The 143,320-nt window shown below is 44.2% G+C and overlaps 3 protein-coding genes and 1 long non-coding RNA gene across 10 annotated transcripts; 3 read left to right on the top strand and 1 right to left on the bottom strand.

Annotated features, from left to right (window-relative positions):
- The first annotated feature begins 39,103 nt into the window (after nucleotides 1-39,103).
- Nucleotides 39,104-58,951, top strand: Cmbl (carboxymethylenebutenolidase homolog). Of its 5 annotated transcripts, none has more exons than XM_047556233.1 (8): nucleotides 39,104-39,272; nucleotides 40,409-40,563; nucleotides 42,036-42,291; nucleotides 51,107-51,303; nucleotides 52,211-52,318; nucleotides 54,165-54,307; nucleotides 57,203-57,294; nucleotides 58,275-58,951. In XM_047556233.1, exons 3-8 carry the CDS (start codon nucleotides 42,172-42,174, stop codon nucleotides 58,452-58,454), a joined length of 840 nt encoding a protein of 279 aa, XP_047412189.1. In that variant the 5' UTR covers nucleotides 39,104-39,272; nucleotides 40,409-40,563; nucleotides 42,036-42,171; the 3' UTR covers nucleotides 58,455-58,951. The 5 variants fall into 5 exon arrangements, with proteins under 5 accessions (XP_047412189.1, XP_047412192.1, XP_047412188.1 ...); XM_047556232.1 differs by having other exon boundaries at nucleotides 39,126-39,272; nucleotides 51,107-51,339; XM_047556236.1 differs by lacking the exon at nucleotides 42,036-42,291 and having other exon boundaries at nucleotides 39,125-39,272; nucleotides 51,107-51,339.
- A 2,615-nt stretch (nucleotides 58,952-61,566) lies between these two features.
- Cct5 (chaperonin containing TCP1 subunit 5) lies at nucleotides 61,567-74,388 on the bottom strand. The gene is made up of 11 exons (XM_047556231.1): nucleotides 74,215-74,388; nucleotides 70,271-70,331; nucleotides 69,633-69,797; nucleotides 68,082-68,280; nucleotides 66,341-66,533; nucleotides 66,110-66,259; nucleotides 65,067-65,186; nucleotides 64,220-64,405; nucleotides 63,637-63,774; nucleotides 63,039-63,219; nucleotides 61,567-61,931 (listed from the first exon to the last, which is right to left on the bottom strand). Exons 1-11 carry the CDS (start codon nucleotides 74,317-74,319, stop codon nucleotides 61,804-61,806), a joined length of 1,626 nt encoding a protein of 541 aa, XP_047412187.1. The 5' UTR covers nucleotides 74,320-74,388; the 3' UTR covers nucleotides 61,567-61,803.
- Nucleotides 74,389-74,734: 346 nt separating this feature from the next.
- Atpsckmt (ATP synthase c subunit lysine N-methyltransferase) lies at nucleotides 74,735-92,802 on the top strand. 2 transcript variants are annotated; one of them, XM_047556894.1, is made up of 5 exons: nucleotides 74,735-74,756; nucleotides 79,578-79,867; nucleotides 81,895-82,032; nucleotides 83,212-83,262; nucleotides 89,664-92,802. In XM_047556894.1, the coding sequence occupies exons 1-5, from the start codon at nucleotides 74,744-74,746 to the stop codon at nucleotides 89,832-89,834; spliced, it is 663 nt and encodes a 220-aa protein (XP_047412850.1). In that variant the 5' UTR covers nucleotides 74,735-74,743; the 3' UTR covers nucleotides 89,835-92,802. The 2 variants fall into 2 exon arrangements, with proteins under 2 accessions (XP_047412850.1, XP_047412851.1); XM_047556895.1 differs by having other exon boundaries at nucleotides 81,895-81,988; nucleotides 89,664-89,689.
- Nucleotides 92,803-109,597: 16,795 nt separating this feature from the next.
- LOC124987441 (uncharacterized) lies at nucleotides 109,598-114,415 on the top strand. 2 transcript variants are annotated; one of them, XR_007109187.1, is made up of 4 exons: nucleotides 109,598-112,239; nucleotides 112,459-112,826; nucleotides 113,167-113,498; nucleotides 113,902-114,415. It is a non-coding gene; the product is annotated as an uncharacterized LOC124987441 (long non-coding RNA). The 2 variants fall into 2 exon arrangements; XR_007109188.1 differs by having other exon boundaries at nucleotides 112,459-113,052.
- The last annotated feature ends 28,905 nt before the right edge of the window (nucleotides 114,416-143,320 follow it).

The following is a 143,320-nucleotide window of genomic DNA, read 5'->3' as shown; positions in this document are numbered from 1 at the left end:
CTTAAATTTGGTCTTTTCATGATGTCCCACAGTTCTTGGAGATTCTGTTCATGATTTCTTACCATCTTCTCTGTTTGGGCAACTTTATTTTCAAGATTAAATATTTTGTCTTCATTGTCTGAGGTTCTGTCTTCCAAGTGGTCTAGTCTTTTGGTGATACTTTCCATTGAGTTTTTTATTTGGTTTATTGTTTCCTTCATTTAAAGGATTTCTCTTTGGTTTTTTTTTTTTTTTTTTTTTTTTTTAGAATCTCTATCTCTTTGTTGAAATGATCTTTTGCTTCCTGCAGTTGCTCTTTCAACTGCTTATTGGTATTATCATTCATTGCCTGCATTTGCTCTCTTATCTCATCCTTTACTTCACGAATCATCTTAATAATGTATAATCTGAAGTCCTTTTCTGACATTTCTTCTACCATACTGTCATTGGATTCTATTAATATAAAATCTAGATTTATTTGGATCATTTTCTTCCCTTGTTTTTTCATGTTGCTCATGTATCTTCCCCTCTAGCAGTGCAGATCTGGGGTATTGCAGATTTCCCCCTATAGGCTTATAGTGGCCCTATAGGTTTCCCCTTTTCTTTAAGGGTAGATCAATATTAGCAGTGCCCAATTCAGACACTGTGCAATCCTAGACCAAATAGCCCCTATGAGGACAATAACAATATTGTCATAATGAACAGAATGAGTTCAAATAATGTCTTCAATATACCAAACAGATTTGCAATAAAGTCTGCAGTTTCTAATGGAGGACAAAGAGGATGCAGAGGGATGTAGGATGTAACTGTTAATGGGATAAGAAAAGAATATACAGAAGTTCTAGGTAATAGAAAGGGTGAGAGTATAATCAAAAGAAATTGGATGTTAGCATGCAAAAAGAGAGAAAGAGACTCTGAGGGAACAGGTAAACAAAAGGAAAAGAGAGCAAGAAAAGTAAAGAAATAAAAACTTAAAATTGTTCAATAAGGAGAAAAAGGAAAATCTACACTATAACAGTCATATAGTATTCAAACCTCCCAGTCATCAGTAGCCTGATGCATGAGAGGTACCTGACAATGAGCTTCAGGTCTCTAGCAGGTGTCTCAGGATGGGATTTGCCTCGCCTAAAGATCGGAACTAAGGCTTCCAGGATTATCCAAGATGGCCTCTCTGGCTTCCAAATATGTTGGCAAATGGGGAGCTGCAGCTCGGGGTGTGGACATGGACGACTGGAGGTCCTGGAGGCGGGGTGTGTTTGGTCAGGCAGGGGTCCTGGAGGTCGGGTGTGTTTGGTGTGGTTGCGGGATCCTGGAGGCCGGGCACAGTCAATTGGTCTGGGGATCCTGGTGGCAGGGAGCAGTCAGTCGATGTGAGGGCCCCAGAGGCAGGGAGTGATCGGTTGGTCTGAGGTATCCTGGAGACGGAGCTCAGTCAGTCCAGCCAGGGGTCGTTCGAGGCCTGGCTGTTGTCTCAAAATGGCAGCAGCCACGTGTAATCAAACCTGCAGGTACTGTGACAGTGAACTTCTAGGCAACAGCAGGCAGCTGATGCTCCACTGGCAGTTGGCGATCAGTGTGCTGACTGTCGTGGGGCGATCAGAAGGTGAACCTCGTGCGGTGGGTGATGGATAGGTGTAAGGCAGGGGATGGACAGACAAGAGGCAGGTAAATGGCAGATGATAAGTGCCTGACAGTGAGCAATCCGCCGGCCATTAACTTTATTATCCAATTTTTTTTTTTTTTACTTGAGCTTAAGTTTATATAGAACCCATGACCTTACAATAATTGTCAAGAATTGCTGTTGAAGAAGTATAGATGTGGTAATTAGGCAATGTGCCTATCATAAACTTGACTTCATTGACATTAACAAGTCATTGAAAGCAATGTATGATATTACTTCATATTAACCTCTTTTCTTCCTATTTTCTCTTACCTTTTCATCTTCCTTTCCTTCGTATCTTCCTGTCTTTTCTCCCTTTCTGTCTTTCATTTCCATTTCTCTTCCCTGAAGTGAGGCTCAAGAATGATGTAGGCAAGTACGTGAGAGCAGAAAGGAAGGGCATGCAGGTGGCAAAGACTGGTGTGGGTAGATAATTGACAACTTTGAGCAAATAAGTAAATTTATTAAGAATAATGATGACCAGCCACGTGCAGTGGTTCATGCCTGTAATTCCAGTGGCTTGGGAGGCTGAGGCAGGAGGATCACAAGTTCAAGACCAGCATCAGCAACTAAACAAGACCCTAAACAACTTAGTGAGACTCTGTCTCAAAATAAAAAAATAAAAAGTACTGTGGGTGTAGCTCAGTGGTTAAGTGCCCCTGGGTTCAATCCCTGGTACCAAGAAAATTTCTATGTGGATGTATGTGCATCTATGTATATGTGTTTATGCACACGTGAATATATATAGATATACATTTATATAACCAATTTCCTAGTACTCTCTGAAAGGATCAATAAACAATGATACCCCAGTGGCTATGAGTATGCTCAGTAACTAGGGTTTGGGTTTCTAACATCATGTGCTCCACTGAAAGGAACAACAACTACTTGAAGCAATGGTAGTGTTTAGGACTGAGCAGAAAAACTGGATGAGCCTGGAATATCTTACACCAGAAATTGAGGAAGTGCTTACAGACTGATGCACTTGTTAAACAGACACAGAACCCAGCTCAAAGGGACTCCCAGTGACCCAATTAAGGATGCTTTGAGAACACAATAAGTTCTTATAGAAACAAATTATAACCTATTAAAGTAGGGATCCATAAGCTCACACCGACATAAAGAAATGGGGGAAAGATAAGCTCTTCATTTGCATTACAGTGCCCACCAGTCAATGCAGAAGGAATGAGGTGAATGGAAATTCATGTGCCAGCCATCACAGTGGCTTGGGTGGGAGTTGTCCATGGATAGTAAGCCTGGTGAGTGAAGTTCTGATGAGGAGCAGGCTTTTGGCATGCCCTTGGTGTTCTCCAAAAGTCACAAAAGGAAAAAAGTAACTCTGCAGTGAAAACATCTTCTTGACTAAATGATTATTATGGTTTGGATCTGGAATGTTCTGCAAAAACTCATGTGTTGACAGCATAGTCCCCAACACAGCAAGGTTCAGAGGAGGGGTTTTTAGGCAACGATTGGATCATGAGGGCACTTCATCAAGTGAATTAATGCTTTGATAACTGTATGGACTACTGGTGGGTGGGACCTAGTTAGAGGAGGTAGGTCACGGGGCAGTATTTATCTTGTCCATTTTGGTCCCTTTCTCAGTCTCTCTCTCTCTCCCTCCTCCCTCCCTCACTCCCTCCCTCCAATTCCCCACTGCCATGAACTGAGAAGCTTTCCTCTGCCATGCCCTTCCACCATGATGTTCTGCCTCATCTCAGACCCAGAGCAATGGAGTCAGCCAGCCATGGACTGAGACCTCTGAAACATGAGTTGAAATAAATCGTTCCCTATCTAAATTGTTTTCGTCAGGTATTTTAGTCACAGAGACAAAAAGCTAACACAGTGAACAAGGTTACCACTGATGAAATGGATGAAGAAAATGAGAAAAGCAGTTTGCCAAGAGTGCGTGCATGAGCAATTCTGAAGAAATCTCCAGAGGAACTGGGGTAGAGGGCGTCCAGTTCAACACAAGCTCTGTGTTCTTTCAAACTGCCAGGGATTTGATGAGACAGAGAAGGACCGGGGAACTTCTTCCGATTGGAGAAGACCAGAGACACACACCTAAATGTAGAGTGTGTTCCTGGATGGGATCCTGGCCAGAAATTTTTTTTTTTTCAAAGAAAAAAGGTGATGGTGGGGTGGGGGGATGTGTGGCACCCTGGGTTCAAAACCCAGCATCACAAAAATTAAATACATAAATAAATAAAAAGAAAAAAACATTCTTGGCAAAATTGAAATGTGAATAGGGTCTGTGAAGAGTGGCGTTGTAGCAACGTTGATTTCCCTATTTGAGAGGTTCTTATTTGGGGAAACACATACTGGAGTATATACAGTTGATGTGGAATCAGGTCCCAAGCTTGTTTTCGAAAGGTTCAAGAAAAGACTGATTGTGTTTTGAGTGGGGTGCTGGGGGAGGGTAACAATCAGTGCCTCTGAATGGGGGCGAGTTAGGGGTTGTTCTGTACTGTACTTACATCTTTTCTTGAGTTTGAAATTATTTTAAAATCACCTTTTAAACTTTCTAAGTATGAATATATCACTAACACCACAGTCCTCAAATTCAAAGGGATTTTTAGTTATCAGTACCTTTGAGTTTAATAAAACTTATGGACTTTGTTTCCCGAAAAAATTCCACAAAGAAAAACTTGGCACATAGTTTCAGCAGGATTCACAGATGCCTCAAAGTCCATCACAAACCTCAGGTTTAAAGAACCTCTCATTTAAAGTATGGAGAAAAATTATAATATTCACCTCCCTTTCCAAGCATGTGGCAGGCTAGGTCACTTAGACAACAGTTGAAAACTCTGTGTGTGTGTGTGTGTAAAACTTCTGGTTCACTGTTCCCCTTTGAGAGCAGCTATGAGGGTCCTAGGGAAATCTCCTGTTAGAAGGTAGGTCTCCTAACAGATGCCTCACCTTGGGAAGAATGTGTGTGCACATACTTAATATGTGTGTGTGTGTGTGTGTGTGTGTGTGTGTGTATAAATTCTTCTTTATTTTGTTTTGTGTTTTTGTATTTGGGAATGAATTCAGGGGCACTTTACCACTGAGCTATACCCCAAGTCCTCCAATCTTTTGTTTTTATTTTTTATTTTGAGACAGGGTCTCACTAAGTCATTGAGGACCTTACTAAGTTGCTGAGCTGTCTTCAAACTTGTGATCCCCAGCTTCGGCCTCCTGAGTCGCTAGGACAAGAGGCGTGTGCCACTGTGCTCAGCTATGTACATATTTTCTTAAAGGCTCTGAAGAACCTGTACCAGACCAAAATATAGGAACAAGAGGACACCAAAAGGTAAATGGGACAGGGAAATCACCTTTGCTCTGCTGAATGGGGCGAACTTGAACTTCTGTTCTGACAGTTTTCAGGGACAAGAAGGACCAATGTTAAAATCCAGAGCTGCCCGAGGCGAGGGGTCTAGAGACCTTCCCTGTGGAGCCTCCCTAAGACCTTCATAGCTGCCTTCTCAGGGGAATGGTGAACAAAGGGGTCTGACTCTCCTCAGAAACTTCTAGGAATCTCTAGGAATCCTGTCTTAGCCGAGTCTTAAAATTTCCTGAAAAATCGTATCCATACCTCAGCCCTGGCATGGGTTTCACTCCAAACTCATACATCAGTGATCCAATAATTTCAAACAGTTAATTTGTTAAAAATAATCATGGGCTGCTGGAGTCCCTGAGCCCCTGGCAAAAGTAAACATGAGGGGCCATCTTGTGGCTCAGTGGTAGAGCCCTTGCCTAGCACGTGCGAGGCACTGGGTTCAAGCCTCAGCACCACATAAGAATAAATAAATAAAATAAAGTACTGTGTCCATCTATAACTAAAAACAATTTTAAAAAAGGAAACATGAATTCCCTTTAGAAGATATAGTTCTATGGTACTTACCGTCCTTGTAAATTTATTTGTGGAGATTCTTTTTCTTTTGTTTTGGTACCAGGAATTGAACCCAGGGTGCTTAACTACTGAACCACATCTCCATCCCTTTTTTAAATTCTGAGACAGGCTCTCACTAAGTTCCTGAGGGCCTCACTAAATTGCCAAGACTATCTTTGAACTTGGAATCCTCCTGCCTCAGCCTCCCAAGCTGCTGGGATTACAGTCATGTGCCACCACACCAAGCTTGTGGAGAGTCTTTAAGGGCTAGGGGTGTTTGCATGTGCATATACACACACATATATAAGGACACTGTGAGCAAGAGATAACAACAGACAGCAGAAATCATCCCACACAAACCTCAGGTATGGCAGTTACCAGACACAAATTATATAGCAACAACACTTACTATGACATTTTTTGAAAAGACTTATGATACCATTTTATTTTAATATAATAATTTCATATGGGAGTTCTACCTTTTGCCACCGTTTAAACATAAAAAGAAAACTTGTCTTTGTGAAATGAAGCTGTACATGATTTTTTAGGATGTACACAAAATCTTTAGAGCTCAGCATTTTGCCACCAGCGAGAACATACTTGTCCTTCCACACCTGAGAGCCTGTGGCTGGTGCCTCCTACATGGCAGGAGTCCTATGAGCCAACAGAGGGTAGATGTGCAGAAGGCTGTCAATAAGCATTGGTTGAATGAATAAAGACTGATTTTCCAGAAGATATTTTGTTGTTAAAATAGCAACATCTATCTGAATGAAGAGACAAATTTACAAGTTGCTGAAAAAAATCAAAGGAGTACCAGTCTTATTTTAGGTGACTGTGTCTGTATTTTATATCAGGATTTCTTGGTTATAACTAATTCAATTTAAATTACAGGTATTGAGTCAAATAAAATACTATCACATGCACAAGGCCCTGGGTTCAATCTCCAGCACCAAAAAATAAATAAAATAAAATATAATAAAATAGTCTGATAGGGTACCTTTTGTTTCTTATTCTTAATATATTCAGATATAATATTCACATAAGAATTTCTTAAAACTTAACTGCTTAGATGAAGGCCTCCTAAACACAGTTCTATTTTTCTCCAAACTTTTGTTATGTTTTGAAATAAACAGAAAAGCTGAAGGAATAATACAAAGAACACCTACACCCTCAACCCATTTTTAATAATTGTTAATAGTTAACAATATATACTTTAGCTATAGATTTTCATTAGGAAATATGTATTTGAATATTTTTTTTGCCCCTAAACTCTTTGTCATGTATCTCTCAGGTTCAGAATAATCTCCTTGAAAGCCATTATCACATCATAAGAATATGTAGAATCCAAAATCACCTAATTGTCCCAAGAATGTCTTTTATGATTTTGCCTGTTTTAACAAAGATCCAATCTGGTTTCATATATTACCACTGGCTTGGTCTCATGTTGCCCTGTACTCTCAACTGGTCCCGAACCTTTGTTTTACAGTGACAATGCCTATTGATCACAGGACAGTTATTTTATACAATGTCCTTCATTCTACATTGATCTGATTGACTCTTGGTATCACTTAACTTGTTCCTTTAGCCCCTGTATTTCCAATAAAGTAGACAGGCCTATAGGCTTCATTGGATTGCATTTTGATTCATCATACACAAATGGGGTACAACTTTTCATTTCTATGGGTTGTACACAATGTAGATTCACACCATTCATGTAATCATACATATACATAGGGTAATGCTGTCTGTGTCATTCTACTATCTTTCCTTCCCTCACCCCCTCCCACCCCATTTTCCTCTACATCATCCAAAGTTCCTTCATTATTCTTTCCCCCCGACCCTGCCACCCCTCCTCGTTATGTATCTTCATCCACTTATCAGAGAAAACATTTGGCCTTTGGTTTTTTGGGCTTGGCCTATCTCATTTAGCATGATATTTTCCAACCTCATCCATTTACCTGCAAATGCCATAATTTTATTCTTCTTTATGGCTTAGTAATATTCCATTTGTATATATACCACAGTTTCTTTATCCATTCATCTGTTGAAGGGCATCTAGGTTGGTTCCATAATCAAGGTATTGTGAATTGAGCTGCTCTGAACATTGATGTGGCTGCATCACTGTAGTATGCTGATTTTAAGTCCTTTGGGTATAAACCGAGGAGTGGGATAGCTGGGTCAAATGGTGATTCCATTCCATGTTTTCTGAGGAATCCCCATACTGCTTTCCAGAGTGGCTGCACCAATTTGCTAGAATATTAGCTAGAATATTTCACGATGATGATGATGATGATGATTTCTTCATATTGCAATACATCAAGAGACAAGAAAATCAAGTTGTACCATTATTAGTGTGTCTGTGTGTGATCACTTGGTTATGGTGGTGGCTGCAAAGCCTCACCACTTATTAAGAGGGATAATACATTAAAGCCACATCCTCACATTTTTTCATTTGTATCTTTTTTCATTAAGTAGGACAGCCAAAATAAATTTGTTAGTACAAGAAATCAAAGTCTGGACCTCATGTATGCTAGGCAAGCATTCTACCACTATACCCCTTGCTCCACAAGAGTCAAATTTTAACATTTTTTAAATCTGAAATTGCATGTTTTCATTAAAAACACTCTTGTTGATATTCATAAAGATAAACTTATTTTAGAAAACCTTCTAAGCTCTTTATCATAAAATTCCCCCATAGTTTTTCCAATGAGATAAAACCTCAGACTGTTTGTGTTGATCTTTTTTTCCCTTCTTGATTTTCTAATCCTTACAAAAAGAGGGAGGAGGAGTTGGAGGGAGGAAAGAGACAAATCAGGGTTAACTCTTACAAGTCTTCCTGTGACAGCACCCAGGATATTTACCCAGGTGACACCTGTACCTGGAAGTTCCTTCTGAAGAGACAGAGGTGGAAAAACAGGAGCGGGGAATCCCTTTCTCAAGCCTCACATACGTTCAGATGCACCTGCCTTGTTGATCCCATGACTCGTGGAACTGGACAAAGGGAAAAGCTCACCCACAAGGGACAGGACGTAGAGAGTGCATAGAGGTGCTTAGAGTAACCGAGGACTCGGTCTCCCTGCTGCCACATCAAGCAGTTCAGTGACTCCTAGACAAACACTCAGTCCTGAGGTTCAGCCAATGCCAGCAGCTGAGCGGGTGCCTCCCAGGGCCAGGGCTGTCAGAGTTAGCAGTTGACACCAGCCCTGGAATTGCAAACCCAATCTGATATTCACAGAGGATTCTTCTCAGAGCTTCTGTGGGTTATGTGGCCCTACTGACGCCTTGATTTTGAACTTCTCAACTCCAAAAGTCTGCAAGAATAGCTTTTTGTTGTTTTAAGCCTCCTAGTTTGTGGTAACCTGTTACAGCAGCCACAGGAAACAAATCCAGTGGGTCAAGAAGAGTTGTCTTGCAGCAACCTGACTCATGGCCAGTTCAGACTGTAACATGGCTTGGTCACCCCATTTGCTGAGCCACAGTTTCCGTCCCAAGGCTGCACACAGCTGCACATGGTGCTCAGGACCAGCTCCCTAGGCCCCGTCTTGCTAACCGATGAGTCTCTTTAAATATACATTTGCAACTGATATTTTGGCTCCTGTTTCCAACTGTATACAAATGGTCCTCAACTTAAAATTTTCAGCTTTGAAATGGTGGGAGATCACACGCACAGACATCCCATTTTGCACCCTCGGGCGGTGTTCACACAAGATGTTCAACAGTTCATTATAATATAAGCTTTGCATTAGACGATTTTGCCCAACTATGAGCTAATATATGTAAGTGTCCTGAGCCCCGTTAAGGGAGGACAGGCTAAGCTGATGTTTAGTATGCTAGGTGGATTAAATGCACCTTGACTTATATTATTTTCAATTTAGGTTGGGTTTATCAGGATGTGGCCCTCTCATAAGACAAGGAGCATCTGTCTTTGCTCTCAGGTGAATTCTTCCTTAGAGCTTTATTTTAGATGCATGGAACCCTAAGGAAACCTTAGGGGTTATGTGGCATCTCTCACCTCTTCATTCATGGCGACCACTAAACTCTGCCACTGAGTTTCTCTGGTTGTCTTCATTATTACTAAGGACTAAATGGGTCCCTAGAAACTTTGTGTGGTCAAGTCCTGATCCACAATGGGATGGCACTTGGAAATGAGGTCTTTGGGAGGTAATTAGGTTTAGATGAGGTCATGAGGGGAGGGCCCCCAGGACAGAGATTGCTCTTCTCTCTCCCTCTTCCCTACGTGAGGACACAGTGAGAAGGCGACAATCTGTAAAGCAGTAAGAGGGCCAGAACCAGACATTGGACATGCTGGTTCCTTGACCTAGAACTTTCCAAGTTCCTCTAGAACTGTAAGAAGTAAATACTTGTTGTTTGGGCCACTCAGTCTGCAATGTTCTGTCGTAGCAGTCTGAAAACTAATGATGACAGTCATCATCAAAGATGTTTGGGTCCTTATTCTGCACAATATGCTGGATTAGACCCTGAAAATAAGCAGGTTTGGCAGGTCTACAACCTGCTTCACCCTCAGAGAAGGTTACAATTGGATTAGAAGCTACTGTCTAGCTTTACTAAGAAATAAACTTTTTTACAACATCATTTGGGGCATCCATGTAAAGACTGCCATTCTGACTTTTTGATGTAAATTTGGGGTCTACGTAGAAATTCTATATCTCTTAGGTGTAAATCTTCTCTTTGATCAAAAATGTTAAAATGTACATATGCATATATACATTGTTTTGTGAATTCCCCTTTCCCTCTAGCAATAAAATCCTTCTTTCTTTTAGAGAACTACTCTTTCCTCACTCGAAACAGAGTTCCACAGGGAGCTCTCAGGCCCCCACAGGCCCACCCTGCCCTCCCCTTGGGAGGGCACATGGTCTCCGACAGAAGGCCCACCCTACTGATGCCCGTGGACTGGCATATCTAACCCTGGTCCCTTCTCCCTGTCTACTACCCGTTCCATTCCACCGTAAGCCCAGGTTTTAGACTCATAAATTGAATTAACAGAGTTTGACACTGATTCTAACAATATTTTTGTTTTAAATTCTAACCAGCTGTTCAGAGAATCCAATTCTAATCAAGTTCTTGCTGAGTACCAGCACTGTCCAATGTCACAGGAAAAAAGATAGCTTCAGGATAAGGTCCCCAGGAATTCCCAGAGAACTGGGGAGGTCAGCTCAAGGACAGAGGGCTCTTGACATGCTCGACAGAGAAAAATTTCAGCATGCGTCAGAAGAGGCACGGAGATTTATTTAGGAAAACAAGAAATACACATTCAAGAGAGAAGGTGGGACATCTCAAGACTGAGAGAAGTGCTCCTGGTGAGGAGTGGGTATGGGAAGGTATGTAGGGATGACATCAATTTGGTGATCTCAAGATCATTTTTGGTGGTCTGGTCATTCTCAAGTCATTCTAACTTGGTTTCTGTTATCTAATCAACAGATAATGCTGGAAAGTCCCCTAGCTTGTGAGTTTCTTAAAATGTCATTAACTTTTTTACTTTATTTATTGGTGAGTTGATTAACATAAGGTAGATTGATAGATTTTCCAGGAATTTGAGAGTGACCGGACTGGGAGAGAGACTGGCCTGGGGGGCGACAGGCCTGGGGTGGGGAGTGACAGACCTGAAAAAGTATGCATAACTTAATATTTAAATCGTATTTCTTTGGCCTTCCTCTATGTCTCCTTGCTACCCAGTTATTATTTCTTCAATACTACTTAACAGCAGTGGCAGGGACAGAAGAGGAGAACACTTAGGGAAGGGAGAACCCAGGCTGCACTGCCCAGAAGCTCCCACTGGATGAGCACAGGGCCCGGGCCAAGCGCTCGTGATCTCATGAGAGACTTGGCAACCTAGTAGTCACTGACAGAGGTGTCCCTCTCCTCCCGCGTTTCTGAGCTCACCCAGACGTTTAATCTCACTTTCTCCTTTACTTTCTTCCCTGTTGGGCTCCTTGTCACACTTCTCCTAAGATAACCCTCAAACTGTGCCCTACACTGCTATATGTTCCCCTTCCTTCTTAATAAGACCACAGGACCCCTTCTCTTGACCTGCCCAACTTCTGGGCTTTTTCTGAGAAACTGAATATACGAACAGACAATGACCAGACTGCGTCTATAAAGGAACTCTATCCCACAATCTGCTGCAACCCTTGCAGGATGCCAAGCTGCATCCTCTGCAGAATCAACCAACACACTCAGGACTTCATCCATAACCACCAGCTTCCCAAATTTTTTGCTGCTGCTTACAATTTTTAGGACCAGAGAAAGGCAAATATGCTCCCCTAACCAGTCACATGGGCTGCCCCTTCTGCACATCTGCAGCATTTCTACACAAAAAGCACCGCTGGAGTCTGACCCTTTTTTTTTTTTTTTTTTTTTTTTTTTTTTTTTTTTTTTTTTTTTAAACCAAGAAACTTTCCCCCTCCTCTGCTAGCCTTGAGTCTTTGCCAAACACAAAAGGTGGAGGCTGACTTCTTCCATAGAGCAGGCTCTGAGTGCCCTTTGCTTGTTCTCACTTGGGTGGTCTTTGTTTCTTTCCACTTCATTTTAGTAAGTGGTCCTTAGGTCTCATGATTGTGGTCCTGCCCACCCCTGCCTTCAGATGACCCTCTCTAATTTCTCTCATCTGTCTCATGTCCCATGTCCCATGTCACAGGAATGACAGTACCCAAGAATCAGCCTTTCCCTGCAATGACTCATCAAGTTCCTCATCATGGCAGGGAGACGCCAATCACTGCCCAACACCCACCAGCCTCATTTTAGCCCCAGTGCTAGGGAAGCAGTTGCCATAGTGATAGATGCAGCAGGCAGGCTCACTGCAGAGCAGCTCCCAGCAGCCAGCCCCCTCGAGGAGGGGTCAGGCCTCCGGCTTGGCCTGTGATGTTCAATGCCCCCATCCCCCACCTCCACCTCTGAGAGCTGAAGCAGGCTGGGAGTGGGAATCATTCATGTCCATCACTCTTAAAGCCTTGGCTTAGCACCCCCCTCCCCCGTTGTTAATGGTTGGCTTCACTGGGTTGTGCAGCTTAGTCTGTGTTGCTAAGCAACGAAATAACAAACAACGTAAATCGAATCTCCTTTGAATCTGCATGAATGCCTCATTTATGTGGACGCCATCTCAGTGCCCTGTGCCAAGGTGGGGGTGGGGCCACCTCAACCTTTTCAAATGGAAAATTAACACACACACACACACAGGCACACACAAAGCCTATGTGTACCTCTTGATACATTGTAACTAATACCCAGATCGAGATATAGAACATTTCCAGGACCCCAACAGTTCCCTGCTGTCCTGCCCAGCCCATGCCCTCTCCGCCTGGCCAAGGGTATCTTTCATCACCATTCTTTTCTCCTGCCTGTTTGGAACTTCATGTAGATAGGAGTCAGTGAGATGCTCCTGAGCTGCGTCTGCAGCAGGAGGAGGGAGGCTGCTGAACCCGGTTCCCCCAGACCCAGTGACACCACTGGCAGGGCCAAACTTCCACATCCACTTGGCCCTGCATCACTTTCCAGGGAAACGCCTCAGTGCAGGCCCACCCGAGCTAACCCAGGTCCCTCACGCCTCCTCCAACGCTGGCCCATTTCTGCTGAATGGACCACCCTGACCTCCATCCTAAGGGCTCCCAGCCTCTTTCTGCCCCACTAGCCAGTGCAGCTGAGACCCTGGGCCCTGAGTCCTGCTTGCATTAGGAGGTATCAGAGCAGAGTAATGACGGCCTGGCAGCTCGCCGCCTGGAACCTCCAGACATTAGAATAGAGTGTCCTCCAGAAATGGTCTCATTCCAGTTCCTTGACCCTCCTCTAGTTTTTTTGTTTTTAATGGTTTACTTTGAAATAATTTATAGGAAAGTTGCAACCCATAGTAAAAATTCCCATATACATTTCACCCACAGTTCCTAAATGTTACTAATTTGCCACATTCTTGTCACCATCCTCTCTGTACATATATAATTTGTATTAATTAATTTTTCTAAACCATCTGAGAATAGATTATAGATATGATGCATCCTTGCCCCTAAATACTTCAGTGTATATTTCTTTTTTTTTTTTTTTTTTAAGGAATTCTCTTACCTAACACACAGCATATTCATCAAAATGGAAGAATTAGCCTTGGCACATTGTTGTTATACAATTCACAAAACTTATGCCAATTTTATCAACCATCAACTAATGTCTACTCTTTAAAAATATTTTGTTTTAGCTGTAGGTGGACACAATATCTTTATTTTATTTTTATGTGGTGCTGAGGATCGAACCCAGGGCCCACGCATGCTAGGCGAGAGCTCTACCACTGAGCCACAACCCCAGCCCTAAGGTCTACTTTTTGAAGTTGCAATTAAAAAAAAAAAATACTTTTATTGTGGTAAAATATATGCAATATAATAAGATTTATTTGTAAATATATATACATATATATATTAGTTGTAGATGAACACAATACCTTTATTTTATTTATTTATTCTCATGTGGTGCTGAGGATCAAACCCAGTGCCTCACATGTGCTAGGTAAGCACGCTACCACTGAGCTACAACCCCAGCCCAAGATTTATAATTTTAGCCATTTTTAAATGTACAATTTATGGCATTAATTACATCTGCAATGCTATGCAACCTTTTCATCTCCTGCACTTTCAACTCATCCCAAACCAAAACTCTGTACCCATTAAGCAATCAACTGATGCTCATAACACCCACCTTTCTAGATTCTGTCCCTCTGAAAGTGACTATTCTTGATACCTCACATAAGTAGAATCACCCAATACTTGTCCTTTTGTGACTGAATTATTTCACTTTGCATAATATCCTTGTTTTAGTCAGCTTCTTTTGCCACTGTGATCAAAAGAAGGAAAAATTTAAAAGGAGGAAAAATTTATATGTGACTCACTGTTTCAGAGGGCTCAGGCCATAGATGGTCAAAACATTGTTCTGGGCCCAAGATGAGGCAGAGCCTCATGGTTAAAGGGCATGGCAGAGAAAGCAGCTCGGGACATGGCACCAAGAAGCAGAGAGAGCTCTGCTTACAGAGATAAAACACATACCTGCATAGACACCCTCTGTGATCTGCCTCCTCCAGCCACACCCTACATGCCTACAGTTACCACTCAGTTAATCCAGTCAAGTGGATTAATGCACTATGTACATTAAGGCTCTCAGAATCAATAATTTCACCTCCAAATGTTCCTGCATTGTCTAACACATGAGCTTTTGGCAGACACCTCAATGGTTTATGTCTAAACCATAATAGTCCTCAATATTCATTCATGTCTTAGTGCAAGTAACATCATTTATAATGGAAGAAAAACACATTGTTGTTATTTTTGTCCTGCTCCAGCATCCAGAATCCAGGTTGCATTTAGTGGTCAAGTCTCTTTATTCCCCATTAAGAAGGAAGAGTGTCTTAGTTCTTATTGTTGATTACATTAACAATTGACATTTTTTATATAATTACATAACAAATGACATTTAAAAAATTATTTTATTTTATTTGTTCTAATTGTACATGAAAATAGAATGCATTATACATTTTGTTAGATCATATGTAAGTGGAGTATAATCTCTCATTTTTTCTGATTATACATGTTGCAGCATCACATGGGTCATGCAGTCACACATGTACATGAGGTAAGAATGTCTGTTTCACTCTACTATCCTTCCTACCCCATACCCCTTCCCTCCCTTCATTCCCCTCTACCTAATCTAAAGTAACTATTCTTCCCCAGCCAACCCCCAAGATTGACATTTTTATAAGGTGACAATATAAATTGACATTTTATAACAGTCCTCAATTTTATTGTTTGGTATTTGTTTCTTTTTGATAATCAAGGTCACATTTGTGTGTGTGTGTGTGTGTGTGTGTGTGTGTTAAATATGTTTTCTATTTTATTTTATTACTTTTGGTATGGGGATTGAACCCAAGGACCCTCAATCACTGAGCCACACACCCACTTTTTATTTTTTTATTTTTTATTTTTATTTATTTTTTATTTTTTTGGGTGCTGGGGATTGAACCCAGGGCCTTGGTGCTTGCTAGGCAGGCACTCTACCAACTGAGCTATCTCCCCAGCCCCCCACTTTTTATTTTTCAGGATGGGATCTCTTTAAGTTGCTTAGGGCCTCCCTCACTAAGTTGCTGAGGCTGGCTTTGAACTTGCAATTCTCCTGACTCAGCCTCCTGAACCACCAGGATTATAGGCAGGTGCCTCTGAACCCAGGGTGAGGTTATGTGTTTTGGGTCAGGGCAGTATGGAAGTGACGTTGTGGCTTCTGCTACATCTCCTCAGGGGCACAGGCTGCCCATTGTTCTGTTCCTGGTTAATCTCTTGGTTAAGGTTTGCCAGCCTTTTCTGCTGTGGTGTTAGTTTTCCCTTCCTAGTTAGCACCTCCCCCGTGGGAGATAGCTTGAGACCATGCGCATCCTCTCATCAAACCTCCCCGCTGCTTGGCATCCACTGATTATTCTCCCTGACACGACTGTTACCATGGTGGTTCCAAGTGACATTTTCACATTCCACAATCTCTTCTACATTAGTTGATTTTACACCTTTTCACATTTATTTCTTTCCTCTATATAATATCTGCATATAGTTCTGGATACTTTCTTTAGACTGTGATTATAGCAAAGTAGAAAGAGTTAGATTCCATACTACCACTTTTGTTGCTCAAATGACTCCAGATCTGGCCCGTGGGAGCTCCTTCTAGTCAGCTTTCTTCCGTCCTTTTGACGAGTTCCTATCATTCCTTGAGCCTTCCTCACTGTCTGGCAGAATATGTTCTAGCTCATCTTGTTCCTTTCTTACCTGAACCCTGCAATTCGCCATTTCTCCACGGAGCTCTGGTTCTCTTAGGTGGAGAATGGTATTTGGAAACCCAAGGAGCTTGACCTGCATTAGCTCTAAAGCTCTTTGTCCTTTTTAGGTAACTTCACACATCAGTTCTGGGCAACAGCTTGCTAAAATGGATATATTAAAAACCCTGAAGAGGGGCTGGAGTTGTGGCTTAGTGGTAGAGCGCTTGCCTGGCACGTGTGAGGCCCTGGGTTCAGTACTCAGTACCACATATAAGTAGATAAAATAAAAGATCCATTGACAACTATTTTAAACATGATAAGCTCATTCTGGGAGGTGAACTACAAGTGACTTGCGTTATTTTTAATGCATGTGTGCATGTATTCATGCTACAGCAAATTGCTACCAAATTTAGTGGTTTAAAATAACCCAAACTATCCTCTTCTAGTTAGGGAAGGTGGGAGTCTGAGGTGGGTTTCACTGGGCTGAAATCCAGGCGTTCACAGGACGCGTTTCTTCTGACTGCTCGGCGGGAGACTGTCTCCCTTTCCATCATTGGGAAGCTGCCTGCCCTCTGACTCATGTTCACCTTCTTCCCCCTTCAAAGCTAGCGCTTCCCCTCTATTTCTGGCCTCACGCCTCCTCTACTTCTCCTGCCTCCCTCTTATAAGAACCCCCTGAGGCGGAGATGACGCGTGTCCGCGGAGTAACACAGGAGGATCTCCTGCCAAAACGGTTTACTCTGTGCGTAAATTTTCCCACTTCTTGGTGTGCGTGCGAGCGCGTGCCACGTGACACACGACAGGGTTCCTGGATTCCTTCTGTGGACACCAGAGTAAGGTCATTATTTTGCCTATCGCGACATATTTTATGTTTTTAGAATTAAATAACGGATTACTTTGGTAGTCTACCGACAACAAAAACAGTGACAAGAAAGAAGGATCCAAAGAACAACGCGCTCTGGTTGGCCCTCTGCCCCCAGCTCCGGAGGCATCGGGCCCCTCTGGCGGCTGGGCAGCAGAGGGAGCAACCTGCGACCTCCACACCCGGGCAGAGAGTTCCTCGCCCCGCCATCCCCGCAGCTCACACGCTGGGAGGAGGCAAAATCCAGCTCCCTGGCCTGCTCGCGACGCACGCGCAGCGCACTCCGGGGGCGGTGCGAGCTCACCACCGCGGCCCTCCGCCTGCACCCACCGCGGCCCTCCGCCTGCACCCACCGCGGCTCTCCACCTGCACGGTGTCCGGTGTCCCGCTCGGTGCGCGGCACAGCGCGTCCGCCTCCCACCCAGCTCTCGGCTGCTGCATTGCAGCCTTCTCCCGGTATCCCGCGCTTCCTGATCCTTCCTGTCCTTCTGTCTTCCTGACAGTCTTGTCTTTTCTCCCCAATAAAAATATTACCGTTTTCCCAAACCTCCAGCCTCATGCCATCCCTTTGATTCCCAGACGACTCTCTGTCAGTCACCTCCCTAAGTTCCCGCGCCTCTTTTCCCTGTCCCTCCTCCCCTTCCATCTCCCTTGGTAGGCTTCTCACCCACCAAGGACGCATTGCATCCTTTGGGCCCTGAGCGGTGCCCGCCGTTGTCATTTCTCCTCCCGCAGCGGGACATCAGCAATGGCCCTTGGAAGGACAGAATCCAGGCGAAGGAAGTACGATGGCTGAGGGTCTTCCAGGGCTTCCGGGCGCCAAAACTTGCAAAACTTGACAGAAGCCGAAAACAGCCCCTTTAGCTTAGGAGGGCAACCTTTTCTAGGACTGCGTGCAGCCCCTGGCTAAGTGGGAGGGGTGCAGGCCTCCGTGCCTTTGGTCTTCCAAAGCTTTGTTCCTAAAGAACCTGAACGGGCCCTGGGGGCCTGCAAGGCAACCTCAGCGTCCGCCTTCCTCCTGGATGTGCCTAGAGGCGCTTCAGGAAGCTGCGGCCTCTCTTAACACCCATGCCACTCCTCTTCACAGAGCAGCAGAGAAGAAAAGAGGAAATGTGGGTGTAGAGAAGGCAGTGGAGAAAAGAGCCTGGAGCTGTTCCTAGGTGATATTCTTGTGATCAGAATGGAAGGAATGTGTAGACTTTAAATCCAGAACACCGACAGTGCTCAGAGGCCTGATTATACCTAACCTACACTACTCCGTTCACCCCAGTGTGCAGCTTAGCATGTGCACCATGACCACAATCCACGTTAGAACAATTTCCTCTCTCCAAAGAAAGACAGACGTTCTAGTAGTGGTTCTTCATTCTTCCTCTACTCTCAGCCAGTGACACCTGCTAATCTTCTATATAGATTTGACTATTTCTGCATATTGCATATAGATAAAATCAGCTAATTTGTCATTTTTTTAATTTGGCCTCTTTCTCTTTGCATGTTTTCAAGATCCGTCTGTTTTGGAGCATGAATCAATAATTCATTCCTTTTTATTGCCAAATTTTATTATATGGATATACCACATTTTATTTATCTTTTCCTCAGTCAGTGAACATCTGGGTTGTGGTTTCTACTTCTTGGCTTGTGAATAACGCTGCTGTGAATATTTATGTGTAAATTGTTGTGTGACTACGTGTTTTCAGTTCTCTTGGCTATATATGTTAGAGTGGCATTGCGGGGGTTATGGTAACTAACATTTTGAGGAACTGTTAAAGACCTAATTTTAGATATTTTGGGAAGAGGAAGATCAGGTTGATTCAAAGGACACTGCATAGATTTGCAATAGTTCTAACAAATTATCTCCCAGATGTTTAAAGAGAGTCTTCTATACAGACTGCTTAGTACACAGAGACCTACCTGCTTACCACATGGAAGCAATGGCAGAGCTTGGGAAGGCTGGATCTGGGGAGCCCTTTTCCTCCTGGTGGGGAGGGAGGCAGACTTTCCACCTTCCATCTGTGACTGGTTAGAGATGTTTTAACAGTGCACAAATCCACAGGAGCACCCAGCAGAGGCTGGTTGGAGTGAGGGCTCTGCTGAGGGTGTGGGGAGAAGCTTTACAGCTGAAATAATATTTGCTTCCACCTCCAAGAGACTGTGTTTTGGCAGTGAGTCAGGGAAGAGTCTTCTGGAGGAGAGAATAGCTTGGGTTAAAGCCCAGCCCTGTGGGAGCGCTTGATGAACTTGGCAGTGGTGAGGGGAGGAGGAGAGGAGAGGAGAGAGTCTCACGAAGGTAAACGGAGGCACGATGTCAATTCCGCACTAGGGCATTTGGACTTGTATCTATGGGTCACGGTCACCACTGAGGACTTGGAGAAGGACAGGATGGTCAGATCATATCCTGGAGTCAAGGCCTTGAAGGTGGGGAGGGAAGGAGGCCTGAGGATAAGGGTCTAGCCAGAGGCTGCTGCAAGAGAGAAAGACCAGGAATTCTGGGAGTCGGCCTGGGAACTTGGATGAGGAAGGGGAGAAGGAAGACTGCATTAACAGTGGCGGGTAGCAAAGGAGAGGAGAGCCCCGCCTTGGTCCAGAAAGGTTTTGGTTGCGTTTTCTGGGGAGAAGGAATAGCCTCGTCTGTGTTGGCAGAAGCCAGAGAACATTGGCCCTAGCTGCGGCGACTGCATGGTTGTTCACCTACTTGCCTTCCAAGAAGTTACCTTCAGAAGAAAATGCAGCCTGGAGGGAGGTTTGCAGATTCTTTTGCTTTGGGCAAAAGGCTTGGGTGCTGGCTTTGAGGGATACCCAGGAGGGCTGCCTTCCCTGGGATACACCCTGTTCTGATCCCATGCCCAGCAACACATTTGCAAACCTCTCCAGGCTCCTCAGTGGCAATGAAAGGCCCCCCTCAGCATAGGCAGGCTGCAGAAAAGGAAACATTTGTCTCTTGAAGCCATCCTTTCTTCCTCCTTTCCTCATTTCAAATTTTCTGTTTCTTCTCCCTGTTTGTCCATAAGTGCCTGGAACGCTCTCACTGCCCTGTGTCCATGCAGGACGTACTGTCCCCAGCATGGCATCCTGTCTCCTCCAGCATTAAGGCCCTGGGCTCAGGCACAGGCTGGGGATTGTAGGAAAGGCTTCTGATTTGAAGATGCAGAGGAAGAAATATTCCCAAGGATGTGGATGGAAGCTGAAATTCTGAACTTGGAGCTACTAGTGGCAAGACAGAGTACTTTCAGGACCCCAAAGCCCTTGCTTATGTTCCTGCAAGGGTTATGTTTAGGTTACTTACCCAAATGTCCTTGGGAGTCAAGTTCATGGTCAAGGAGAATGGCCAGTGCAAAGGCTGTGAAGTGGGAAAGAGCATGAGGAGTTTGGCAAAGTGAATAATTGGGGCAGGAATGCCATCAGCTTCCCAGCCTTGACAGTTCTGCATGCCACTTTCTTCCCAGGGATTTCTTAGAATCAGCCCAGACTGCAGAGCTGATCAGATGTCAGTGTGGCCTGGTCCACGGCCAAACATTGCTCCTTGTTGCCAGAGTGCAGTGGGTTTGGCAGTCTATGGCGACAGGGGTCAAGTCTGTGCTACATGTGCAAAGATTATTCTGGTCTTTCTCTATGTCTTCTGTCCCAGGGACCTAGCGCTAATGAAGCTCTCGAGTACAATTATGTTAGAGTTTGCCTACATCCTCTTGGGAATTGGATCCTTTCATAATTCTACAATGTTGTGAAATGTTTAAACATTAGGAAACCAAAGAGAGTTGACATACAATTAGATGATAATAGTACATTTAAAAACAGTGAATGGATTCTGCAGTATCTTTCTCTTAGTTGATGGTTAAAACCCCATAAAAGACCAGGGAATCAGGTTTCTCTTGTTCATCTATAGCTGATTTCCAATAGTTTAAAAATAAGGACTAACTCTATTGAAGCTGGACTGAACATGAACTTCTAAACCAAAATATATCTTTAGCCTAATTTCATCCAGTTTACAGTTCAGAGCCAACTTAATTAATGCTTATGTAAACTTAAAATGTTATTACAAGTGTGTGGTAGGTGATTAGAGCCATGGTCACCTTGAGTAGTGTCCCTGTGTCTTCACTCCCTTGCTACATCAAGAAATGAAACCTATTGCTCCACTTCTGGATCATGGGCTGGCCTGTAACTTTCTTTAAATAAAATGCAGCAGAAGTAACATTATACAGACTCTCAGACCAGGTCTAAAGAGACACTGTAAATTTCATTTTCAATCTCCAGTAACAGCCTGGGACTTCACAGAGAGAAAAGCTTGGCTGGCAGCCAAACTAAGCCCCCAGACATGGGAGTGAGGCCATGCAGACCTCCAGCCTCAGCATTCCCAGCAGCCCGAGCCCAGGGGAGTGCAGCAGAAATCTGAGAAACCGTGCACTACTCCTTTAGGTCACTAAGTTGTAGGGACATTTGTGCTACAGCAATATGTGATGGGCTGACAGATCTGGCTCCGTGGGAACGATACAGGCCAAATGACTGGACATGACTGGAAATGACTGGACAGACTCCATTTTGCTCTGAAACTCCACATTATGTAGGAAATGAGCTTCTCCCATGCGAACACCCACCTCTGCCCATCAACAATTGCTTAGCTTCTCCCATGGGAGCACCCCGCCTCTGTGCCCATCATTGGTTGCTTTTAGCATGACATGGTTAGCAATACAAAATGACAATTCTTATGTAATGGAAAATTGCTCTCTTTTGATTCCTGTTGCTCCTAAACAATGTACCATGTGAACAGTGATTGTGTAGACATTAGTAACCATTCCTTAGTTTGTACCTAGGTAAGAGTGGTTTTGACCCACTTCCCCCTCTGTTGATGATCTCATGATGTTAGTTTGTAATTTCGAATCATAGCAACAGACACTTATGATTGATGTGATTTTTGGTATAAGAACCCCTGCAACCCTATGGTTGGGGCTGTTCTCCCAGTAGTCATTTTTGGGGGCATTGTGTGAGACAGTCAGCAGCCGGCTTAATAAAGACTCTCAAATTGGACTTCTCAGTGGTGATCGGTCTGTTCTTAAGTTGCACCCCGTAACAAATAGAGACCTAATACAGTTAGTGTCTCAAGCAGTGACAGGACAGAGTCATTTTCCCATAAAAATAGACCTTATTTCTGAGAAGAAATAGGACATTTCCCACCTATCCAGAGCAGTAGGGCAAAGTTTCCACCTTTGAACTGAGAAGAGAAAGGTGTTCAAGAAAGCCTCTGACTTTAGACTGGAACACCAAAATATAATAATGTGTAAACTTTTAAATTTTATCACCAGAACAAAAAGAAATTGAGAAACGGGATCCATGATAGCTCCTCATTTTGCCCTTATCACTGCTTCACCTCCTCTGCACTTTGGAAAAAGAAAGACATGATTGCATGATACTCATTTATTTATTTTTGGTACCAGGGATTGAACTCAAGTGTGCTTAGCCACTGAAACACATCTCTAACCATTTTTCAAATTTTATTTAAAGATGGTTTCTGAATTGTTTGGGGCCTCGCTAAGTTGCTGAGGCTGGCTTTGAACTTGCCATTCTCCTGCCTCAGCCTCCAAAGCCACTGGGATTATGGGAATGCAACCACTGGGATTATGGGAATGCATTACTGCATTCAGCAACAACAATAATCCTTTCATGTTTTTTTCCCTCTCTTTTTTTTTTTTTTTTTTTTTTTGCGGTTTGGACAAATTTATGGAAACATCCAGGGTGTTAGCAGAGAAATCATTCAGTGGTGTTAAATACATCTCTTCATTACCTTGCATGTATAATTTAAAAATCATAAAAATGTATTTTATAACTAAGCCTTTGACCAAAAAAATAAAAGGAGAGTCATTTAGCACAATTGTTAAAGATCAATAAGAAATGGATTTTGATCATTAAAAAGATCAAGTCACAGAATTGAACAGCAGTAACCCTTACTAATCTAGAACCCCATAGTGTTGAAGGCAGAGGCATCTACAGGGCTGGTCACTTATCACAGCAATCAGAAGAGATGGGGCGGGGACACTCCTCGGAGGTGGCGGCAACGCTGTTGGGCAGGAGGACTGGGCTAACGGGGTGAGCGTGTCCCAGAGGCAACGCAATAGACAGCAGCCCAGCAGGCTTGGGCCATCTCCTCTCTGCTCTTCCACCATATACACTGTGGTCTTCGGAGGCTCCTGCAGCCCACCCTGCCTGCATACTGTGGACATCCTACATAGGGGTACCCCTGAAGAAGTGGACCCTGCCATAGGCCCCATCGGTTGTGGTGGATAAGATGAGGGTAGAACTGTCAGGCCTGGGTCCCAAAATGGTGGAGGGTTCTCTGAACCTATCAGGGACCTCCAAAGTGCACCTTTGAACTGGCTGGGTACTGACCAGATCCCTGCTGGCGGAGACAGGACGAGACTGCACGCTCATGGTGCTCTCTTGAAATTAAGAAACTTGGCAGCAGAACTTATTCCTGTTTTCCAGAACTCTAAGTAGCAGATAACGAAAGAAAAAAACCAAAAAACAAAAAACAAAAACCCAAGAGTTAAGGAATTATTGGTTATGCTTTTTGATATTACCTCTTTCTATATTTGAAACTATTTTACTTTGTATACTGTAAGTTTGGCTTTTGATTTTGGTGTATTCTTTTGTGAGTTTTAACATCTAGATATGTGTATCCACCACCACAATCACCGAACAATTCCATCACCCCAAAAAACTCCCCGTGTGCCCCTTTGTTATTCCATCCTCCCCTGTCCCCAGTCCCTCACAAGCACAGGTCTGATCCCTTCCCACAGCTGTGCTGTTTTGGTTTTTGCAGGGATGGGGGTCAAACTCAGGGCCTTGCACATGCCTGACAGGTGCTCTGCTGCTGAGGGACCCCCAGCCCCTCTTCCTACAGTCTCACTTTTCTGATGTCACATCAGTGGAATCAGGTCAGATGGAACCTTTTGAGACTGACTTCTTTCCCTCGCTCATTCATGCTTTGGGGTGTGTGAATAATCAGTTCATTTTAATATTCAGGTAGTAGTTGACTGTGCAGCTGTATCACAATTCGGTGATCCGTTCATGAGAGCTTTAGGCTGGTTCCAGTTGGGAACAATTGTAAATAGAGCAACCATAAACCTCTCTTCGTTTAATCTGTAAAACTGTAGTGTTTGTTTTGAAACTACTTTGTCATCAGAAATATTAAACAGTGGCTTATCATGCTTTCCTTTTTTATTTCAAGGATTTACTTTAGGAAATTTGGGTGATTAAGTAAGTACTTCCTTTTCATTGTATCTAGGTGTAAGCAGGGCATTTAGGAGGTAGTGAAGGTTAATGAGGTCATAAGGGTGGGATCCTAATACAATAGGACTGTTGTCTTTATGAGAAAAGGATAAGATCCCAGGGTCTCTCTCTTTCTCCACAGGTTCACAGAAAAAAGGTCATGTGAGGACAGAGAGGGAGCTGTCTACAAGCCAAGAAGAGAGGCCTCACCAGACACCAGTCCTGACTGTACCTTGGTCTTGAACTTCCATCGCTGAAGTTGTTCTGTCTGCGGTACTTAGTTACGACACCCCTAGCAGACCAATTTATCTATATAGATAAATTGGGATTCATTTTAAGAAATTGGCTCATGCTGTTGTAGGGCTTAGGAAGTTGAAAATCTGTAATGTGGACTAGCAGTCTGAAGATGTAGACAGGATTTCTATGTTACTGTCTTGAGGCAGAATTACTTATTCTCTGGGAAACCTTAGTTTTTGCTCTGAAGGCCTTCAACTGATAGGACAAGGTCCACCCACATTATCAAGGGTAAGGTCCTTTATTTATTTATTTTATGCTATATTTTAAAATCGTTTGTCCTATTCAGTTATACATGACAGCAGAATGCATTGTGATTGTTGTACACAAATGGAGGACAACTTTTCATTTCTCTGGTTGTACGCTATATAGAGTCACGCCATTTTTGTACTTATACATGCACATAGGGTAATGATTGTCTCATTCCACCATCTTTCATACCCCCTGCCCCTGCCCCAATCCAAAGTTTCTCCATTCTTCCCTTACTCACCCCCAGCCCCTGTCAAGGTCTTTATTTAAAGTCAACTTATTAAAGCTGGTGCGGTGGTGTGTATCAGCAGTCCCAGCTACTCATGAGGCTGAGGTAGGAGGATTGCTTGAACCCAGGAGTTCTAGGCCAGCATGGGCAACATAGCAGAACGCTGGCTCAACAATCAATCAATCAATAAAATCAACTGATTTACATGTTACCACATCTACAAACTATCTTCAAAGCAACATCTAGACTAATGCTTGACCAAACTACTAGGCCCTGTAGCCTAAGCTGACATATAAAATTAACCATTATACTGTTCATCGAGCTTTAGGAACAACCTCGTTGGGAATGGACTAAGAGCTTCCCCCACATCGCTGCCCTTTGTCATGTGCTGCACAGACAGAGGAAATCAGTTGTTGAGGAAGGGCACTCTTACTCCAGTTAGTCCACCGGGTACTGTGTGAACCAGCTTGGGGGCCAGGATCCATTTCTTTGAACTCATCCAGCTTGCTGCAGAGAATGATGCACCTACCTCTCTGTTCAGCTCAGGAGGATTGAGTTCTTTGCACAGAGAGCTTGCGGTTTATGAGGCGTGCAGAAGCCTGGAGTTCACAAACATAACACACTGCTGGTCATATTCACTTATCAAGTATGAGGCACGGTTCTAAGCACTTCCTATCACATGACTCATCTCTGAACAGCCAGCTGTGGTAGGGACTATTTCCACCCACGTGCAGGGCAGTCAGTGAGCTCTGAGCTGCACAGTGGTGGAACCCTGGCTCCCCCGAGGCAGGCCAGCTCCAAAAGCCCCAGTTCTGCCACTTACCTCCTGAGGCTCAGCACAATGTCACACACTGGCAGCTCAGGACAGAGGGGCTGTCCATGCAACAGGTACCAACAAAGTAAATTGGTGTTTTGGAACAAGGCAGCTTTATAGATGATCTGAAGATGGAAAGATAGAAATTTTAAAAACTTTTACTTGATGTAGTTTAATCAAACCTTAGAAAAGTTTTTGTATGTTGGCAGACAGGACAGAGTCAGTCTGTTATCTGTTGATATAGGACTTTTGGCATTCTTCAGAAAGAATGACATAGATATTTATTTTGGCTTTACATGTTAAATTTTCAATGTGTGAAATTTATAAATTCTAAATGCTTGTTTCTTCACTGCTTATTAAAGTTTGGTTTACAAATTTCATTTCTTTTATACATCTAGAAACAGGAATCAGATTTAAGTGGGTTTTGGATAATACTTGGTTTTATTCACTAACTTAGTTAATTAATCAGCTTCAAATCTTTTAAGCTATGTTATAAATTTAATATAATTTATTTCCTTTTATTTTATTATAATTTATTCCTTTAATTTCTGAATTAATAAAAACAAAAACCATTTCTGGATGCCAAACAATTACAGGCAATCCAATAAGTTGAATTGTCAAAGGAGGCAAAACCCAAGTTCTCTTTTAAATGTTTCTATCTGGTAAATAAATTTGGTGAGACTGCATCCTTAAATCCCAAGTGTAAAAACTATTTAGTTACACCTTTGCAATTGGTGTTACATGCCTGATCTTCAAACAGGTCAAATTCTTTTAATTATTTCAATAATATAAAATACTAAACATGCATATATCCTACCAAATTTCATATTAATACTGTGGTTTAAATTTTCTTATAAAGTTTTTAGTATTTTATTATAATTCCTCCCTGATTGAAAGATATCTGCCCAGAGAAGAGGATATTTACCATCCCAGGTAACTGAGTCTACTAGGGTCAGGGACTTTGCGCAAATGTGAGTCCTGGTGCTGCAGAAATCTAGAACAGATCTTCTCACTGCCTGACAGTCACAGGGAGACCTCTCACACTCTGATGCCACCATGATCTCAAGAAGGCCTGTGGCTGGGGCTGGGGTTGTGGCTCCGTGGTAGAGCACTTACCTGGCACGTGTGAGGCACTGGGTTTGATCCTCTACCGCATAAAAATAAATAAATAAAATAAAGTTATTGTGTCCGTCTCCAACTAAAAGATATTAAAAAAAAAAAAAAAAAAAGGCTTGTCACTTGGCTCACAATCTCATGCTCCAGCTATACACCTTGCTTAATCCAAGAACCTCTCACTTTAGCAGGAATCCTAAAACATGTAAGTACATATTCCCTTCAACATAGAAGAATTTTAACCTTGTCTGAATCTTGCTTTATTTTTTCAAACCATACGCAACTTTTATGGATGTCTAAACTGCTATCCAGTTTAATTTTGGGTATCACACATGCACCAATATCTGAGTCCTTCTACAGGCGGAGGCCTGGTGAGATGAGGTCCGTGTCCCAACACTGAGAATCTGAGAATGTGATCTTATCTGGAAAAAGGGCTTCGTGGATGTAATCAAATTAAGGACCTTGAGATGAAATCTTCCTGGAAATCTGGTTGGGCCTTAAATCTGGTAAGTGTCCTTGTAAGAGACAGCAGAGGAGAAGGCGGCCCAGAGAAGAGGGCGGAAATGAGAGGGAGGCAGACACTGCAGCACGGCTGCCATGGTCCAGGAGAGCTCAGCCTGGAGAAGCGAGAAGAAGCAAGGAGGGACCTCCCCTAGGACTGTCCGAGGGAGCACACTCGCCAGGCCGCTGGCCTCCAGAACTGTGGGAAAACACGTTTCTGGTGTCTCCCACTGCCCGGTTGTGGTAATTTGCTAAGGAAGCTACAAGAAGCTCATACAGGTGTGTTTAGGGCCAGAACCTGATGAGGTAGGGCCAGGTAGGTGCATGAAGACCCTTCAGTTGCCAGCATGGACACCCAGTGACACCTTCTTAAGCACAAAGGGGCACTTGTGTTAAAGATACTAGTTTTCAGGTCAGGAAAGGTTCTGGGCCTCAGAAAGGGACGAAGGCAGGACCTGGTACACCGGTGGACACTCTTCCTGCCTTTGTGTCCGCTTGTTTCTCACCTTAGACCTGCTTCTGTCGCACAATATGGCCACCCCATGGTGCCTCCCTCTATGCATTACTATCCCAGGCATGTTCTGGCAGAGTAGCTAGTTTTCTCTCTCCCCGAACCAAAGGCCCAGCTTGGGGCAGACACCCATCCTGGTTCGGTCCATCAGGAATCTGGGGGCAGAATCTTGCCACCTACATCTGCCAGGTGGCCATGCCTGTGGGTTGGGAGGTTAACTCTGAGAAAAGAGGATTGTTCATTAGTCTGTAGTAGCAATCTTATTTGGCTCTATCGTTCAGTTAGTGTCCCCACAAAAAACGCTGCTTACGAAACAACCCAGAATGGAGTGACTGAAAATAGCAATGATTCATTTTAATGGACCTACAGGCCAGCTGACCTAGGTCTTGGCGGATGGCCCTGCTTTGAGGGATGGCTCCAGCTGAGACTCAGAGTCAGGAGAAGAGGGCAGCTCTTGGGAAGAAGCTCTTCTCTTGGTGACACAAGAGAGAACACACAAGACACTTTAAGCTACCTCTTGCATCAGGTGTACTGACATTGGTTGACCAATGCAGGTCCCACGGTTGGACCTAGTACCATGGTGTGAGAAATGTACTCCTCTTGTGGGAATGGGGTCCATGGGAGAGGGTGTCTGAGCAATGCTCTACTGTGTGGAGTCAGAGTTTTACTAACGGAATCGAGATCAAACTTAACACCACTAATGGTAGGGCATCTAACATAATGTACCACAGAGTCCATAAAACAAGCTATAAAAACTCTTGCTAAAAATGCTTAACCTGAAGTTCCATTATGTACCATCCTCTTATAAATAGGACACTTATAAAATTACTTTCCTAGGTGTCCTATATATAGGACAATGAAACAGAATGGATTTAAGCAAGCCTCAAGACTTACCTTTTAGTCCACAGGAAACATGGGGAGTGGTAGAGGAATAAGCTAAACGGTGCTGTATTAGTTATCTAGTGCTGAGTCACAAACTGCAGGCAGTCCTGACTGATGAAGGCTCAACATCTGTCTTTTTGACTCTGCAGTGGTGCCGAAGCAATTTGTGGGGAGTGGACTTGGAATTCAGATCTGTCCCCGAGCTAGAGACATGCAGTGCAATACTGCAATACTCTGGCAGTGCTGGACAGCGGCAGTGAGCTGCAGCTTCCGGTCAGCCCTGTGAGCAGGAGGGACCAGCAGGCACTGCAGTGCACTGGGTGGCTCCCTGGGTGTTCTGCAGGCTAGGTATTTCGACTCATATTTCCAATTTCCCAGACTTACCAGGGTGTAACCCCATGAGAGGCGTGGGCGCACCCGCACTCCAGAATGTACAAGAGCGGATCATGTCCTTTCTCCAACCAGCAAGGAGAAAGCCACAGTGCTTTCCATGAGCCAGTCCCTGGAGGCATAAACTGTCACTTCTGCCACATTCTACAGGGATAGAGTGGTCCATCCACTGGGCAGGTCCATCTTTTGAATTTGGAGCATTTGTGGGCATATTTTAAAATCACCCCTGGGAGCATCCTCGGTTAAGACAAACTATATGGATAAAACAACTAAAAGTGATAAGTGGAACCTGATTGAATCTTGGATTAAAAAAAAAAAGCCATTAAAGTGCTTGTGGGGAAATCTGACTAAGAAGTAAATATTAGATGACATGGGGGAATCAGCGATGATTTTCAGGGCCGCACTAAGGGGGCCTTGTGAGGGATGAGGTGGAAGAACAGTACCATTGTTCTTAGAGGACACAGACAGAATGTCAGAGGTAAAACTCACACCTGCGAAACACAGGTCAAGAAAAAGAGAGAAAGGGGCCTGGGGCTGTGGCTCAGTGGTAGCGCGCTTGCCTCGCACGCGTGAGGCACTAGGTTCAGTTCTCAGCACCACATAAAAATGAATAAACAAAATAAAGGTATTGTGTCCATCTACAACTTAAAATTAAAAAAAAAAGAAAAAGGGAGAGAGAAAGCAAATAAGACAAAAATACTGACCCTTCTTGAAAGTCAGTGGAGAGTAAACGGATGTTCATTGTACTGTCTCTACTTTTTCATACTTATAGAATTTTCCAAAACAAGAGAGTAGGTAAGTATAATTTGGGCTGAAATTTGGGATGGGGTTCTCAAATTCAAGACTGAGGAATCAAGCTGCTGTCCTTGATTTGCCCATAAGGAAAATGAGAAGTACTTTTGAGCTGCTGTCAACGATGCCACTCGGACCTCAGGACAGGCTCTTCCTGTAGGAGGCACAGGGAGAAGGACCTGGAGCCTCAACCAGGCGAAGAGTCCCCTGCAGACACGGGTACACGGGAGGAGCAGAACAAGTCAGAGATCAATGTCAAGAGAAGAGCTAGCGTCCTAGAAAAGGCACATGTTCCAACACTTTCAGAGGAAGTATGAGAAGGAAGAGGGGTGAGGTGTGGAGGTGGGAGGACAGCCGCCTCTCGCCTCCCACCTAGGATTCTCAAGAGAACCAGAGACTCCCAAGGAGGAAGGGAAGACTGCATGCCAGGAACCAAGCCCAAAGCCTCTCCTTTAGGGACCCCAATGGGAATCTTAACTGCTATAATTTGAGGTGAATGATTAAAATGAATAAGTTAACAAAACATCATTTCAACATCCTATAATGATTTAATGAATTGGACAGAAAAACCTCATTCACTAATAACCTGTGGCTTTTTTTTTTTTTTTAAGCCACTATTGACTTAAAAAAACATATTTGACTAAAATACATTAGGGGGAAATGAGCAAATAAACCCAGAATGTGGGACATACTGTTCTAAAGAGTAACAACTCGTGGCAGACTATTCTAGACTAGAAGAGTGGTAAGGAAAACAACAAAACGAGCTTGGAAATGGAGAAAGGGCGCGGCGCTCCCCTGTCCTGTCCGTCATGTCATTGCCAACACGCCCACGGTGGGCACGCTCACCTCAGGATACTTACGATGAATCCCGAGCCGGGCGTGGCGGTGCGCATCCCAGCAGCGTGGGAGGCTGAGGAAGGAGGATGGCAAGTTTGAGACCCATCCGGGTAACTTTGCAAGACCCTACCTCAAAACAAAAAAATAAAAAGGACTGGGACCACCGAGCAGTGGTAAAGTGTTCCTGGGTTTAACCCCAGTATTGATACATTAAAAAATAATAATAATAAAATTAAATTAAAAAATAAAGAAATAAATAAGTAAATAATAAACGAAAGATGTACTCTGGTATTTTACGACTCTGTGAGGGCAGATGGCAACACGGATGAACAGAGAGTGACACTGATGACTTTGCCTGATAGCAACCCAGGTCAATCTTGTCCAGATTCATTACTTGAATCTCTGACTTGCTTTGATTCAATTACTAAAAATGCAATACCAGGTGGAGATGCACTTCATTTCTGTCGGGTAACAGTTTATTACCTCGGAGGTTATGAAGCAGTTTAAAAAAATCTAACTGAACAATCATTTCCCAAAGCCATGTATCTCAGATTCTTTTAACCAGCTTACCATCCTGCTGTTTCCCTCATGAATGGTTAAAGATTTGATACCTAGTTGCTTTATGTCTACGGTAGACTCAGATTTTGCCTTTTCTGAAAAATTCTGCTTTGAAAAGAAACTTGAAATAATAGCATCAAATGCAATGCACAGACCTTATTTGGATTCTATTCTCCAACAAACTCAAATAAAGACATTTTTAGGGAGATACAGGATATTTATGAAATGATCTAAGCATTTGATGATTTGAGGGAATGACTGTCGATATTATCAGTTGTGACCATGACACTGTGGTATGAAGGAAAAAGTATACGCGTTTAAGTGTGTTAGTTTTCTAGTAATGTGTGTGACGAGTTACCCCAAATCACAGTGTGCTCAGTAGGTTTTGTTATTCAGGTGTGCCAAGGTCAACGGGTCAGGGTGACTGCCGGTAAAGAGAGTTGGCTGTATTCATAGACCCCACGAGGAAGGGGCACACAGCAGCATGGGCAGCCGCACAGGGAAGCAGTAGGGTTTGTCAGGAGGTAGAGAAGGAGGGAGAAATGTGGGTAAGAAAGACCTGTATTGGCTTCTGAGAGAAGGCGTGGGCAAGGCAGGGTGTGCAGGCTTAGGAGGGCTTGTTTGAATAATTCAGAAGACTCTGGGCATGGTTGTCTGGCACCTGGCCCTGGAGTGATTAGGGCAGGTGGAGGGCCCCACCGTGTGGGCGCCCTGTGAGAGCTGATAAAGGAGGGGACGGGCTTGGGCTCAGGACGTGGCAGATGAAGGAATGCACTATCTCTGTTGGCCAGCCCTGGGAGGTGCCGCCTCTTCAGGGCCAGTAAGGCCCCAGCTGTCAAAGCATCAGGAACACATGGTTAATACACTTAGAGACTCAAAACGAAAACATTTCGTATTTCACGTGGTCTCTGGGGTCAAGAATCTGAGGGTGGCTTAGCCGAGCATTTCTGGCTCAGGCTCTCTCAGGAACTTCCCATTGAGATATCCAGAGCTGCAGTCATCTGGAACTTCACTGGTGCCAGATGTTCGGACATCCTTCTGCCACGATATTCTGCCTCACCTCAGGCCAAGAGAAATGGAGCTGGCTGACCATCGACTGAATCCTCTGAAACCATGAGCTAAATACACTTTTCCTCCTCTAAGTCGCTCTGGTCAGGTGTTCGGATCATAGTGATGAAAGCCTGCTTACCGCAGGTCCGCTCCATTCAACAATACGACATCCACGAATCTCTCCGAGGTTCCTTCTCTCCTTGGGCTTCTGCAGATGGCTGAGGGACAATGCACCTGTACTTCCTAGAAGCACCATGCTTTATGGGGAGGGTTAGTGAGGTGGACCCTTACCTGTATGGAGGGCCTTTTGTCTGGCTGACAGTACTCTGCCTCATAGCTTCCTGAATCTTTTTTTGTTTTTTTTTTTAAGAATGTCAGCATTTTTAAAAACCTTATTTTATTTAGTTTTGTATGTGGTGCAGAGGATTGACCCCAGAGCCTCGTCCATGCTAGGCAAGCGCTCCAACCCTGAGCCACAACCCAGCCCTCTTCCTGAACCTTAATATGTGTTATCATCACTCTAGAGGACCTCTACGCCCAGCTTTCCTGGCAGAACTCGGCATCAGATCTTTGCTTGGAAACCATTTCTTCATTGTACATAATTTGTCAGCTGGGAAGGTTGAGAATTTCCAAAGCATCCATTCCTAGCTCCTTTCTCTTTAACAGTCCTTACTTTCATTGCTCTCTCTCCTTTAGTATCCCACTAAAAGCAACTAGAGGAAACCAGCAGCACTAACTTAAAACCTCGCTGAGGCACCCAGTACACTTGTTCTGCCCCTGTGCCTGCAGGTAACAGCGTCACTCAACTTTCTGCCACGTATAACAGGGACTCCCTTCTTCCCCCGCCTTTTTTTTTTTTTTTTTTTGGTACCAGGGATTGATGCCAGAGCACTTAACCACGGAGCCACATCCCCAGCCCTTTTTCATGTTTTATTTAGACACGGGGTCTCTCTGAGTTGCTTAGGGCTTTGCTAAGTTGCTGAGGCTGGGTTTGAACTCACGATTCTCCTGCTTCAACCTCCTGAGCCTCTGGGATTATAGGCGTCACCACTGCGGCCAACCCTTCTTGCCATTTCTGAGAGCACCCACCTCACTTCCCTGCAAGCACGGACCTATAGCTGGTAAGGCCTGTGCCTCTTACTTACAGTTTATCCAGGCCACTCCAGCTTTTATGGACATTCTCAGCAAATCCACTGCCCGGTTCCAAAGCCCCACCACACTGGAGGGTTTTGCCACAGCAGCACACACTTCCAGGTATCAACATCTGCATTCACTAACAGTCACTGTGTAACAACTCAGCCCCGGACTTAGCAGCTCAAAAGAACAAACTTGTCTTGCAGAGTTTGTGAGGGTCAAGAATCAGAGGGACTTGGCCAGGTGGTGCTGCCTCTGCATCTCTCAGGGTATCACCATCACCATGTCAGCTGGGCTGGGTGTGGTGGCACACACCGAGAATGCCAGGGATTTAGGAGCCTGAGGCAGTAAGTTCACAAGTTTGAGGCCAGGCTCAGCAACTTGGTGAGACTCTGTCTGAAAGTGGAAAAAAATTTATATATATAGAACTGGGGATGTAGTTCAGTGGTAAAGCACCCCTGGGTTCAATCCCCAGTACAAAAAAAATAAAATACAGCTGGGGTTGCATGCATCCAACACTCAACTGGGACTAGAGGACTCGAGTCTGAGTCAGCCCAGCCACAGGGATGTGGCTCAGAGGCTTTCTCTTCCACATGAGCCTCTCTAAGGGGTATACAAGGCATGGCCGCTGACTTAGAGAGAGAGAGAGAGAGGCAAGTACTCCCTCAAGAGTTGACTGAAGCAAGGCCAGCCACGTGCTCAACCCCCTTCTGTACCCCGCGGGTTCCCTATTTCTCTGCCCTGTCATTGTGCAGCCATAGGATCCTTGCTGGGCCCTGGCTCCATGTTTTGGGGCCCTCCAGACACAAGAATTGTGAGACAGAGACAACTCTTTTCTTTACGAGGTACCCAGCCTCAGATATTTTGCTATAGCAACAGAACAGATGAATTCAGAGAGAAGAGGCAGTGTTTTATCACCCAATGGCAGAAAAGCCACACCATCGCTCCTTCTGCATGCTACTGCTCACGTCCACCAATCCACCAATCGTGGTACCGTGTGGGAAGGAACTACCCTGGGCTATGACGCCCCAGAGGCAGGAGTGCTGATTATCACAGCACTACTAAGGGGTGAAATGTCACTTCTATAATAACCGTACTTCAGGAAAAAGTGGATGAAGCAGATTTAGTAAAATGTTAACAATAATTATATCTAGGTCTGGGATAGTTTGAGGTTGACCACATTCTTTTTAGTTTTCCATATATTTGCACATTTTCATAATAAAAAGTAAAAAAGTAAAAAGATGTGAATTTAGGATTTCTGTCTGAGGTAATAAAATGGCTCGAGAATCTTCTAGAAACAAACTTCCTTCTTCCGCACTGAGCCTCTGCCTATTGTCACCAGCAAGGCCTGCCCTGCACACAGGTTCAGGGCTTTCCCAGCTGGCTCTCTGCAGCTGCACCCAGGGGTAGGGCTGAGTCACCCTGTGGCCCTGAAGTGGCCACAGATGAGGTGGAGTGTGTTCTCCCTCAGGTATTATTTTGAGATGTTCTGAAACACCAGGCTGCTTCTGATTTGGTTCCAAAGTTTCTTTGGAGAAGCAGTTCCACAGAATTCTTCTCCTGACCTTGCTGTCAAGGTCAGTGCTAATCGCAAGACCTTGAGCAGAGTCAGCACTTCTGTTTAACTTTGCCCTTACCCTGTTTGTTAACTCAGCTGGGACTCATTCTGTCCCTGGAATTTAGTTTCTTATTTCATAATAAAAAGTAAAAACAACTTTGGAAGAGTAAACAGTAGTGACTGCTCTGCAATTGCTCCTATTTTTTAAGGAAAGCCATGAAATCTTAGTGCTCACTGATGCAGAAAGTTCCTGTAAGAATGACACTTTTTTAATTTTTTAAGAGCTCATGTTTAATATCACTAGTGTGATAAATTTTCCAGTGGCGTCTGGACCTAAAATCGGTTAATCTGACATTTGGGGCATTGTTAACCACTGGCATACTTTGTTTTAGGAGGGGCAAGAATTTGTGTTCAGGGCTGGTCCTCAGTTTGTTCTGGATGACGACACTTTGGTGACTTTTTTTTAGTAATAAACAAACAAAACAAAACCCTACCCATTACCTTGGAGAAATCCCAAGGCAATAAAGATGTGCGCCACAGGCTGTTCAGGCTGGGAGGCGGTGCCATCTGTTTGGAGGTAAACTGGGACACCTCTAGCAGCGTGACAGGGCAGCGGTGTAACAGGGCCAGCCTCGGGCCCCTTGCTGCTCTGCTCTTGAGGCTTATTTTAAAACTGACTTTTTCTCCCTTCCTCTTCTCTCTCTACCCTGGGGAAGCAAGATGAACCTTCGCATCCCAGACTGTGTTATCTGTCCGTCAGCTCACAGACCACAGGAAGGAAGGACTCCAGGCTTAGAGGCCGACCTCTGTGGCTCTAAGAAGTAGTTATCTCTGAAGGCTGCAAATGAAGTAAGACTCCTCTGTGGCACAGTTGCGGTGCAGCCTTGTTTAAAAGCCCTGTTTCCCCTGGCAGAATCAGCCTCTGGGACAGGAGTCCACTGTGTATTCTTTGCTAGCAAGGAAGTAAGACTTCCTTCTTCTTTTTCTCAAAACCTTGTCTTGTCATTGGGTTGGCATTGGGGAGCAGGGCCTGGCTTGTGCATCAGTGGGGTGCTATCTTAGTTATTTGGGTTGCTCTAAGAAGACACTGTAGACTGGTTGTCCTAACAAACACTTCTCTCATCTGAGTCTGGAGTCAGGGTGCCTGCAGGCCCGGTTCTTGATGCATGCCTTCTGGTTTAAAGATGAAGCAGCAGGATCCTGTGCTCCTTCTCTCCTTTTTCTTTGTTTTTGTACCAAGCCTCCACTCTCCTGATCCTAGCATCTCCCAAAGAACCCATCTCCTAATCTGATCACGTTGGGGGTTAGGATTTCAACGTGTGAATTTTAGGAGGACACAGACATTCAGACCATAACAACACATTTGCAGTGAGAAGGACAGGAAATGAGTTTATCATGGTATGGTGGCTTGATAATGTCTGTTCCCTGCCCCAATCCAGGTGGGGCTGTATTTCCCAGAATGCACTTCTGGTGTGTTTCCAGTTTAGGTGAACTACCAGAGTGCTTTTTGTTGTTGTTGTTGTTGGTGGTGGTGCTTTTTTTGTGGTACCAGGAACTGAACCCAGAGCCTGGTTCACACTAGCCACGTGCCATATGACTAAGCCACATCCCAGCCCTGGAGATGTGTTCCTCTGAGAGGCGGAAGGAGCTGCTGACTCAGCGAGCAGTTAGCTGGGCCAGCAATTCTTTACTTCTCCTGGTGCTTCTCTCTGCTTCTCTGACTCCTGGGCCAGGTGTGGGAGTCCAGCTTCATGAAGGCGAGCTCTGGAGTTTTGTAGGCCACCTTCATTGTCAAGGTCAGAGGCTGCAAGGACAGGGGTAGATGCACGTGTTTCTGGGGGCTTCCAGGGCTTGCTCATGAGGTCCCAGCTGGCTCATGATCTTTCCTTACTGACTGTCTACCTACCTGGGAACTCTGACCTTGACCCTGGATGTGGAGGTTTAGGGAGACTGTCTAGCCAGCCTCTAAGTCATGGAAACGAATTCCCTGTAGTAAACAGTCGATGCGTGTATGTATATACCTGTGCATGCACATGTAGACAGATCTCCTAGGGGTTCAGTTTCCCAGGTCCCTAGGCCCCCTGAATGAGAGGCTCTGTGGTTAGGGCTCAGCACCCTGGGGTTTAACAAGCCTTTCAGGGATTTTGATGCATGCTCAAAATTGAGAGCCAAAACCAGTAATTGCCTCATTTTATAGTTAAGGAAACAGTCCAAAGAGAAGCTATGTGTTTTTGGGATAACGAAAAAAATGGAAATAGGAGGCATCCACTCTCTCAAAGAGAATACAGCCTTTGTTTCGAGAAACCTCAGGCTGTATAACTTGTGAAAACCAGGTATTCTTCAACCAGATTCAGTGGCCCAGTTATATGTGACAGTTTCTCTCTGGCCACTTTCTCTCTGGTTCCCTGAGCTCCTTCTCAAGCAGACCTGACCTTTTAAAAAAGTGCATGCATAAATTTAATACTAGGCTAGCAAACTGCAGCAAGGCAGAGTCTGATGAATATAAAATCCCTTCTATTAATAACAGTGTTATTAAATAAGAAGTTAGTAATGATGCCTAGGGAGCTAAATTTAGCAAATACAGAAAATGATATGTAACTAGTCATATCTATTCTTTCCTCATAAATGGAGCTTCAAAGATGCTGAAAGATCATTGGCCACGGTGGCACTCGCCTGTGATCTCAGCGTTTGTGAGGCTGAGGCTGAAGGATCCCACGTTCAAGGTCAGCCTCTGCAACTTAACAAGGCCTTCAGCAACTTAGACCCTGTCTCAAAACAAAAATAAAAAGGGCTGGGGATGTGGCTGAGTGGTAAAGTGTACCAGGATTCAATCCCCAGTACCAAAACAAAAACAAACGATGCTTAAAAACAGTCACATAGAAAAAGTTTTGTTTCAGTGGAAAACTGTGCTTGCCTAGAGGACACCTGCTGTGCTGTTCTTGTCTTCCAGCACCTCCCAATGATTGCACAACTCTGCAACTTGTAATCAACAGAGAAGCAATTCTGCCCTTCTAGGAGGTATATTGGAGATGATGAAGGTCATGATTCCAGCTTTTTGTGAAAATTACCTTTTGGAAACCTGATTAGGTATCACACACCTTACCCCTGGTCTCCCCTGTTATTAACCTGCTTGCCATCCCTCTGAAGATTCCCCAGGAAAAGGTCCTCAGCCTGGATCCACACCTCTTCCAGTTGGGCATAGCTAAATTAATACGGTTTCACCACCAGGACCACAAGGTTTTGGGTGAGATTCTTGTGGCATTGGGAAGCTGTTCCTGATCACTTCCCTCCCTCCCTTCCTTCCTTCCTTCCTCCCTTCCTTCCTTCCTTCCTCCCTTCCTTCCATCCATCCGCGAGCCAGGGATTGAACAGGGGAGACATCCGCAGTCCTTTTAAATTTTACTGAGACAGAGTCCCACTGTTTCTTAGGGCCTTGCTACATTGCTGAAGCTGGCTTTGAATCTGCAATCCTCCTGCCTCAGCCTCCCGAACAGCTGGGATTACAGGCGTGCGCCACCGCGTCAGGCTTGTAGTGGGTTTTTAAAAACAATTTTGAGTTACACCGAGAAGTGACAGGTCTCAGAAGCCAGGCACGTACCTAATGTCCCTGGCTGTCAGTCTCCCTCCTCCAGGCCTCCCCCTCCTCGCGCCCTCCGGGCACCTGGCTGCTCCCCCCCTCTTCCCGCGGTCTCTTTCCCGGCCTCGCTCCACCCGCTCGCTGTGCCCCGGCCTCTCCCCTCCCCTGGCTCGGGTTGTCTCTGGAACCCACGAATCCCGGTCCAGCCACGGCCCCGCCGGGGTGCAAGCGCGCTCCGTCACCGCGTCGGCTTCCCGTGCAGGCGCGAGGCTCCTCCCTCTCCGCCGCCAGCTGGGGCTCCCCGGGCTCCTGCTCCTGCTGCGCTCTCGCGGTCTCTTGGGTGCAGAGCAGTTCTCAGGCCGCGCGACAAGGTAGGTGCGCGTCGCTGGGGACCGAAGAGCCCCGGGGGCCGTGCTCCGCCGAGCTCGCTCCTGGGTTTGCATCGCAGCAAAGGGCTTGGCTGGTGCGCAGGGGGGGACTTGCCAAAGCCCATCGAAGTGGTGCACTGTCCCTGCAGAAAGCAGCCCCTCGCCCCACCGTCCCAGGCAACGGCTCTGCACACAGGGGTGTTGTCTGTGAGTGGTCGGCCATGCACTTGCAACGCGGTGGAAGTCGCGCTGTATCCAAACTTATATTGGTTGTTGCCGTTTAAGACAGCGTCAGCAGTCCTTCCTCTGGCCATTAAATACTGTTTTTGTAGCTATTTCCCCGAGGTTGGACATTTTGATCGTGTAGTTTATGAATATAAAACTGGAGAAACGAGCACTTTTGCTTCCAATCGCTGTCTGAGTTGGGCGGTGTTCCTTGACGTGGGCGCTAAGGAGTAGGCACTGTCATATTAAGAGTATGGCATCCTGGATACTGGATAGGTCTTGCCAAGAGACAGTACAGTTTACACCCCTGGGTCAGACCCAGGCAGTGCTCACATTGGGTACTGCCATCTATGTCCACTTGCTGATGGAAATGGCCACCTGTTGTTTTCAGAGCCCATGTAAAATAAGGTGGTCGGAAATGAGCCCTGTACATAACTGGGGAAGCCTGTCCAGGCCTGGGAACAGACCCAGAAAAGGCTAAGGCAGGGGTGCAGTTGGCGGGTTTAAGGCCAGTGTGTTCTCATTCCTGGTAGCTTTCTGATTCCTGCTATCTAAATCACGTACCCTAAGCAAACTACAAGGTGTGATCGCTGAAAAAATAAATATCTGGAGGCGCTGACGTTCCTACAGTTACCTAGGGATAAGTATCGGCCCTGCCCTGCTCGCTGCAAGATTGGAAATCAGCTGCCCTGCAGGTTCCTACAATGTTCAACTAGTAAAACACCCAACCCTTCCCTGGTAGACGCCGCCTTCCTATTTTACCTTCCAGTGTCCCTGAACCCTGCTTCCCTGTTGCACTGTGCATGACTTGTTTCTCAATTTCTGAACTCTCTAGCACTTTATTCCTTGAGTTCTTTACTTGTTACAGTCTCACTTCTGTTGGTAAAAATCTGTGTTCTTTATTTCTGTTGGAGAACTTCATCATGTATGGAAGTCTGACTTCTGAGTTCTTCAAATCCCTGGGGTGCATGGCAGGAAAACCACACGCTGACCATTCATTCTTTACTACCCATTTCTGATTCCCAGCAAGTCTTTGGTTACACGGTTGAAAGATAACTTTCGGCAAAAGGTAAAATCATGACTTTTAATATAGCTATAAAAGGGAACACAGGTGAATATTTTATTTTGTTCATTATTCACCAAAAAGGGAAACAGTGGATGTCATAACTGGTTCAAAAAAGAAGCTGTGAAGTGCAAATGTCCACAGATCAAGGATGCCTCAAGGAGGTACTGGTAGGAGGCGGAGGTACCATGGCGTTTGCAGATCACACCCTCAGTGGAGATCCCTGTGGACTCTGACTTGTCCTTTTGTAGAGGGAACTGTGTCAGGCAGAGATGAAGGGGCCATAGGAATCCCTCTGTGGGGGAGTGGGCCTGTGATGTGGCCTCTTGCATGAATGCGTATGGGGAAATCATGCACCTTCTATGGCCAGCCACTGGGGACCTTGCCAAAGAACATGCCATGGAGTGTCCTCTGTAGGGGCATGTCTTGGTCATTACTGGTGCTACCAAGAGTGCCCTGACTCCTGCAGGCTTCACCAGTGGAGACCACAGAACTGATCTCAGGGTGTTTAGGGTGTAGCCCCAAACACACCGCGTGAAGTAGAGAAGCCTTTCTTGTCACACACAAGGCCTGTCATACTGAGGACCCATGGTGCATGTCAGGCCAACAGTCCTGCCTCTATACAGGAGAAAAGTGAATCCTTACCACTTATGAAGGACCCTGTAATGTATATAACAAACCGCTACAGTGGAAAAGTGTCATCGTCTGCACTTCCCCTCTGGGCTGTCTGGTTCCGGGCCTGGTCATTGTATGGGGGTCATTTTGCAGCTCTTCCTAGGTCATGAGTAACTGGTAGACTGATAGATTTCATAAATGCTGTCTTTTTTTTTTTTTTTTTTTTTGGTGGTGCTGGGGATTGAACCCAGGGCCTTCGTGCATGCGAGGCAGGCACTCTATCAACGAGCTATATCCCCAGCCCAAATTCTGTCTGGACTACAAAGAATTGATGGACTTCCTCCTCTGGAGGAATGTTTCGCCTCCCATTTGTGTTTCATTGCGCATTTCTTTACATCATACATTTGCGATCTTGACGTTTTATTTTAAATTTTTGGTACCAGGGACTGAAGCCAGTAGTGCTCCACCACTGAGCCACGTCCCCAGCCCCATTTTTTTAAATTTTTATTTTATTTAGAGACAGAGTCACTCTGAATTGCTTAGGGCCTCACTAAGTGGCGAGGCTGGCTTTGAATTCATGATCCTTCTGCCTCAGCCTCCCAAGCTACTGGGATTACAGGTGTATGCCTCTGTGCCCAGCTTGACATTTTCTTTTAGCCATCTGTATGAAATTGATGGTTTGACTTTTTTCTGGAACTTATCTTTTCAGAAATTAATCATGGTGGGGGAGGTGAAAATCCTGGAAGGTGTATATAGAAAAATGTCCTTATCGTATAATTAACTGAGAGTCAAGGACGTGTTCCCTGGGAGTTGCCGGGCTCCAGGCAGGCCGTCAACAGCAACTCTGTGCGTCCTGTCTGCAGGACTTGGCCCTGACACACAGGCTTGGACTCGCAGCTGGGAGCAGGTCTGGGCCAGTGTCCAGCCTGCCACATTGGACACACCCTTTCTGTGGAAGAGTCAACTTGAAATACCCGTCGAGAAGGTCACTCTTTGGCTATGAAAATTCCTTCTGGAACGTGGACAACAACTGAAGACAAAGCAAACTATTCTTATCAGAGGCTGCTTTGCAACAGCCAGTGTTTCCTGTGGTCTCTGGGTCCTTACAGGACAGCTCAGGTGAGAAATCAGCCCATGGATTTGGATCTTAACAAAGAGTGCACTGGCTGGTAAAATGTTCTGCTATCGCCGCTCAACTGTTGTGACATCTTTTACTAATAATAGTTCCATAAGGAGCTTATGAAAAACAAAACCAAGAAAACGAGAGTCCATTTGTCCTGGATGGAATAACTGCTTATTAATTTTTTTGTTTTAAAATCTAATTACCACAGTGGTGGTGCATACCTGTAATCCCAGCAGCTCCGGAGGCTGAGGCAGGAGGATTGCAAGTTCAAAGTCAGCCTCATGGGCTGGAGTTGTGGCTCAGTGGTAGAGGACTTGTCTAACATGTGTGAGGCCCTGGCTTCAATTCTCAGCACCACATATAAGTAAATAAAATAAAGGTCCATTGACAACTAAAAAAATATTAAACAAACAAAACAAAAAAACAAGTTTCAGCAACTCAGCCAGGTCCTAAGCAACTTGGTGAGACCCTATCTCAAAGTAAAAACTAAAATGGGCGGGGGACGTGGCTCAGTGGTTAAGTGCCCTTGGCTTCAATCCCTAGTACCAAAACAAACACAAAAACATTGGCACAAACAAAAAAACGGAATGACCCCATGTGTAATTATGAAACACTGAGAATATTCAGGAAAATGAATGCAGGGAATGACAAAACAGCCATCCATTTTCATTTCACCCAGATTTAAAAGATACCATCTTGTCCTGCAGACTTCAAGTCAAAGCTTTGTAAGGATATACAATGTAGCAAGTATAACTGGACCCAATTCCCATTCCTGCCGGAACCAGTTTATTTCCTGTACGTGACGTGTTTACTATAGTATATTTATGAATCATATATACATAACTTTTGTTGTTAACATTTACTTAATATCAAAATACCTCTTATCTTCTTACACAGCTTTGTTTTTGAGACACCATATTGATAAATAAAGATGTAGTTTATTCATTCTGACAATGTCATTTGTTTCCTGGGCAGCTGTAACAAATTTCCACAAACCAGAGATTTGAATTTAGGACAGAAATTTATTCTTTCAGTTCTGGAAGCTGGAAGTCCAAAATGAGGGTGTGAGCAGGGCCGTGCTCTCTCTGACACCCACGGGGCAGGACCTTTCCTTGCCTCTTTCAGTTCTGGTGCCTCTTGGCAGTCCCTGGTATTTCTTGAGAGGTAGATACCTCTCTCTACTCTATCACCCTCTTAAAGTGGCCTTCTCTCCAGTGTGGTTCTGTGTCCAGATTACCCCTTTCCTTGTTCTTTTTTTGGTACAGGGGACTGAGCCCAGGGTTGCTTAACCACTGAACTACATCCCCAGCCACACCCCCAGCCCTTTTTTATTTTTTACTTTAAGTTGCTTAGGACCTTGCTAAATTGCTGAAGGTGACCTCCAACTTGTGATCCTCCTGTCTCAGCCTCCCATGTAGCTGGGATTACAGGCATGTGCCACTGTACCTGGCTAAGAATGCCTCATGTATTTTATTTATACACTAAATCTCCTGTTTTAAAAAAATAATATTTTCTCCTAGCCTGTTTTTCCAGTTCACTTAGGAAGTATTTTATTTGTTGTTAATGTAATTGTCTTATTAACCTCATTGTCTTAGTTATCAAGATGAAAATGTACAAGCTTTTTTGTTTTTGCTATGGAAGATCCTCAGCATGTACACAGTAGAGCGGGATGCTCCCGGACTCACTGCCCAGTCCCTGCTTGGTGGGCACATGGACATCACCCCCCAGCCCACCCCACCGAGGTAAATCCAGACACCTGGCAGTTCCATCTGCACATTCATCATGCTGTATCTGAAAGAGACGAGAACTCCACAACAGACTCATACATGACCCTCCCTTGCCACCATGAGCAACAGCTCTCAACCTCCTCAAATAGCCACTTACTATTCCATTTTCTACAATTGCCTTACTCTAAAAAAATTAGTTCTTTCCTTTAGACATATGTTTTGGGGGCTCATTTAAGAAATTCTGCCTTACTCCAAGGTTGAAGCAAGAGGAACTCTCCTGCATTTCCTCTGAACAGTTCAGTTCTGCTTTTCCTACCTAGATTTCTAACCTCCAACACGGTGGCTGGATGTGGTGGGTGGGCAGCCTCTGTGACCTGTTTTCTCAGCCGTGTGCCTTGGCGCTGGCCCATCCAGTCCCCACTGTGGGTCCCCAGTGCCCTCCTGCTTCCTGGAGTGACTCTGCAGAACCCGCGGAGGCTGGCCACCACTGCAGCCCTGACCAGGGGACATGGCCTCTCTGCCTCTCCTTCCCCAGGTCTAGTCCCACCCCTGGAGGTGGGGTGGGTGACAGCTTAGTTCTAAGAGCGCCCAGCTGCAGCTGGGATCGTCCCCACCTCTGCCTGGACACACCCCTCCTGGGGTCACCTCCTCTGTCCCCTCCTGGGCGGGGCACCCAGGCCTGCTTCTGCGGCACTGTGTGTGGGACCCCGCCCTCTTGCCCACCCGTCGTTGGTTTATTTGGCTCTGGCATCGTCTCCTGCACAGGGAGTCTTCCTTTCACCTCCACGGGCTCCATCTCTTTGCCCCTTCCAGCTAGTCTGGAGTTTCCTGGGTCCTCTGCCTCCAGTCCCTCTTCTCATCCCCCCTAAGGCCCACTGCACGCTCTCCTTGGCCAGCCCCTCTCCCTCAGCTTGACTCCTCGGGTCTCCTGGAAGCACGTGGCCCAGGCGACCTCCCCACTTGTTGAGACCCTCTCTTCACGGGCCAGGTCGCTCCTCCGCGTCAGAGGTTCTTCCTTCCCAGATGCATTCGCTGGCCTGCGGGCTTCCCTGAGGACCCCGGGCTCAGTCTTCTGGACTCTTCTGTGCCTGCTGGCCTTCCCTGAGGATGCTGGTCCATCTCACGGTTTAAATGCCCGTGGAGTCACTTCTGTTGTGTGTGCCGGTTATGTTCTGTGAAGTCACCTCAAACGCCGAGTTAGCGAATCCCGAACCACAGCCCTCGCGAAGTGCGGGCTGGGGCTCCAGGTCCCTGGCCGCAGCCTCTCCCTCCACTCACAAGGCACCGTCTGTTTAAGGTGGACTCACTCGGCCGATGCCGCGCTTCACCAGCGCCGAGCTCAAGGCCGACACGCCGCAACTCAGGCTGAACAAGCGCGGGACACCGCTGACGGCCTCTCTGCTCCGGACCTCCGGGCGGCTCCCGAGCCCTCCGCCAGGGGCCCCAGGCCTGCCGAGGGTCTGCTTCCTGGTCGTCGGGGGACGGTCTCCTTGCGGTGTCCCCGCCGGTGGAGAGCAGACAGGCCCTGGCCTCTTCTTAGAGGATCGTGACTCCACCTATACGAGCTAATCACTGCCACAGACCCCACTTCCTTGGACCCGCGAGTCCTGATTAGTGGCCGGAGGGGGACTTTTGGGGATACAGCTCATCGCACATAGCGTCACCCTGACCTCGGCAGGGAGCGTGCGTGCATCAGCAACCCGGGTTCTTTGCACGTCCGTGAATGACGTCGGGTCACTGTTAAGCGAGCAGGTGAAGGAGTGCGTCCCGACCCGGGGTGATGAGGGTCCGCCGTGCGCGCCATCACCGGCCAGCCCCGGGCTTCCTTCCCATCGCCCGGCCTGCGGTCCGCTCGTCTTTCTCTTCTCAAGCTTAACCTGCCGTAGCCTGAAGTTCGAGAAGCTCACCACCGCAAACCTGCGCTTCCCGGCCTGTCCCTGCTTGTTGGAAGACACTGTCCTCCAGATTCGGGACAGAAGGCCCCGCGGTCTCACGAGGGCTCTGTTTTCTCCGATGCTGCTCATGCGAGCTGCCAGGTGGGCCGGCTCTTCTGTGAACTCTGTCCAGACCCTGCGGGGCCCCCTGCTGTCCTCCCCGCCCAGGTGCGCCCCACCCCTTGCCCGGACCTGGGTGGACTTCCATGGGTGGACTCGCAGTCATGGATGCACTTTCTTTTCTTCCTTGGACACCTAACGAGCTCGCTCTCCGTGACACGTTTATCTCCTCGTTCTTTCTCTTGGGTTCTGGAGATTGAGCCCAGGCCCGGGTGCATGCCAAGGCCAGCGCTCGGCCCTCGACCACACCCCCCAGCTCTGAGGGACACTTTTCCCGCATTTTTTATTGGTGGATGATAGTAGGGCACGGTGACAGGATTGGTTGCTATATATTCGTACGTGCACACAGTATAACGATATGTTTTCGCCAATATCCCTCCCCAGCACTTTCCCTCCCCTTAATGTTACCTTTCAGCAACTCAAATAAGGCTACTTCACTTGCCAGAACTGTCTAGCAGTTTTCTTCTCATGCCAAGGAAAGCTGAATTCTTCCAGTAAGGCTCTGGTACCTTTACACTACCCACTACCACTTTGCCCCTTCTGTATCAGCCACATGGGTCTCCTGTTCTTCAAACACGCCAGGCATGCTCCTGCCTCAGGGCCTTTGCACGCTTTTCTTCTCCCTGCCCCACTCTTCCTCCAGATATCTGCAGGGCACCAGCTCTCACCTCTGTTGCTTGAAGGTCAGTTTTTTTTAGTTAGAAGTCCCCTGACAACCATTTTAAATTGCAGCCACTCCTTCCCTGCTGACAATTCTCTTGTCATCTTCTTTGCTCTGTTTATCTGCATTTTTCTATCTTTGTGGCCGTCAGACACCTCCATGTTCCACAGTTTGGTTTGTATATGTCATCCCACTAGAACATTTCCCTTGGTGCAGTCTGGATTTTCATCTGTTTGGGGCTGGGCGGTTTCCCCAGAACCTCCTGTTGTGTGTGACCTGGGGCTGTCCCTTCTTGGTGTCCTCAGTAACTGGGTGAATACGCACAGGCTGTTTGCAGAGCTGTTGGTCTGTTCCACAGATTGATTTGTCTGTCCCAATAGCAATGCCAGAGTGTTTAAATAGGTTCTGTTTTATGATTAAAGCAAGATTCTTGTCCTTCATTTTCTTTGACGTAGCTTGGTTATTCTTGTCCCTTAACCATTTTTATTAATTTTAATAGGAAATATATTTTTGGAATTTTCATTTTCATTACATTGATCTTAGAGGTTATTTTGAAGAGGTTACTGTCTATACAAAAAAAAAAAATGTTTTTTGGTACCAGGGATAGAACCCAGGGGTGCTTAACCACCAGGCTACATCCCCAGCCTTTTTTATTTTGAGACAGAGTCTGGCTAAGTTGCTCAGGGCCTTCCTTAGTTGTTAAGGCTGGCTTTGAACCTGGGATGCTCCTACCTCAGCCTCCCTAGTCACTGGGATTACAGGTGTGCACCACCATGCCTGTTGCTGTCTTTATAAATATTGATTCTTTTAATGAATAATCAGTAACTGTGACATATGTATTCACTTGTTTAGGTTTGTTTTGCCTTTAGGGTTAAAAAGTAGATTTCTCTGAACGCTCTCACACATCTACTGTTAGGGTTATTCTTGTCCAACAAGTGTTGGTACTCTGAGTGGCATTTAAAAATCATGTTTTCTAATTGTTGCTGGTTTGTAAGAATGTCATCGATTCTTGCATAGCTTTGATTTTGTGTGAGAAGAGGCAGGAGAGACTCCCTCACTCTGTGCTTTCTCCCTCCTGTGTGTGCATGCACTGAAAAAATGTCGCTTGAAGACAGAGAGACAAGTTCCCCTCCGCCATCCAGGAAGGGAGTCCTTAATAAAAAAGTGAATTGGTCGGAACCTTGATCTTGGACTTTCAGCCTCCAGAACTGTCAGGAAATGAGTCCATTCTTCAAGCCACAGAGAGCTGCAGACATGCTAAACACCCCATTCCTCCCGTTTGTAATCTTGAGGGCTCTGTGGCGCCAACCATATGTCAAGGGACCGTGATGATTTTTCTTTCTGTCAGATTCTTATAATTTGTATTTCTTTTTCTTGTCTTATTACATTGGTTGAACCCTCAGCCCACATAGAATAAGAGTAGTGGTAAGTGGCATCTTTGTCTTTTTTCTTGGCTTTAAAAAGGATGTTTGCTGTAGGGATTTGGTATAATTTTCATTTATCATAATGGCTATTGTCTTACGTCTACTCAGGCTGCCAAATCAAAATACCACGGTCTGGAGCTATGGGTGTGACTCAGTGATAAATGTTTGCCAGGTGTGCGAGACCCTGGGTTTGATCCCCAGCATTGCAAATAAGCAAACAACAACAACAAAAACAAAAACAAAAAAACTACAACAACAAAACAGTCTTAGGGGGCTTAAACAACAGAACTTTATTTTCATACAGTTCTGGAGGCTAGAAGTCCAAGATCATGGTTCTGGACAATTCAGTCTTTTGTTAAGGGCTCTTGTCCTGGATGGTAAATGGGCACAAAAGAGAGGAAGATCTCTGGGGTCTTTTCTCATAAAAACCGCGGCCCCACCCTGGTGATTTCAGTTAGCCTTACTTTCCTCCTAAAGGCCCTGTCTCCAAATAGAGCCATGCTGGAGCTTAGGGCTTCAACATAGGGATTTTGAGGGGACATAAACATTCAGCACATGAAGCTGTTGAAAAATGCTTTCTCTTTATCTGTGGAGATGACGATGTGCATTCACTCCTTTAATCTGTTGGCCTCGTAGACTCGTTATAGAATGTCTAACGGTCAGTCATCTCTGCTTTCCTGATATGGTCATGATACATACGCTTGAGAACACATTTGAGGCTGGGTGCTGTGGTGCACACCTGTAATCTCAGTGACTTGGGAGGTGAGGCAGGAGGATGGCAAGTTCAAGGTCAGGCTCGAACTTAATGTGACCCTGTCTCAAAATAAAAACAACAACAAAAAAGGGCTGGGGGTACAGCTCAGTTTCAATCCCCTGTATTATTAAAAAATTAAGATTTGGTGTACTAGAATTTAATTTTGACTCTTTGCATCCGATTTTGTAAATAAAGGAGTTATACATTTTTTCATGCACTCTTACTCTTGCTCATTTTCACATCCAAGATACAGTCAGATTTTATTTGGTCCAAGATGACATTTACTCCTGTTTTTACTTATTTATTTATTTGATTGGTGAGTATCTCTGGTCAGGTTCCCTATATCAATTTTCTGTTTTGAAAACGTTTCAAACATAAAAAAAAATGTAAACAGTAGTGCAGCAAACACTTGGTCGCTGATCGTCCAGCGACAACAGCCCTGGCGATTTACCATATGGTGTTAGGTATGGTGTTGTGTGTGTATTTTATGAACCAATCGGGGGCAAGTTGCAGATCTTGTGACACCTCACCCCCAGTACTGGAGCACACATGTTCTAAAAGTGGGAACGCTCCTCTATATAACCACTATTACTGCACTTAACACCTTATAAAACTGATACTAAGTCACGTGTGGTGGCACACGCCTGTAATCTCAGTGGCTTAGGAGACTGAGGCAGGAGGATTAAGTTCAAAGCCAGCCTCAACAACTTAGTGAGGCCCTAAGCAACTCAGTGAGACCCTGTCTCTAAATAAAATACAAAGAAGGACTGAGGATGTGGCTCAGTGGTTAAGTGTTCCTGGGTGTAATCCCTGGTACCTCCCCAAATTATAAAAAACAAATAAATAAAAATAAAACTGATATGGAACTGGGGTTATGGCTTAATGGTAGAGAGCTTGCCTAGCATGTATGGGCAATGGTTCGATTCTCAGCACCACATATAAATAAATGAATAAAATAAAGGTCTATCAACATCTAAAAAATATAAAATAAAACTGATACTAATGCACAGTGTCAACTATCATCCACATTCATTCATATGTCTTTTATAGCTGTTCTTAATTCTGAACCACAACCTCAGTGAATTTATTTTTCTTTAGTGTCTTTGATCTAGAATTAAAAGGTCTCACTGCCTTTTTTCCTTGTACATTGAGTTTTGAAGTTAGGCATATAAAACGGGTGAGAAATATTCCCTCTATTTGCTATGCTACCAACTTGTCAAGTTTGTGTTTTCAAATTTATTAGCATAAAGTTGTTCATAGTCATTGTTTTTTATTTGGAGGAGAAAAATCTTACTCATTCATTTGTTTAAATAAATAAACGGAACCCAGGGCCGCTCATGTGCCGGGCAGGGTTCGACCTCTGAGCTACACCCCAGCTAAACAGAACACCTTCACGTCACCTTTGCATCCGGATCTTATTTTATTGTTGCACATGTGCTTATCATTCTTGCCTTTTTAATCCTCACTTTTGCTGGAGATGTGCCTATTTTAATAGCTCTTCAAGGAATCTGATTTTAATCTTCTTGAATTTTCTCTTTGTTGGGCTTGCTGTGGACTGAATGTGCCCCCAGAATTCACATGTGGACCTCCTCATCCTCAGGGGACGGTGTGGGGAGCTGGGTCTCTGCGGGGTGCAGAGGTCACCAGGGTGGTGCAGAGGTCACCAGGGTGAAGCGCTCATGGGAGGTTAAGCGCCCTCATCAGACACTGAGCCTGTTTACATCTTGCTCTTGGACTTCTCAGCCTCCAGAACTATGAGAAATAGGTCTCAGTCGTTCATGAGTTACATAGTTTATGGTATTTTTTAATAGCAGCCTGAATGGACTAAGGCAGGCTTTATTCAATATTTTTCCCCCTAAACTCATTTTTTGGGGGGAGGGTACTAGGAATTGAACCCAGGGGCGCTTAACCCCTGAGCCACATCCCTAGCCTTGTTTATTTTTCAAATTTTGTTTTGAGACAGGGTCTCACTAAGTTGCTGAGGCTGGCTTTGAACCTGCTGTCCTGCTGCCTCAGCCTCCTGAGCCGCTGGGATCACAGGTGTGTGCCACCGCACCTGGTTGTTTTCCAGTAATCTTGGTTATCGTTTACAATTTGTGATCTTCAGGTTTGCACACAACGTGCCTTCTCTCTTTGCAGCCGATCTTGAGGTTTCTGATGGCTAACGAAGCTCATCCTTCTCTCTCTGCAGCCGATCTTGAGGTTTCTGATGGCTAACGAAGCTCATCCTTGCCCCTGTGACATTGGCCACAGGCTCGAGTATGGAGGCATGGGGCATGAAGTTCAAGTCGAGCACATCAAGGCTTATGTCACCAGATGCCCCGTTGATGCAGGCAAAGCTGTGATTGTCATTCAAGACATCTTCGGATGGCAGTTGCCCAACACCAGGTATATGGCTGACTTGATCTCAGGAAATGGATACACGTAAGTGCACAGTTCTGTTCTTTGCTTAATTCATGTCAATTTCCATGGTCCATTTTGTTCTTTTCAAAAAGGAAAACAAAAACGAAAGCCAACCTGACTGCGCGCTAGTGCACTCTGCTTCCTTGTCTCCCCGTGGTGAAGGGGGTGGGAACTGCCACGTGGTATTGAAAGCTGCCCGGTGGAAGCCACGCCAGCCCCTGGGCCTCAGGTCCCCCTGGGGCACCTGGCCCCTATACCCATGGGACAGAGTCCTCTCCCTAATCATAGGCCAGGACATCTCTGCAGACATCCCCTTTTGAAGGGAGAACGACAGGGACTCTGGAACCTGGCTTGTTCTCCCTCTGTGGTTTCTTCTAGAACCTGCTGTAGACCTTACTCTCTGGGCAGGAAATTGTGTCCTGTTGGCAGCCTGGGTGGAGTCTTGGGAAAGTTGCTTGCTCATAGTGACTGGCCATGTGGACCAGGTGTCCCTTTGGCCCAAGTCTAATGTGAAGATCCAGGGGGCTCCTGGTCCTGCAGAGAGGTGTGGCCCTGGGGGTGGGGACAGGAGGGGTCCTCTAGCCACCAGCCACAGGCCCCATGTCCAAATGCCCCCACGTCCTGTGCTGGAGTATCCCAGGGGAGCGCCCCCTGGCCTTGTTTCTTCCCAGGGTGGGTTGGCACCCAGGCCGCCAGGAGCCAAGTGCCTGCGGTTGTGAAACCTGAGATACTGTGACTTTGGCACCAGTTGCCTTTTTGCTGCAATTAAAGTTGGCCTTTGTGGCCACCAGCTTCCCTTCTTGTGGCCTGAGCATGTTGCTAAAGAAAAGCAAACAAATGCCGGGTCCAGGAAGCTGTGGAACCCAGGCTGACTGTCGTCTATGTTTTCCAGAACCATCGTTCCCGACTTCTTTGTGGGGCAAGAGCCGTGGAGCCCCACTGGGGACTGGTCCACCTTCCCCGAGTGGTTGAAAACGAGAAATGCCAGGAAGATCAATAAGTGAGTTACGGGCAGGCTGGGCGGTGTGGGGGTAACCAGGGAGGGGAGAGGGACCTGGTTCACCACGCTTCCCCCTGGGGGGACCTCACGTGGCTGGCCCGCAGGGCCCTTCCGACAGCATAAAGGAAGAAGGTTGGATCTGCTGCAGGGTGTGAGCTGATGGTACAAGCTGACCAGAACCCCCTGGGCCCCAGCAGTGTAGTGGCCTGCGTGTCTGAGAAGCTCTTCCCGCCAAAGGGCATGCTGCGGAAGCAGTAGGCAGGTTTGTGTGTCCCATCAGGTGTTTCTGTACAAGCAACAGCAAACCCATCCTGGACACTTGAGCAGTTGCAGAGTTACTGCCTTTTTTTTTTTTTTTTTTTTAATTTTTTTAGTTGTCAAGGGACCTTTATTTTATATATTTATTTGTGGAGCTGAGGATCAAACCCAGGGCCTCACACATGCCAGGCAAGTGCTCTACCACTGAGCCCCAGCCCCAGCCCAGAGAGTTACTGCTTTTTAGAACTGAGTAGGTTTGGGCTTCAAATAAGGCTTCCAAGGACTCCTTCTCCCAACATCTCCCTTTCATGTGCCTGGGCTTCATTCTCAGGTAGCTCCTGCCTCTGGGTGGCAAAGTGGCTTCAGCAGCTCCAATCTTCCATTGCCTCTCTCCCAACAACTCAGCAAGTCTCATTTGGTCCCTTTGGTTACGACTGGATCCAAAGGTCATCCTCCAAGTAATCACCGTGGTCGGGAGATTCCTCTGCTATGATTAGCTAGGCAGGAGCTACCTATTCTACTCCTGGAACCAAGGGCATAGCCCTCTGAAGCGTGTGCATGGAGGGGTGCTTCATCCCAGAGCTGAATTCGGGTGTTCTCAGAAAAGTAGGCGGCAGACTTCGGCAGCTAAAGCCATCCAGTGATCTCTTGAGTAGAAGAATTTTTATAGAAATGCTTTCCTTTTTCTCACCCTCCAAATGAAGGCATTTATTCTCAAAATGAAAGCATTCAAGAAAATAAAACACCCAAAGGGCCCAAACTGCTCTTATTACATTTTATTTTGTAGAATTACTTTATTACTACTCTTGTCACATTATGAAAATAACCATTTGCACACAGTAGGGTGTGATGCATTGGTTTAAAAGTGTTCAAATATATGTTATGTTTAAAAAGAAAGAGGTGACAGAGCTGCTTTGTTCTTTTTTGAAAAAATATTACAAATATATAGCGTTTCTTGCATCAGATCAGATAGAACTTTCTGGCTGGCCCTGTAGCGCGAGCTCACTTTGGAACAGAGCTTCTAGTTGAAAGTGTATTCCAAATTCCAACGATGGATTTGCAAATGAACCATGTGCAAGACAGGGCCGCTGTTCTTGCTGTCCTCCTGACTTAAATAGCCCTGGTGGCTTTCCAAATTGTGCTCTGCTCTTTGGGCAGAGGAGGACAGGGGTGATGCAGAGTGGTGGGTTTTAGGGAAGGGATGAATGTGTCAGGTCAGAGCGTCTGGGGAACCGCCTCGGTGATGGCCAGCTCCTCCCTGAGTGGACACAGGTGGGGACGCAGCAGGGTCTGGGCTTAGGTCTTAGGTGCTCCTCTCCTGAGGCTGCCAGGGCTACTGCTCAGCGCCCAGCTGGGAAGTGGGAGGGAGCAGCTGTGTTTTGGGGAGAGCGCACAGGCCTGGCTGGGCTCCGCAGGGACGCCCGTGGGCCGGAGCATCACTGCACAGGAACAGTGAGGTTGGAGCTTCACGAGCAGGGATCTTGGGCACTTGGGACAGCAGTGACCCAGGCAGCCCTCCGTCACCGGCTCGGCCCTGCCGGATTCACAAGGCAGCCCCGAGTTCTGAAAGCCTTCTCTTTCTGTTCAGAGAGTTCGATGCTGTCCTGAGGTACCTGAAGCAACAGTGCCATGCCCAGAAGATTGGCGTCGTGGGCTTCTGCTGGGGTGGGATCGCCGTGCATCACGTGATGATGACGTACCCAGAACTCAGGGCAGGGGTGTCCGTCTACGGTAAATCCGCCTTGTGCATGTCCACTGGGGATGGGGGCAGGGGAACGCTCCTGTGCACTCAGGCATGGCAGGTGAGCGACAGTAACCACAGGCCTCCTGCTGGCGCAGTACAGAACCCGACCACCTGAAGAAATTGGCATTGAGCTGGGCAGCCTGGTGCTGTCCTAACCGCGGGGGCCTGAGGTGGGAGGATCGCTTGAGTTCCGGAGTTTGAGATTTAAAAAAAAAGGCTTTAAGAATTCAAAAATAGCCAGGCACAGTGGCGCTTGCTCACCTGTAATCCCAGTGGCTCGGGGACGGAGGCAGGAGGATGGTGAGTTCAAAGCCAGCCTCAGCAATACTGAGGCACTAAGTAACTCAGTGAGACCCTGTCTCTAAATAAAATACAAAATAGGGCTGGGATGTGGCTCCGTGGTTGAGTGTCCTTGAGTTCAATCCCTGGTACCCACCCCCGGGGGGAAAAAAAAAATTCAAAAGCAGAATTGGAGGTTTGTAATATGGTAACACTAACTACAGGTGTCACTGGGAGTGAGCAGGCTGCACCCCAAGGTCTAACCTGAGGTCTCCATTCCTAACTGGCATTGCTCCTGTGATGATCATCAATATCAAGCTAGGTTACATATGAGAGTGTATGCACGTGTATATTATTTAATTGATTCATTAATTATTTTATTGTACCGGGAATTTAACGTGGGGGTGCTTTACCCCTGAGCTACATCCCATCGCTTTTTATTTTTTGAGACAGGGTCTCACTAAGTTGCTGAGGTTGGCCTTGAACTTGTGATCCCCTCTCAGTCTCTCCAGTTGCTGGGATGACAGGTGTGTGACCTAACACCTAGCTAATTGATTCAGTTTTTTGAGACAGGATCTCTCTGTGTTGAGCAGGCTGGTCTTGAACTCTTGGGCCCGAGTATTCTCCCACCTGTTTCATGAGATGCTGGGTCCTCAGGTGCACACTATCTTGCCTTTCTCAAACAGTATATTTATTAGCAACATCTGTGAAAAATTTTTCCAAGATATGAATTGCTTTCAACTAATAGGCGCGCGCGCGTGCACGCACGCACACGCGCACACACACACACACACACACACACACAGATGGAAAGAAAGAATAAGAAAACCCACTCTAAAATGTAAATAACTTCTACATTTTAGTCAAAACAAACCAGAATTATAACAAAGAACTAAAATCACCGTATCTGTAAATAGACACTGCATACCGGGTATGGGGTACTGAAGCATTCAGAATGCATGGGTGTGGTGGCACACGCCTGGGATCCCAGTGACTTGCGAAACTGATAGGAAGTTCAAGGCCAAGTGGGGTGTGGCAGCACACACCTGCAATCCCACCAACCGAGAAGGCTGGGGTAGGAGGATCACAAGTTCAAAGTCAGCCTCAGAAACTTCTCAAGGAGCTAAGTACTAAGCAACTTAGTGAGACCCTGTCTCAAAATAAAAAGGGTTGGGGATATGGCTCAGTGGTTAAGCTGGGTTCAATTCCCAGTACTAAATAAATAAATAAATAAATAAGTAAAAAAGAAAAGAAAAAGAAAGGAAAACAAAAAAGAAAGTTCAAGGTCAACCTGAGCAACTTCCTGAGTGCCTCAACAACTTAGTGAGACCATTTTTTAAAATGAAAATAAAAAAAGGATCGGGGATTTAGCTTAGTGATAAAGTACTTAGTGAGAGCTTAGTGATAAAGCACCCCTGGATTCAATTCCAAGTGCCCTTCCCTCACCCCCAGCAAATAACATTCCGACTGGAAAATTTTGAAAAAAAAAAAAAAAAAAAGTCAGAAGAAAATTTGACTAGTAGGTCATAAAGTTATACTCGTATGTGGTAAAGTTCTTTTACACCAGAGTATCATGAAGTAATATATGTGCCAATGATTCTTATTTGGCTTAATGGTTCCTCACTGTGGCATTTTCACCTACATTTGGTATTACACCTACATTAAAAAAAAAAAAAAAAAACCTCTTTAAATATTTACTTACACAAAAGGAAGCAGACTCAGTAAATGGCCAGTTGCACTAGGGCACAGGGGGCCTGGGCTTGCTCTCCCAAGGTGAATTAGCAGAGGGCGCCTGCATAGACGCCTCACTAGCGCCACCTCCTGGCTGCTGCTGTGCGGTATGTGAGCTGCAGAACCTGGCAGGGGGACATCCAGCTGGGGTCCAACCACAGGGGCTTTGCCAGAGTGGCACCCTGTCTCCTGGAGAGGAGTGGTAGGTAAGGAGATCCTCCGTGTTTCTTAGCTTTGCTGTGCTGCTGTCAGGAAGTTGAAAAAGATTGTTTTTTTCTCCTATAAAATGATAGCGTGTACTTATTTCTCCACAGTGGCGGGCGTTCCTGAGGGCTGGCTGGAGCGTGCTTTTACTGATCAGTCTCTAACGTTATGAGACAAGGAGGAAAACAAATTTTCACAGAATGACCTGTTAGAACCAGACAGTCACAGGCTGTGGACTTGTCTGAGCATAAATACCCATTCTAAACCACTCAGTGCATTGAAGTCAGAACCTGCGGGACTTGTGTTGGCAGAGAGAAACTTCTAGAATAGTGGTTTGGAAGCTATCACTTATTTGTAAGGTAAGGCACATCCCAGGAGGGAGCACTTGTCAGACCGGCCTGAGTCTTCATGCAGTGATCTGCAAGGCCTGACTCCATTCCTTGATGGCTTCATTCCTAGTGAGTGAGCAGGAGGGTAGGCCTGGCTGATGGAGTTGCTCTTTTACACTAATGGTATAGGCCAGGCCACTTCTGTGGAACTGCTAAAAAAGAAAATGAACAAAGCCCTCCAAACACATTTTTACTTTGAACAATCAAGCTAAACCGAGGCAGTTTCCTGTGGCATGATTATGGAGATCATACTCTCAAGCCCTTGAACCTGTCTTTCAGGCATTGTCAAGGATTCTGAAGATATTTACAGTCTAAAGAATCCCACGTTGTTCATTTTTGCTGAAAATGATGCTGTGATTCCACTGGAGCAAGTAAGTTGGCATCTTTCCTCTTCTCGTTTGTGCACCTAATAGCATGACTTGACATTTTGAGGGAGAAATTTCAAAGCATTCATTTATTGCTGCTCCAGATGTTTTCCAACATAGAAATCTTAAAGATGAGTTTTTATTAGAGATAAAGCGTAGAATTAATTGTAACTCCCCTAAATATGCTTATTTAACATGACATCTGAAAGAAGTGTTCTCAGCATGGCCTGGTCACTGGACAAAGAAATGGGCCCTGCCTCCGATCCCTCCATGGTGACCTGTGAGTCACCAGAAAGTGTTTCACCTTAAAGATGGATTTGTTAGATCCAGTATGTTGATAAGGAAAAAGCACAAGTGTGATTCAAAAGCAGTCTTTTGCCAATTAGTAGTAGTAACCAATATGTTAATGCAAATGATTTTAGAAACAGTCCCTGACTCATCATGGTCTCACTTAAGAATTTTCAACTCAAGATGGTGTAAAAATGACACACATTTGATGAAACTGCTTTGAATTGTGCAGTTGGATCTTTTCCTGGGCTGGCAATATGTGGTGTGATCCTCTGTAACGGTGGACAGTGACAGTCAGCCCTGCAGTCAGAGGGGGAAAAGACAACACGGTACGGTGCCCTGTGCCGCTTAGATAGGATGGGCATCAGGTCAGTGTGGTCAATGCATTTTGGGGGTCGATGCTGGAGATTGAACCCAGGCCCTGCACATGCCAAGCAAGTGCTTCACTGCCGTACCAGACCCCAGCCTCCCACAACATTTTCAATTCGTGGTGGGTTTATTTGGACATGGTTTACTTGCCAGCAGTAAGAACTGTTAATTATAAATTATAGTTAAAATCTGGTATAGCTGTGGTACTTGTTTATAATTTAAAGAATGGATGTTAAATCTCTTTTATGAACACTTGGTGAAGATTTAGAGAATGAAAATGTTGCTAACAAGTTAAAATCATGTCATCATGAAAATGTTTTGCATACCAGGTCTCCTTGCTGACACAGAAGTTGAAAGAACACTGCAAGGTTGAATATCAAATTAAAACATTTTCTGGGCAAACGCACGGTTTTGTGCATCGCAAGAGAGAAGACTGTTTACCTGCCGACAAGCCTTACATTGATGAGGCAAGAAGGAATTTAATCGAGTGGCTGAACAAATACATTTAGTAGTGAATGGGTACTCGCTCACAACGAGATTCATCCAAATGTTTGCCTTCAAATACTTATCATTTGATTTTTTAATTTTATATCAAATAAAGGTTGGAATCCTGAAATTCATTTAATCTGAAACACATTCAGTAGAAAATGTTAATATATGAAAATAATTTTAACATGTATATCAAATAAAAAATAAAAAAATAGATCTGGACCTGAAGAATTTGAATGATCACTACCCTAGTTAATAGAGAACACTGGGTTATTCAGGGACCAGCTGACAGCACAGGGGTGGCCTCTTTGGTCTTTAACTGAACACACCCTGAAAATGACTAAGGTGTGAAGAACCTCACTGAAAGCTGGGGCAGAGTAGGAATGCAGCTTGGACATTTATCTGTCTTAAGAGAGCTTAAGTTGTCACATTTATATGTTGTAATGAGAAGTATTACAGATAAAATGTTTCTATGAACCTAATTATATCATGCTAATAAACTGTTTTTTTGAATTTATAGCTTTTTTTTTTTTTTGTCTTTTTGGTATCAGTGATTGAGCCCAGGAGCACTTAACCACTGAGCAACATCCCCAGCATTTTTGAGACAGGGTCTGGCCAAGTTGCTAGGCTCTTGGGTTGCTGAGGCTGGTTTTGGGCTTCTGATTCTCTGCGCCCTACTTATTTTTCTTAAACAGCAAATGATGGAGAAGAGTTCTCATCCTGCTGTTTTCTAGGCAGTGGTTTCCCAGACACCGACATTTGTGGAACCCTAGGGCTGGGGCTTAATGTGATGGAGAGTGAAGTCCCTAGGGTGTACCTGCTCTTATTAGGGACTGTATGACTTAGGGCAAATGACATGATGAGTTTTCTAATTTGGTCTTGGGTGTCTTTCATGAAGGTGGACAGTGTGCTTTTCACGGGACACTTTTTTTTGGTGGAGGGGGACTTGGGTCTTCCTATGTTGCCCAGGCTGGCCTTGAACTCCTGGGTTCAAGTGATCCTCCTGCCTCAGTCTGAAGTAGCTGGGACTACCGACATGCATTCCTGTGCCCAGCACACAGGATTCATCTTGGAGGACAACCTCATGCATACATGTCTGACCTGTACCCAGGTCCCCTCTCACAGAAAAACTTCCTGCTGGCAGATGGCCTTAGGCTCTCACATGTCCAGCTTATTCCTTAGATGAGTGTCCCTCTAGGCAGGGGAGTGCTGCCTGGGCGGGCAGTCAGGCTCAGTCAGTAGGACAGGAGGCAGTGAACTGTCCAACAAAGCCCTGGATAGCAGAAGCCGTTACCAGCAGATCCTAAGCCAGGGCAGCGTGCCTCACAGGGCCGAAGGGAAAGGGGAGCCCTCCAGGACATGCATGCCCAGCCAACCAGTGCAGATCACAAAAGCCAGAGAGGACCTGTGTCCTGAAGCCCACTGGGGTTCGTGTGTAACCCAAGCAAGCCTCTCACAGGGAATTCTACCTGGTGGACTTAGGGCAAGCAGGCTGGAGTTCTGTGGGGTCACTGTGACAGATGTGCAGTCCTGGGGTACGGGAGTCAGTGGCGTGAGTCACATAGGTTTCTAGCTGTGCTATAGGGAGCTGGTCACCAGGAGGTGGTTGCATGAGGCAGAAGCCCAGAATGACCGCCTTGAGGAACTGGGAGACAGCACTGCGAAATTGTGACTCAGCCTGGCTTCTGGTAAGAGTATAAGAGTATAGGACTTAGACTGAGTGGATACCAAGGCAACATAAAACCCCAAGTTCACTCCACTTGACTTTTCTGGGCCTGTTTGTGCATCTTACCAAATGGAGATGAGAAAACATTTTGCACAAGGTTGAATATCCAAGTCCAAGCACAGGCTGTTTGTAGACACTTAGTTGTGGATCTCTTACACATGAGGGGCTCTGGACATCTTGCTCACTCATCCAGCCTCCCAGTACCTGAGATGTGCTGGTTTGTTACTATAGTTATGGTACCTGGTGAGCATGTGGGCGGGCAGTTGGGTCTCTAAGAGAAGGGTATAAAAATTTCAGATTGCTATACAGGTCTGACTTGATTCTAAAAGTGCAGTAGTTGCATTCCAATGTGCACCCAGAGTGTGCAGTGCGAATTTTAGTAGTGTTTTCAATATCCAACTGTAGTTCTAAAAACTGAACTAACAAAAAATACTAGCACTTATTCCTAAATCCACAGGATCATTAAGAGAGAAAACAAAACCTGAATGTTACTTTGGCCTATTTAGGAATCCAGTTTAATTCTATGGGATCTAATTCAGCAGATTCTCTCCCATTGGAGGCATATAAGTGAAGTTTTACCATAATGATTCTGGAAGCAGAGTCCTCTTAGAAAACACAGGGAACGATATACAACCAAGTGGGAACGAAACGGGGCTAGGGGATGAGATGGGAACTTTAAGTCAGATTGCCTCTCCTGTTTGCAATGAGGTGCTAGCAAAATACCAACTCACTCAAGATGTAAACAGCAAATAAATTACTTCACTGGGCTGAGAACTGATGCCAATTCAGGTGAAGTTCTCAGATCAAGGCCCAGCCCTCATGAAGGGCTGTGTGTGGCTGTTCGTATTATTTAACAAAGTAGCATTAACACTGGACAGCTGTACATAGCTAATGCAAGGCCCACTAGAGCCAAAGACTCCTGTCATATTTTGTACAAGTCACTCCTCATGTCCATCTATTTTGCTTTTTTAAGAGGAAAACAATTAGATCTGAACTGCCCTCTAAGCCTCCGTTGGTGGTACAACTCTGCTCATGCTAGTTCTGGATGCTGGAGTGTGGCCAGGACCAGAATCAAGCAAAGGGGACAACGTGAGCAATGACCCCTTTAGCACTGGTCTTACCAGCACCATGACAATGTACCCAGCTCTGCTGCTATAACCCAGTTAACAGCACTTAACACAGCCCAGAATTCTCTAGTAGTGGAATAGTCGTCTATGATGGGACCTACAGCCGAAGCAGGTCAAGCCCATACTCTTCTTAACACTGTAATATATCCTAAGAACAAACTCAATGTTTAAACTTGTTTAAAATAGTTCCTATAGCTTCTTTTGGGAAAGAAATATCTACTCAAACCCCTTCAATTAAGGCAGCTTTTAATTAATGGTACAATAAGTTTTTCTTGAAGATTAAGGTTGTTTAAAGAGATATCTTTAATGAATACAAAAGCTTGTGAGACAGTATCCCAACAATTACACAGCTCTGAACAAGTGAAACCATGGTTACCAAACAGCTACTTTTATTATAGCATCTACAGTATCTGAAAAAGGGAAGTAATAATAAATAACTGTAGCTGCATCACAAGACACTCAATTATGTATTTAATCACAGTAGTGGATCTTGTTACTACATTTTACACTAAACTTTCATTCTTCAGATTCTCCAGGCTTACGAATGTCATCAATCTTCAAAATCATTCTAACCATTTGTGTTGCAAGAGATATCTGTTGCTTTTTGCCAATCAAGGTTTCTATGACATGTTGTTGCTGCATATCTGAAAATACAAGTAAATCAATTACCCTAAAATAGCATACATAGCCAATCAATAAGCAGCTTTAATTTATGAAACACAGTGAAACTTAAAGACAGCTGGAGTGGGAGGGGGCTGGAGTGGGAGCATCCCCTGATTTCAAGAGTCTGAGGTCTACTGGGCTGTACAGAGTGAGAACTCATTCAAAATCAAACTCAACCAAATGAAACAAAACAAAAACAAACGAACAATACAAATCAAACTGTTGTGCCCAAATGGCCATTAATCTGTTAATTTTCAGAAGAATTTCATTACTCCCAAGGACATTCTAGAATTTGAGCCTGGTTAACATACTTGTGAGGGGACAGGATTCTCAGCAACTAACTGAAAAGAAAATGTCAGCAGCACTGCATCCAACAAAGAATCCACACCCCAACTTTAGTACATCTTGAAGGTATTTGAAATGTTTCCAAGAAATGCTAAAATTATTAACACAAATAGGCCTTCAAGTTAAAGACATTAAATATCTGCCTGACAAACAGGAGGTGTTACTAAAATCCATGGGATGCTGAGCATGAAAAACAATATACCTACACTTTTATGTAGAAACTATCAAATTTTGTGGTTGCCAGGTATGGCCTGATCAGTACAGAAATCATCAGACCAGTGATTCAACAAACAAAAAAGCTCTCTTACTGGTTCAAAAGTGAGAGCGGTTCCAGTGCCTCAATCTACAAAACACTGCACTGTCTACTGGCCTATAACCACACAGTAAACTGCAAACTAAAAGTCCATTTCCGAGCTATTTTACAACATCCAGAGCTCACTCTGACAGACATTTGTGTAAAAAAAGGAAGGCGATTACTTTCTAAAAGCAGAGATCGAGACATGCCATCCTTGGAAATGCCATATATACTACAGTTACGGCAATGAGTTTCACGTTGCTAGGACTACCCAGCTCCTACAGTTGTAAAATGAAACACTCTTAAAATCCAGGACCTGAACAGCCAAAGTGTGTTTAAACATTTAAAGAGATGATACTCACAGCATATATAATATACTGTACAGTAAAATATGATTATTCAACTTAAAAAATATAGCCCCATACAAGGAATCATGACAGCTACTCACCATTTGTACCCTTGTGCAAACAGTCAATTCCAAGAGCAGGGTTCATCTCCTTCACTTGTCTGGCTCGGACTTCAGTCATTGTCTGGATGGGATTCATGCCACTGTTTTCAGAAAGGGCCATGGGGATGACCTCCAATGCATCTGCAAAGGCTCTCATGGCATACTGCTCCAGGGTTGGGCACTGGAAGGGCACAAAGGGTACAGTAAATGCATTCGGGAAAAGCCAAACCAAACCAACACCACCCAGCAGGAACCTGCAAACAACTACATTATTGTATATTTTGAAAGACAACTCTGAAACAGTTTAAGAATAAGCTGTCTTCATTATTGTTCACTGACCAGAATAAAAGGTCATTAAAGAGTAAGAGTGAAGATACAGAATGCACGTCTGAGAAATGCTTTCACAACAAAGCAGATCTCACTGCTCTGAGTTAGAATATTGATTTGGAATGGCTGAAAATGGCTGAGAAATGCTACTGTATGATGTGAATGAGCTTAGGTCAGGTTAAACACCCGTGAAGCTAATGACACTTCTGTTCTGTTCCGCAGTCCTATATCCTCCAAACACCACAAACCTCTAGTTCTAAGTCTCTTTTACCTTATCTGCCTCTTGGCTAACTGCCAAAGCACAAGATATTTCAGCAGCACCTCCTCCATACACCACACGATTATCGCGGATGAGGTTCCGGATGACACACAAAGCATCATGAAGGGACCGTTTTGCTTCTTCGATGATCTAGGGAAAAGTTTGATGTCAATTAACGGGATTAAGATCTAGTCATTTTAGAGTCAAATATCTAGTTTAGCCTAAGAGCTTGCTGGGTACTGAAAACACCATCCAGGTTAAAACTCATGGTAAGGGATGTCACCATATTCACATAATCTTTCATGAGGTAAAATTCATACTGATTTGCTTTCATCACCATATGCTAAAAATTTATTCTTGAAGAACAGAGATTGCTAATGGTTATTTATTTGGGTTTCCTGTTCCTACCAAAGGGACAGCACAAAGGCAAATGTACCTCGTGAAACTGCCAATTTAACATTGTTTTTAGTAATTTTATACCACTCTAACTTGTGTAAAACGATTGATGGTATCGTAGTTTAACAAATTAAGGGGCAAAAAAGCCAAACCATGTACCAAAATCAGAAAATCCAGGATAAAGAACTTGACCTCTTACCATCTTATTTCCTCCTCTGATGAAGATGGTCACGGCTCTGGAATTCTTACACTGCTCAATGACCAGCATTTTGTCTTTAGTTGTGCCAAATGAGATCTCCTGTACCAGACCAGCGAAGCCCAGCTTCTCCTGTGTGAGCTCGGAGAATCGAGGGACAATCCGTCCTCCTGTTGCAATGGCAATCAGCTAATTGGGGTGTGTCAGGAGACAAAGACAACACTGGTCAATGTTGGTGAACTTATAAAAGCTGAACCACAAAAAAGTTAAATGTAATCTAGAACCACGTTCTTCACTAGAATTGTTATACCTCTCTGGACACACAATTTCATGTTCAATGGAAAACGCTTTGTTAGAATGAACAGGTTCTGAAGAGCTGGGACTCCTGGTCTGGTTCTGCTGCTTCTTGGCTCTAATACCCTGGGCAGAGTTCCTCCCCCCCCTCTGTGCAGCCCTTCTCTACGAACCCTTCCTGAACATGCCCTGCAATGGTCACAGGGAGGACCAAAGAGGCAGTGTACGCCTGGTGTCCAGAACAGTGCTTGGGATGGCTGTTTGTATTAGGCTAACACAGAAAGGGATGAGACCAGGGTTCCTGCCTTGGAAAGTCAATAACAATGGAAAAATATTTCAATATGACATGGAACACAAGAAATACACAGCCCCGTTATTCTATTACAAAAGATTCTAGCACTTTCCTTTCCCCCAGCTCATTTTCTTCTTCGCAGTGGATCCTTGGCACGATGTGGTTATTTAAAGCAAGCACTACCAAGACAGCCCAAAAGTACATGCATGCATTGTAAGTTCAACCCTTATGAACAGGGAAAGCTCTTGGCATGGGATTTCCTACCTCAATTTCAGGTCCTCCTACCCAACGAACTGCAGGCAGGTTATTCTGAAGAAGTAAATGATTTGCTTCATCATCAAAGCCCCACTGGCAAATAGCTAGGTTAGCACCAGTTTCTTTAATCTAGAAAAGAAATGCCACAATTATACTAAAAAAGTAGGTATTTATTCTTTGTTGTTTGAAAAACTACAGCAACAAAAACCAACCCCCTCCAAACCAGAGACGTGGTTGATTATGTAAAATAGATACATTAAAACAAACAAAAACAACGGAAAACTTAAAAGGAACTACATGAATGTCACTACACGTTATCTATGGCAATTACCTCATTTTTTCATACTATGCTTTGAAGCCACAAAGAGTAATTTACACTGCATTCCATAGTTAAGAGTGAAGCAAAACAAGACTTGTCAAAAAAACTAATATTAACTCCGTGACTGGGGTTGCAACTGTGGTAGAGTGCTTGCCTAGCATGCATGAGGCACTGGGTTCAATTCCCAGTGCCACATAAAAATAAATACAAACAACAACAAAAAAACAAAACCAAAACAACTCCCCCAAAGGTTAACAAACAGCTCTATCCTTTCACAGATACCCAAGAAGTGGTTTCATTTGTGTGCCTGAACAAAACCCAAATGTTATGTATGACACACACTCATCTACTCTTTCCTTACTTGAATGGACAATTCTGAGGATCAGTAGAATTTAGGGGCCCCAGGGGCAATTCTGCTCTAGAGAGCACTCCTCTACCATGCAAGTAATTACTTGACTGTCTTTTCTCAAGGAGGAAGGATCACAAAAGCATTCCTCCAGTGCCAAAAGCCTGTGATTATTGCACAATGTCACATGACTGTTAGGGACCCATCTTCATCTAAGCCGCTCAGACCACCACCACTTCCTCGTTATCCACCTCTTTTCCCTGCCTGACTCTGCGGGAACTTGGGACATGAAGAATAGCCTATGTATGTACCACATTTGTTTTATAACCCATACCTAATTCCATTCCTTGAGAGTTTAAAGTTCATAAAAGATCACTTAAGACTTACTTGTTGAATCATCTCTTCAAACTTCTCCTTTTCATATTTTTGAAGGGCTTTAAAATCTTCTACAGAGGTTACATCCAGCTTGTGCTTTGTCTTTGGTTTAGGTGGTTCAAATGGACATGTGAGAATTGCAATCTTTGCGTTCTCCACTTTCTGTGGAGAAAAATAAAAAACAAATTGGTGCATTTAAGAGTCAGAACAGTGTGAAGCTCTGAAAAGCAATGACTTACTTACTTTTGGCATCTGTGGGTGACTGAAATCCTTGTCCACGATTACGCCCTTAATCAGTTTGGTGTCCTCCAGCCTCCCACCCACTTTGCCTTCTACTTTGATGAGCTCAAAGTCAACGTCTCTCCGTTCCATATCTGCCACAGTAAGGACAGCATCCACAGCAATCTCGGCCATTTGTCGATGACAACTGTTGACACTGATGAAAACACAACAGAACTTTTCACATTGATTTCGAAACTGATGTTGCTTAAGAGTTTTCTAGAAAGAAATGTCATCACAACCTGCACTTACAGAAGTCTGGGGCAGGTTCTCAGTCTGGGATTCATGGACCCCAAAGGGGACCATAAAGTTGCATGGGGGAAAACGTAAATCTTTATTTTCACTATTTCCTTTCACTAAGAGTGCACAAAGACCACTGTAGTATGGCATTGAGACTTATTCTAAGAGTGCACTACTTTTAAAAAATATATTGTAACTTTAGAAGTTCAAAGTAGAATGGGAAAGATCAATAATCCAGGAAAAGTAATGAACCTCTCTCTGATTGCAGCACTTACTGAGAAGTGAAGAGGCTTGATAGGGCAATCTACTTTATAAGAATTCCCACTACAGCATCACTTACAGAAGGGGGATGTTCTCTTTTTTGAAAGCTGTGAAATCCTTAAAGACTGCTCAGTAAATTTAGTCTAGAAAAAAACCACAAGGGAAACCTAGTACTTGAAATTGTGTCTGAAATCCAAATCATGAGAACCATGAAACTGACTTATAATATTCTGCTTTATGATGCATAAATTTGGCTACCATGAGTCAATTTGAGAATTTGTACTAAAAAACCACACATACTTGAGTTATAAGCAAACTTTCAAACAGAACAAGTTCAACTTATAAAGCAATAATTAAGTAAGGTTTGTATATTTCAGGTAACACAACTGTCTTCCTTCATGAGAAAAATCATGCTAGGCAGTGGCAGGGGCCACCAGAGGCAGCCAACACCTTGCCAAGGAGTCACCCTTATCTGTCAGGGCATCTTCCCTGAAGAGAAGGCAGCAGACACTGGCTGCATTTCCCCTGGGACCACTTCTTCCTTATTCTACCACACACACACAAAGTTAAAACGATGTTTTCATGCATATTAAAATATAAACATTTCCTGCACTATTAAATAAAAAGTGTAAAAAAGAACCTCACACTAGATTTTTATGCTACATTATGGCAATCAACCACAAGTTTCTGTCACTGTTGGAAAAGCTGCATGTTTGTGTTTACAAGACTTAGCAGTAAGCCTGGCAAACAGAAGGCCATTATGCAAACACCTGGTGAATCAATTTCAAGACTGCTCTTTCTCACTAAATTAAAACTCTGGACCAGTAAATTTGCTTGCTTGCTGAATGAAAAGTAGAAACTCCTTTCCTCCAAACAGTTCCCTAGCAAAAAATGATAGAAGTGTTATAAGAATTAACACAATCCCCAGGTAGGACCCTTTCTAGTTGATTTTAAATCAGCTATTCTGTTAAACTAAAGAACTATATATTTCAAACATTGTAAAGATTTAGTAACTGAATTGGGAAATTCAGCTTCCAACTACAAGATGCCTATGTCTATATCCATGCTGAAAACAATACAAAACTAAACAGAAAGCTTTTATCCAATCAGTAACAAATTAGCCATCACACTGCTGCCTTTAGGAACAGGTAAACGGCCGTGCCTCCTCTACAATGCTTAACTTTTCTACCAACATAACACGCACACTTTGGAGCCCAGTGTAGTTTTTGCAGTCTGAATCAGAGGTTCAGGGTTCTTTATGTCAACGAGCACACGATCACTGATCTTGTCCAGGTGCTCAATAGCAATGCGGGCGGCCTGCTCGTAGCCATCAGCGATCCTGATGGGGTGAATGCCTCGGTCTAGCAGCTGCTCAGCTTCTTCCAGCAAGGCACCAGCCAGGACTGCAAACGGGACACGGAGAGTCAGACTGGGAGGAGTCAAAACTTTTCGCACAGCAAAATCAATAAAATTAGATGCTATCACGAAAGTAACAAGCTCCAGAATTAAGGTGGATATGATATTAGAAGCTGGGCTAATTTTGAAAGGGAGACCCTCCTAGCAAAGGAATAGCATGTCTCTCCTTACAGATCAATATTCAATCCTCAGTGATGTGAAGAATGCAAATAAAGAACAAAATACAAGAACATTTTTATGAGGAGATAACAATATTATGTTTCCTGGGCTAGGGGACTTCTATTCAGTATAATTATCCTGGTGTTAAGATTTACAAATCTGTTAATTATTTATTCCCCCTTTGCCAACCTTCCCATCCCCTCATTTTGGGTCCACAAAGATGAATTTTGGTTTGTGGGTCTTAAATCTGCTGATCTCCAGGGACAAAGAGAATAGTGGTTGGCACACAATGGCACCCAACAAATATATGCTGAATAAAAATTAGTTTCAGAAGAGATTTTTAAAATCTCTTTCCCATCTTTTTTTTTTTAAACTGTAAACAGTTCAAACGTTCAGCGGAAAAGTATTGCAAGAACACTAAAGTGAACAGCTGTTCACTTAAAATTTTGATATGTACGCACCAATTTTGATACGCACACACCCTTTTTCTGTCCAATTCCTTGAAAATCAGTTGCAGAAATCATGATGCCACCATTTTATATTTTAGCATTTGGTTGAGAATCAAGGCATTTTCCTATGAAACTTCAATATAACTGTCAAGAAACTGAATCCTGCTGGGTGTGCTGGTGGCACACCTGTATCCCAGAAACTCTGGATGAAGCAGGAGGATCATGAGTTCAAAGCCAGCCTCAGCAACTTTGTGAGATCTATCTCTAAATAAAAATTAAAAAAGGGCTGGGGATGTGGCTCAGTGCTTAAGCAACCCTGGGGGTTCAATTCCCAGTACAAAACAAAAAACAAAACACACAAACAAAAAAAAAAAATCAAAACCCGAATCCGAATACAACACCATTATGTATTACATGATCTATAATCAAATCCCCCACCACTTGTCCTAAACATCCTTTACAGTTTAAAGAACTGGCTAGCCCCAATCAAAAATCACACACTACAGCTGGCTGTCCTTTCACATTTCTGAACTCCCCATCCTCTTTCTGTTTTTTTGTGACACTCAGTTTTGAAAGCCTGGGACACTTGTAGCAGGTTCTTCAACTTTGATTTGCCCAACTCTTTCCTCAAGATTTGATTCGGAGAAAGCATTTTCAGGAGGCACGCTAGCCCCACGATTGATCTTGAACACCAACTTTTAGATGATAAAGGATAAGCTATTTTTTCTTACCAACTACTCCTGTGGTTCCATCTCCAATTTCATCATCCTGGGATTTGGACAGCTCAACCATCAACTTGGCAATCTGATGATCAACATCCATCATGCTTAAAATGGTGGCCCCATCATTAGTTACGGTCACATCGCCATCCTTATCTACCATCATCTTATCCAGTCCTAAAAGGACAATAATGCTCAGAAGGCCTTTTTAAGGAGAGGGGGTACCCAATACCAAGAACTACTCAGAGTTCTTATTTATACAATCTATTAGAAAACAAATAACTCAACATACATTACAAATACCTATATGAAGACTTTTAGACTGGCTAACCTAAAGTAACACCACATTGGAAACAAGTTAAATGGCTAAAAGTAGAGAAAATTACAGAGCATCACTAAATGTATGAATTTCAAAAGATAACAGATATAATTTGGAAAATGCTAAGAAGTGATGCTAAATGAGAAAAAAGTCTGATGTAAAACTGTACACATATTTAACAGAACCATGTTTAAGAAATGTGGAATATACTAAAACATTTGGGCTGTGTTAAGGGTACTAGGATACCATACTCTAGTTTTCAAAAGAGATCACGCTGACCATGATTTAAAACTTCTGCTATAAAGAATATACAGATTTGTTAGACTCTTACCATTTGGTCCAAGAGATGTTCTCATTGTATTTGCTACAGCCTTTGCAGCCATTATATGAGACTAAATGAAACAGAAAAAATACCCAGTTACATATAATTTCAGTAGTTAGAAGCACAGAGGTAATGATTTCCAAAAACACTTATGGCAGTCTCTGTTTTCTGGTAGCTTCTACATTTAAGAGACTACTGACAAGTCTAAATCTAAGCATGTTAATTATGATTACTAGCTTAGTAAGCAAAAAAAGTAGAAAAAGAATCGAGTGCTTTTTGTTATCTCATTTAACCCGCAACATGTCAATGAATCAGGTTCTTTCACCAGCCAGGGCCTGGAGTCCAATTGTAAACATGCAATGCATTGAACTTTCATACTGTGGGCTACTGTGGAAATATTCATGTGGAGTCTACATATAACCCAAACAGAGGAGTCACCCTTGTCTGTTAAAGGTTGGAAGATTGTTCAAAGAAAAAAGTTCTGAATAATGGTTAAGAACTTAGTAATAGTGATTCTGGGTAGTAATGGTCTACATTAATCAGGTAGACCATTCTATTTTAACCTCTTTATTCTCTTGCGCTAAAAATCTTTTCCCACCTATCTGAAATTCCAATTACAATAATAGATCAAAGTTAGCAGATAGAAACATTAGAATAATTCAGTTACCTAGTGTCTAAAGTGGCAGGTGTAAATTAAGTTTTTAAGGGGGTAAAGAAAGCAGGGAGAAATTTGGTAAATAGGAGAAACTGAAAAATATACTTTGTCCTGCTCCCTACAAAAGTGGAAGAAGACTTTATTCCAAATCTTAAAAGATTTAAATGCTCATGTTACTGTTCAAATAAGCCTTAGGTTTTGCAATCAGGGGATTCCAAGTACACACCCACAATCTAAGGAGCCTCAAAGTATGCCAAACCAGAGCTTCTAATTTTTTAAGAAACATCTGTATTAGTTATAGACACGATACCTTTATGTTATTTATTTTTTTAAATATAGTGCTGAGAATTGAACCCAGTGCCTCACATGTGCTAGGCAAGCACTCTACTACTGAGCCACAACCCCAGCCCCAGAGCTTCCAATTCTTAAAAAAAAGATTTAAATGCTCATGTTACTGTTCAAATAAGTCTTAGGTTTTGGTATCTACATTCTAGGAAAATTAATAATATGCCCTGCTGTAACATCTGGATAGGTTCATTCATTTGCAGAGAGATTCTTGGAACTCAGAGGTGTTAAACAATCTTCCTAGTTGACTCCCACCCTCCGCAAATAAAATTTAGGCCAGTGACAGGAAAACAGTAAAGACAACCAAAGCTTGTAAATATCCTTCCCTATTTCCACACATTAGGCTCACATTTCCTCCAAATGCTCTTTCCTTTCTTTGTTTTTGCCTTACCAACCTAACTGATACCCAGAGCTTGCTAAAGAATTTCAAAGTCTCATCCTTCTATCCCTTAGATTCATCCCATATCCAACTAAATCAATCTTCCCCCAAAGAGCCACTTACCACTTCCAAAAGCTTAAATAACTCCCAATTCCTCAACATGCATGTTAAAAGTTTCAGCTTGTTCTTCAAAGCCCTTCACTATCTAAAACCAGGCTCCCCTTCTGGTGAGGATGGTCTCTGCTTGTAGCCTAAACATGTCTCTCAATCTGTGTTGATGCACAGAAAGCCCTCCTCCCAACAAAATGCCCACTAACCCTTTAAAGCAGTTCAAATGAACCTATTCAGGAAAGCCTTCTCTGTCACCCCATTTGGCATGTTACAAAAGATACAAAGTTCATTCAGTCTGTGAAAATACTGGAAGCCCTTAAAACACGTTTTTTTTTTTTGTTTGTTTGTTTTTTGGGCGGTGCTAGGGATTGAACCCAGGGCCTTGTGCTTGTGAGGCAAGCACTAACCAACTGAGGTATATCCTCAGCTCCCTAAAACACATTTTGAAAGGTATGTCTTTATAGGGGAATTAAAAGATAACCATCATAGGGAAGTGGCTCTTAACTGGGAGCAGTTTTATCTCCCAGGATACACCTGACAGTATCTGGATGTTTTAGGTCATCAAAATCAGACAGGGGGCTGGATATAGCGATGCACAACTGTTATTACAGCTACTAAACTGAGACAAGAGGCATAAGGTTGGCAAACTCAAGGCTAGACTGGGCAACGTGGCAAGATCCTGTCTCAAAACAAAAAACAAGGGCTCAGTGGTATAGGGCTTGCACAGCGGTTGTGTAAGGGCCTGGGTTCAATCCTCCGTACAGCAATAATAGAAACAAGCCCCGATGACCCCAACAAAAACTCGAGGGAATGTTACTGCCATGTAGTGGGTTGAGGTAAGGGAAACTGATAAGTCTCCCTACCCAAGGCAGGGCTTCACACCAAAGAATGACCTACATCCAAATGTCAAAAATACCAAGGCTGAAAATGGTGCTCTTTAGTAGCTATGTGAATGTGCAATTTCTCAATTACTCTGGTCCTAATTTCCAGTTCTGTAAAACAGTACCTATCTTAGAGAGGATTACACACAATAACCCAGGTTAATACGGACAAAATGGTTAACAAAAACCATCTGTACCTTTAATTATACTGTTTACCATGTTTTGGATGTTACTTTATCTGCAAGTTCCTCTAAGTGAAAAGTGGAATTGGATATGTAATACAAGAAGCTTTAAACATTTTTTCCTAGAAAGGAAACAGACTCTGAGTACTCAGCATGGATCAAGCACTGAGGCTACCCCTTCAGTTACGCCATTCAATGCTTATCAAATTCTCATACAGAAATCACTCCCACTGGGAAACCAGTTCAGAGAGGCTGTGAAACTTAAGTCAAACAGAACTGTATTATTTCTATATCTGTTTAGGTAAACCCAAAAGATACTACATGAACAGGGATACCTCAAACCTGGTGACATGTTTTACCCACATAAAACCTCTAAGGGGCCCCACAAAGTGTCTCTTCCTATACATTTTTCTGCCAACATCTGTTCGATGACCCTTTCTAACCTGGAATTTGGCACTTTAAAACTTCTTTGTTCTCCCTTATTCTGTTCAGTCTGTCTCAAAGTCTGTTGCTTCCTATGGTGTGGCTCCCCTTAAAAGCTGGTTCAAAACCCCCTCAATGGTTGCTCTCCATCCCATGGGCTACGTACAGGCTTGCTTCCCATGACACATAAAGGCTTACACTTTTAGGAACTAATACAACTTACTGTGTTCCATGAATACCAGATTATTGTTCTACTCAATAAACGACCAAGTGTTTCCAGCCCAAAGTATTTACTTCCACTGTTTCTTCTCCCTAGAATGCTAGCTCCAACCCCTGACCAAATGCCGCGCCGTATCAAACGTCTGAAGGGCTCCCTCCGCTCTTATCTGCAGCCCTTCAATTCCTGGTCGTTCTGATCACACACCATCTTGGATTATAGTCACTGTCCATTTTTCGCCCCTGCGAGTTATTTTCTTCCCTAAGGAATATACTTATTCCCACGACACCGCGTACATAAAAGCACTCAAAAGTGAAATGCTTGCGACTGAGCATTTACGATTGGCAAAGAAAACGAGCTCCCGTTTCTTCCGGGCTGCTGCGGGTATGAACGCTGGACGCACAGCCTCAAAGACAGGAGACCCAGCGCGGCCGATCTGCGCGCTCCGGGGAAAGCGGGGGCCACAGAGCCGGCCGAGGGCCGTTCTGCTCCCCGCACTGGCGGACCTGGGGCCAGCGCCCAGCCGGGGGGCGCTGGCGGCCCGCCCCAGCCCCCATGCAGGGAAAAGGCATGAGTGTCAGCCTCTCCCGAGCTCCGGGAGCCGGGTGCGCGGCGCGGGCCGAGAGCAGCTGCCTGGAGAAGGGGGTCTCGACCTTCCCGGCCCGCACATGGCACAACCGCGCCTAGGCCTGCGCAGGCGCAGAGCCGCGGCTCCGGACGCCCTCCCTCATCCCACGGCACGCGTGGCCCGGGCCGTTACCTTAAGGGCCTCAAGTCCCATAAGCCGAGACTTGCGGTCCTGATCCTTGATGATGAGGAAGGGGCGCCCATATTCATCGAACGCGAGGGTCCCCACGGAGGCCATGATTCAGCCACAGTAGTTACTTTCCCACCACCGACCAAGACCGCTCCGGAACTGAGACCGCGCCTTCCTCTCGCGGGAGGGCGCAACAGCTCGCGCATGCGTAGAGCGGACTCTCGAGATTTATTTTTCAACCGGGACTAATTTTACGCCTTACAGTAACTTCTGGAATCAGCGGCTTTTGGAAACTTCTATCATCCTGGAAAGTGGGGGGGGGGTACGAAGACACTAACGGGGACTTTTAGAAACACAAGCCAAGAGCACGCCAAGTTTAGTAACTTATTAAAGGTTTACAATAAAGGGCTTCTGATGGTGGGTCCCAACGAGAAATCCATTTACTTAAAAAATTTTCTGTGCGCTTACTTCCCGGCTCTGAGGAAATGGTAGGATCCACTTCCTCTCTCTGTGCCCCGCCGGAAGTGTCGCGATGGAGGGAGGAGGTGAGGTCGGCGCAGCGCTGCGCTTTCTCTCGGGCTTGTGGCTGGGTGGCCAGGTTGAACTTGCGGCCTGCGAAAGTCGCGCGGCCCGGCCTGCGGGCGTGCGGGGGTCGTGGGCCTCGGGTGGTCGGCCGGCGCGGGTGCCAGGGCTGTTCTGGGCGCCGAGGGACACGTGCCTCAGCCCTTAGCGCGGCCACAGCCCTGCCGCTTACGAGCTGTCTTTGCAGAGGTTGTTAGGCGCCTTTGTGCCTCAGTTTCCCTGTCTGCGAAAATGTCTGTAATGACAGTCACGTCTCCCTTTCGTAGGCCTGCTGCAGGGATATAGCGAAAAGTGACCTGTCCTTTGCACGCTGTGTTTAAGTGTTGCTAAATAAATACCCATTTTTGCTCACATAACCTAGGAATCTGCGCAAGGTTATAAGCTAGGAAGAGGCAAAGTTGGACGGACAGCTTAGTGCTCAGGGTCTTGCAGCTTCAGAAATACATTTCCTGGTAACCCTGAATAGAGGGAGCTTTGTCCCTAAATCGCAACCTACTATGTTACACGTAGATAACTTGGTAGATAATTTGTTGTGTGTTTCTAGTTTCTCTTCACCCCATCTGCTGTAGGATTGGGTTTGCTCCTGTAATTACTACCAGTTTTTATTAGGTCTTAAATAGACATTGAAATGAATGCATGCATTATAACTTTTAATCCCAACCTGAAAGCCATAAATTGACTGTCGTGGAATTATTGGTGATCCATTAACCTTTTCAAATGCTTGGCCCACCTTTTGTCTAGGCTCAGAGTGATATACCAAGGGCCTTTTAGATTAGGGTCTCATTTCTACTTTGCCGAGTTGGTGCTTCCACATTCACAGTGGTGAAGTCTGCAATTCATTTTGCTCATTAGATTGTTGTGAAAAAGAGAAAATGTCTAATGGCATCCTCAGAAGTGCAATTTATTACCTGTCAAAATACAGTGTTGGGAGGATTTTTCCTACTTAAAGGCTAGTATACAGTGAAAAGGACACAAATGACATTGGACCAATATAAGAAAAGCCTCTTAAGGAACATATGCTGTAGTTATACTAGTGTGCATATGCAGTTACACAATGTGCATGCCTGAGTATTGTGACCTTTAAATATAAATCCTGCTTTAAACATGTGACTGGTCACAATTCCAAACGAACATGATCTTCCTGGCCATTTCCCCTGGGCTTGAACCTGGATAAGAATTCTGTGTTCCTTTTCGTACATCTTAGTCACTGCCTCTGTCTTCAGCTAATTCAGATCTGTCCCTGAAAATTGTGATTTTCAGCCAGTATCAGAAGTCACTAAGTAGACAGGTCCTGGACACAGAATAGAAATTAACCTTGTGCTGTTGTCTCCTAAGTGCTCACCACAGCTCTTTAACATAATGGCTTGATGTTCACAAGAGCACATCTGACAGAAATCTCTTGGAATTTTTATTTTAGTAAATAGTCATATGACTCTAAACATAGTCCATTAAGAGGATTAAAAAATCCATTAAAACCCAAGTATTATAGTGGCTTTGCTAAAAAAAAAAAAATTTATGCTAGTCCACATGTAATAATAATCACATCTGGTATTCAAACACCTGCCTTCCTGTTAGTCTTCCACTCTGCTCAGCCAGCACTTCCCACCTTCCTTGCCTTGGTTCCAAGGTGTGCTTCTTTTGCCCACCAGCTCAAATTGTTTCTCTGCCAATACGGACTCATTGCTGGGGTTAGTCTTCCCTCCAGCTCTGCTGTACTTCCACAGCATTTTCTGCCTATTACGGTGTTTCACAGCCTCACCTGTGCACCTCAGCCCCACTCCTCACAGGCTAATGGGAGGTCCTGAAGATCAGGAGCTCTTTATTGTATCTTTTGCTGGTTGCGTGGAAAAGTACATGTTTACACAGGTCAAACAGAAGTCGGATTGACTGACTCTTATGTGTTTACTACAAATGGGTAAACAAAATGTGGTATAGCCATGCCGTAGAATATTAGCCATGAAAAGGAATAATATAACTGATAGAAGTTATAGCATGGGTGAATCTTGAGCACATTATGCTAGGGGGAAGTCATCTGTCACTGGAGACCATGTACAATTTGATTACAGAACAGTAAGTTCATAATAGGGGACTCTACAGAGGCCAGAATTAGATTAGTGGTAACTCAGGGCTGCGTGGGAGGTGCGGGGTCAGTGGTAGCTGAAGGATGAGAGGTTTCTTGTGATAAGGAAATGTTCTAAAATTGGTGGTGATTGCACATTATCAATGAATATGTCAAAAACCTTGGAATTGTAATGTTAAGTGGGCAAATTCTTTATCTCAGTAAAGCTATTAAGAAATTGAGCTCCCTTTCCCCAAGTTATAGTCTTGAGAATAATTATAGCAGTTTAACAGTCATTACTCAGTTTTTCAGGCCTGTGCTAAGTCTTTGTATGTATTATTTGTTTAACTGTTCCAATAACCCTGTGGGTATAAGTACTACTGATAAGCCTTGTCTTTTTCAATTTCCAATTGTCTCTTCTGTTACTTTTTCAATTTCCAATTGAGAATAACAGTTATTTCTCAGTCTTGCGAGGAAACCATGCTGTAGTGGCAACTTACCTTGTGTTACTCTAGTTTAAGTTCTGAGGCTCTAGAACTGTGTGACTCAAATCCTCTGAGCTGCTGCAGTTGAGCCAGTGCAGTTGGAATGCCCACAGTGTGACTGTAAGAGGCAGGACAAATGTACCTTGACCTCTCTCAGTAAACAAATGCACAACTATCATGGGTGAGTTCTTCCATTCAATGCCAAGATTTATTTGACATCATTTAAAGAGTTTACTTTTTATCAACCACTGTCACCTTCTCAAACTTAGATTTTCTTTTACCTCTGTCACTAGAAGAGAAGGGTAGAAGACTTTTCCCCTGTTAGTTTTCCATTATGAAACCACTTCTTAAACTCCCTCCCCTTCAGGGGGCCTCAGAAGTCAAGAAGAATATAGCCACGCTGAGCTGTGAATGCTGGTGATTGACCAAGTACCATGAAGTGTGACCCACTGCTGTGTGCCAGCATTTGGTGCCAGAATACATTACCACAGTTCATGGTGACGCGGCGTCGTGATGCAGTGGGTAGAATAACGGCCCCTCTAAAGATGCCCACGCTGTAATCACTGTAGCCTGTGCAGATGTGATAAAGGACTCCAGATGGAGATTATCCTGGGTTATCTAGGTGGGCCCAGTGTTTTCACTGGGATCCGTGTAAAGACAGAGGGAGACAGGAAGGTGAGATAAGGAGATTCCAAGATAGAAACAGACTGTGGGGTCAAGAGCCAAGGACTATGGGCAGCCTCTGGAAGCTGGAAAACTCGAGGAATCCATCAGCCAGGAGGAATGCAGCCCTGCCGTCCCCTCGTAGACTCCTGACCCCAGCATGGTAATGAATGTGTACTGTTCCAAGCCACTAGTGTGTGGCCATCTCTTAGGGCAGTTGTGAAACCAATGCAGTGGGCCTTTTGATTGGCCTGCTGCTGATGAAGCCCGGAACAGTCACATCTGCACATGACAGGGGTTGCTGTTTTCCCCCTCTTACCTTTTCCTGTTTCCTCGGGATTCCTGTGTTTTAGGCCTTAGCCCTGAGCAACGTGGGGAGCTGCGTCAGGGCAGAGGTGGTCTGGTTACCCGTGGGGTTCAGTGTCCTGCAGCATGATGATTGCTGGCGAGTGGGATGCTTCCTGTGTGCTCGGCCCTGCCAAGTGCTTTACCCGCTCCATGCATTTCACCTTGCAGCCACCCTGGGATCCCCACTCTACAGTTGAGGAAACAGGCTCAGTTACAAGAAAGGAGAGATTAAGGGTCCAAGCAAAGTGACAGAGCTGGGGCCACAGGCTCAGTGGGCTCCAGAGAAGGTGTGCTCCTCCCTTCTGTGCTGAGCTTGTCACTCACCATTTCAGACACCTATCAGCTTTACATCCCATGAAGAGCATGTTTTAAAGGACAAAACTTGAGGATGTTTAAGGTGACAGTCACTTCTCTGTGACCAGTGATTGGGGGCTGTTTGTTTTATTCTGTGATAGTGTTGAAATGCCTCTTTTGTTTTCTTTTTTGGACCTGCTTTTAAAAAAATTCTTTATTACCATACTTAAGAGTTTGGTAAAACCTGATATTTGTCTCTTCCGTTACTTGAAAATTGTGTTTGTGAAATGGACTGTAGATGCCAGGCCAATTTTGGTGTGGAATCCTTTTGTCCTACTTGCATTAGGTAATATTTAGACATTTTCATGTTTGTTTATGAGGCTTTCTTTGTTCAGAACATGAAAAGCATTTACTAATGGATGTTGAATTAATAAATTACTAGACAAAGTTTGAATACACTTTTCTCAGGACGAATCCTAGACGTCACAAAATCAATGTCAGGAAGAAAAGATTTTAGTCTTACATTTGTATTGAATGATTTTCTCTAATTCGCTTTAATTTTGTCAGTGAAATCTGGAACTCATTGTGGAATCTTATACTTATAATTTAGATTGTGTTCAGCCAACTTGTCCTTTCTTAAAAAGCACTAGGTTATTTGTCTGTAAGAAATGCAGGCCAGGCACAGTGGTGCATACCTATTATCTCAGTGTTTCTGGAGGCTGAGGCAGGAGGATTCCAAGTTCAACGCCAGCCTCAGAAATTTAACAAGACCCTATCTCATAACAAAAAATTAAAAGAGTTAGGGATGTAGCTCAATGGTAGAGTGACCCTGGGTTCGATTCCTGGTATTGGGGAAAAAAAAAAAATCAGAAAGCAATGTAGTCCTGGATTTCAGATTTGGTTTTCCATGTGTTTTTTGCTCTTTCTCTGTTTAGGTACACTCCCAGAAACACTTAAAGAAAAACCGCAGTTGGGACACATTCTACCCACAAGTTTGGAAGCCAACGGTGTGAAGAGAAGCCCTTGGGGGTTCTTCTGTACTGGGATTGTTGGTGGAGTGCTAGTGGTTGTGTATGCTGTAGCTACACCATTTATCACACCAGCCCTGCGAACAATTTGTCTGCCTTTTGTGCCTGCAACTTCAAAGCAGATTGAAAATGTCGTGAAGATGTTGAGATGCAGAAGAGGATCCCTGGTAGACATTGGTAGCGGCGATGGACGTGTTGTGAGTTATGCAAAACATTTTAAGTTTGAAACAAGGATTGTTAAAATTTCTCTTCGTTTCTTCTGAGGCTTATGCAAAGACTTGCCAAATCTGCCAGGTTGAGAGAGTGGTTGTTTCATTTTCTGCTTGTTTGACTAAACTGTTAGATCACTAGCTTGTATTTGGAATTCATTTTTCTCAGGTTTAATTTTTTTCTTGAAGGAGGAAGAACTCTGTAACCATGCTGGGTAGAAAAGAATAATTAATCAAATTGTTAGAATTCTTGGACTAATAGAGGTAACATAATTAAAGAAACGTGCTTGATCATGGAATTCCACAATTCATACTTACTTGCTGCCTAAATGTTTGCTTCTGTGTTTAGTCATGTTTAAATATGAGTTCCTATGGGGTAATACGGGATTAAAATAAGGAAGAGCCAATGAGGAACCCCACTTAACTAAAGATTAGGTTTTAGCGACTTTAACCCAGCTTGACCCCAGTGGAACCCATAAGTAAAGACAAGGCCACTGACTGGCAAATGAGCCTTCAGTGGGCAAGATGTCACGGTCCTTAGGCTTCATTCTGATGGTGTGCTGGGGAGTGAACACTGAACCAGAGAGGAAGCAGGTTGTGTGGAGACCAGCAGGCCACACGCCATCTCACCAGCCTAGTGGACACAGACCCTGTTGTTCTGTGATCATGACCCGGGATTACTAGGAAGACTTTAGGAAATCACTTGTGTTTTTTAGTTTTTATTTTTTAAATTAAAAAAATTAAAAATTATGATAAAGTGTTTACTATCTTAACTATTTAAACATATATAGCCAGTGGTATTAAGTACATTCTTACTGTTCAATCATTACCATCCCCGTCTCCAGAACTCTCTTCTTCTCACAGAACTGAAACTGTTTATTAAACAGTAGTTCCCCATATCCTTCCTTCCATCAACCTCTGGCTCCACGGATGTTTACTTTAAGAAATTGGGAGACACTTGTATTAAGTAGGAGAAAGTATTTATGTTCATTTTGAATCCTTCACATATTTGAAGGACACTTTTCTGGTTTCTAAGAAAGTGGTTGCCTTGTGGCACTGGAGTTACTTGGGAAGTTACCTTCATGGGACAACTCAGTAAGGGTGCTCCCTTGAAGAGTGGGGGCAAGGCAGACTGGGTAGAGAGTTCCCAGGACCCCCACCATCCCTTCAACCCTTGAGAGGCCAGTAGGATTCCATAGCTGTTTTTTTTATTCACACTCACCCATTTTATTTTTCCCTGTTTTTATTTGTTTATTTTTTTGGTACCAGGGATTGAACCCAGGGATGCTTAACCACTAAGTCACATCCAACCCTTTAAAAAAATTTTTTTGGGGGACCGGTGAGGGCACTCAAACACTGAGCCACATCCCCAGCCCTGTTTTGTATTTTATTTAGAGAAAGGCGAGTTGCTTAGTGCCTCACTGTTGCTGAAGCTGGCTTTGAATTTGTGATTCTCCTGCCTAAGCCTCCCAAGATTATAGGCGAGCATCACTGTGTCTAGTTCTTTTCCCTGGTTTTAATTTAAACTGGACAATCATTAAATACTAAGGAAATGTGTAACTGATTGCAGATTCTTCACCGGCAGGTCATTTTATTGCACGTTATTTCTTGTTCACGAAACCACCCTTCACGCATGTTCACTTGACCCGCTGCTGTGTAGCCCACTGATGGAATGAAAGGGGTGGCAGGGTTTAACGACTGCTTGTTAGACCTACTTGGGTTGGTTAGACCAGAACTAATAGTGCTGTTTCCAAAAGCAAACCTCAATATCTGTTCTGAGAGTCAGGTAAAACATTTGTCAAAGACCAGAAAACTTCAGTTCAGCTGGGTTGGCCAGTGCCGAATCCACAGGTTATGTAACTCTGGAGATACATTTTTACATGGTGTCTATCATAAAGAGAATGCTTTCTGATGGAGTGTTTTAGAATTTGTCTTAAATAGGAAATATCCATATAATTTGACCTCGTGTGATGATGACTTTTTCTTCTTTTGGGTAAATCTTGTCCTCTCTCCAGGTGATAGCAGCTGCAAAGGAAGGATTTGCAGCAGTTGGTTATGAACTAAATCCATGGCTGGTTTGGTACTCCAGATACCGTGCTTGGCAAGAAGGTGTGCATGGCTCTGCCAAATTTTATATTTCAGATTTATGGAAGGTATGTAAAGAGGAGAATGGTTCTAGGAAAAAAAACAGCCAAAAGCTTTTTTATTCGTAATTAACATGACTGAAAACTGGAAAATGTCTTAAAAGAAAAAAAAAATTTTTGAATATTTTGGCATAATTAGATGTATTTTAAACAGACAGATGTATTAGATGTATTTTAAATGGACTCTAGAATAGAAGCTTTAAGTTCATGATATGATAGGTTATGTGAATTTAAGAATTTATTAACTAAATCAAAGTGTTCTCTTTTGTTTGTTATGAAATAATGAGATTTTCCATCTCTTGGAAACCCTATAAATCATCTTGACAAACATCTGCCTCATGCATGTTTGTGTGCATGCGTTTGCGTGTGTGTGTGTGTGCGCGCGCGCGCCTAGGTGATGAAGAAAACAAAGAATCCACTAACCATGCTGTCAGGGTTACTTCTTGTCCTCATAAAGCACGAGGTACTTCCAAATTTGTTTTTACTTTAGAAAAAGCCCTATAATTTTGCTTTGAGTGCGCCATAAAATGCCTTTTCTTAAATAAGAATTTCCCATTGTAATATTGTCATCAGTAGCTTATAAAAATCCACTTGAGTTTTGCTTGCAGTGTTTTTCATGCCATATATAACTAAACATTCTCTCTATAGTGTAAATAGGATTTTTATTGGGCAATAAGAATTTTGACTGGCAAGCACTCTCCCACCTCCCCCGGTTTTTCCGCTGCTGAGAGACCACGTACTGAACTTTCTGCATAGTACTGAAGAGAGGAGGAGGGATCAGAATCTAACGATGGCTCAACATAAACGCTGTGGCCCTGAAGTCCCTGGAGTTCTTGCTCAGCTGGTTGGCGTCTGCTGAGTGGAGTGCGAATGTGTGGGCCAGGTGCCAGGCTTGACCACCCTGGGAGTCCCTGGCCTTAGTGTCCTTGGAGTGCCCTGCATGGAGCCCCTGAGGATGCCATGGGTTACAGGGGAGTGTTTGGAGAGCTCAGGCACTGGACGGGCATGAGTGGCACGGGGAGCAGGCTGCTCTCTTCTTCGTGCCTTCTTAGAGGACCACTCTTTCAGGAGCCTGTGGAAGCCCACGGTTTGGCAGAGTGGGCAGTTTCTACTCCCTTCTGAGAACAAGCTAAGCTTAACGTCTGACTTGGCAGAATTAATCTACCCATTGTTCCCCTTCTCACTCAGGTCACCTTTTCGCAGTACTCAAATGTCGTCATTTTCGGCGTGCCTCAGATGGTGAGTGTACCCCACCCCCACCATGGTCAGGGTAACCCCGTCCCCTTTCTCTGTGGGATGAAGGATGCTACAGGCCCTTCCAGAGCCAGCATGTGGCCACAACCCATGTGCAGATGGGTGGCCTCCAGGGACTTCTAGGGAGTACTGGATTTCAGCTCATTGGTTTAATAAAATAGTTCAGGGCCCTTATATTTAATCATAAAAGATTTGGTAATATTTTTAAACCTCTGTTTGAGATAAAACTCTCAATGATCTACCTGGGCCTTAAAATTCCAGTCTGAAAACTGCCTAATGAGGTCCCGGTGTTGAATGCAGGTCTTGATTTTCACGGCTGGTCACTTTAGACCCAGCCGAAACCACTTGAGGAAGTTGATGGGATGTTCTCTTTGAGTCGATCATTCCTCCAATTTTGCAGGAAGATAATTTTCAGGGTGGATGAGCATTGACTAGTTTCAGTCTACCTCAATTGACTGATTTGCCAAAGAACTGAGTATTGAGCTTTGATTATGTACTTTCAACAGTGAAAATATAAAAGTGTGCTTCTGAAAATGGTCCTCTTCAGCCCTGGAAAAGATGGTCAGGCTGGGATGCTCTGCTGTAATTGCTGGTTTACACACCACAGAAAGAAATCCCTTTTTGCTTTTCAAAGTCTATAATTATAGCCATGATAACCTGGGTGGAATTGAATGTTTGTAGAAATGGCACTATATGACTGATGTCATTTGTAATTAAAAAAAGAAATTTACTTTTTTGTCATTTTATTTAGATTTATATAAAATCAGATGTTTCAGTGCTTGAGAAATTTATTCTTACGATTAGAACTTTCAGTGTAATGTCATGCTCATTAATTTTTAAAGACAATTTAGAAATATTTTTGTTATGTGTCCTTGAGTGTACTATATTCTATATGTTTGTGATTTTCATTAGACCTAAAATTAAGACTGAACTTTGGTGTCTGCACTTTTGTTCTTAAAGTGAAGACAAGTAGAAGGACATGATTCTTGACCATTAAAAAAATGATTTGGCAGGAGGCTGAGGCAGGAGGATCACAAGTTCAAAGCCAGCCTCAGCAACTTAGCGAGGTACTAAGCTGAAACTCAATGAGACCCTGTCTCCAAATAAAATACAAAATAGGTCTGGAGATATGGCTTAGTGATTGAGTGCCTCTGAGTTCAATCCCTGGTTCCCTTCCCTCCCCCCCCCCAAAAAAAAAAAAAACTATTTGGGGATCATAGTTGATAAAGAGTTTTGACTGTGGTTCACTCCTTATTATGATGTTTGGGTTTTCCTTCTTCAATGGAATAATTAGCTTGTTGGAGATAAGTAACTTTAATTTGAATTCCATACTTTGTAAAATAGGAAGTTAATATTTGGGGACTGCGGTTGTGGCTCAGTGGTAGAGTGCTTGCCTAGCGTGTGTGAGGCACTGGGTTCAATCTTCAGCACCACATAAAAATAAACAAACAAAATAGAGTTATTAAAAAAAAAAAGAAAATATTTGCTGGGCATTTCATGGAGCAGTCAGATGAGCTGAGCTGTGGGTTACAAGGCCATGCTTCCTTGTCCCAGCAGGGGGCAGCGGTGGCCTTTGGTAAGGCCAGCTTTGCTGTGTAACCAGTGGCAGCCTCTCCTGGGGCTTCCTTTCAAGTTTGATTATAAACAGAGTTTGGAGCTCTTCACTCAGGCAGTCAGAGCCTTATTATTTCAATAAGTGCTTTTGCAATTATTGCACAGTCTTCGGTGTATAGAGAGATGTTAACCAGGAACTGGTGGCATCTCACTCTTCCTGAGGAAAATGGAGTGCAGCTGGAATGCACCACGTTCCCTGTGGTGGAAGGATTCTGCTCGTCCGCGCTTTCCAGGCTATGCGTTGACCAGGGCGCAGAGTGGGCTGGTGGCTCTGTTGGTCCAGAAGGTTGATTTTCACACGTGGGGCCCGGCTTTCAGCCTTCAGGTCTGCAGGGGGAGTGGAGGCGGTGGGGGAGGGGAGTGTGCTGACGGCAGCTGGAGGCCAGGTTGGCTCCTGGAGTTGGGCCTGACTATGTGGTCTTGCTAAAAGGCATTCCCGTTTTCTGATCTCTGGTGATATTCTGGTCATGTCAGATGATGACTTCACAAAACCAGCACACCATGAACCATTTCCTGTGGCACAGGTGTTAGTAGGAGAGCTTGGAGGAAGCGTGGAGAAGTACAGAGGGAGGAAACTTGGCTTTGTAGACCCTCGACCCTGCTTCTGATTCACGACTGATCATCCCTGACATCGAGGCAGCTGTAGCACTTGCCACAAGCATGTTCCTAACATTCAGAGCTGCCAACTCTGCTAGGATCGCCAGTAGCACATGTAACACCAGCGAGTGCACCAAGTGCTTTTTTTCAAAGCCCAGAACAGATCAGCCGTGTCCTTCTTTAAAACCTGACTTCTTGCTGCTTTTCAGGATGAGGCCTGGGTGCTCTGCGTGCCCTGAGGCTGGCATGGAGTGGCTCCTGCTCAACTCCAGCCTGGCCTGCGCCATGCTTCCCACTGCTCTCTCTGTAGCCCCTGTCCTGTCAGCCCCTGGACTTCACTGTGCTTCTCCTGCCAGAGCCTGGGGCCATCCCTCCCCACGGACATCAGTCCCCCACCCCTGGCCCTAGTGAGCACCTCCTGACCACTCAGGGGCCAGTTGTCCTTTTCTCTGTAAGGCCGTCATTGTCACCTGAGGTGAGCTCCAGCACTCCGTCTTCCATTCTGAGCACTTGCTCTCCTGTCCTTGGATGAGGCATCCTCACCTCCTTGCCTGCTGGCTTCTTCATGTTTGTGTGTGTGCTGTACAGTGGCCTCCGTGTGGCCTAGCTGTCCTGACTGCCTGACCACCAACTTGACGGCTCTTGGCCAATAGATACTTGTTGAGTGAATGAATATGGTGTAAACATACCCATTACCTATGCTTTCCCCAGAAGTTCACTAACTGTGCACTTCAGAGAACAGCTCATTTGAATTCTGTTGTGAATCGATGAATGAAAGATTGTGCTGAATGATAAAGAAGAGTGGCTTATGAGTCCCATATCTTTCCTCTCTTTGTTCATTCAGTTAGTATGGCCACTAAGCACCTGGCCCTGTTGTGATCCCTTGGAGTATTTAGTGAGCAACAGCAAACACCCCTGCCCTGAGGTTCTTCTATGTGGGCGGGGAGGGTAGGTATTAAATGAGATACTTACATAAAACATATCGTACAATAAAAGGGAATACGTGCTGTGCGGTGATTGAAATGCAGGGAGGGGCGAAGTGCCCTTGCACACGTTGGAAACCAGGCTGCAGGTAAGGAGCTCTTGTAGGTGTCCAGGTGTTCTGGTGTGCATCAGGGTGGTGTGGTGAGAAGCAGCCAACTCCTGGATGCACTATGCAGAGGGAATCAACAGGATCAGCAAGCAGAGTCAGCGTGGGAGGGAGAGAGAAGTCAGGGCGGCCCCAGGGTGTCTGCCCAGCTTCTGATGTGTGAGTTTGGTGGAGCTGTGCTGGAAGAGGCACAGGCAGAGCCGCGACAGAAGTTCACGTGGGCATGTGACGTTCGGATGTGCATGGGCTGTCAGGCTGGTGGTTGTTGTAAGGAGTCTGGGATTCCGGAGAGGGTGGCTGGAAGCATGGGGTGTGAGGCTTGAATGTGCAGACGATGCTGAAGCCAGAAGTCTGAGGTGATCTAGGGAAGCCAGCCATGGCCTGAGATCTGGACTCTTAACATTTGAGGTCTGGGATACAGGGGTCACCAGCCAAAGGCCCCCCAGAGGAGCCTGGTGGCAGAGGTGCTCCTCACCCAGGTGGGCAAGGGGAACGTGTCTCCAGAGAGCAGGGAAGGTCCAGCAGATCTGTGCCGCTGCTGGACATGGCTGATCCGTCTCATGCTTTTGAGCTATTTCTGACTTGGGTGTAAAGTTTTAAAGGTGTAATTAGAATGTGATGAGTTTGTGTCACTTTGAAACCTCTAATTATATGAATAATTTTAGATTCCATTATACAGGCATGACACATCACTGCTTCTCTTTGTGTATGATATCAAGAGCCAGATTCGTTGCATATTTATGTGTAATTTAGACAGTTAATTTCTTATGATTGGAATAGCTCCTTTCATTTTTAGGTTTATCTTGACTTAGCATATGACAATCATTTGAAAATAAAAGAAACTATAAAAGAGAAATGAATAATAGTAATATGAATAAGTTTACAATTATCCTTTTGATGAATAAAATTACCATAAGAAACCTCTGATATTTTGAAAAAACACATATTGTCTCATTCTTTGCTTACTTAATTTTCCCCTCAAGAAATGAAACTTAAAAAAAAAAAAAAAAAACCTTTAGTGGCTCTTAGAAGAACAGAAACCTCCCATCCTTAATGGAACTTACCCTTTGTTATTCTGGAATTGGCTCCAATGGTGAGTTAGAAGTTTGGCTCACTCTAGCCGTAGGTCATGTGCAGTTCTCCCAAGTCACTTTTCTAAGATGTAGGTCAGCCATAAAACCTTCACGGAAGCACTATGCATTTGTGCATTTTGCTATAGTTGGTTACTTTTAAAGGAAGCAGTTTTTGCTCAGATCGTGGTTTCCAAGTATCATTTTTCACTAAGAGGAACTGGGAATCTTTGAGAAATGACTGGTCCGGGTCTGGGGAAGAGAAGATCCAAAAGCCTGGAAAATTTTGTTGAGCCAGAATTTAAGGAAGTGCTTAGAATATTTAATGGAAGCTTGCCCAAGGGACAGAGAGGCCAGCTGTGGGAGGATTCCAGTGACCAAATTAGGCCAATTTGAGCATTAGAACAAACAAGAACAGTAATACCTTATAATTCATTGAATGGGATAAGATCCTAGGTGTTCATACTTTATCAATAATTTTAGATAGAGGGAGGTGGGGAAGTCTGGCAAATTCTTAGAGTAGAAAGCTGATTCTACATCTAGAATAAATGGTAGAATTAGCAAGTTGCTGCTTTGCAACCATTGTGGTAAAAATGGATTCAGGTCAGAATCATCACTGAGTGCTACTTTGAGTGCAGGGGCAGTTTGATGAGCAGTGTCTGTTTACATCATCTCAGTGTCTCCCCACAAGCTACTCACTCCTTGTAAAAGGGAACATAGTAACTACATGATGGAGATGCCAGGTTTCGTCCTACTCCAGTGGTTAACATCACCCTTGAGTGTCCGGGGAGTCCTGATGAGTTTACAGCCTTGATGTTAGGGCACTGGAAACAAACCTCAGAGGAGCCCAAGGTGAGGACCATTTGATTTGTGGTCATGGAAGATAGAGACAGGAACCAGTCCAGATCAAAAAAGATCAAAGAACCATTACGGCTAAATGCAAAATGTTTTTGGTCTGGCTTCGGCCTTGGGGGAATGTGATATAGGACACTACTGGCACAATGACAGACTTGGAGTATTTTTGGAACTATTGTGAGGATGTGATATTAAGGTTTCTGATTGAGATGACTGCTGTGGCATATAAGAAGATACTCTTTCTTAGAAAATTCACACTGATGTATCGAGGAGGAAGAGGGGCATGCTGTGTGCAACCTCTTCTCAAGTGGTTTAGAAAGAATGTTCAGAGGGAAGAGAGCAAATAGGAAGCCCATGAGACTGGACGTTCAGCTGGCCACCTGGGTGGAGGTGTACAGGACTTCTTTGTTCTGTTCTTGCAAATTTGTTTTCCTCCCTCCCTCCCTTCCTTCTTTCTTACTGGGGGTTGAATCCAGGGGCACTTAACCATTGAGCTGCATCCCCACCCCTTTTTAGTATTTTATTTAGAGACGGGGTCTCACTGAGTTGTTCAGGGCTTTGCTAAGTTGCGGAGGCTGGCTTTGAACTTGCAGTTCTCCTTCCTCCGCCTCCCAAGCCACTGGGATTACAGGTGTGTGCCACTGGGCCCAGTGCAAATTTTCTGTAAATTTAAAATTATCTTAAAACAACAAGTTAAAAGAAAGTAGAAAAAAAGCGTTTTTAAGACATGAAGGTATTAATATATTTTTAGGACCTGCAGATAAATTTCTAAGCAGCTATGTATTTGCTGAAATAGTTAAAATGTTGATACTTTCTGCAAATAAAAAAACCTTTTTGTATTGGAGAAGAGTTTAAATAGGTACATAATTTAAAGCTGTTGCTGGTTTTAATTACTGCCACATCATGATTTTAGGCAGGAACTGGAAATCTATGACATCTGTCTGCCAAAAATGGCATATTTTATAATTGATACTAGAAGTTGTTCTTTTAAATGTGGTTAATGTATCTTCTGCATTAATGAATTGTTTGATGATGTGTTTGTCCCTGAAGTGATCTTTTTTTTACAAGTGTTTTCAGGGCCTCTTAAATACAGAAGGGTGTTTTGGAATCAATTCTTTTGTCTTGCTGCTTACTGAAGTAATGGCTGTTATTCTTCACAGATGCCGCATTTGGAGAAGAAACTTGAACTTGAACTTGAGGATGATGCAAGAGTCATTGCTTGCCGGTTCCCTTTCCCGCACTGGATCCCAGACCATGTTACTGGAGAAGGGATAGATACTGTGTGGGCTTATGACGTGAGCACTTTTAGAGGAAGAGAAAAGAGGCCCTGAAAACACAGTCAATGTGTTTGAGAATCAGTGAGGCATCGATGCCTCTCCTGTTGGTCATTCAAGTAGGAGCTGTCACTGAAAGTGCTTTTTCAAAGTCTTGGTGGTTGTCTTTGATTCTGTAGAGGCTTACCGCAGTATCTTTAGCAACAGAGCTTATTTTTCTTTGCTATGGAATGAGAAATTACTATTACTTTTCTTAACTTTTAGATAAAACAAATAGAAGTTAAGAAAAACAGGTAGATTTAAAATCCACTTTTAATGGAATATTCTAAAGAAAGTGCTTACTGCCTTTTTTGTGTATTTGGATGCAAAAATATGAATAAGCAAAGGTCATGTTTGTGGGTAGGAAAAATGTCAACAGCTCTTTATATTACAAACAATTTGGTTTACTGCCTTAAATGAGGAGAAACAATTATTAACAAATGTTTGCAGTTTCCTATAGCTTTATTTATTCTTAAGATCTTTCTTTTCTGTTCTTTATGGCAAAATTAATTTTCTAAAGTATTCAGAGAAGCTTTTAGATTTTACAATTTTTTTTTTTTAAATAATAATTTGACAATTGAATTTTTAGGCTAGTGGATTGCTGTGTTTTATTGAACCTATAATGTGTACTTGTGTGTGTGATGGGTATGTGAATGTATGTACACATTTTAACATTTCTCAAATTGACATATTTCTAATTGAAAGTGTTCCATAACTCTAATTGGCAGTATTGCACATTAGATGCAGTAGTCCATTGACTTCACCTGATAGCATTTTAGATTTGATGAACTATGACATTCAGAGAAGATTCATGATGCATTGGAGTAACTGGTAATGATTTAGTAGTAAAATAACTGATCGTGAGTATTGGTGTGGGCTGACCTGGGTGCAGAGCCCTGCTTTGCCACCAGCAGGAGGCCATAGACAGTGACTTACTGCCTCTGAGCCTTTGCATACTGAGTACCTCTGGCATTGGGATAACGACACTGAACAGGGACTGGGGACCAATTTGTAAAGCTCACAGTACATAGTTTTGGTCTGCAAATGGTATTTATTATTTTAGGCACTAAGGAAAAGCTTATTCATGGAAGTTGCAGATTATTTCTGCTAGTTGCTTCTTTATTTTATGAGAACAGCCCTTTATTTAATATTTCTCATTTATGAGAAGAGACTTGACTGATTTAGATAAAAGACAAGTTAAAGAAAATCTTTGAATCTGGGTAGACAAGCTTCATATATCTGAAAAATGAATGTTGAATGGTGGCTTGAATAATCTGTGCTTATCACAGAAAAGAATCAAACTCTCAGTCATATACCATAACCTAAATGCTTAAGTATCTTAATGGAGATTTAATAAAAATGGTGGTTGCATCTTTTACTCAACTGATAAAAATAGGAGCATTTGGTAATTTTCATGTAGGTGAAAACTGTCTGGGGACACGTTAATTCGGGCCTTCATTCCACACGTATCAATCGAGCATTGACTGTGATAAGCCTTGTGATTCCATGGTGAGTGGACAAGCTGGACCTGGGCTCGCAGACCTCCTCCTCTAGAGGGGGAGCAAGAAAGCTGACAGATCTGAGTGGGTGAAGTCCTCTGAAGGCAAGAAGCCGTGGTGGTGCTGAGCACTGTGTGCTGGGCTGTGTGGGGACGGTGGACGTGTCACTGACGCTGCATCCACCCGCTTCCCCATTCCCGTCCCATGAGAAGGCTTTCTCCCCTGGGGCGTGTTTGGTGGATGGGCCATTCTTGGTGTCTGGCTCTCATTGTCACCTTCCACTCTAGCCAGTCCGATAATTTTTCTGGGTACACTTGCAGAGGGACCTGTTGTTGCTCCTTGCCATTAGGCCATGGGGTGGAGGCAGGGTTTTGTACAGTGTTGGAAGCTTCCAGCACTCCTCTGATGTACCCCTGGTGGGTTTCTGGAGGCATCAGACTCCGCAGTTTTTTACAATATACTGTTTCTGGAGTCTTTCCTTTAGCTTTCCATAAATGTTCCTGTAATTTCAGAGTAAAATGGACCATTTGATAGAAGTGTGATTCTGTAAGATCTTGAATTGCTTTTTTAAAATTAAAAAAAATTTAAAATTGTGACTTGTTAAGTAAATGGTACAATAAGAATTTTTCTATAGAGGTTATCACTGCCTTCTCTAGATGGTTTGAATTTTTGTCAATTACTATGATAAGGACACTGATCATGTTTGCTCATGACACAGGGCTGGGAATGAGAGCTGCTATGTTGGCTGCCAAAAATAGGATTCATACGTGTATGCACTGAAACCAGGGGCCAGTGCTAACGGGATAAAATTTAAAGTTATAGAAGAAATAATAGGCTAGCACAACTGTAGAGTACTAGTCTATCACGCCCGAGTGCAGGATTCTCTGGGTTTGATCTCCAGCACTGCTAATGAATGAATGAATGAATGAATGAATGAATAAATAAATAAATAGGACTACAGCGTAGGGGTAATTTTGCTCAACAAGACCTTTGGTGATCAGACTGGGCATTTCCACTGTCACTCAGACTGATGATGTGAGTGCACGCCCATGTGAAGAGATCTTCTTCCGTAAGCGGGATGCCCAGGACATGACTCCCGTGTTCTCCAGTGCGGCAGGTGGGCCTCCTCAGACTCAGGTCCTGGCTTTTAGATGTCTTCGAATGTTCAGCTCCACTAGGTGCGTGTGAAACCAAGTCGAAGGACTTTTAAGAAATGAGGCCCTCTTCCACATTCCTTGTGCCTTTTCACCTCTGCTGGGAGGTGGTGTGTATCATGGCAAGTCACACCAGACAGAACAGAGGAAATGCAGATTCCTGACAAACCACGCCACACTGCTGGACGGTATCCCTCTGCCACAGTACCTTTCCTGATGGCCAGAGGTACAAAGACCTGGCTGTGAAGAAAGAAACGTTATTTTTAAAAAATTTATTTGTTCTAGTTAGTTAAATGTGGCAGTAGAATGCATTTTGACACATCATACATAAAAGGAATATAACTTCTTACACTTCTGGTTGTACATGTAGAATCACACCAGTCGTGTAATCTTATATGCATATAGGGTAATAATGTCCAATTCATTCTCCTGTCCTTCCTACCCCTCTCCCCTCCCTTCACTCCCCTCTGTCTAAGCCAAGTAACTCTATTCTTCCCTAGCCCCCACTTATTTTGAATTAGCATCCGCATATCAGAAAAAAACATTCAGCCAAGAAAGGAACGTTCTGAGGGCCAGTGGTCCCCTAAGCTGTGCTATGACATGCTCTTAGCCTCACACTGGCTGAGCACATTCCAGGAAAGTCCTGTTGTTGCAGAGTACATGACAGGAGTCTACTTAAATTTCAACAGACAGATAAAAAGTGTGCCCTCATGCCACACTGGGCCCAGTTCTTCAGATGTGTGAAGTCACGTGGTCCACGGTGGAGGTGGAATATCCTTCACCCGACGAGGCAGTCAGGTCTGCAGGCCTGGCGCAGCGGTGGCCAGTGGGCCTTGAAGGAGGTATGCAGACTCTACCTCCTCCACCCTACAGCTGTTCTTCCCTGTCTGACTGTCAACCCCCCTAGATTTTCAGGTGTTAGGCATCAGTGTTTCCAGGGAAGATGGGCCCATCCCTCTTTGCTGTGTGTTTCAGGGTGGACAGTGAGCCTGTGATCCAGTTCCTGCAGTGGGAATTGAGGGAAGGTCTGCTGGGAGCTTTGGGAAGGACTTTTGCTGCCAACAGACTGAGATGGTTGAAGAGCGACTACCCTTCCTGGCTTTGCACAGGACCTAGAAGACAGTAATCGCTGGAGCTTTTGCTGCCCTTCTGTAACCATGAGGGGGAATGTGGAGATGAAAACCAGGGCTGGTGCAGAAGACAGGAAATTGATCCTGGTGATGCTGCTGAGCTGGTGCACTGACCCTGAAACCTACCACAGGACCTTGTCTTAGGGGAAGCCATTGGTCCTGGCCTTCATGGGGCCCTTGGGGGAATGAAGGGAAGAAATCACACTAGGACCGTGCTGCCTGGCAATAGTGTTGCCAAGTGCAGGAACTGATAACTGAGAACTCTGCCTGGTGCTCTCCTGGCTGTCCCCACTCTGCTAATGTTCCCTTGGCCCCCAGGAGGAAGGGGAATTGAGGGAGCCAAGTTGCAAGGGGGTCTTTTGTAGGCTGGCTGGAAAGGGAGGCAAACCTCCCCCTGAAGTGATGGTGGGGTTCATTGACTCATCCTGCGACACCTTTGGATGATAGTTGGGATGCAGCTCGAACTATCCCTATGTGGGGAGGTCATATGGGAGGTCATTGGGTTCCCTCCTGGCACACACAGGATGCCTTTGTGATCTGTCCCCACATGAAGAATGGATTAGACCACTGGTGTAAAGCACTAGGAAAAGAAAATGGAACAGAGGAAGCTTCATCGATAAATGGAAGTGAATTCTAGATGCCTTGGAACATCATCCCCCCAGGCACAGTTAAAGAGGTTGCAAATGTCTGCTCTGGATGAGAGGGTGCTTCAGGCAGTCGCCGTGCAAAAGACAGGAAATGGTGGATGTTCCCGTGTGCGGGGTGCCTGCGTGCTGCTCCCCTGCTGATACCGCCGTTTACCGGTGACGAGTTCTGCTCCTTCTAATGTTGAAGATTGAACACTAGAGAAGCACGCCAAGGCAAGCATATTAAGCAGGTTTTATTTAAAGATAATAATACAGACTTCTCCTGGCAGGAAGAAGGGGGCCATGGCTGATGTTCTGAAAGTCCCAAGAAGTGAGTGCACCCTCTATCTTTTATAGGTTAAATTCTCTTTTGTTCTCCAGATCTCTCCCCCCTTATCTCTCCTTCCTGCCTACATGACTAGGCCTGGTTTTGCATTAAGTGAGAAACCATGGGCAGGGGAGGGCCAAGGTGATTCAGGCAGGTAAGGGCCCAGGGGGCATTAGCAGCTCCTTGCTTGCAGTCCTTGATAAAGGCAGGTAAATTTGGTAATCAATGGGTTCTGGAGATCCTTGACATTCCATTCTTCCAGGTGCAGTCTCCAACTTCCAGAGGCAGATGGCTTCATGGCTTCATTTCCTCGAATTGACTTGGTCCCCTATTTCTACACTAACTACTTGTCCTTAATTCTGGCTTCACTGCCATCCTCAGTGGGTGGTGCCGTTTTCAATACAGAGCACAGGACCTTTGTGGAATTCAGTTGCTTACCTGGACTCTGTTCCGATTGGCTTTGGGGAGCAAACCAGGGTCATTGGGTGGATGCTAAGGGTACAAGAAGTTTAAGGTCAATAGGAAGTGCAGTCTTAAGTTGTTTAGAATTAGAACGTGTTGCGTTGGCTGGCAAGTTCCTCCTCCCTGGAGATGGGAGCAGAGGCTGGACAGCCACTTGGTGGAGATGTTGCAGAAGGGATCTGCCTGCAAGCAGACACAGAGTCCCAAGATGACCTGCAGTGAGGCCAGGTTGTCCAGCTTGAGCGGGGCAGCCTGAGTCTGCACAAACCTCCAAGGTCTGCATAGCCGTGAAGCAGCCTTTGGCGATGGAGGTGTTTCACGTATTGTGATAAACTTGGCATCCCTAAGAACGTAAGGAGGCTATGATGGTGTTTTACTGTGGTATTGCAAAACAAAGAAGCCAAAACACTGGGAGCTGACAAAGGAAGATAAATGGTACCAGAACTCTAGCCCTGGAGTGTGAATTCTCAGTGGAAAGTTGGAATCTATAAAATTCCATAGGGTTTAGCTAGAATGGACACAGTTGTGTTTATCCAGTACTGATTGGGACCAGGAGACTATTCTAGAAGCCCCTGGTAGGCATATGCCACTAATGACACCTCGTGCTCTTTTTTTTTTTTTTTTTTTGGTGCTGGAGTGAACTCAGGGCCTTGTTGCAAGGCAAGCACTCCACCCGCTGGGTCACATCCTCAGCCCCTCTTGCTCGTTTAAGTGGCACTGCTCTCCATAACCTGTCAAGGGAGCAACCTCAGGACTGAAGTGCCCCCTGCCCCCTCAAATCCTTCTCCAATTGATCTGACCAGGATTGGGCTTCTGAAGCTAAGGCAGGCTGTTGGCTGGCCAAAAAAGTGACTGGCAGAGATGAGATGAGCTATGTGGACTTTTTACTGAGAATTTAAACTAGGGAAAAGTTTGGGAACAGAAGTAGAAACTAAGATCACAAGACTGAGGCCAGAGGAGTGGTGGTAGCCACAAGACATTGAGAGAACAACAGGCTTCTCTGAGTTCAGGAAGCTGGCCTCTGTCCTAAGAGGCCTGCCTGGCCAGTGACTCTCCACCTCTACTGACCAGTTGGACCAGGAAACCTGGTGCCCCAGAGCAGAGCTGCAGAGCTCTTGCTGAGCCTAGCCTGTGTCCTAGCCTGCCTCCTTATCTGATCAGGCTGATGAATCTGTTCCTCAAAGAGCTGCATTTACGAAGTAGGTAATTTTATGACTAGTGAAAATGCCATTTATTATATCAGGTATTAAACACAAAAAACTTGCTGGGCGAGGTGGTGCATGCCTGTAATCCCAGTGGCTAGGGAGGCTGATGCAGGAGGATCACAAGTTCAAAGCCAATCTTAATAACTTAGCCAAGGCTGTAAGCAACTCAGTGAGATCCTGTGTCTAAATAAAATACTAAAAGGACTGGGGATTTGGCTCAGTGGTTAAGTGCACCTGGGTTCAATACCCAGTACCAGGAAAACAAAACAAAACAAAACAAAACAAACAATCCCACAAACAAATAAACAAACAAAACCCCAAAAAACAAACATAAGAAACTTAGACCCAAAGACAGTGCAGACAATAAATTTCAATAGTAAATGGAATATTTATGCAAACATAAGGATAGCTGCGTCTAAATGACACAAAGTTTCTTAGCTCAAAGAGAAAACTCCAGTGATCTGGGAATTTTCTTAGGCAGAACACCTTATTCCTTTAGATCGAGGTGCTCTATAGTAATGACACATTATGATTATATTGGAATTGGCACACTTGGGACTCAATGAACTGATGCAAATTGAACATGAACAAAAAGATCATATAACTTTTATAGGTGAGGGAAATTAGATGTCTTATTTTTCTAATTTAATATTACAGTGTGAACATTATCCAGGAAGGATTGATAAAACAATGGCTCATTGATCATCAGCTTTAATTCAAGGGTGGAAGGGAGGAATCAAATTCATTTTCTTCTCTGTCATATTGCAGGGTGAAAAATCGGGCTGCAAAATTTTGTTTTTGTAATGATGAATCCAGACGTCAGTCGTCCCACAAAACTCCACATACATCCCAAGCTTGGTGGGTACGTTCAGGTGGAGGGTCTGATAGCCTTTGCTGTAGACACAGCTGTGCAGCGTTTCTTCCTGTGGAATGTGACAGTTAAAGGAGAGAGTGTGGCAGAATGTGTTGGGCTAAACCAGGAGCTCAGGCAGCAAGGCAGGTACAACTTCCAAGTGCTGGCGCTCTTCCCTGCCTGTTCCCCTACACCTGTCCCTGCATGTACTTGGGATCATCTATCACTTGGCCTTTTTTTTTTTTTCACATGTTCACATTTTTTTTTCCTGTGGTGGTGAATGAGGATTGGGACCTGAGGTGAGAGGAAGACTTCACTTTTGCTATATATTTTAAAATAATACATATATATATATATATATATATGTATATATATATATGCACAATATATAGGTATATACATTTCCCATTAATTTTTAAATTTGCACATCCAAATAGAAAATTAGTTTTGATTCACTTATGAGATACAACTTTTTAAAGCCCATATGAAAGAGAGAGCTATTTAGCAATGATGTGGGGCTTAAATCTGCTGAACTATTATATAGTCAGTAATGCTCTGGAAATCAAAGCAGAGGTGTGCAGGGAACATCCATCACGTGGAGCTGAACTTGCATGGAGATGGAGAACTGACTTTCAACCACTTGTATTGGTCTGTGTTGCTTATTCATATATATTTTTTAACCTTCAAGTTTTCCTCCTCCTGTTTCCTGTTGTATCTTTGTTATGAAATTGTAAGAAAGAAACACACAATTTGCGAGATTTAGGTCAGCAGCTCAAAGAACCAACAAATTACAGACTTGACAGGAGGCGGGCGGGGAGACCAAGGGGCTCCACGTGGAGGAGTAAGGAGGAACAGCTTTGGCCAAACACCACTTCTTCCTGGATGAAGGTTCCCCCCAGGCCTCCTGCATCCTCTGGACTGTTGTGGGTCAGCTACATTTCCAACTGTCCCCTTCTTTTCCTTTCTTGTCTTGCCTAGAATTTTAATGCTAACTTTTAGAACTGATTGTACCCAACTCTGAATTTTGACAGCAAGATAAAAGCCATGACATCTTTTTCCTTGCTTTTTGTACCATCTAACCAAGGATGTTGTTATGATTCAGTCTGGAATGTCCCCTCAAAACTTATGTGTTGAAAGCTTGGTCCCAGTGTAGCAGTGTTTTTGGTTTTTGTTTTGGTACTGGGGATTGAACTAAGGGGCACTCAGTCATTGAGCCACATCCTCAGCCCTATTTTGTGTTTTATTTAGAGACAGGGTCTCACTGAGTTGCTTAGCACCTTGCCATTGCTGAGGTGGGCTTTGAACTCATGATCCTCCCGCCTCAGCTTCCCAAACTGATGGGATTACAGGCGTGCACCATTGTGACTGGCTTCCCCAGGTATGACCCCCAGTGCAGAAGAGGGCCATTTTCCCTTGTCTTCATCATGAACTCATCTTCAAATAAGATGGGGCTCATACTCTCCATTCTTACGAAGTTTTACTTAGGCCATATTTCCCAGATACTGTTCTCAGGTGAATCACACAAGTGAAGTGATTTCTTTCTTTCTCTTCCTTCCTCCCTCCCTCCCTCCCTCCCTCCCTTCTTTCCTTCCTTCCTTCCTTCCTTCCTTCCTTCCTTCCTTCCTGAGCACTTAGCCACTGTGCCACAAACCCAGCCCTTTTTTGTGTTTTATAAAGAGACAGGGCCTCACTAAGTAGCTGAGACTGGGTTTGAACTTGTGATCCTCCTGCCTTAGCGTCCTGAGCCGAGGGGATTACAGGCATACGCTTCCTTGCCTGGCACAAGTGAAGTTATTATCTTTTAAAATCAATTTTTATTTGTTCTAACTAGTTGTATATGACAGTAGAACGCATTTATACATTTTGATAAATCTTATGTAAGTGTAATTTTTCATTTTTCTGATTGTACATGAAGTTAGTTTTTGACCTTAGTGATTTTATGTTTTTGAATAAAGTAAAGAAATTTCAATATATTTTTTCAAAAATTGTATCATGTTAAATTTACCCACTACTATTTAAGGGCTTTTGGATACTAATTTAATCACTCAATTATTTGGTATTTTATGTCACATACAACTTTAATAACCCTGTGACCAGAATTGCTTGAGGGAAATAGCCACAAACTTTGAGACAGGGCTAAGATCCTGAGACCTCCCTTTATATCTGGTATGTTCTGATGATAGCACCTAGGGCAGTTGTTCATTTAGATTATGATCTACTAGCGATGCTGCTTACAGCTTGTGCTTTTGTCTTGACTGTAAGGACCTTGGGTGAGAGTGTAACCAGAACATCAAGTTGGGAACCTAATGTAGTGAGCAGGTAGGGGACTGTGCCTGCAGGTCTTGGGGTCCATAGATACTAGTGGTCGGGGGAATGTCAGGAGGGTTGGTCACAGGTCTTGCTACAGTTGAGCCACACTGTTTGCCACTTATCCCAGACCTCGTGGTCTCATCTCTGTAGTTTAAATTATGAAACTAGTCGCCCTGATGTGGTGTGTTCCTGGTACCTGCACACTGTCTCTTAGAGCCCCAGCTTCCTCTCTGCAGGCATGCAGAATCCCCATTAATGCCAACCTACCTTTTGTCTGTGGTTTACAAAATTGGTCTTCCTCACCTTTTCAACCTGACAACAATGTCAACCTGCCTTGGAGGCCTCTGGCACCTCTCGGGGTCTATACAATTCCCAGTTAGAATTCATCCATCTCATTTATGCAACCTCTCAGTTTTCTGGACATTATTTTATCCTCACGTGTTTGGAGATAGGATTACTTTAGGGCAGTTAAAGGATGTGGTTGTGCCTGTGGATTACACACCCCTAGTTAGAATGCATTTTGCTCTCTTCTGCTTTTCAAGCTTTTCTTTTTGTTCTTATAACTATAGAATTCTAGCAATGTTAGCTTCTTCCTGAATAAACAGATACAAATTTGTATTTCTTTTCCAGTATTGGGGCTTGAACCCAGGAATGCTCTATCACTGAGCTATATCCCCTGATGTTTTACTTTTTATTTTGAGATAGGGACTTGCTAAGTTGCCCACGCTGGCTTTGAACTTGTGATCTTCCTGCCTCCGCCTCCCAGTTGCTGGTGTTACAGGTGTGCACCACCATGCCTGGCTTACCCATTTGTAATTTTTAATGAAAAAGTTTTCTGTTAGCATAACGACCAATTGGGAGAACATTTTCCTCCACTAACACTTTTTTTTAAATCATTTGTCAATGAAAATATGTATTTTGTGGAGTGGTGGTTTCCAAATTGGAACTATGAACACAACACATTTCTGCTTCTATTTACTATTTACTAATTCTTTTCTGTTTAACAGATTTTCTCCATCCAGAGGCTGATCGAGCTGACCTCTCACTTCCTCCCTCCAACATTCGAGTCATGCTATTTTGCCTCCTCTCTTCTGCGTCTTGGGCCCTTTACGTCCTGGCGTGTGCCATGTTCTCTTTCTGTCTTCAGTGGATCTTAGGTCTTTTTCTTCCACTTTTTTTTTTTTTTTTTTAAAAGGTCTAGGGATTGACCCAGGGCTTTCCAAGTGGTAGGAAATTGCTGTATTACTGAGTTACACCACCAGGCCTAACCCCCCCATTTAAATCTTTCTGAATACAACTTTTGATTGCAAAATTCATGCCCTAATGAAGCCTCTTTGTCATTTTGCTTTGTTCACATTTAAATAGGCGTCATCTTGTTTTTTTAAATGTTTTATTTTGCATCCTATCTGCTGATGCAGCATCACTTTTGTTTCCAGTAAATGAAAGGAAAACATTTCCACCCACTTAGTACTTAGGCAAAAAGAAGAGGAAAAGCTTGAGTGCTCAGCAATTCTCTGAGATAAGTACGTGATAGATTTATATTTTATTCTGCTTCATGGTTTGGCTCACACATAGGTATTTTGTATCTTCAGTCATTTGGTAATTATTTCTTTAGGTTGTTTTTTATTTGATGCCATTTAAGACCTGAAATTTTGATCCTCTATAAGGAGAGTTTCCATTAAAACAGATGGTTCTGATTTTTATTTCAGGCATAAAGAATTTGCTATCCAACACAATGGATTATGTTTAATAATAATCCATATCAACAAACAAATATTTCAGATTATCCATATGACTATTGGTCAAATCCTGCAATCTGCTAGCAAACATGAAAATAATTCAGATTGATTATGATGAATTCTTTCTCAGAAGCAAATGAACTATTGCTGGAATTAAAACAAGAAAGAGAATTTTACCACCTGATTGTATGTGAAGGGAAATGATGAAGGACAGTGATTTGCAATTTACAGATAATTTTTTTTTCTCCACAGAAGGAGAAAAGTTTCAAAGTGGACTTGATAATATTTTTCTTTCAGTTTTTAGCCCTTGGTTTAGAAAAACCAAGAGTCTGTCCTAAGAAATTAGAAATATCTCCTGAGCACAGGTTGATAATGGCAACATATGTAAGTACCATGTAGAAATGTTTTTTATTAGTGAAGTTTAATCATATAGAGTAAAGGGATTTATTGTAGCATATTTATACATGTTGAATAACATACTTTGATCATATCCACCCCCAAGAATTGTTTTAACCTAGTAATTTGAGGTATTAATGGTGGAATATGAAAGTCATACATACACTTAAGCAGTAGAGGTAAAATTTACATAGTGAAATTCACCTGTTTTAGTTCACAGTGCTGAGTTTTGATAATTCATTTGGTCATGACTATCACCACAAGCAAGATACAGAATAATTCCATTGTTCACAAAATTCCCTTGTATCCCTTTGAAGTCACCTCTCCCCCCAGCTCCTACTTCCTGGCAACCATTGGTCTGTTTCCAGTTCATATAGTTTTGCCTTCACCAGAAAGTCATTATCTTTCTTAGTGGATTTTGTATCACTGTGACCAAGATACCTCACCAAAACAAGTTAGAGGAGGACAGGTTTACTTGGGGTTCATGGTTTCTGAGGTCTCAGTGGATAGATGGGCAACTCCATTGCTGTGGGCCATAGATAAGGCAGAAGGGCGTGGTGGAGTAGAGCTGCTCCATTCAGGGCATCCAGGAAGCAGGAAGAGGAACAGGAAGGGAACAGAGGGCAGATGAACGCCCTTCCAGGGAATACCCTCAGTGCCCACCTCTTCTGGTCCTGCCCCACCTGCCTGCAGTTACATCCAGTCAGCCCAAACTGGGATGGACTGATTAGGTTACAGCTCTCACAATCTAATCATTTCACCTGTGAATATTCCTGTATTAATGTAGTACTTTTGGGGGACAAAGTATAACATTCTTGCAAATTCCTGAGGTGTTTTCCAGGCATCATTTGTATTATCTCTGTGCAAAGTACTTAGCATCTCTTTTATGGCTATAATCTCTTAATAAGCACACCCCTCTTGGCTTCAGTTTTACAAGCCTTTTTCTTGACAAAATGCAAATTTTTAGAATCCTTTAGTTTTGCTTTCTGTTTCCATTCTCACAGTAAACTGTATAAAACCTGTCAACAATATCAGTGCCAGTGATCAAATGCTGTGCTGCCATGCAGTTTCCTTGGCCAGATTAATTACTCCATAACTTTTAATTTAGCTTTACACAAAGTCTCGGGACATGGGCAAAAGTGTAGACAACATTCTAAAATTTTTCCTGCCTACATCTCTGAACTTTTTCAAATTCTTTTGGCGACCAGTTGCAAAGACTTCTGAAACACATGGTCAATTTGGTCACAGTAACAACCCCACTTCTTGGTACCAATTTCTGTATTAATCAGTTTTTGCATCTCTGTGACCAAAATACCTCACCAGAACAACTTAATGGATGAAAATTTTATTTCATGCTCATAATTTCAGAGATCTTTGCCCATAGATGGCTGACTTCATCATTGTGGATCCAAGGTAAGGCAGCATATCATATAAACATTTGCATACAGGCTTTGTGTGTGTGTGTGTGTGTGTGTGTGTGTGTGTAAACTTGGTTGCTAAAGTTGGGTAAATACTTAGAATAAGATTGCTGTACTGTGTATTCACTTAAGAAGTTGTAAGACTGTGCTTATCCATTTGGCATTCCTACCAGTACTGCATGAGAGTTCCAGTCGCTCTGTATCCTTGTCAGCCCTAGGTTTTATCCCCTTCTTTCCAATAGGTTTATACTGCTTTATTGCTATGGTATCATTTTGCATTTTTGTCACAACATATGATGTGTAGTATCTTTTCATATGTTCATTTGACATGTGTGTATCATCTTTGGTAAAGCATCTGTTCAAATCTTTTGCCAGTTTAAAAAAATTGGATCATTTGCTTATTATTGAGTTTTGATAGTTTTTTGTATATTTAAGATACAAATCCTTTGTTAGGCATGTGTTTTGTTAGTATTTTCTCCCAGTCTGTGACTTTTTTTTAAACCTTTAACAATATCTTTTGCAAAGCACAAGTTCTTAATTTTGACCAATTTAATCAGTTTTTTCTTTTATGAATTGTACTTTGGTGTGAAATCTAAGAAATTTTCAAGTTCACAAAAATTTTCTTCTGTACTTGGTTTTAGAAGTTTTATAGTTTTAGGTTTTGCATTTATCCTGTTTTATTTGGGTTAATTTTTGTTTGTGTAGACTGAGGTCTATTTCTTTGCATATGACTATACAATAATTCTCACAGTTTGTTGAAAAGACTATATTTTTCTCCTTATCCATTGCAACCATGTTAAAAATCAATTGACAAAATATATGAGTTTATTTCTAGACTGCATATTTTGTTTTGTTGATTTATGTATCCATATTGTATTCCATGCCATGAAGTTGTAAGTATTTCAGTTTTATGGTAAATCTCAAAATTGGATTATGAGTCTCCAACTTTGTTCTTTTAAAAAATTATTTTGGCAATAGCAGTTTCTATGCCTTCCTATATAAATTTTTGAACTTGTCAGTTTCTACCAAAAAAATTCTGCTGGGATTTTGAAAGGGTTTGCATTAAATCTGTAGGTTAAATGGGGAGATAATGTATCTAAACAATATTGAGTCTTTCAATCAATGAACATGGTATATCTCACTGTTATTTTGGTTAAAAATTTAAAATCGGTGTTTTGTGGTTTCAGCATACAAAACTTGCACATATTTTTTTGATCTAGTAGCTTATGAGTTGCTCAGGACTTTTTTATTCACAAGATTATGTCATCTAATTTAGATGCTTTTATTTCTTCCTCTTGTATAATTCCTCTGGCTAGAATCTCCTGTGCAATGTTAAGTAGAAGTGATGAGTGAACAGGTTTGTCCTTGGGGATAAGTTTTAGTCTTTCAGCATTAAATATATTGTTATCTCTGTTTCTTATTTTCCCTTACATACTCTTCATCAGTACGAGATTTTCCTCTATTCCTAGTTTGTTAAATGTTATCATGAAATTGTATGAGATCTTATCAAATAATTTTTCTTTATATATGGTCTTTTCCCCCTTCTTTCTGTGTGACATATTATGTTGATAGATTTTCATGTGTTGAATCTGTCTTGTGCTCATAGGATAAATCCCATTTGATCACAGTGATTTTTTTTTTTTCTTTTTTGGTACCAGGGATTGAACCCAGGGACACTTAACCTTATTCCTTTATAGAATTGTGACTATTTCCACTTGATAGCCTCATTTTTTGACAGCATCTAAGATAAGAGATTCTTTAACATTTTTTTCTCCCAGAGCCTGTTATAGCTGACATTTTGTTCTTTAGTATTCATTTACATTAATTTATTATTTAATAAAGAGGATTTGACCTTAATACTTTAATTAGTAGACATGTATTCTTGGGAGAATTACTACCAATATGGATTAGGGAACAGGAACAGGAAAATAAGATACTAAGAAAATTTGGATGACTGATACAATTGCTTTTAGTTCGCCTTGTGTTGTCTATTCTTTCTTATTTTTTTGGTACCAGGAAAGGAACCCAGAGGTGCTTTACCACTGAGCCTTATCCCAGTCCTTGTTTTTTTTTTTTTTTTTTTTTTCATTTTTGAGTCAGAGTCTCATTAAGTTGCTTAGGAACTTGCTAAATTTCTGAGGTTGGCCTTTAACTTGAGATCCTCCTGCCTCAGACTCCCAAGCCACAGGATTACAGGCATATCATCATACCTGCATGTTGTTCCTTCTTTAAACAAAGTGAGATACAAAAAGAGTACTAATTGAACAAAAAGAAATCCTTTCACATATTTTTAAAAAGGCAACTGATGTCTACAAAGTTTAATCTTACTATCTATCCCTCAGTTACAGGAATTCCAAAGTGTTTCTCAGTCTGAAGGGTATTCTTAGAGGTGGGAAGAAAGGAAATTTTGCCATAGCAAAGCAAATGAAAGTCTTAAAGTGAAGAACCCAGAGCACGACGAGTCGTTAATCACTCTTCAAGGTCTAATTCTTCTTACTGAATTTTCTTCTTTTGGCCTGGTGACATAGTCAGTGAAGGATCATGATTTTATACAATTAATTCCCTGACTATAAGTACTGAAAAAAGAGAGGTTATTAAAACGAGGGAGACTTCTGAGTTCTAGTAAAACCATTAAGAAGGAACTAATGTGATAATAAAAGGAAAAGCAATTCAAAACTTATCAGCCTAATAAAGAATATTACCAAATTCTTACAGTAATAAAAATCTTTGAAAATGAAATAAAGGGCAAAAAACCCGGCCAGCTCAGATTAACAATCTGTTATGATGAGTGTGTCCCTCTTTAGGTCAGCCATGCTGTCTTGGAGAGGACATTTAATCCCCACGTGATTTGTAACCAAATTCAAGGGGTGTCCAAGGGGAGCTTTGCCATTGACCCTGCATGCATGGCGTCCAGTGGCAGCACTCTGTTGTTTGGTACTCTCCTGTCTCTTCTGTGATCCAGTTGGATGCAATCCTTCCCTCAGCAGGGGAGTGAGTTATACGTACATTGCATTGAAATAACACTGCTCTGCCAAGAGCACCAAGTACTTCATCTATGGGAAGGGAACCGGATGTCAGGAAATGCTCTGCGGCAGCAGGCAGTACGCACAGGTCTGTCATCTTCCATTTTTACAGCTCACGGGGAGGAGAGGGGCCTTTCCCAGAGGAGGCTGTGCCCATTTTATCTGTGTCTGCACAAGATTATGGAGCACACAAAGCTTCCATTTCACAACCACCAGAAATCACAAGCTGAGCCATTGCAAGTAATCAGACTTGCAGGCTCCTTCTCTTGCTGTGGGTGCCTGCCTTCACCTCAGCGCCCTTCAGCGACCTTCTATTCTGCTTTCTGTTTCCTTCTCCCACATCTTCTTCTCGTGGTCCCCTTCCTCCTAGCACCTCTCTTTACATTTCTCCTGGATCCCAATACAGGCCTAGAAGTCTCACTGTTTTGGGGTTCCCTATCCACAAAAGATGCTAATGAAAGGTGAGTTTTCCCATAATAATTTCCAGGACTTATAAATTTGGAAAGGATTAAGAAAATTTGATCCAACCCCTCCATGTTAAATAAGAGGTAACTGAGATGTGGTGTGTTCTAGGTCACAAAAAAGTGGCTGAACCAGAACAGGCACACTCAGTGCCTCCTCAATGAATCGGCAGGAGCCTGGCTGTGGCCAAGGTCGGTGCACCGTCAAGTCTCTGACTAGCTCAGCAGAGGCACGGGAACCAGAGGATGAATCTGGTGCTGCATCTGCTGAGAACCAACTCAACCACAAGTGTTCCTAGGAAACAGGCATCTGCCTGGGCCGGCTCCGAAGTCCCCGCCCCTCCAGGAGCTCCTGCCCTTCCAGGCTCAGCTTCAAGTTCTGGGGTTGAGACTGCACAGACTTTTCTGCTTTCCCAGCTGCTCCTTTGTAGGTTCTGCAAAGAGGGGGCACTATAGGGCGGCTGCAGGACCGGCAGGGGGAGGGATCTGCTTCCTCCTGATTTCTTGTCACTGACTAAGCCACAGTGGCAGATCCGTGCCTGACAGTACACAGACAGACAAAACCCAGATTTCGGCGGCAGTGCTTGCTTACTTGCACATGTCCCCCCTAGAGACTTGTGGGGTTTCGGAAGCCCAACATCTTCCCTAGCTCTAGAGCTCTGTTGCTTTCTGCATTGCTAAGATCATCCATACTCATCAACTTTTAAATTAAATTCTGTTAAAATAATGGGTGTGGTTTGTTTCCTCACTAGACCCTGAAGGATACAAGTATTTCAACTGGTATTTACTATTTTATCAAAATTATCCTAAGTATCTCCAGAGTAGAAGACCAAATTTCTTCACATTTGAAAGAGAAAACAGGAACTTCTTCAAAGGAGTTTCATCCATCCTTAGAAAAGTTTTCTATACTCCCTTGTGGACACCAGCACTTTCTTTCGTTAGGGATGCCCTAGTGGGAAAGTTTGAGAAGCGCAGGTCCAGTGCTTTATTCTTGATGGCACATTGTGCATGGCTGGGTACTGCCAGGGACTAATGCCTTTGTTAAGAGAAATGGAAATGGCCATTTAGTTGGGAGGATTATTCTTAGTAGCACTCTGTACATTTTGCCTATGAGCAAGTCAGATTGTATCTTCAGAGATTAAAAGTGTGTGACTTTAAATGATACTGTTGAAGTACCCATCAGAAAAGGGCAATGGTTTGGTATCAGAAGCACTGTTTTCCTGGACTTAATAAAATCTGAGTAGAAAATTCCAGCCCTGGCTGAGCTGCCTACCCCATATGGCCCGGGTGGTTCATGCATGAATCAGAGCTTTAACCAGCCCTTGGAGATGGCATAAGTCACAACTCCTGATATGAGCCAGAGCTAAATTAGCAGCTGTGGTTTGTTCTGTTCACTGATCAGCGACGCTTCCTCTCACTTGGAATACCCGTATGCGTATGTTCGGCAGGCTGGCTAAGTCTTGTTTGCAACTCCCAGAGAAGACATAACTGTGGAACATTATCCTTCTTGAGTAAGCTCCCAATGTTCTAGAAGTAATAAGGCAAAAGAACAGAAAGAGATGAAACTCGTTATTGAGAGTGTCTCAAACATTAAAGTTGTTCATAATGCAATTTAATAACAGGCGATAAATCAGTCTTGCATTTATAAAGTCATAAACATAATGGTAATTAGGTGTAAGTGGGTACATAGCCTCTGTGTACTCCATAGAGAGAACCAGGACTTAATAGTCTGTGGCCAAAGCAGAGGTCTCCAGTGATGAAACCAGGGCAGAGTAGGTACGTTCATGACATAGAGAAAACCAGGGCGTAGTATGTACACTGTGGCCAAAAAGCCAGCAAGGTCTCCAATAATAGAACCAGGGCATAGTAGGTTCATTCACTCCATAGAGAAAACCAGGGCATAATACGTACACTGTGGCCAAAAAGCCAGAAAGGTCTCCAATAATAGAACCAGGGCATAGTAGGTACACTTATTCCATAGAGAAAAGCAGGGCATAGAAGCCCAAAGTCAAGGTTTGCAGTAATGGTATGATAATAGGCTAGCATCACTGAGGTTGCACAGGAGAGTTTGGGACAGGCTCGTGAAGGTTAAGGAATGTAGGTGTAAGCGTCCTTCTATTGTTAAATGAGTAAAGTGACATTAATACAGATGATAAGATAGCACTTATGGCCAAAGAACTCCTAAAAGGGCAAATCTGGCATTGATTGGAAAAGAGAAGGACAGTCCCACACCTTTGTCTGATCTGTGGTGGAAAGTAGGGGGCAAGGAGCATTTGCAGTGGGACAGTTATCTATATGAAAACCTCAAGTCTTTTCATACTTGCTGGCAGATGCCTCCTTACAAAGAAGCACGGGGTATGAAGCTCTGGCATGCTAGAGCTCGCTCCACAGCACAAAGGCGACTTCTCTGGTTACAGGTAATTCTTTGGATACCACAGCAAACCTTCCAAAATAACCAACACAGATGCACCTAAGGGAAAAAAACCCTTAGACATAACGAAGACTAAATTCACTAACTCAATTGTAGTTTTAGAAATGAAAGTCATTTTTTCCTGAGGAGTATATCAATGCACCCCAGCTCCATGAGATGTTCCCGAGTGGTTCTGGAGTGAAGGAAACTATTTAATATCTTTGCCTTTTGTCAGCTTTGCTAGAACACACAATTCTTTTTTCTCTTTCTCTCCTTTTTTTCAAAAAAAATTTTTAAGTAGTCAATGAACCTTTATTTTATTTATTTATATGTGGCACTGAGAATCTAACCCAGTGCCTCACACATGCTAGGCAGGTGCTCTACCACTGAGCCACAACCCAGCCCCTCTTTCTCTTCTTTTTTGCATAGTGTCTCTTAATAGGCAGTGGAACTTGCCTTTTGAAGATCACTCTGGGAAATTGCCAGAGGTATTCTCACACACACAGAAACAAGGATGAAGATTGGTACCCTTTTAATTTTATTTTTCCACTTTTTTATTGTTGCATTATAATTGTACATAATGGTGAGATTTGTTGTTATACATTCATACATGCACACAGTATAACAATATAATTTGTGGGCCCTCTTTTTATATGTAGTCTTAGAGAAGGTTTATATGAAAATGGATGTAGTCTTAGAGAAGGTTTATATGAAAATTATTCTTATGTACTCCTATCTTTAAAAAAAGGATTGTGCTAGATAAACAAAAGGACTGTTTGTTTGTTGTTATTCTGGTGCTATGCTTTCCAGGGACGTGGTTAAGATTGGACTTCCCCACCCCCTTGAAATGAGGCACAGCCTGTAATTAGGTGTGGCCAGTATAATGTGGGCAGAAGTCTTTAAGATGTAGTACACCGATTACATTCACTTCCTCTGGCCACCAGTTCCAGATGGTGGAGTCTTTTTCAGGCTTTACCCCCAAGTGAAGTCAAATCCACTCTTTGCCCCTCACCAGCTGATGCATAATGGACATGTAATTTGAGACAGAAATACTTACTTTCCATAATTTCATTTTTTCCCCTGCCTATTATGGAAATTGCTATCAGGAGTGGGGCGCTAACATAGCAAGAAAAGTGTATTTGTCATTGGTTCGAAGGACAGGTTGTGGGCAGTGAAGAGACTGTTGCAGAGTTTGGAGAGGTGACATGTTTTATAGTGGCAGAAAGTTTAGTTAACCTGCTGCCCACAGTGACTTGGAGGGCAAATTACATGCCTAATGCATTTGTAGCTCCGGAGAAAGAAGTAGGACACAGAATGTTAGTAATGTGTATTGGTTTCTGTTGGTTGAACTTGACAAGGTGATATGTGAGACAAGGTCAGAAAAAAAATTAGCTGGATTCCAAGTAGGGATTAATGGGAAATTTGAGACTTTACGATGTTGGAAAGGCTATAATTTTAAATTCCAAACAGTAGAAGATAAAATTAGTGACTTTAGGCAATTAAAATAATATTATAATGGAGCCTTGAAGCAAAGGGCATGCTATTTTGTTAAAAATCATTTAACTGACTATATTTTCCTGGTCATCACACTACCATTATGAAACCCCCTGGAAGGACTAACATGCACCAAAGTGAAGATCTAAGTAAGAGATGTCTTTGAAGAAAATTGTGGATATGGCTGCTAGCACATGGAGTTTTTCTGGAATCAAATAGACACAAAGCAGATGAAGTTCTTGCAAGAGGTGTACTTTCAAGGGAATAACTGGTTGAACTAAAAAAGACTGGAAACATGAAGGAGTTAAAGTGACCCCTGGCCACCAACCCAGCAGGGCAGGACAGGGTGAGAAAGCAGAACAGCCCTTAGGCAAAGCTTGTTCCTAATACCTGCTTCTTGAGTTATGCCAAGGAGCACAATGGAAAGGCGGCCAGAGGCCACAACGGCCATGGGTCATGAGCTCCTCACTCAGGCTTGTTTCAGGGCTCTGTCCCCACCCAGGGCAGACCTCAGATTATTTGTCCTGGAGATTTTGGAACTGCCAAACACCAGTGCCTACTGTCTCTGTTCCATTTTCCCTCTTCCCGAACAGGAATGCCTGTGGAGGTTGTCTGTTCCTCTTACCGCCGGTGTAAACTGTGCGAGAGCACGGGATAGATAACAGGTTTTCAGTTCATGGCCTCCGGAACACGAGGGCTCATGTGCAGGACCAGTGTGGTTACTGTGAACCACCTCCTGCTATAGACTAAATTGTATCCCCTTAATTTTTAATTGTAATATTTTGAATTAGTGCATATTAATCATACAGAATGGGTTTCATTGTGCATATTTGTACGTGCATATAATATACTTGATCATATTCACTTCCTTTCTCCTTTCCCCTGATTCCCTTCCTCTTTTGTAATATTGTCCCTTCTACTATCATGTTCTCTTCTTTTTCCCCTAGATTCCACATATGAGAGAAAACATGTGATTCTTATCTTCCTGAGTCTGGCTTATATTGCTTAACAAAATAATGGATGAACTCAAGTTTCATCTATTTTCCTGCAAATGACATGATTTTGTTTTTCTTTGTGGCTAAATAATACTCCATTGTGTATGTATAACACATTTTCTTTGTCCCTTAAAATTTGTATGTTCAATCCCTGACCTCCATTGTGATTGTATGTGGAGACTGGGCCTTTAAAGGGACAGTTAGGGTTAAATGAGGTCATATGGTGAGCCCTGGTCCCATCTGACTGGTGTCCATATAAGAAGAAGACACCCGTGACGCGGCCTCACAAAGGGAAGGTCGGATGAGGATACAGTGAGGACGTGGCACCTGCCAATCAAGGAGAGAGGTCTCAGGAAAAATCAGTCCTGAAGATACCTTGATCTTGAACTTCCAGCCTCCAGAATTGTGAGAAATAGATTCTACTGTTTAACCTACCCATTGTTACGGAGCCATCTGTTCTTATGGTGGCCTAGCAAGCTAACAGACTCTGGATGAAGGTACAGAGCACCACCCAGAAGTACTGGATCCATGACTGGATGGGATTTTGAGATGTCTTTCTTGGGAGGAGAATAAAATAATTTTAAGGGAAGAAAACTGAGCTGACTATTGGGCAAGCAGAGGGTTGGACTGTAGTGGTGATTAGGACTCTTGCCCAGTATTCCAGCATGGTGGGGTTGAACTTCCATGCCCCCTTGAACAGAGGCATGCGGTGTGGCTCACCCAGCAGGTGCAATGTGAGTAGAATTGACAGGTGGTTCTCCTAGTCAGACCCTCTTTGGAGCTGAAGCACCATTTGCTATGTTCTCTTCCCCTGTCATTCAGCCTATGATTTCAGATGGTGGAGTGTCGCCAACTTGTATCCCTGAGTGCAGATGATGGGGAGCAGAGTCCCAGCCAATCCACACAAATCACAAGCATTGGTAAGAAATAATATTTAAAGCCATTGAGATTTTGCAGATTGTCTTGACTGAGCTAATCAAAAAGAAGTGTAGGGAAAATTCTCAAAATTCATGTCGGATTTGATTATATGATAAGATCAATGAATTCAATATATTGATGTTTGTCCTTCATTAATTAAAGAAATAGCACTGAGGTCAGAAGATGCCCATGAATCACTGACCCCTTCTTTTCATTCAAAGGTGAGGCTACTGAATCACTGTCAGAAGAACATGCTTTAAGTTAGTTTGTCGGTGGTGCTGATGGATTCCCTTGAAACCAGTCATGCTTCTCTGCTCTGTTGCCTCTGGGTTGTGTGTAGCTACTTTTCGGAGCCAAGCCTTGCCTCAAGCCCACAGCGTCAGCTGCACTCACTGTACAGAGTTGGCCAAAGAGGCAGAGCCACAACTGGTGTGCAGCTTGTATGTGGATTGTAAGCCAGGAAGAGCAACAGGCAAAAGGCGTCAATCAGAACAGTACGCTCCAGGAACATCTGTCGCACGCCTTTCTGAATAATGAGCGTTACAAGGAATTTTTACCACATTCAGTTCCACTCCTTGTTGACACAACCGTGAGTGTAGTCTGGAAATTGTTATAATAGGGGGTGAAGTCTAATCAACCACACTCTGTCGTGTGCATGCATGAACACATCACGGTGAATTCCAGTTTTAGGTATGACTGTGATGCACCCATTAAAAAAGACTAGTTCAAAACTTCCTGCAGAATAGAACAACTGCTGTCATTGCATGCTTGGGCGTTTCTTCTCACAATACTTTGGAAAGCAGAGAACCTCACAGGTGTGTGTTAGAGAGAGAGGGAGAAACCTTGAAGGGAGGCCTGGGGGGACGGATTGCGTATGAGACAGAAGGCAGAACTGACGTCTAAGTCAAAGCATTGTTCCTTTCTTTCAGAAGCTTCCAGAAGATGTCTTCTGCAACTTTTGTTTGAGCAGCTATTTTGTGACCTTGCCTCTCCTTCTTACAACTGAGAGGCCCAAGGGGACTCTACACAAACTGTGTCCTTCCCTAGGAGTTTCGACATAGCATCTAGAATGTACGGCCAGTCTCTCATGGAGGCAGAGGTTGAAGAGACAGCTGGGAGATGTTGACAGGGTGGTCTCGCTCTCCAGAAGGTCTGTGGGGAAAGATGGAAGAAGGAAGCAGGGAATGGAGGCCAGAGGAGAAGGAGGAGCCTGGCAGTGTGCAGGGGCCTGGCTGCATGTCCTCACACCGTCGCGAGACAGGTTCGTACTGAGTATCTCGAGACAGCCAGGATCCTTGTATATGACTTTCTCAGGTTTCCATAACAAGAACCACAAACTAGGTGGCCTCGAACATGAGGAATTATCTCAGAGTTCTGGAGGCGAGGTAGGAAAGGTCAGTTGGCGTTGAGAAGAATGATGAGGGTCATCGCCAGGGTGACCACCGTTCATCACAGAGAACTGAGGGTTGCTGTTGGGTATTGCAGAACCTCCCGTGTGCTCCTGGGCAGGTACGGAAGAAAGGGTGACAATAACGAAGCCAGAGGGAAGTTCTGAGGGCCACGGGAAAGGCGGGCGCCCCCCTCCCCCAGCTTGCGGTTCCGAGTCCCCTTCTTTCAGGAGACGTCTGTACTCTATCTGACACTTGCTCATCTTGCCTTCTCAGAGATCATTCGCTCCGTGGAACACGAACCGGGTCCCGATCTCCACTGGCCTGGCATCAGAGGATCCCGATCTCCACTGGCCTGGCGTCAGAGGCTGAAGTCCAAAATCAAGGTGTTAGCAGGGCTGCTTCCCACTGGGGGCTCTGAAGAGAGAACCTGTTCCAGCCGCCCCCTTGCCTGGGTGGGGGGCGACCTCGGTGTGCCTCCACTGCGGGAGTGACCCCACTCTGCTCCTGCTCCCACCGCACTCTCCCTGCCTCTCTCCCCATGGGCCGTCTTCCTCTGTGTGCGTCTGTCTCTGGGTCTCAATCTCTTGATAAAGACAGCAGTCAGGCTGGATTTGGGGCCCCTCCTAATGATGTAATCTTAACCTGATTGCATCTGCCAAGGTCTTACTTAAAAGTAAGATCACATTCACAGATACTAGGATTTCGTGAGGGAGCTGTGTCATTAACAGACCAAACACACTGTGTCTTTCTACAATGTCAAAATTTGTTGGATAAATAAATTCGCAGGTTATACCACTTTCAGCGGTGGCGGTTCACTGAATACTCATGGGTCACCTGATAGTCATAAGCCAGGCGATCACAGGTTATTTACTCCAGTCTTCACTACAGATATCTAGAACACTCAAGTCACACGTCACCCTGTACCCTGTTGTGTTTATAGGATACAGAAAGGCTAAGAAAGGGTTAAGGCAGCCCTGAGGGTTCATGAGATTGAAGAAACCCAGAGAGCAGTGAAATGCAGTCACTGTAGGTGGTCAGATAAGATGGCAGCCAGCCAAGAACACGTTGGGGACACAGAGCTGTCAAAGCATAGGAACTTCCTCTAGGCCAGGTGACAGCAGTTGCAGAATCCGCGGGAGTATCACTGGCTAGAGAAGCCAGCATGCGGTGGGCCCAGGAGGATCACCCAAGCTGCGTGGAAGCCAGAGCAGAAGCCGGAGGTTCCCTGTTGGGGCGATTTTCCTGGGCCAGGCTCATGATGAGTGGTTGGGGCCGGGGTGCTGCCGTGTCCAGTTTGGGGGTGCTCCTCTTTTTATGGGTTGTTATGATTTAGATGTGAGATGTCCTCAAAAGCCCATGTGTGAGACAGTGGAATGATTGGGTTGTGAGACATTTAACCCAATCGGAGAACTAATCCCCTGATGGGACTAGTTGAGTGGTAACTGAAGGCGGCAGGGTGTGGCTGGAGGAGCTGGGTCACTGGGGGTGTGCAGTTTGTGTCTGGTGAGTGGAATCTCTCTCTGCTTCTTGGTGGCCATGTTCTGACCTGCTTCCCTCCACCATACCCTTTCCATGATGTTCTGCCTCATCTGGAGCCCCAAGAAATGGAGCCAACAGCCTGTGGACTGAGACCTCTGAAACCAGGAGACCTGGGTGAACTTTTCCTCTCCTAAAATGGTTCTTGTCAGGTCTCTTAGTCACAGCTGTGAAAGGCCGACTGAAACACGGGCCTCGCGTAAGGACTCGCTTCACTCTGTGGTCTGGTGTGGTAGATAAACTCTGGGCCCGTTTTTTCCCACGTGAGTTTGATAGGCCCATGTATCCATGGGCTTCGGATTAATTCCCATTTTTATTAGCACCATTAATTCACCTACCAGTTTGTTGCTTATGGCTGTGCCAGGCACATGGTGGTTGTTGTCTACAAACAAGGAGTGGAGTCACCCCGCCACCGCGTGTGAACCAAGATGGAGACACTCATGGCAAGCTGCTGCTCTATCAAATGCGGTGACCGTTTCAGGCGGTCTGAAAACCGCTGTTGCAGACATGGTGGGGCAACTCTGAGCAGGGCATGACCAGTTCTTCACCAGGGTCAGGACGTGGGTGTATCTTTCCAGGGCACAAGTCAACCGCCATACCTTTGTTCAGCTCCCTGGAGGCTTGACTGTCCCTTGGCTGAGCAGGGAGGGCAGCCGGGCAGAGCTCGAAGGACAAGGGGCTGAAGTGGGCGCACGGAGGGATTCGCCAGGGTCGGGAGTGCTTGGCTGAGTAGTGGAACGCCTAAGAGGCTGTCGGCACTGCTGCCCACGGCAAAGAAAGACGGAGCTAGAGACACGCAGCGCGAAGTGCTTGCAGAGAAAAGGAAGGTAGAGTCACTGGCACATGCAACGGAAAGGCAGGAGATAAAATGTATATACAGCAAAATAAAGCCCATCCATTGACTTTGTGTGGAGATACCGCAAGTAGCCAGAAAATCTCTCCTTAACACTGTCTAAAAATCATTAGTGATCATAATATTAAAAAAACAAACTTCTAAATACGGGTGAGTATATCGGTGGATGGCCAGTATTTCAAGTATTAATGACTGAAATTATATATAAAAGTACCAGAGTCTAAGGAGTAAATAAGGAGCTTTTGCGGGAACAGTTAGAAAAGTTTCCTTGGAGGAGTTAAAATGTCCTGTTTTTCCGTTGTGTTAGATGTCTGATTCCATGTTTGGGATTGTGAACAGTGGCTTGAAAACAGGCTTTTTATAGTCAGTCATCTTGAACTCCAGAGTCACTCCCGTTACTGGAATTCAAGTGGTTGCCGCTCAGTGGAGGCATCGTGGACAAGGATGAGAATGTTGGCAGACTTAATCTGGATCTCACTCCCAAGGAGCCAGGACACCCCCTGGCTATGGCTTGGATGTGGCTTGTCTTCCAAGGCCCACGTGCTGGAAGCCTGGGCTCCAGGGTGCTGGTGCTGGAGGTGGTGGAGCATTAAGTGGCAGGCCTAGCGGGAGGTGCCAGGTCACGAGAGCACCACTCTCGGCTGGATTAGCATGTTCTTGCAGGAGTGGATCAGGTCTCGTGGGTCTGGATTAGTTCCTCTGAGAACCGATTGTTTGTTGTAAATAAGTTTGACTGTCTCAGTTGGCTCTCTTTTGCTGTCTCACACATCTACCATGTTGTGACATAGCCAGGAAACCCTTGCTAGGATGCTAGCACCATGCTCTTTGGACCTTTGAGCTACTAGAATCATAAGTTAAATAAACCTCTTTACTTGATAGAGCACCAGTTTCAGGTATTTTGTTATAGAAACAGAAAACTGAGCTAGCCCCTTTATTTTATTATTATTTTTTAATTAGAGAGAAGATCTGAGAAAAGCCAATCAATCTCTAGGATTTATCAAACAAGTCAGTAGCTACTTCAGCTCCATAAGATAAAAGGCATGGATTTGAAATTTAAGTAATCTTAAAGACAAAGAAACACAGAGATATCAATCCAGTTTCTACCTCATCCTTTGGGATGTAAACTTGAAGCAGTATAAATTGATGTAGGAAATTAATCTTCCAAAAGGCTAATTATTCCAACATACTCTAACAAGAAAGTTGAGTTTTCTATTTCTAATTTGCTTTAAATTTCGGGAGGAGATTAGAAAACAGACCAAAGAGAGGCATGTGCTGGTGCCTCACTGGCCTTTCATGTTGGTTATATAATCTTACCAACTAATTAGTTGTTTCTTTTGAAATTTGTTTTTAATTGACATAAAGTATGCACATATTTATCAGCTACCAAATTATATTTAATACACATGAACATCTTGTAGTGTTCAAGTCAGGATAAACTTTATCCATATTCTCAAACATTTATCATTTTTTGTGGTGAAAACCTTCAAAATCCTCTCTTCTAGCTTTTTTGAAGTTCATAGTACATTATCATTAGCTGTAGTCTTGCTGCTGTGTAGTAGCATCGAAGATCCCTCTACGACCGAGTGCCCATTACTCAGAGCTCTCCCCATCTCTCCCTCACAATATACTCCCCAGCAGCCGGTGATCATTATCCTAGTCTCAGCTTCTATGAGATCCAATTTTTTAGATCCCACATCAGAGTTGAGATCATGAGGTACTTGTCTTTCTGTGCCTGGCTTATTTCACTTGACATAATGACCTCCAGTCCTATCCATGTTGTTGCAAATAATAGGATTTTATCCTTTTTATCGCTGAATAATATTCCATTGCAGATTTCTTTTTTTGAGGGGGTGCAGAATTATATTCATATGATAGCATATTCCAGAGTAAAGAAAGGAATATGCTTCTTGCTATTTCTGTTCACCTGTTTCCTAATCCCTCCCCCCAAGATATCCATAGTCACTGGTTTCTTCCGTGCATGCTCAGAGGTATCTGTGCCCTTCTTTGTTATACAAATGGTTGTTGCATGCAATATAAGCCAATCTGAATTTTGTGTTTTTTTGCTTTCACGTGTCACATGGGTACTTGAAGAGCATATGACAAATGACCCTCTACTTTGAATGTATCATATTCTTAGTTGTCCACCACTGATGTGCTTTTAGGTCATTTCTAGTCTTTTGCTATTATACTCTATGACTTTTTTTTTGTCTATACAAGATTTCATACGTGTGTGGACGTAAGTGTAGCATTATTTCCCAAAGATCAGATAGGGGTTGGTTGGGAAAATCGAAGTCACTCTACATAATCCTGGTGTTAAATGTTTTTTTTTAACATATTTTTTAGATGTTGATGGACCTTTGTATATTCATTTTTTATATGTGGTGCTGAGAATCGAACCCAGTGCCTCACACATGCTAGGCAAGTGCTCTCCACTGAGCCACAACCCAGCCCCTCAATGCTTTAATGAAGGGAGTGAGGCTCACGTACGGGGAGACCTGGGGACTGAAGGGCGGGGCAGGGCTCTGGAAATCTCGGGCAGAAGCTTGGAAGTGGGTTTTCTCATGCGGATCTGCCGCAGTGCCCAGGAGTCTCTGGGCCAGTTCTCTGTGTGTCTGGCGATGCAGGAGGTTCAGGAGCTTGCCAGGAGCCCCAGCTCGCTCCTTCCGCTGTGCCCGGCTCCAGCTCTCCGGACAGCAGCGCCTGGGGCATGTGCCTCCGCAGGCCTGGCCTGGGGGCTCTCACCAGAGCCACGCTGGGGTGAGCGCCCAGAACGCTCCTCATTCCTCTGTGGGATAAAGGGACTGCAGAAGGTAGTGGTGACAGAAAGTGGACAAGACAATCCTGTGTGAGGAACATATGGTGCCGGGGCTGTGCCGTGCCCAGAGGGCCTCCAAGTCGAGAGGGAACGAGTTCATCCGGATGTGGAGTGGGACTGCGCAGGCAGGGGAGGCAGGACAGAGGGAGCCTGGCTGCCAGGTCCTGGGACAGCAGGAGGAACAAGACCTGGGCTCCCTGCCGTTCCCAGGAGCCTGTCTGTACCACAGGAATAAGGAGAAGAGAGGAGCCCGAAGGTGCCAGACACGGAGTGAGGATGAGAAGGGACCACTCACCACCCGACTTGGTCAGTACACGTAGTAGTCACCTGCTGAGAGCCAACCCACACCTCATAAATATGCACCTTTATTGCATGTTAGTCAAAGAATTTTAAAAAGTGTCTAAGGAGGTGGGGATGCTAATTGCCCTGATTTTCATCATTACATATTGTGTACATGTCTCAGATTTTCACACGGTGCCCTGTAAAAGTGTGCAACTAAAATAAGGATTGACAGAGAAGAAGAGCTGCGCTCTTTGACCCATTCGTGGTTCACTTGGTATGATGCCTGCAGCGGCCTCCACCTTGACATTCTCCACGGGACCCAAGGACAGCAGAGGAGCTGGAGGGACTTTTACCACTTCCGATGCTTTTATAAGTTACAGATTCCAGACGCTCTACCCATGGGGTCAGCGGGCCTGTGCTGTTGGTCAGGTTGGCCAGGCACATTCCCAGGGCGGGGAGCAGGCCCGGCTCGCCGGTGGAGAGGCGGGGGATGCGGAGTTGGGTAACTGGGGTCAGCCCGGAGGACGCAGCTGTATATGCAAGTCCTTGAACAGCTGGACCAGGGCGTCGAGCAGCAGGCGCTTGAGGAGAGATGACAACCATGCTTTGGGGAGTTTGTCCTGTTGGGGGACTTGGGATGGCAGACAAGTCAGGAATCCTGGGAGGAGGGGTTCGCCCTCTCCAGGCCGGAGCTCCAAGCTTTGCCGGATGTTCCCCAGGGTGGAGCAGGCAGCAGAAGGTAGAGCTGGAGATCAGACAAGGGCCGAGTTCCAAACCACAACTCAGCTTCCGCTGTGGAGCTGACCTCTGAGGATGTACACAGACCAAGGGTCCTCACCGGACCTGTGGTTCAGCCAGTGATGAGCACGAACGTTTGTTGGGGAGTCTGACATGCTAGACTGGAGGTGAGCATTGTGGTTATTATCTTGTTTAATCCTTAACTGCTCTTGTCCCCATTTTACAGATTAGGAAACTGAGACTTAAAGACATCAACCACCTCACTCACAGTCACATGGATCGAAAGCTGTAGAACTGGGCCTGAGAAGAGTATTTCAATTTTTTTGGAAGTAGAGGAGATTGAACCCGAGACCTCATACATGCTAGGCAGGTGCAAGAGTGTGACTCTTAATCGCCATGATCTCTTGGTTCTGAAGCTGCACTTTACTGGCTCAGGGGTAGCAGAAGTTTTTCTCTGCCATTAGTTACTGGTGAAGGGTAAAGATTTAACTTCATGTATGTTTTGTTATAGAGAAACAAGTGCCTACGTGTTGAATTCTCTGAAATAGTAATCTGAGTCGTTGAGACACATCCTGGTCCAAGCAGGAAACTGCTAATATGGAAAGAACGTGGGACCTCCTTGGGGAAAGCTCCCCTGCCTCCAAAATACTTCTCACAGAGGTCCGTCGATTCCTTTGAAGAAGATGAGTGTTTCATGAGCGATGAGGCTTAAAACCAGACGCTGGGGCCACTCTTGGTTCCTCTCTGCCCTTCACGATCTTGACAGGGTGCCTGAGGCAGAGGTGGGATTTTTTTTTTTTTTCCTAGAATATGGGAGGAGAAATGGCGGCCTCTTTTAGTATTGTTTACCCTTCATATTCCCTTGTTATTTGGATTCTCCTACTCTTGGACAAATAAACCCAACCGTGGGGCTGACCACGCTTTCGTGGAACGAGGCCTGTGTCTGAGCACCCGCGCAGCCTCGTCGCGGCCTGGACGTCCGGCGGGCTCCCTGGGGGACCACCAGGCCTCAGGCGGAACGCCTGGTGATGGCGTGATGCTCTGCAAGTGTGGCCCACAGTTCTTAATACTTTTTGAGCAAAGAACCATGTATCTTCATTTTGCAGCAGGTCCTGTGAATCGAGTGGCTCGTCCTGCCTGGGGTGTCGTGAGGGATTCTGGGGAAAGCAGGAAGGAGCGCTCCTTGACCCCCAGCTGCACGTGCACCTGCAGCAAAGGGGAGGACGTGCCTCAAGCCCGGGCCCAGGGAGCAGATTGGACCAGGTTTTATGTGGGTGCCACCCCATCTTTCCGCCAGCACCTCTCCAACCTCTCTGCTCTTCCTCTCTAACCATCCACAGATCATAATTAAAGCTGCAGAGGTGCTTTTAAGAGAGATGGGAGAACCAAGCTTACAGCAGACTCTTGTCCCAAATTAGCACTTGCTTATCCTCTGAGAGCCTGTGGAACGCTCTTCTTGGGGGTCTGGGTATTTTATAATATCGAGCACCCACCCACTGATGTGTGGTGGGTCCTCAGAAGGATCCTGTGCACACTGCTGTCTCTTTTTCTCTGTGTGACATCTCTCTCTGCCTGTCTTTTAAAATTTTTGTATTATGATATTATACTATTTCAGAATTTGTGAATTTATTTTTTTAACTATGTTTTTTAGATGTTGATAGACTTGTATTTTTTTCATTTATTTATATATGGTGCTGAGAATCGAACCCAGTGCCTCACGCATGCTAGGCAAACGCTCTACCATGAAGCCACAAGCCAGCCCTAACTTATTTTTAATGGTGGTAAAATCTAAATGACATGAACTTGTCATTTCGATAATGTCTAAGCGTATAGGCCAGTGTCATCAGGGAATTCATACTTCAGTGTGACCATCACCACCACCCACCTGCAGAACATCTTCATCTGTAAAGCTGAGGCTCAGCACCCCTGAAACACTACTTCCCCATCCCTACTCCCTCACCCCTGTAAGCCAGCATCTGTCCTCTGTCTCCGTGAACTCTCATGTGTGAACATATAGTATTTGTCCATATTTTCTTCCTGTCTTTTGAAAAAGAGCTGCACTGTTGTAATTGAAGGCCTCCGGGTTTGCCCTGATTCTATTTTCTTCCTTCCCTTCCTACCTCCCCTCACAGTGAGAATGTCTCTTTCATGTTTTAATACTTTCACTATATGTATAAATGCCCAGAGATGATTAGGCTGCTGTGTGATGGGCTTTTACATTTCACTGAAAGATATCCTACAGTGTTTTAGTCAGCTGTTTCACTGCTGTGACTAAAGGACCCGACCAGCACAACTGTAGAGGAGGAAGAGTTTATTTGAAGGCTCGCAGTTTCAGAGGTCTTAGTCCATAGAAGGCTGGCTCCATTCCTTGGGGCTCTAGGTGAGGCAGAACATCATGACAGAAGAGCGTGGCAGAGGGAACGTCGCGAGCAGTGAGTAAGAGAGGAATCGAGTTTGGTTCCAACAAGTGGATTTTATTCACACAGTGCACACTCAACTCAACATTCCTAATAATAGCAAGTCACAAACACATTGAAGATTCACTCCCTTGCTCACCTAGAGTCCAGTCCCCATGGACTTACTCCATGCAACGTCTCTTAGCCAAGAAGTCAGTTAGCAAGACCGAGGGGACTCTTCTCAGCCGTGGCCTCTCTCAGCTCCTCAGGTGTCTTTGTCTGCCCTTGGGTGTCCGATAAGCCGGAGGCTGGGTGGCAGTCGTCGCCGCAGGAGAGGTGGTCAGTCGTCTGGCCCTGGTGACAACGGTCGATCAGCAATCAGTGATGGGGTGGACAGCAGCTGGGGCAGAGAAAGAGCCACGTGGAGTCCTCTGGTCACGGTGCTGTGGACAGTTTGCTCCAAAAGTCCAGGGGTTTAAGTAGTGATTTTCAGCCCAGTCACGCTCTGGTCTTCATTGATAAAGACCAGAACACCATTATACTAGGAGCCACCACTCAAATCATAGATAAAGGTTCACATGGGCATTGTTCAGGAGTGTCACCTGTCACACAGCAAGTTTGTCACCAGGAGCCTTTATTTTAGTTTTACAAGTTCAGGCAAATTCCAAATACATCTTATTATTACTGCATAACACACAACTATAGCAATTCCTATTATTTCCTTGTCTCATTACAGGGAAGCAGCTCGCATCATCAGGAAGCAGAGAGAGAGATACTCCACTGTCCAGATACAAAATATATACCCCGTAGCCACGACCCAATTCCCATCTCCTCCAGCCACACCCCACCACTTCAATTAATCCCATCTGGGATTAGTTCACTGATTGGGTTAAGACTCTTACTACCCTATCATTTCTCCTCTGAACCCTCCTGCATTGTCTCACATGTGAGCTTTTGGGGGACACCTCACATCCAAACCCTACATACAGTATCATTCTCCAACTTGCAGTCTGTTTTGAGATTTATCGCACTGACACTTTGCAAGTGTATTCATTTTGTTTATTGTGTAATCTTTGACCGTATGAAAACCACATTTGCGGACTCTATTCTCCTATTGACAAAAATTTGTGCTGCTTCTTTCTTTTGCTGTTTCTGACAAAGCTGTGAATAGTATTCTTGTTTGTTGTTCTGGTGCACGTGTGCAAGGATTTTCTAGCTAGGTACCCTGCATGGGGCTGAGGGGCTGTGGAAGGCAGTCTGTCTGCTTCAACTGTAACAGACACTGCAACGTTGTTCTCCCCAAGAGGTAAACAACATACATTTCTATCTGTAGTAATGAGAGCACATTCAATTTCTGTCAAATACCATTTGAATATAAAATTGTATTTGGGGTTTTAATTGGAAAATTTTATTTTTCCTGAATATGAGTGAGTTTCTTCGTCGTTACGGTTTCCTGTAAATTGTGTACTTTTGTATTGTGTTGTCTTTTTCATATTGATCTGTAGGAGTTCTTTATATAATCTGGGAATTAATCATTCAATTTGATACTCATAGCTATTCCTAGTCTATGATTTTTCTTTCACCTTTTAATGGCATATTTTGAAATTTGAAGAATCAATTATTTTCTTTATGAATTGCCAGTTTTATGTCTAGTATGAGAATTTTTCATACCCTAAAGTTATATTTGCCTTTATTTTCTGTGTATGACTTTAAAAGTATTGCTTTTTGCAGCTAGATATTTAATACAATGAATTTTATTATTGTCAATGGCAAGAGGCAGGAATTGACTTCCGTATATTTTTCCCCACGGAGAAGCCACTTTGAGCACCATGCACGGAACAATCCATTTCTGTTGCTTGACTTCCATGGCGGTGTGGGCCTCTGGGCTCTCCCGCCCGATGCGTGGCTTGCTGCCGCGCCTCACTGTGGAGTCCTGCCGTCTATAGACTGCCATTTGGTACTTAAGTAAACTTTCTTTATTTTCCTTCCTGTTTCAAAATTGCCTTAGCTATTCTTGATCTAACACTTTTCCCTTTTAGTGGTTCTGACAAGGTATAATCTACATACGCAGCAGGTGAACAGTGTGGTAAGTTTTGACAGAGGCATTTACCTGTGAGACAGCGACGAGATCGCAGGGTGACACGCCCATCATCTCCAGCTTCGCTGTGCCCTTTGGTGACCTCTGCCTCCTGCAGCTTCCCTCCACCCCGCAGGCAGCCACTGACCACTCTCTTCACATGCATTCCCTGGCGTTTCATAGAAGGGGACGCGCTGTGTCCTCTCTTGTCTGGCTTCTTTCACTCAGCCTTGTTGTTTGGAGGCCCAACCGTGCTCTCACATGTATTCAGTTTGTTCCCCTCATTGAAACCTGGCTAACCTCACTTATTATTCTGTTTTTTGTTTGTGAAGTCTGTAAGATTATGATTATAGAAGTTTTTGAGAAAATTAACCTGTATTTTTGATCAGATTTCCTTAATTTTTACCTAATGTCCTTCTGTTTTCCTGTTCCAGGATCCCACCCACGATCCCACGGTGCATTTAGCTCCCCTGTGTCCTAGGGCTTCTCTTGGTTATGACAGCTTCTCAGACTTCCCTTATTTTTGATGACCTTGACCTAGGTCAGGTGTTTTGTAGAATGTCCCTTCATTTGACTGGAAGTTGTTCAGTGCTTTTCTCATTGTTAGATGGGGGTCATAGATTTGGGGGTGGAAGACTACACAGGTAAAGCGCGGTTTCATCACGTCACATGACATCACGGGTTCACACAGTGGGCATGACTCATCCCCTGTGCTGTCAATCTTGGTCACCTGGCACAGGTAGCGCTTGTCAGGATTGTCTACGGTAAACTTACCCCACCCCATGCCCCTTTCCATACGCTTCCCTTTGAAACAAGTCACTACTTACGGCCTGTGCACTTGAGGAGAAGGAGCTAGCAGTTCCATCTCCAGCACCACGGTGGGGCAGGGCTGGGGGTGGGTCACGCTCTACCTCACCAAGGGTGAGGTGTGCCGGTGAATTAATCGGAAGTCTGCGGAGGGAAGTCCCTCTCCTCCTTCCTCCTACCCTTCCCGCCTTCCCTCCCTCCCTCCTTTCCTCAACATGGGCTCATGGATATTTATCTAACACTTTGGGGTACTATCCAATACTACTTTATTTTGTTGCTCTGATTGTTTCAACTTTGGCTCTTGGGCACCTTGGCTCTTGTGGCCCTCACCACACCCCTGTCATCATGGTCTTTTATTATTCTTGAGCACTTCTTCCTTTCTGGCACTTAGAAGGTACTCCAGGTTCATCTGGTCTATTTTTTTTTTTCTTGCTCCAGTCCTATATCAGCCTTTCCTGAAGAGCCTAGTATTTTTTTCATTATTGAGAATGTTATTGCACCAAGATCTGTCTGGTTGCTAGGTGTACTTGCTTCTTTTTCTTTTTTCCACCACATTTTTTAATTGGTGCATCATAGTTGTGCCTCTTGGTTGTTGTTATGTGTTCATACATGCACACGATATAACAATATGATTTGATCAATAGCACTCCTATTTCTCCTTCTCTTCCCCTCCTCCCTCGGCCTGGTCCCCTTCCTCTGTTCTACTGATCTCCACTAGATTTTCATGAGATCCAGCCCCCACCTAGGTTCACTGGTTTCTGACGTCATCCCAACGCTTCTATACCTTCTGAGTGACAGAGGAGGGAAGTTCACGTGTATTTATACATATATATATATATATATATATGTAGATGCACAGGTCTATAAATACCTGCAACCACAAGCATTAGTATTAAGGTAAACATGAGTTCATACTGATGTCTCAGCTCTGATCTGTTACTACACAATCATGGTAGCCTGTTCTCTTATCCATAATTCCTACTCTCACAGTGAGAAACACGCCCTCCTCTATCTGCCATCTGTTTACTTAATCATTCAGTTCTAGGATACGTGTTTAGTGGTTCAGCATTACTAACTCCTATTCCTGTGGGAAGAACTTTATCAACTATAGTACATTCAAATAAGAACAGTTTTGTCACTTATTTTCAAATTCTTGTGTAATTTATTTATTTATTTATTATTTTTTGAACTTAGGGGCACTTGACCACTGAGTCACATCCCCAGTCCCATTTTGTATTTTATTTAGAGACAGGGTCTCATTGAGTGGCTTAGCACCTCATTTTTGCTGAGGTTGGCTTTGAACTTGCAATCTTCCTGCCTCAGCCTCCTGATCTGCAGGGTTTAGGGGTGTACCACTGCTCCTGGCTTGGAAGAGACTCTATCAGGCTCACCAGGGAACTACAGGTTAGTGATGTCTATGAACAGGAGAGGGAGACCTGAGGGCATCATGAGATAGATCTTTAAATACTCGCTGAACTGAAAGCTCTAGTGCTGCTCCCCTCCCTCGCCTATCAAAAAGAGCTTTCTGCATCCCTTTGCCTCTTCATCCTTCCTCTTGACCCAGAGGAATCAGAAGCTGTGCCTAGTAAGAAGCAGAAGAAGCTCAAGTTGAGGGAGGGGAGGAGCTATGTCACCTAGCAAAAAGAATTTTTACCTGTCGCACCCTGATTTGGGGGAAGGAGAGAAACCTCAAATGGGAATTGAAGCGTGAATTTTGATGCTTACTGAATATTTAAGATGTAGAATTGGTCTTCTGTTTTGTGATGTAGATCTTCTGAAATTTCTTTAATCCATCAGTGACCACAAAATTAATGTTGCTGATTTTTTTTTCCAGGAGTAGGATTAGTCCACTATCAGTTTTTTTTTTATTGTAAACAAATGGGATACATGTTGTTTCTCTGTTTGTACATGGCATAAAGGCACACCATTTGTGTAATCATAAATTCACATAGGGTAATGTTGTTTGATTCATTCTGTTATTTTTTCCCTTCCCCCCCACCCCTCCTACCCCTCTTTTCCCTCTATACAGTCCTTCCTTCCTCCATTCTTGCCCCCCTCCCTAACACTATCAGTTTTAAAGGGAAAATGAAAGACAAAAATGAATGCTAATGAATTTCAATTGCTTTGACTATGTCAGAATTTGGATAATTCATTATGTTGCTTACATTTATCTGACAATATTTTTATTTTGCCCTCACACTTGACATCAGAAAATTCTAGGCTATTTTTTTCATTAGACGAAGGACATTGTTCCATTGTCTTCAGGCAGCCATTGCTGTTGAAGAGAAATCTGTGTTACTGTAATTATCATTTGTGTTTCTGTGAATCGTACGAAATAGGCCTTTGCTCTGATATTTTAGTGTCCTTATATTCAAATTACAGTGTGGAACTTTCATCAATAAAGGACAGTTGGAAGGGTGGAAAGTTGTAAAATGGGAACTGACATTTCCAACTTGAGCAAAAGGTAAAGGAGAGTGTGTGGGGTATAATGGGGGGTGGCACACTGCAATTTTCAGTCTCCTTTGGGATATGTGTACAGAAAAGATCATGGGAAGAAAGGGTGGAGTCTTCCTCCAGAACAAGTGGTGGTTTTGCTTAGCACCTTGGAAGTTAGAGATAATGTCTCCCTCAGGATCTTCAGCACTGAAACTCCCCCGCTGTGTATGATAGGAGATATTTTTCAGTCCAACTTAGCATTTTGTGTTATTTTGACTTGGAGCTTGCGAAGTATCATCTATACAGGAAGTTTATCAAATTTAAATAAGAAATAACTTCAATGAACTTTTTTCTTGAGGATGTAATCATTTCTAGGTGATGATGTAAATAATGTTGAAGTTGGTGTCATAGCAATTTTCCATTGATAAGTCCCACTTACCAAGGCTGATCTTAATTTTAGCAGACATTGTTTATATTTCTTTCCTCAATATTTACTTCAGAGTACTTTTTTTTCCCTCTCAATTTAACCCTGCCAACTTTCCCTTATTGCCTACTCTCTTGGCGCTTTCAGATCAGTCCTAAGGCTGCAGTGGAACCAGGCCCACTTAAGGCTCTGCACACTTCCCTTTTCCTCTCCTTGCCCAAGCTAGATGTATTACATTTCCCATTTTATGACTTCTTCAGACTGCCCTTTATTGCCAGAAGTTCCACATTGTAATTTGAAAAGTAGGACACTAAAATATCCATTTCTGAGTGATCTGCTAACTACTGGGCTGTAATTGTATTCCAAATTGATATTTCAGCTAAATCTTTAACTATTTTATTCAACTTGAGAGATATTTGTAGTTGATTATTCTTGCTTATGGTTTTGCCTAGAGCTTTTATTTTACAGTGATATTTTTGTACCATGTTAGATATTTTTACATTTATTTGCACAAATCTAGATAAAAATGTTAACAAAGACATAAAAGTCATATGTTAACCCAGGAATAGCATCGGAATCAGAAATGATAGAGTGCATGTTCCTACTTTTATTTTTTTGTGGAATTTATTGCTCTGGAGAAGATTCAACCCAAGAATATGATGCTAATACAGTTATACCAAATTCTCAAACACCTAAAATTATGAAGCCAAAACTTCTTTTATATGCTTACTGGAAATGAAAAGGAAAATATGTTCAGATAAATTACCTGAAAGAGAAAAATAAATGCCAGCCATATAGATGAAGCATGTCTTGCTTGTTGCATGTGTTAGATAGGGTTCTCTGGTGAGAACATTTTCTTCACTTTAGTTCTTTCTCCTTCAGGGATTTCCAATAATACATTTTAGCCAAGGGAAGTCAGGGAACAGTAGGAAGGCAAAGAATACTGAACCTCTTTTCTGTAGTGGGAGGGCAGACGTCTATAACTTAGGATTCTCATGAGCCCCAGAGGTCTGTGCCAGGCTTGGTGTACAAGGGGGTGTCTTATTTTGTTTGACTACTATAACAAAATACCACAGAATGGGTAGTCTGTAAACAACAGACTGCTATTTCTCACAGTTCTGGAGGCTGGGAAGTCCAAGGCAATAGATCTGGTGTGTGGTGAGGCTTCATTTTGCTTTCTCCCCAAGCCAACTCCAATTCTCATTACCCAGTAAGGACCTTACCAAGCTGGACTCAGGGCCATCACATGCTCTCAAGCCTTGGTATAATTTTTAATAGGGAAAGGAGAGACTTCCTGGAATCTGCATTCTAGGACCATCCCTCAACCCCAGACAGCTAGATCTGTTCCCTGGGACTGTGAGAACCTGAACTTCGTCAACTAGAAGGCATCATGATGGGCGTTGTGCTGAGGCAAGCACCCCAGTGAATGGTGTCCCACACTCAGAACAAACTGCTGTCCTGCAGCTGGCTGGTCCAGTTTAATCTGTATCCTCTGCTAAATCTTGTTCAATATGGAGGTAGAAGAGCAAAATGATAGAAAAATGCCAAAGGAGAGGGAAGAGTTACCAGTCTGTCATCCCTTGGGCCACCACTGGAGGTAGGTTAGTATGGCTGATCTCGAGGAGCCTCTGGAATTCAAATGTGGGACATCTGACTCTAGCTAGTGAACATAGGACCTGGCACTTGGGATCTGCAGTCTTGGGTACAATCAAGCCCTTCTCGAGAGGGAGCCAGTGGGTAAGGGCATCCCAGACATGCGAGTTTGGAGGTGCATCTCGTGGGTAGGCTGGTCCTACTCCTAGGCCTGTATAGGAGTACTGTCCTCACAGGATGTGTGGTTCAGCCCTCATGCAGCTGCTGATGGTGAGGACCAGGGCTTCCCATTGCTTCATGCGCCTCTGATTTCACAAGCTGGGGCACTGTGGTGGAGACAAGGCATGAGCTGCTGTCCCCCTCATGCCATTGTGGGTTTGTTGCTATTGCCTCTAGGGGCTACTCACAGTTCAGCTATCCTTTCTGTTAATCATAAACAGCCTGGGTGTTGGGCAGAACCATCTTCAGGGGTAGCAGGTGTGGACAATAAATTTAGAAGAGAAATCTAAGCCAGGTCAAAATAGGGAAAGGTGAATTTCTGTGCTAGTAGGGGCGGCTAGCCTGGCTCCTGATCCAGAATTACAGCTGGCTGCACCAGTAGCCCCTGCCTGAGCGCCCCTGGAGGCAGGGCACCACCTAGTGGTGGTGGCAGCTAACGCCTCCCCCCAGGGCCCTGCATAAAATGCACAGAGCCGGGGGATGAAAGGATAGTCACTTGCAGCAGCTCTGAGCTCCCAGCATGGATGTCCTTATGCCTGCATTCTTACTTGTTGTATGTGAGGACTGGGTGCTGGGCATGCTCCAGCCCAGTTCCACATTGCAGACTCCAGGATTGTGTCTCAAGGTTTCAGACAGAGCCTCACGACAGCCTCCTGATGCCCTATGTGTTAATCCTGAAGACAGTGGGCAGTGGCCACACTCCTTCCTAAAGCCTGCAAAGCTCAGTCCTCATCCTGAGAGGGGACCAACCAACGTGGCAGGAGCATAGTGGCACTCAGGGTCAGCATGAGAAGGATTCCCTCAGGGCTGAATCCCCACCCATCCAGCACCAGCTGGTGAGAAGTACTGGCAAATGAAGAGGCTTATGGGAGGCAGCTGGAGGCTGCGCCTCTGCCTTCTGGTGTTCTGGCAGCTGCCCTCCAAGGTTAATGTGGGACCTCACTGCCCCAGTCCAGACACGGGACAAAATCACTGCTTTCACCTTCTTTGTGATGGCTTGACATGTCCACTCAAGTGACCAGCTCCTGTGCAAAGCTTAGTTGACCTGAACCATCTGGAAGAAGGGGTGTTGTTTTAGCCAAAAGACCTGACAAGAACATTTTCATAGAAGGAAAAGTTCATTTGGTGCTCACAGTTTCAGAGGTCTCAGTTCACAGACAGCCGACTTCATTGCTCTGTCACGGGAGAAGGGTGTGGCAGAGGAGTACAGCTCGGTATATGGCGCCAGGAAGCAGGGAGAGAGAGCTCTGTTCACCAAGAACAAAATATATACTTGAAAAACACACCCCATGACCCACATCCACTGGTCATACCACACCATACCTGCCAACAGTTACCCCAGTTAATATCTACCAGGGGATTAATTCACTGATTGGGTTAAGGCTCTCTCATAACCCAGTCATTTCACCTCTAAACTTCCCTGAAATGTCTCACATATGAGCTTTTGGGGGATACCTCATCTAAGCCAAAAAAGATGTGGCTATAGGGTGGTTTTGCTTTAAGAGTTATAGAGGCGATGCAGTCACTGGGTTGGTTCTGAGATTTCTTTGGGGGAAAGGCAAAGAGGAGGAAGCCCAGGGGCCTGAGCTGTGAAGTAGGGCTTGGAATGATATGTGGTACCAAACCAGGGTACTGCTGGTTGGGGAGACAGATGAAGTTTGAGAACATCCTCTGGGGAATATGGACCATGCTGTGTTCTAGAAGTTTATCTTCCCCCAAATTCATATGTTGAAAGTCTTTCCTCCAATGTGGTAGTATTAAGATGTGGGCGGTCTTAGTATTAATACTTTGGGCAGTGCTGGGCTTGGTGGCACATGCCTGTAATTCCAGCAGCTTAGGAGGCTGAGGCAAGGGGATCGTGAGTTCAAAGCCAGCCTCAGCAAAAGCGAGGTGCTAAGCAACTCAGTGAGACCCTGTCTCTAAATAAAATACAAAATAGTGCTGGGGATGTGGCTCAGTGGTCGAGTGTCCCTGAGTTCAATCCCTGGTACAAAAAAAAAAAAAAAAAAAAAAATACTTTGGGCAGAAAATGATGGTGGAATCCCTGAAAATGGGGTTCGTGCCTTCATGAGAGAACTAGTTAACGCCTTACAGCGCGTGAGGGTGCAGTGAGAAGGTGTCGTCTGTGAACCAAGAGGCAACCTCACCAGATACCACATTGGCTGCTGCCTTGATCTTGGACGTCCCAGCTTCCAGAACTTTGGGAAATAAATTTCTATTGTTTATAAACTACCCAGTCTCAGGAATTTTGTTATAATAGCTTAGATTAGCTAATACAGAATGTATGCTAGTTTTCCAGATTTGCCATAACAATGCACCACAAACTAGGTGATTAAAGCGACATACAGTTACCCTCTCATGTTTCTGGAAGCTGTGGGTGCACAATCAGTGTGTCGGCAAGGCTGTGCTCCCTTTGATGGCTCTAGAGGAGGGTGCTTCCTGCTGCCCCCATCTCTGGTGGCCCCTGGTGTTCCTTAGCTTGTATCTGCATCCTCTAGTCTCTGCCTCTGTATGTCTCCCCTTGGTGTGTCTCTCTGTGTCTTCTCCTTTTCTTTTATGGATCTCCCTAAATCCAGAATCGTTTCCTCTTGAGATCTCTAATTATTTTCATCTGCAAAGACCTGTTTTCAAATAAGGTCACATTGTGAGTTTGGGGGTGGACATGCATTGTTGGGGATGCTATCATTAATTTATAGAGTGTGTGGTAGAGAAAGGGTAAGGGCGGTGGAATAGAGTTCTCATGGTAGATGTTTAGTGATGTCCCCAGCAGTTTCCTAAATAGCGACAGACGACCTGAAGATGCAGGGGCTGAGCTAGCTGAAGTGGACTGCAGCCCACAGCTCCTGGCAAGTACCGTCATCATCATCTTCATAGATGCACAGCTGCCTCCAGGGTGGCTGAAGGCCCCAAGAATGTTCTGAAAGTGGGTTCTGTGGAAGGAAGTCTCCCTAGGAAAACTGGATAAACCGTCTCGCAGGTAAGGCCCAATGCCAGCGACCTCACTGACAGAGTTCACAAGCTCTACTGGCTCAGGATGGGATTCTCACTGGCGGGTTTGTATAGTTTACCTGTCCCCAGCAGCAGTTTGCACTAAGACAGTGTTACAAGCTAATTTACTTTCGGGTTGTTGTCATTATTTTTCTGTGTGTGCATGCGACATTGTCCTAATCCCAATAATAGTAATAGGTGTCACTTGCAGTGGTTAGACATGGTGGGAACTGAGAGTTGTCCATCATGGCCCCTAAAAAGGGGTGGATTGTCGTGGGTCATGGCCAGGCCTACTGAGGCTCAGTGACCCCAAGGACATGGTAGCCAGAGAAGGTGCCTGTAGTTGTAATTTCCTTATATGGTAGTGGTTAGTCCCTTGTCTGCTGCTGATGTGGCCCCTGGACCTCACAGTGTGAAGTCATGGCTTCCAGGTTCTAAGCCACTCTGAACTATTGAATTACTCACTCCATGAAGGCAGCACTACTAATTTTAAATCTGCCTCTTTGGGCATACAGGAAATCTGTGGGTTATACAAATAACTTTATCTCAGGGATATTTTTTCCTTGTTTGCTACCTCAGTGGTATATGGACGTGGAAGCCATCTTGGACTGAATTTGCACCTTTAATTCCAGTCACTCTTAACGCCTGAGTCAGGGTATTAAAACTAGTGGCCTGATCTAGCTTCCATAACATCCCCAGTCAACAACCACCACTAGGAAGACGTGGCGTACAATGATGCAGTTCATGCAAGTCCATTGTGCAAACCTGAATGGGCTGGCTAGGCATGTCACTCAATCATTAATTAGGGAGAAGTATTGAGGCCTTGATATTTTCTGGATTGCCTGTGGCCTCTAGGTGGCTGGAGTGATTCCTGCTGACTTCAACCTTTTCCTTTCTTCATGACCTTCTAGCTTCACAATGGAAGGTATAAATTGTGTTTTGTTTTTCCTGTGACTCAGAAATACTGGATAGCTCTGTTCTGTAGGTACAATATGGTATTTGGGTTTTTCAATAAGAAAATTTCAATAAGGAAATTTATTCAGCATCTTATTACCAGAGCCATGTTCTATTGTAGGCACTGAGGCTATAAAGATGGGAACGTCTGAGTTAGCTAGGGCAACACTCGCTAGTTGCTGTAACAAAGAGGCCACAAAACAGAGCAGTCGAATATATCAGTTCTGTTGCAGTTCTGAGACTGGCGGGTGGTTCTACTCCACGTGGTCATTCAGGGACTGTGGCTGAGAGTGGCTCTGCGATTTTCAGCATGTGGCTCTCAGGAGCCCCTAGTCCTTGGCATTCCAGCCAGCACGAAGGGGAAGAAGAATGTTGGGAGGACAGGGCAGGGTTTCAGGACCCCAACGTGGAGGTGGTATTCATCCCTTCTGCTCCCAGGCCTTTCCTCCGAAAGATCCTGTCTGTCCTCTCAGGATCTGCCCAGTTTAATGGGGAATATTGGTATATGAGCAACAGGAAATCCTTGACGAATTTTTCTACCTTATATCCTGAACTTCACAATTCCAAAATGCCCCAACAATAAAAACTGTTCAAAGGAACTTATGATGAAAACTTGCTGTCTCTTGTTAAATAAAACTGTATTTAAAATGTTATTCTCCTCTTATATTGGGTTCTAGTAAACTCTCTCTTGTTTTCAGTGATGTTAAATTTTACTTACCTATTATTGCTTGTGTTCTTGGAGTAAGATGAAATCTTAGAGTTGTTTTAATTTGCATTTCTCTAATAACTAGAAATGTTGAATACTTTTTCATATATTTGTTAATTGCCTGTATATCTTCTTCTGTAAAGTGTCTGTCCAGTTCCTTGGCCCATTTATTGATTGGGTTCTTTGTATTTTTGGTGTAAAGTTTTGTAAGTTCTTTATAAATTTAATCTTACTCCAATTAGAATGACTATTATCAAGAACAGAAGCAGTCATATGTGTTGACAAGGATGTGGGGAAAAAGGCACACTTGTACATTGCTGGTGGAGTTGCAAATTGGTGCAGCCAGTCTGGAAAGCAGTGTGGAGAATCCTAAGAGAACTTGGAATGGACCCACCTTTTGACCCAGTTATCCCCTCCTTGGTTTATACCCAAAGGACTTAAAATCAGCAAACTACAGTAACACAGCCACATCAATGTTTATAGCAGCTCAGTTCATAATAGCCAGATTGTGGAACCAACCTAGATGCCCTTCAACAGATGAATGGATAAAGAAACTGTGGTGTATATACACAATGGAATATTATTCAGTCATAAGGAAGAATAAAATTATGACATTTGCAGGTAAATGGAAGGAATTGAAGAATATCATGCTAAGTGAAATAAGCCAATCCCAAAAAACCAAAGGCTGAATATTTTCCCTGATAAGTGGATGATGATACATAATGGGGGTGAAGGGGCTGGGGGCTAAGAGAAGAATGGAAGAATTTTGGATTATGTAGAGGGAAATGAGAGGGGGGGGCAGGGATATGAAAGATGGTGGAATGGGACAGGCATCATCACCCTGTGTACATGTATGATTACACGAATGGTGTGAATCTACGTGTACAACCATAGAAATGAAATGATGTACCCCATTCGTGTACAATGAGTCAAAATGCAGTCTGTAAAAATAAAAAATAAATAAAAAAATTTTATTTACCTCCTTGCAGTTTTTGCTTGTTTTTAGTGTCTTCCTTGGAAAAAGGAATTGAAGACTCCTAAAGTATACTGAAGAATTCTAACATTTTGGGTTCATATTTCCACCTCCCCTTCCCAATTTAATCATCACACAAACTTGTAGTAATTCCTACTTTCATTTTACAGGTGAGGACGTGGAGGCTTAGAGAACTCAGGGACTTCATTAAGGTTGAGCATCAGTCAGAGTGTGGCGAGGTAACACGGAGGTATCAATATCTACACGCACGCGCATCGATGGCAGTGCGTTCACGGAAGAAGACGGGACTCTGGAACAGCAATGCCAAGGTGAGTCTGGACGGGAGATAACTGGATGCCAAGGACTCCAGGGGACAGAGCTGGGATCAGGGCCACACTAGTTGCTGTAAGAAATAAGCCTCTCAAAAAAAAAAAAAAAAAAAAAAAAGAAATAAGCCTCTCAATTTTAGAGCTAGACCCACAGACATTTGTTTTTCCCTCATGAAGTCCAGTGGGCATGTCCCTGTCCAGTGGGCATGTCCCTAGTTGGTGCAATGTGGTTCCCAGGCTCCTTCTGTCCTGTGGACTGGAGCCCTGGGCATCCCGCTGGCTTCCAGAGCAGACCAATGCCTTCTTGTTATTCCAGAGTCCCATCTTTTCTTTGATATAAGCACCACAGATGAGCTTGCAGGTGGTGATTGTGATATTTTTATGTTGCCTGGGTACAATATGCCATTAGTAGTATTTTCAAAAATAAAGTTGGAAGACTCAGTGTAGGGTTAGGGTCCCCTGGTTTTTACTTCAAAGAAATTGAGAAACAACATTTTTCACCCAAACTCTCAAGTATTAACCTCCATTTTCCTTTGGCCCTTTCCCCTTGAGTAAATCTGTGTTTCCTGACTACGTCTGGTTTGCTCCATCTCTCCCTTCCTCCCTTCTGTCCTGAGCGCGGGCTTCTGCAGGTGTGTTGGCAGATGCCTGGCTCCCACCGGCTTCCGCAGGGAGCAGTGCTTCTTGGCAGCTCTCGCTCCTGCTCAGGCTGTTAACAGTCCTTAGGAGGACGCAGCAAGACTGCCCCGTCACCACTAGCCTTTTCAAGTTTGTCGGCCGGGGTGCCAGTGTTTCTAGCACGTCCTAAAGCTCTCTGAACCTTGTTCCACATTTAGCTTCTGTCATGAAAACCCTAGACTGCATAGGAAAAAAAATTCAGGATCAAGATATTGAAAAGAAATTTCTATAGTTTATCATTATTGACTTTTTTTTTAATGAGTTCCTTTGGGATCCGAGATGAGAGACCTCGATTTTAAAAGCCAGGAGAGAGTGAGCCAGAGGATGAAAGAGCCAGCGTATCCCATCACATAGTGAGCGGTGCCTAGTGAGTTGCTTCATCCCAAGACCCAGTCGCTGACATGCTTAGCTCCTGGACGCTTCCTCCCTGAGAACAGCTTTCTCAGTCACTTGTGTCCAAGATACACACTGCTTCTTGGGCTTCATGAAACTCGGCTGTTACTGAGCTTTGCATAGCACTGGGGAACACTGGACAATTGCTGGCCACCCTGACTGGCTCCATCTGAAGCACCTTTCTTAGAATGGAGGACTGGAACGTGGGGCTGAACTCGGGGGTTTTGACTCCACAGTGCTTAGCCTTGGAGTGATCTCTAAGACTGGAGGGGTGGCCACCTTCTGCCTGGGACATCTTGCCCAGGGATTTGCCCAGCAGAGCCTTGGTGGGCAGAGGCCTAATGGGAAGGCTTATCTCCTCAGGGGTTGCGAGAGGTGCAGCCACTGGGTGCTGACAAGATGTGAACGTCGTTCGATTCCGTGAATGTGTGAGGAAGCCACGCTCCGCCTCTCAGCTTCGCTTCTCATTCTAGGGAGTGCATTTTAAATCAGGTCCATTACTGAGTTTCCTTGATTCCAAGATGTTACTCATTATAAAACATGCTATCCACTTAATGACCATATTTTTGGGAAGGAGAGAAAAATAAATACTACCATTTAAAATATGCAATTGACTAAAAAAACACATTACCAATTTTTGAAATGATAAAATGAGGTGAAATGGTATAATGTTTTGATCCAAGGAATTGCATTAGAAAAGAAGATTTATTGCACTAGATTAGTGTAAGTCCAGCCTCTTGGGCAGCCGGAGAGGCACTTTTCCTTTTGTGGGTTCGTTATCCCTTTTCTGGCAGTGGTTTGGGGTCTGCAGTTACAGGAGTGGGCCAAGCCTGCAACGCAAACACCGGTCTCTTGTGGGCGGTGTGTGTTTGGATGGCTCGCTGGCATCTGTTCTGCGGCCCACCGAGCTAGCCCGGAAGCCACTGGTGAGCCATCCACCCCCAGGGAGGGAATTTGCAGGAAGATGAATTCCCCCAGCCCTGCCTACATTTGAATGCTATTGTGGAAACTGAATAGAATACAGATCACTTCCAAATTGAATTCTGCGTACCTGCTCTGCTAAGTAGAAAATTGCATATCAAGTAACGGTTCCTAGACTCCCTGTGTCTAGACACAAAACTTGCTTACAGTTTTTAATGTTCTTTGTCATTCAGGCACATGAGACCTTTTGTCCCCCTCATCTCAGGATCTTGGGCATTTTATCTGGGGGTGGGGTGAGGGTGGGGGTGCTTTCTTTCCTGGCTGCTAACTCCTCACGTCCTATCCCAGTCTCTTAAAGATGCTTCATTTGCCTATGTGATGGCAGCCAGCATCTGGAATCACAGCAGCCTGGATGCCTGTCTCGTCTTTGTAGTAAGCATTTATTTAGCATTAGTACCAGCACATAGTAGGTGCTCAAAAAATGGGTGTTAAACGCATGAGTACAGGGAGATCTGGTCGGCATGAGCCCCTCTGAGCCATTCTTATTGTGAGGCCTTGGTCCTGGCAGGAAGGCTGGTGCTCCTCCCTTATGGTGTTGGGCGTGTGGTGAGGGTAAATTGCCATCTGACTGGTGCTGAAGTATTATTTTCTCTGTGACATAATTCTTCACTAGGCCCCTTGTCTCTCCGTGTTCTCTAAACACTAGTAAATGCTGTGTCCTAGAGGAAACTGGGCAGGCCGGTTCTGCCATTGCAGCTGTGGCTCTGTCCAGCCTCCAGACAGCTGCACAATTCAGTAAAGCAGGAAGGGAGACACCGGTCACAGAGGGAAAATGCACACAGTGGCCAGGGTGTTCCACGGGGTCTTGGTGACCATGGTTCAGGAGCAGTGTGCGTCCTGCAATGCAGGAGGCAGCAGGCCTTCCTCCCACCTGCCTCTGTGGGCTCATATTCTAGAAGATTCTAAGGACAACAGCAAGCCTCTGACTATGGGATTACATCTGCTAGTGCTGGATTGTCTGAGCACGTCTGTGTTAAAATATTTATATGTCATACTACGAATTTCTTCCCCCCTTTTATGCAGTTAGGGCATTGAGTTCACAATTGTTAAAATTATGTGTGTGCTAGGTTTTATATATACCATCTTAACAATTTTAACCATCTTAACCATTTCTAAGTATGCAGTCAATCGTGTTCAACATAGTTGCATTGTTGTGAAATGGATTTCCAGAACTTTTTCATCATGAAAATCTGAAGCTCTATGCCTATTAAACAACCCCCACTCCCCTTCACCCTAGCCTCTGGCGATCATGGTTCTACTTTCTGTTTCGGTGAATTTGGGTGTTTTAGACATCTCAAACAAGAGGAATCATGCAGTCCTTGTCTTTTTGTGACTGTCTTCTTTCACTAGGCATAATATTCTTAAGCTTTATCCACGTCGCAGCACATGACAGGATGTCCTTTCTTTTTGAGGCTGAATAATATTCCCTTTTACAGACTTCTCACATTTTATTTAGCCATTCATCTCTCAACGGCACTTGTGTTGCCTCCACCTTTTGGCTATTGCAAACAGAGCTGCCAGTGATGTGAGTGTGCAGATGTGTGCTTGGGACCCTGCTGTGGATTCCTTTGCATGTGCATCTAGAAATGAGATTTCTGGATCACGTGCAGAACTGCCACCCTGTTCCCATGGTGTTTGCATCAGTTTACCCTCCCACGAGCAGTGGATGATGCTTCCAGTTTGTACATGTTCTTGCCAACACTTGTTATTTTCTGTAGTTTTGATAATAGCCACCCTAGTAGGTAATGTTTTAAGTGATATTTTACGTGAATTATAATAAAATACTTGCCATAAAAGGTGGCATTGAGTTTTAAAGTGCTGAGAACAACTGCTCTTATTTTCTTCCTAGTTTTAACAATGGTCATGTCAAAATGTGATGTTTAATAATTGTTAGGAAACAACCTCTCCACCCTTCCTCTCCAGCAAGGGCTCTGCACTTCCTGTAGCTGACACTTTGGGCCAGCTCTGCCCAGTGGGTCTCCATGGTATCTTTGCTGTGTGGAATAAGGTATTCTTTCCCCTCACACTAATAATTAGGGCTCTCTTTCTATCAGCAAGAGGACAGAGTGCCTGTTTTGGCATCGAATGCATGAACTTTATATCCAGTGAGTGTTAATGAGTAATATTTCTTGACCGAGAAGGAGATTTCCTAGGTGACATGTCTCAAGGACATGACAGAATGAATCTAGAGCCCTTGAACTGTGCCTGGGTTCTGAATATGTGGATTTGTTGGTCATAGAAGGGATGACAACCCAGTACCTACATGGTGCTTCTGAAAGTACCTAAAGTCAATATTATCATTTGATGTGTTCAAATAAGAGCATTCAGTTTTGAACATTACAGACTGAATTTTTCATATAGACAGATGTGGAAGCACAGTTGGTTGACCTGTGCCCCAGGACCTCAGTCTTGGGGTACATACCATAATGCCTCTGCGTGAATCCTGGGCTCAGGCAGGATTTCTCCCATGCTCACCTTGGGATGTCTCCTCTGAGCAGCAACATGGAAACTCATTTCAGGAAGCTGATCTGGGATGCATTTGGTGTCTCCTCATCAGCCTTTGGGATGGATCCCCCAAAGAAATTTTCTTCAATGTTTCAGGGACCAAAAATATATATATAAAAGAAAATCATCATAGTATTTCACTTGAGATTGTGCAGATAATGACAAGTTCTTCTCCTTTTTTTAAAGCACTATTTATTGCTGTTCAATTAAACATTCACCAAGCAATAGTGAACCCACTACTACTTCTAAGCATGCGATCTTGGTGTCTAGCTCACCATATGTTTGAAGTACGACATAATCCTTATGGAACACATTCAATTTGTTGCTTCCCAACTTCAATAGAAGCAGTTAAGTCTGTCTTCTTTTAGACAAATTGTTAATGAAAAGGTAGCTGAGCAATCGTTTTCCTGTAATATGCAATTCTGTCTCCTTAAATACAGGAGCCTGACAGAGCCATTCAGCACTTAGTACTTCTCTATACAACTGAACTCTCTCTGACCCTCCGAAATGAAGAACTGGAGCGAAAGGAGAGAAAGTGGGAGAACCAGCTAAAAGCGAGTGCTCACCTGCAGTGTACGTAATACTGAGAACAGAACGAAAGGTGTATTGTGCTTTATTGTTTTCAGATAATGTAAGAATAATCGCCTTTCACTGCTGAATGCATTTTTATTGATTTCGAAGTATTTCAAGATGTTGGTGCACTGTTTGGAAAGCGGTGGGATTGTCTGAAAGATTCTGAGTTTGGAGTCCCCAGCTATCCTCTCTTCATCTGGAGTCGGTGCTGGTTGCAGTAGGGATGCACGGTGTGTCCTTCTTCCTGCACAGCCCCAGAGGGCAGAACAGAAAGGCTGGTCATCCATCCAGTCAGCAATGGGATTTTTTTAAATTTTGCATTTTATAATTCCCCCAAGAGTTTCTTAAATAGAACTGAGCAAAGAAAACCTTCCATCCCATTTTTAAAAATTGAAACAAAATATCCTAACTGCCTTTAGGACATAGGGTTGCTGGTCATTACTGATGTCAACTCCGTGCCAATCCTGTAGCCAGGTTATCTGTGAACCTCATCATGGAGGATGCATGAGCCATGATGATCTCTCCAATTTGGTAGGTGAAGATAGGTGGTTCGGAGAGATTAAGGGACTTGCCCAAGGTCACCTAGCAAAGCTGTGGCAGAGCTGATTTTTATACTCAACAAAGCAAACTCTGGTTGAGACACCCAGCTCCTCTGCTATGCTTTGTGTCAGCTGAGGTCTTCTGTAAGGAAACCTCATTAATTCAGACTAATTTGGCAATTTGGGGGAGGAGCAGTCTGAATGACAGAATTCTTGAAAAGAAATGCAATCCTATACCTCCAAGGAGACATGTGTGGAGTAAACTAAACTTGGGTTTTTAAATCAGGCAGGAATCTCAAAGATATCTTTTACTGTTGTTACTGTTTTTTTTTTTTTTTAAGTTTGTTCTTTAATAAGGCATCTTTTCTTTGCATCATTCTAACCCACATTTTTTTCATAGTGCAAATGCAAATGACCCAGGTATGGAGTAAGCAAACGGGTGAAGCGCAGGCCGCGTGTGCATGCCTCGGGAAGTGGTGGGGCGGTTTTAGCTCACACCTCCCCTGGGCAGCTGGATGGCCCTGGTGAGTTTCTGTGTCCTCAGACCCCGGTTCCCCATCTGTCTGCTGGGAACGCTGCAGCCGCTGGCTTCCCAGGGTGGAGGGCCAGGTGCACCAGAGGAGGATGAGATGTGCGAATGGGGATTTGGACATCAGGGCTTCCTTCTGTTGGCAGGAGGGAGCGTGCAGGAGCTCTGAGGATGAAGTCCAGCACAGGCCTTGCTGGAGAGAAAGCCATCGCCCCTGTGGCGAGTCTCAGCTTCAACTTCCCTGGCCAGACCCTGCCCGGGTAGCGTTCTCTCCACCTCCTTCCCTGGGACCAGGCAGATTCTACACCCACAGCCTGGACTGCCTCAGTGTGGCCTTTGGTCCTCTCTGCATGGATGGCCAAGAGTCATGTCTAAAGTCTAAGGTATTCTGCCTCCATAAACTGTTTTCCCTTTTGTGTTCCTGTCCATTGACAAGGTGGGAAACGTGTGGCCATTTGCCCCCCCGTGCTTCACGCCATGCAGACAAGTGGAGGGAATGTCCTTTACATGTCACTCAGAGCCAGCCTCTGCTCTCTGTCCTCCCGCCCTTGCCTGTGTTCAGGGCTCGGGTTTGTGCTTAGGAGCGGCGAGAGCCTTGTAGCCCTCCCTTACTCTGCCCATCACACTCGTCTCTGCGCTGAGGCTTGTGATGGGTTGACATATTTGACTCCTTGGAAATGTTATAGGCCAGGCTTTGTGAGCAATGACTAAACAGACTTCATTTTACCCTGAGACTCCACGTTATGTAGGAAATGCTTCTCTCATGGGAACCCACCTCTGTACCCGTCAATAGTTGCTTAGCCTGACTTGTTTGGCAACACAAAATGACAAAATGGCAATTCTTGTATAATGAAACGTTGTTCTCTTTTTGATTTCTAGTTTCCTAAACAATGTCCCATGTTAATGATGATGTCAACAGTGTTGTTTAGATGTTAGTAACCATTCTTTAGTTTGTACCTAAGTAAGATTGTTTTGGCCCACTTCCCCCTCTGCTAATGATCTCAGATCCCATGATGTTAGCTTGTAATTTTGAATCATAGTGCCACACTTATGATTGATGTACTGACTTTTGGTATAAAACCCCCTACAACATTATGGTCAGGGCTGTTCTCCCATAGCCTATTTTGAGGCTAAAGCCTCTCAGATTTAGACTTCTCAGTGGTGATCGGTCTGTTCTTAAGTTGCGCCCCTTAACAGGCTCCAGAAAGTACACATTCTCCTTCCCTTCCTCTTACTCAGAGCGATAGCCACAACCAGCCTACCGGCCCCCTGAAACCTCGCTGGGCGCCCACCCCCTTTGTCTGTAGATGAACTCCTGAGCTTAATGCTCAAGGAGGCTCCTGGTCCAGCCCTGCCTTCCCAGCCCCA

Source organism: Sciurus carolinensis, chromosome 6, assembly GCF_902686445.1.
Source record: "Sciurus carolinensis chromosome 6, mSciCar1.2, whole genome shotgun sequence".
In the NCBI taxonomy this organism is placed as follows: Eukaryota; Metazoa; Chordata; class Mammalia; order Rodentia; family Sciuridae; genus Sciurus; species Sciurus carolinensis.
The sequence above is the reverse complement of the archived record's forward strand: the minus strand, read 5'-3'. Positions and strand labels throughout refer to the sequence as shown.

Coding starts and splice junctions, on each gene's coding strand:
- Cmbl (XM_047556232.1), top strand. CDS start 42,172: ATGAAAATTCCTTCTGGAACGTGGACAACAACTGAAGACAAAGCAAAC. Junction 52,319..54,164: donor AATGCCAGGAAGATCAATAA/GTGAGTTACGGG, acceptor CTTTCTGTTCAG/AGAGTTCGATGCTGTCCTGA. Junction 54,308..57,202: donor GGCAGGGGTGTCCGTCTACG/GTAAATCCGCCT, acceptor CCTGTCTTTCAG/GCATTGTCAAGGATTCTGAA.
- Cct5 (XM_047556231.1), bottom strand. CDS start 74,319: ATGGCCTCCGTGGGGACCCTCGCGTTCGATGAATATGGGCGCCCCTTC. Junction 66,534..68,081: donor ACTACACTGGGCTCCAAAGT/GTGCGTGTTATG, acceptor TGTTTTCATCAG/TGTCAACAGTTGTCATCGAC. Junction 66,260..66,340: donor GTCACCCACAGATGCCAAAA/GTAAGTAAGTCA, acceptor TTTTCTCCACAG/AAAGTGGAGAACGCAAAGAT.
- Atpsckmt (XM_047556894.1), top strand. Junction 79,868..81,894: donor GTAGCGGCGATGGACGTGTT/GTGAGTTATGCA, acceptor TCCTCTCTCCAG/GTGATAGCAGCTGCAAAGGA. Junction 83,263..89,663: donor TTTTCGGCGTGCCTCAGATG/GTGAGTGTACCC, acceptor TATTCTTCACAG/ATGCCGCATTTGGAGAAGAA.